The following is a 144179-nucleotide window of genomic DNA, read 5'->3' as shown; positions in this document are numbered from 1 at the left end:
AAATTATCATGAGAAATAGTTTTAATTGATTTACCATAATAAAAGTTATGTGACTTTGAAGTGCAAATGACACATTAAAATGAATCTACAGTATGTTGATAATAAAGTGGCTTCTTTATTAATGGAAGTACTGACACTGCAGATGCTTACAAGAGAGTTGTCTTCTATTGTTAAGTGAGAAACAATCGATGGAAATTGAAGATATGGTATATTTAAATCCAAGCCCAACATTTCTACTGCTGTGTGCTTTATAGGGATCTTGACAAGTGGAATGCAATGTATTTAAGCACCAGCAAGTACAACATATGGACAATTTGATCTGAAAGACTCAGCACGGGGTTGGGACTCAGGAAGCAAAGCTCTAATTCTGGCTTTGCCACTGACATACCCTGTAGCCTTGCACAGTTCATTTATTCTCTCTGCCTCAAGATCCCCATGTGAAGAATGGGGCTAATAACACCTATCTCACAAGGTGGACTGTGCTGCATAAATGCTTCTTCCTCTTCAAGAGACACTAGAATCAGTATTCAAATTGGGAGAAAAGTTCAGGTATGGTCCCACTTCTGGGATACAATACACCTGAAGATTCTCTTCACAGCCTCCTGACTATAACTGACATGAAGGTCACACAACCCCACTGGATTTAAACTGATCTCTCTGTTCCTCCATCTCCCCATTTTCTTCTTTTCTTCATTTCCATTTTCTTGCCTTCTATTTCTTACCCTATCATTCTAACTTTTTTCTTTTCTCCTAATCTCTGTGTTTTCCTCTCCAATCATTTTCTTCCTTTTCCTCCCAATTCCTCCCCTTCTTTCCCGGACCCCCTCATCTTTGTGTTTCAGTGCCCCAGTCTGTAACTCACCTTCCCTTTCTTCACATTTATCTTTCTAGCCTTTCCTTGACTTCCTCATCAAACTTACTGTTTCTAACCTCTTCCCACAGTGTGTCTTCCCCAACTATCCTCCTTTCTTGCCCAGTTTCTTATTTCCACTCTCCTGTGTTTCCTTCTCTTTTCCCTTGCAATTTCTCTCTTCTCCCCATTTTCCACTAACTGCCACTCTCCCTCCATTACCTCAGTATCACTGTTCTCCCATCTCTCTCCAGTTCCTCTTCTCACTCCTTCCCTTCCTGACAGTCTACTTTCTTTTCCCTTCACAGTTATGATCTCCAATTTTCTGATATCTACTTGTATTCTTCCAATCAGTGTAGTTCTTATCTTCCTTTACCCCCAAAGTGACTCTTCCTCTTTCCCCCACCCTACATTCTCTCTCAGTCTCGCTCACATAATTTCTACCATCTCTCTCTTTTCCCCCTTCCTGATATTCCTCAAGGAATCTATATTCCTTTGCAGGTTGAACTAGATATTTAAAGAATGGTTCATCCAAAAGCTTCTAACACCTATGACTTTTAGTCTATAATACAGGGATCGGCAACCATTGGCACACGGTCCGCCAGGGTAAGTACCCTGGCCAGCTGGGCCTGTTTGTTTACCTGCCGCGTCCACAGGTTCAGCCGATCGCGGCTCCCATTGGCGGCGGTTCACCACTCCAGGCCAATGGGGGCTGCAGGAAGCGGCGGCTAGCACATCTCTTGGCCCATGCCGCTTCCCACAGCCCTCATTGGCCTGGAGTGGTGAACTGGGGCCAGTGGGAGCCGCGATCCATCGAACCTGGCGACATGGCAGGTAAACAAACTGGCCCGGCCCACCAGGGTGCTTACCCTGATGAGCCGCCTGCCAGAGGTTGCCGATCCCTGCTATAATATTTTAAAATCATAGTATATAAGAATCCACTAGCACATTAGGCTATAGCCCAACCAGTATTTTGGTTTATTTTACTTAAGCAAAAATGTTCAATTTTATGTCGTTAAAGGAAACAAATGCCCATCCCTATTTAGCAGTGTTTCTCTAATGTGATTGTCTACTTGTTAAAAAACAATATTGGTTTGCTTTCTGTTTTCCCAGAGGTGTTTGTGCATTACTTTATTTCCTAAGTGAGATGCTTCTTTATACTAAAGGATGAATAAATACAGTGAAAATGGTAGAGGTAACAATAAACTTCGGGAGTTTACTAGTGTGTGTTCATTTACCAATTTGCACCAGTCATATATCCCAGACCCTTTCAGCTGGAAAAGCGTCTGGTTTTTTTAGTAGCTGTTTAAACAAAAATAGATGTTTATCTCTTTAAAATTTTGCCAGGAAGCTGTCACTTTCCCATTTACTCATGCTATGTTGTGACAGAATGTGTCAGCTTCTCATACAAATGAAAAGAGATATAGACCTGTATTTACTTTAGCTGAAAAATAAGTAGTCATCAATTCACAGAAAAGTGGTTTCCCATCTGAAAAGATAGATAAATAAGAGGTTGTGAGAAGCAACTATTTTAATGCTTAAAAGGCAAGATGCAAACCTAACATTCTGAGTCTGATACATTTATAATCAACACCCAGAGATCAGATAAACTCATAATATGTAGAGTTAGGTGCTATGTAGCAAATGGTATTGGATGTGCTGCAGCTAACTCCTTTTGGATGTAACAGATTAATGCTCATACCAGAGTCTTCTAGGCTTAGGAAGGCTCAACAGTGACAAAAATGGGTAGATACATCTATTCAGGATTCGCTGCTTGCTGCTGTGTTTGGACTAGGACAGGGGAGCTGGTTGGCTCACTGGTGAAACCTTTATCCTGCAGTATGCTGAATAGATCAGTGCTAGTTAGTATTATATCTGACTGATGACAATCAGCCAGAGTTGATTCAGTTTGAGTAATGGATGCTGGATTATGAGAGTGTCATTATGTTTGTATGCATAGAGAAGGGATGGGGAGAAGAGAACATACATTTGCGGCTTCCTTTTATTGTTATCAATGCAACAGAACCCAAAATACAACAGTCTTTTGTCACGTAACACATACAATTTGTAGATTATCTGTTTGATTTAATAAACAAGTGTCTAGATATAGATACGTATATAGCCAAGCAACCAGGGCTGGCCCACAACCTTTTGGCACCTGAGGCAGGGAGCTCAAATGACACCCCCATGGTCCCTCACTTGGGCCAAAACTTTGAAAGTTCTCAATTCTGCCTTCTTCCTGTTCTGCTCCTCTTATGGTACTGCTCTGCTACCTACCCCAATAAAGGAGAACTAACAACTTAAAATGCCTTGTTCAAAAATTTTAAGTAACACTTAACTTTCAAATGCCTGAACAGCAAATGTAACTTTTCTTGTCTGCATAGTAAACACTGGCATTTTTATCTGTTTGAATAACCAAAGTGGTGCTTTCTGTGCCTTCTTGGTTGCGAAGATTTGAACTGCTTCCTGATGAAAATCCACAATCTGGGCCAGCTCATGCTCAATTGAGATGGTTGCAAGGCCAACCAGCCTCTCCTGTGACATTGTGGAGAGTAGATGTGTTTTTATTAACTTCAGCTTGGAGAAGCTGCGTCCTCCGCTGACAACTGTTACAGGAAGTGTTAGAAGTATGCGCAGAGCAACAAAAGTATTTGTAAAGAGGGTGGCACATATATTCCAGAACAGCCTTTGTAGTTGATCCTGCTGAAATGTATCTTGGAAGAGCTTTCAGTTCATCACCTAAATTACTCGCATCAACATCGCACATGTCATCATGTGTCAACACTGTCTCTAGTGCCCTGCATTGCTGGTGTAGGTCTTCTTCAGGTACAGTGAGGAGTTTGGGAATATCATACAACATCCCAAATATACTGCTGTGTTCCTTGAGCTGTGTCATAAACAGATAGTTAAGGGTTAATGTCTCTTTTACCTGTAAAGGGTTAAGAAGCTCAGTAAACCTGGCTGACACCTGACCAGAGGACCAATAAGGGGACAAGATACTTTCAGATCTTGGTGGAGGGAAGTCTTTTGTAAGTGCTCTTTGTTTGGGGGTTGTTCGCTCTTGGGACTAAGAGGGACCAGACATCAATCCAGGCTCTCCAAATCTTTCTGAATCAGTCTCTCATGTTTCAAACCTGTAAGTAACAGCCAGGCAAGGCGTGTTAGTCTTATTTTTGTTTTCTCAACTTGTAAATGTTCCTTTTTGCTGAGAGGATTTTACCTCTGTTTGCTGTAACTTTGAACCTAAGGCTAGAGGGGGTGCCTCTGGGCTATAGGAATCTGATTACCCTGTAAAGTATTTTCCATCCTGATTTTACAGAGATAATTTTTACCTTTCTTTCTTTAATTAAAAGCTTTCTTTAAGAACCTGATTGATTTTTTCCTTGTGTTAAGATCCAAGGGGACTGGATTTGGACTCACCGGGAATTGGTGGGGGAAGGGAGGGGGGATGGTTAAATTCTCCTTGTGTTAAGATCCAAGGGGTTGGATCGGTGTTCACCAGGAACTTGGTGAAAAAGCCTCTCAAGGCTGCCCAGGTAGGGGAAGGTTTTGGGGGAACAGAAAGTGATCCAGACACTGAAATTTCTGGATGGTGGCAGTGTTACCAGATCTAAGCCAGTAATTAAGCTTAGAAGTGTCCATGCAGGTCCCCACATCTGTACCCTAAAGTTCAGAGTGGGGGAGGAACCTTGACAAGCTGCATGAAACGTTCTTCAACTGACTATTTTGCACAATCTAGCACTTGGTTAAAGAATTCAACTTTGAATTGTTGTTTGGGGTCTCTTATGGGATTATCCTGTGCCTTCTAATCAAAATGTCTTCTTCTTTGGTGATTCTTGTATTCTTGAATAGATAGGAAAATAGCTTCAGTGTGAAGTTCCTCTGCCAACTTCTGTGCACTCTTCAGAACTTTTTGAAATCCCTCATCTCACCAGTAAGACTCTAGGTATGATTTTGCTTTGTCCAGTTGTTCCATTGCTCCAGATATATCAAGGTCAACACCTTGGAGTCTCTTGCTAACAACATTTATTTCAAACAGTATGTCATGCCACAACACTAAGCCACACAGAAATTTTAAGTTATATATTTTTTCTGGTGATTCCATTTCCCTCTGCCACGGTTCTCCCATGAACAGTTCCTGTCATAGCATTAGCCTCCATAACGGCAATTATGGCGTCATCTATCTTCCCAGTTTGGTGTTTGATAGGCATTATCACCTCCACTCGACTTTCCCATTGTGTGGCATTCACTGGTTTCAGTGTTGGAGAGCATGTTCCCAGATGTTCCTTCAAAATTTGCCATCGATGAGCTGATGCAGAGAAAAATATATAGAGGCTTTGAATTACATTAAAAAATTCAGCAGCCTCTCTAGAAGCTGATGCTGCATCACTGACCACCAAGTTCAATGAATGAGAACTGCACGGGACAAAAAAAGCTTGAGGGTTTAACTTTCGGATCCGTGTCTGCTCTCCTCTGTTCTTTCCTCTCATGTTGGCACCATTGTCGTAGCCCTGACCTCTCATGCCAGCTATCACAATTCCCGTATCCTCCAGCTTTTTAAGAAGCACATTTGTCATACCAGCTCCTTTAGTATGATCAATGTCAATAAATTCTAGAAAATGCTCTCTGACCGTCACCATTGCAGGGACATTTTCACTAGGTTCTGTTGTTGTTAAAAAATGCACCATTAAAGTCATTTGTTCCATATGGCTGATGTCAGGTGTGCAGTCCAGAATAACAGAGTAATATCTTGCTGACTTCAGATCTGCAACAATCTTCTGTTTGACTTTTGTTGCCAGTAACTTTATGATTTCATTTTGAATTGTTTTTTCAAGGTAGTGGTGTGTGTACATTTCTTGGGTGGTGACTCTTCTTAGATGCTCCTGGAGTACAGCATCAAATTCAGCCATTAGCTCCACAATTTTAAGAAAGTTTCCACTGTTTGGCACATATAGCTGATTTGAAGTTCCACGCAGTGCTAAGTTTTGGGTAGCAAGCATTCTCGCAATGTCAATGAGCCTTTTCAGAATAGTTTGCCAGTAAAGAGATTCTGATGCAATCGTCTCTTGATGCTGATCATCTATGGTGACCTTTAAACTTAGTCTCATCTCAAGCTCTTTCCATCTATGGAATGCTCTCTGGTGATTTGCTGCCTTCTCCTGGCATACCAGATTTCTAGCCAGATTTCTCCAGTCCTTTGTTCCTGTAGAATCCAATGTGTCTGGAACATTAGACTGGAAGAGTTTGCAAGAAAAACAGTATGCAGCATTCTGGGTTTATTATGAGTACATTAGCCAAGGCCTCTCCACTTTATCACCATTGGGGATTTCACGCCAGTAATGTGTTGGATGGAAACTTCTATTTTCATTGTCTTTGGGGAACATGAAGTTTTTCACTTGCTGTGGCTCATGCAGTACAAGGAAGTATCTCAGGCTACTGCTCAAGTGGGTCCACAGTCCTGGATCATCTAGACTTAAGGAACTAAACTCAGCAGCAGCTGTTTCTTGCACCTCCACCACACTCTTCTCTGATCTACACTTTTCTTCAGGAATGTGCATGGTTACATCTATCTGAGATGGAGATATGGATGCTGCAGTAGCTGCCAGGTCACCTGCACTCTAACTGGAAGATCAGGCATCTCCTCACCACTCACATCCTCACAGGGGCCAGAAGGCTCACCATGAACATTTGTGTCTATGTAACTCAGGAGAGCTCCTTCCTGCTTAGATAGAAAAGCTTCCTTTGCTTTCTTTCTTTTTCTGAATGCTGCCCCAGAGGGGCATTGTCTTCTTTCACTCATGACTTCTGTTCTGTGCCAACTATAGTGGCTCTCAGCACTCAATTGAAGGGGACAAATAAGCAGGCTGGTAGCAGGGCCTGAGTGAGGGAAGATATCAGCATCTGAAGGGCCTAACTGGCTCCTAATACTTCAGTTGACTGCCTGTTCTCCTCAAGTGGGTTCAGGAAAGCAGCAGGAAACAGGAAGCTCCCTGAGACACTGGTGTTAATCAATCCAGGCTCTTGGGGGTGCTAGAGAGGTACATAAGAGGCTCCTCCTCCTCTCTCTCCCTGCAGCTCCTGCTGCTTTCTGTTATTCCCTCTCACCTTTTCTCCTACCTGCCTGTTATGTCTCTTGTGCCCTCCTTCCTCCAGCACAGAACTCCACCATCTCTGCGCATCTAGAGCAGAGAGATTATGTATGCACCAGCAGCAGACACAATTTTCTACACTCTGGGTCCTAGTGGCACCTCCGCACAGTCTGGCACCTGAGGCGGCTTCCTCAGTTCGCCTCATGGTAAGGCCAACCCTGCAAGCACCTTTTGAAGGGTGCTCAGTTGCAATGAAATCCTCATTTAACAAGGCAAAACAACACATATTTTCATTAGGAAATAAAATACATTCTAGAAATATGGAGTGTCAGAATCTTTAAAAGAGGCATGAAAGGAGGAACCAAGATCCTTCACTCTACTGCATTTGGAATAAAAAATGGATAAAAGGCATTGTCAGTAACACCAGAAAGGCAGGGATTGAATGAACATTAAGACTGAAGTCTTGGTCCATTGAGGTCAATGGCAAAACTTCCATAGGATGCGGATTTCACCATACAGACTCATTGGTGTACAGGATGTGGAAGACAAAGGTGGATTTGCTCTATCTATCTATGTCCCTCCCCTGCACCTGGTACCAGCCTGAGGCCAGTTTGAGTCTGGGACAACTTACAGCAGCCTCAGGGATGCTCTACGTTTTTCAGGCTTGTAACATACCCTTATAGACTATTGCCAGAAGACAGTACACTGCAGCCATGCCCCCTCCTGCATCATACACCAGGGTACAGAGGGGAAAAAAGGCACAAAGGCATATTTCAGTATGGAGAAATCCTTAGTAACCTAGGTTTACTTAGGGCAGTTTTAAACCCCATTGTGCTGTAAGAGCAGTAGAAAAGAACCTTAACAAGGACCAAGATCTGAGGCAATAATATTCTTACCCTAAAAGAGAGGTCCTCCATAACATGGTAAAGGTGTCATGGTGGAGCAGTGTTGGGAGCTTGAACCGCTTCTATTTCCATTATATAACACTTAGTTCTATGGTGAGATACAGGACTTTAGCTATTAATGAGTTCAATCTGGCATCTTTCACAGACATTAGGTGGGGCCTTGCTTCATTAGACATTATACAAAAATACATTGTACAAAAAAACTGTTTAACAGTGCCTGCCGTAGGAGCTCACAATCATCATCTATCCCTCCACAAATCTTCACTAAATCTTATCTTTTTAGGAATTTTGTTGACATGATATTTGGGAGTGAATTATCTTTGTTACATTTACTGTGAATGCTGCTGTTGTTAACAGTGGTGAGAGCTGAATGTCATTTCCTATGTTTCATACTGAAAATGTACCTTTCAAATGGTTTGGTTTGTATCCTTGAGATCCACGTACAAAGGAGACTCGCTGTGGGTGCATCTCCCTGATCCCATGCAGAACAGATCCAGGTGCTTCCATTATATCAGGCCCCCTAGTCCAGTATCTGCAAAGGTCCATGGATTCCAAAATCAACAGGCGGGGGTGGGAGGATGAAGGCAGGGTCAGTGAGGATGCACATTTTCCTTCCACCACACAGAAGGTAATACAGCCTCATCATGGAGGAAGACCTCCTTTGCCCTCTTCCCTTTAAGCATGATTCCAGGAGCAGGGGCCAGAGAAAAGCCCTGGAGGTGCAGCTTCAATACAGCTTCACTATCAGGAAGCATGCAGTAGGCAAGAGGACCCACAGCCAGCATGAAAAAATATGGCCTCCATGTGGATTGAGATCTTGGGATCTGTGGGCATTGGGAGCTAACCACCTTATTGTTTTTTTACACAAAGAAAATATTCATCCATCCTTCTGATAAGGGAAATTCATGATGGGATTCTTGCAGAATTTTGCACCTCCAAGACTTGCTCCCAATATTGGAGAAGGTGAGACAGACATTAGCTTCCCAGAGCTTGAATACAGATTTGTGTAACTGATTGATTGTGATGTTGAACCAAATGTTGACTATTTTTAGCCATTTTTATGAGGCCTCAACTTTTCAAACACAGATTAGCAAATTATACCAAATATATATGTTTATTTTTTTAAATGATTCAAAGTCCTAGCTGATTTCAACAATGTAACAGCTGGTTTAAAAAAGTGGAAAAAAATAAAAGCTATATAGTGAGCATTGATTAATTTATTGTAATACAGTAGCAATACTGTTCTTGGACTACAGCAAGCTGTGATTTGTACAGAAAATATAGGCAAACCTAAGAAGCGATGTAGAGTCAAGGTCAGTATATACCAAATTGCTCAAGAATAAACACTTGGGTGTTTAGGATATTTATTCACTGACCCTGAAATGTCAGCTTGACACTGATTCTAATGTAGCACACCTCTCTCTAGAGTTTATCCCACTCCGCAAAGCTACCACTAACTGAGGTGCTCCAACAGCAAACTAGAAACCATCTGCATTGTTATTTTATTGCTAGGTTTCATAAATCAATATTATGGGGAAGCATCTATAATTTCAGACTGTATTGGAAATAGGATAGCCGCAGCAATGTACATTTGAGGTTCTAATGACACCAGTGGTACAGTACTTACACTTTAAAAAACATTATTTCTCAACTTGAGGTTATTTGGTTTAGAAACCCCCCAGACTGCTTTTCAGGAAAGCCAAGAGGCACACTGACCTACTAAAGTTCAGGCAGGGAAGGAATCCTAATTGTATTAGCTAATGGATGGTTGGAAGAAAACACTAGGAGAGACAAAATATCCAAATATCACAGATAATATAAGAAGATTATTTACATTTCTGGATGTATAGATGCTGCAGCAAAGCAACCTCTATTCAATATACAACAGTCCAGCAAGGACAAGGCAGTGAGCCCTACACATTAGCAAAGACTCCTTCAGCTAGCTCACTCAATCACGCCATAAATATGTCATGGCCCACTAGTCCTCTACCTTTGTTTGTTTTTTAAATTAGAAATCAGCTGCCTGATAACTAACTACTGGTACTAGTCACACCACTCTGTCATACCAGGCTGAACTGGCTGTCTTATGATGTCCTCATCCTACACAACACTTTACATATGGGTTTGAGAAGGCAGGAGTGATACACCCTCCCCCACACACTCCCTGGGACTTCTGTCCAACTCCTCACAATTTCTTCAGTACAGAGGATGTTGCAGAACCGTTTATATAGTCTCAGGCTCCATTATCTTTTTGTCTACTTTTCCCTGCTGTCTGGGTGGTGATGATTGTTTCCCAAGCCCTACCCCAGTCCTTTCCCTTCTGCTCCTGTCCTGTCCACACCACTGCTAGACATACCCAATCCACTGGAGAGCTCTCCATCAGTTCTTGGGTAAGGAGAACTGAGCCACAGAGGTAGCTGACCATGCAATTCCATGTGGAAATGGAGTTGATGAGCACAAAGATCCTTTCTGTGCTGGAAATCATGAAGTAACAGCTGGACCCAAGTGAAACAAGAACAATGAGGCCATTTGAAGGACACACATTGATATATGCTAGAGATTTGTAGCCCACAAAATCTTATGCTCAAATAAATTTGTTAGTCTCTAAGGTGCCACAAGTACTCCTGTTCTTTTTTTAGAGTTTTATCTGTCATTCCAGTTATTCTCTGTTATTTATATAGCTAAATCAAAACAGGACAGTGTTTTAGAAATTTAGGAAGTGAGTTGACTTAGGGTACATCTACACTTTGAGCTAGTGCACTAATGGTAGTGTGTGTTTGAATTGGCATGAGCAGTGGGAGAGGCTAGGCCTCTTGAATGGTGCCTAGCCTCCTGGACCATAAGTATTCAGGGCAGCTAGCTCCTCCCACCATTTCCACCTACAGTCTATTTCGATCAATGCTGGTATAGGTATGTATCCTCAAACTGGTAATTACATCTCCATCTCAAAGTGTAGATGCACCCTTAGGTTATTTCTTCACTACCGGCTGGATCGGCAGGCAGAGACTCCATCCAGTGGGGATCGATTTATCGCTTCTAGTCTAGACACGAGAAATCAATCCCCGAGAGCTCTCCCATCAACTCCTGTACTCCAGCTCGGCGAGAGACGCAGGCAGAGTCAACAGGGGAGCAGCAGCAGTAAACTTGCCACGGTGAAGACACCACGGTAAGTTGATCTAAGTACGTCGACTTCGGCTACATTATTCACCCGCCAGTGTAGAACAGGCCTTAGAATTTGGAATTAATGTTTAAGCCTTTTATTGATTATTTTTTAAACCTGAGAGAGGAAGTGTGGTCTAGTGGATAAAACTGTAGAGTGCACAGATCTCAAGCCCTGCCACTGATATGCTGCACAACCTTGGGCAAATCACTTCTGTATTTGTTCCCCTTCCATCTTTTCTCTGTCTGGCATATTTAAATTGCAACCTCTTCGGGGAAAGGACTAGCTCTTACTGTGTTTGTGTACAATGGAGCCCCAATCACGGACAAAATCATAGCCTTAGTTATTGATACAGATATAGATAGATAGGATTTCAATGTATAGGATTAGAAATGAGAAGTTACCTCAGTGTCTTAAGGCTGTGGAAATAGTATTAGCACAAACACTACCTAAGTGCTCATATCCACTTAAGCAAGTATGTAAATTAGAAATGTTTTGAGTAGGTATATCTTGCCATGTTTCTTAATAAACTATTACATCTAAGTTAAGAAAAATTTAGGGGCAACACATCTCCAACATTTTACTTCCAGGATTTGGGGTTTTTTAACTGCATAATAGTAGATATGTAGGAGTTAATTAATGACTAATTTGACCAACATAGTTTTGTTCAAACTGTTTCTCACGAAACCATGCTATAATGTCTCAGGCTGGCATATCACATACATATATATAATTTAGGGGGAAATATTTCACTGAAATACGTGCATTGTGACTTTAGCAAAGGCTAAACTTGCACTTTGTCACCCAGCATTTAGACAGATTTTGTTTTTAAAGGGTCTTTGCTCTGTTTTTATTTGCTTAAATTATAAATAAGTTGAGTTAGTTGTCAACATCAAGCTGCAGGAAAAAGGGAATTTAATTGCAGGATACAGAGTTTGGGGGCTGGACAAGGAAAAAGAGACTTTATCATCAGTATCTATTCATCAGATTCAACTAGATTAAGAAGAGTTTTGTTAATCCTGTCACCAGAAATAAAGCTGTACATGCTTCAACAGCAATTCCTGGTGGTAGTATAACCAACAGGGAAGCATCAATTAAATGAACCACTATAAGCTGAATGTGAATCTTTAAATGGGCCACTTGCCTAGAATGCTCTTAAGGCTTCAAAAGGAAACTGCCCCTTCAAACTCTTTTGAATCTTCAGATTTGATTCCCCCTGTGGCAAAGGAAAGATTTTTAAGGCAGGGTTTTACTGATTATGTATTATGTGCCCTCTGAATCCATTATTGGCTGCACAATTCCAGAGACCTTGAATATGTCTTATTATTTTTATTCTATATATGTATACAGCATGTTGCCAAATCCACAGCTGCTGCTCTTTAAAATGACACATTTCACTACAGCAGTGTCAGCAGGATCTCGAATTAGAATGTGGAACCATCTTTTAATAATCAAAGTGGAGGCTGGGGGGTGAGGTCAAGAAACTGGCCATCAATTATACATCAGTAGAACCCTCTTTGCTGCTACTTGAAACCTAAAATGAAATTAGGAAGAAACAAACTCATGAGCTAGGGGGAGGGGGACATTTGCACAAACCTCCACAAATCAAAATGGTTATGTTTCACAAAGCTCTGATTAACATGTGTTGGTGCCACAGAAATAATGAACTGTAGTAAGTATCCAGAAGGACCATGGAAGAATGAAAGAAAAGAAAAATAAAGACTGCCCCCCCAACTTATGTTAGCTAGCTTTGAGTTCTACTATAAATATGCCACAACCATCACAGTAAACTATGGGGATTGCTTTTAATTAAGCTGGTACTAATGAAGGGAGAGATTCTCTAGATCGCCAGAGTTTGCAGAGAACGCTTAACCAAAATCTCTATTGTTGGAAGGTGCTAAAAAATGAGAGCATCATTGCCAGTTCAGCTACTAGAATGATCACAATAATTGTGAATGCTGAAGCTTTAAAATTACTGAAGTTCTATCTGCAGAAACATAATAAAAGGGAATGGATGAATTGACACAGCAGGCCTAAGGCAAAGTTAGTACAGGATAAATTTTAAAAAATCATGGTATTAGCATAAAGCCTTTTACGCAAGGCAACCTACAACCAAGCCTTTGATTCAGAAATATAAAATGCTTAGTATAGTAATGCTCATATCTCCTCCATTAAAAAAAATCAAGTAATAGTGTTATAAGCTGTAGCACTTTGAACAACTACTGTAAATACTGCAGTATTTTTTAATGAAGGTTAGGGCCTAATTCTCCACTCCATAACACAAGTTTTATGCCTCTATAACATCACTCAGATTTTTTTCTTCTCTGTTAGTTTAATGCTCACGACAGGTGCCAGGTTCTAGAGCAGGGGTCGGCAACCTCTGGCACGTGGCTTGCCAGGGTAAGCACCCAGGCGGGCTGGGCCAGTTTGTTTACCTGCTGCCTCGGCAGGTTCGGCGGACCGCAGCTCCCACTGGCCATGGTTCGCCGTCCCAGGCCAATGAGGGTGGCGGGAAACCATGGCCAGTACGTCTCTCAGCCCGCAGCGCTTCCTGCATGGTTATTTGGACAACTCCAAATCCACATGGTATTTTTGTATTTTGAAGTAAGCACAGGGAAATTTTTTTTCCATATTGTCTGTTTTTTTTCTTAACTCTTCATCTGCATGAACTTTGTATATCTCTAATTCTCAGAGCTATTCAAAAATTGTAGGGATGTTTTAAAAAAATAATAAAACAACAGCCTCCACTCGTATCAGTATAGTTGTGCTTGCCTTTTCTATTGACAACTGAACTGAAAGTTGCCAATGAGAGTACTTGCACTTACAATTACCTGATATGTCGGCACAAAGTAGTCAGAATTTGCACCCATAATTCTTTTTTGGGTGCAGTTGTGAGGCTGGGCCTCACCCCTTTAAAAATCTACCTTGACATATTGTGTGAACATAATAGCTATATGCCTAGATTAACAAAACTAATAATACCCAAATCTCAAATTGCCAAATTTAGTCCAAATTTGAATATGTTACCTATAATATAGCTCAGCTGTACTTGTGGGTGTTAGAGAATGCATGTATATTGGGAGGAGACTATGGACCAAGATAGCTCACATTACTTGCACAAGTAGTCCTCCTGAAGTCACTCCTTGAAATAGTAAATTAAGTAGGATTTGACCCTGTACACACTCTACTGATTTAGCTACCTAATTCTGATTTGTAAGTCAAGTACTGCTCACAGAACCAGGCCCTAGTTCAATGAAGTATGCTTTCCACCACAACATGCCCAGAATCATGTTTTCTTACCTCTTGTTTTGTACAGCTTTGTATTCTCCTGAAGTAATCATTGCAATATTTTACTTATTCTACTCATTTCTCTAATAGGTTGTCATGGATACAAAATACAACAGATAGAGCTAACTAGTGCTAGGAGGTGAGCTCCCAGTCTTGAACTAGTTGTACTAGTTATGTAAATTTGATAATAGTTGTACATGCAAAATCAGAAATATTAAGTAGCGTGTCACTGTCAGCTTCTTGTAACAAGAATGCAGACACAGTACAAAAGTCTGAGAGATCGGACTGTCTGGTTCCTCTCAAAGGAAGGTGCAGGAAGCCAGCCCTATAACCGTAGGGGTGCACTTGAGAGGGACAAAAATAGGTCTAAGATGCTGCTCACCCACTTACCATGACACCCCGACAATCAAGTGGAATGCTTGTACAACTGACATTTTAAAATGTAAATATGTTTCTGATCCAGAGGCATTGATTGCTGCTACACATGCTGATAAAGGTGGGAGCAGAAATCATGATTTCACTGTCTATGCCAAAATACAAAACAGACATGGAGTGAGGTCTCTCTTCTCAGGAATCCCCTTTCTCTGCCAAGAATGAAGAATGAAGCATCCTCTGTCAGTGACACAACTTTTATCAGTAGAAGGGTGTAATGAGGCACTCACCTCTGGAGTGCCTCTGAGCAGCTGAGTGTGGTATCACAGTCCTTTTCTCACCCTGGTGCTCCCTGCAGGCTGCCACCTGACCTTGTGGAGTATTCAGTGACTTGACCCTCTGGCTGTTGTGTATTTGGTTGTCATGGTTTTTGTTCCTATGGCAACTGAGTTAGATTATTAGGGGATAGCCCAGCCAGCTTCGGCCGGTTGGGTGAGCTCTGTGTCTGTAAATAAAATGGTAGTTTTGTTAGCTGTCTGCTCTCTGGCCTCAAGTGATTTCTTCCTAAACCGGCTGCCCCCAAGGATATAACAAGTGGCGACGATGGATGGGATTCCGGTGCTGCTCCAGTAACAGAAGGAAGTAGAAGTCAAGGTAAAGAACAAACAAACAAAAAACCTGCTTGTTTGCACTGACTGTGAAAGTGAAACTAAAAATCATGGCTACTTTGACCAGGCCACTGGAACCTTTTGATAAGAATATAGAGCAGTGGCATGTGTATACTGAGCGTTTTGAGCTTTTTGTTATTGCAAATGACATTACAGAAGCGAAGAAGGTGCCAATATTCTTAAGTGTTGTAGAGGCTAAAACCTACTCCCTGCTACGCAGCTTACTACACCCTGTTAAGCCTGAGACTAAATCTTACAGTGACATTGTGGAAATCCTGGGGTCCCATTTTTCTCCAAAACCACTGGTAATTGCTGAAAGATATAGGTTCCACAAAAGAGACCAAAAGGAAGACGAAACAGTTGTACAATTTGTAGCCATTTTAAAAAAGCTAGCAGAACATTGTGAATTTAAAGAGATGTTAAATGATGCCCTGCGTGACAGGTTAGTGTGTGGCCTCTACAGTGAAGCTATACGGAAGCGCCTACTGACAGAGGCTCAGCTTACATTACAGAAGGCTGTTGATATTGCTGTCTCCATGGAACTGGCTACAAGGGAGGCGCAATACATCGGTGCATCCCCTAGGGTGCAAAAAGTGTCACAAGAACCGACCCAGAAAACTGTGCAGAGTCAAGAATGTTACCGCTGTGGTAAGCCGGGTCACCAGGCATCAGAATGCTGGTGTAAGGACCTGGTGTGTCGACACTGTGGCAAAAAGGGACACATTGAGTGTGCCTGTAAACAAAAGAAAAAGAGGCCTATGGTCTGGCCAACAAAAAGAGGAACCCTACATACCCTAGAGCAGACCCAGGATGATCAAAGTGACACTCATCACAAGAGGAAGTGCCACTGCATGTTTTGTCTTTGGCAGTGGGCTCATATGAATACTGGGTAACCCCGTTGTTGGATGGCAAACCTATACACATGGAACTGGACACCGGTGCAGCCGTCTCGCTGGTCTCTGAGACTGTGTATAAAGAAAAGCTACAGCATCTTCCACTTAAGGCAACAAAAACTGTTCTGAAGACGTATACGGGAGAAGCTGTGCCCATGTCGGGCACTATTGATGTTAAGGTGGAGCTCAATGGACAGGCTGCTAAATTGCCACTGTTTGTGGTGAGAGGTAACTACCCAGCCTTAATGGGTAGGTCTTGGCTTGGGAAGATTCAACTGAACTGGGCAGAAGTGCACCGGATGACTAAAGAAGAAACCAGTCTAACCCCTATACTAAGGAAACATGCTGCTGTTTTTGGAGATGATTTGGGAAGTATGAAGGGAATCACTGTGACATTGAACATTAAACCTGACATTCCACCAAAATATCTGAAAGCCCGAACTGTGCCATATGCCATCAGGCCAAAAGTCGAAGCAGACCTGGAGTGCCTGGTCACCAATGGAGTCCTAATACCAGTTACTCATAACTCATGGGCCACTCCTATCATTCCAATAGTGAAGAAAGATGGCTCTCTCCAGATATGCGGTGATTTTAAATTCACTGTCAACCCAGTGTTGTGTGCAGAGCAATACCCGCTTCCCCACATCGATGACCTCTTCGCAGGCCTGGCTGGGGGACAAAAGTTCAGTAAGACTGATCTGAGTCAAGCATATTTACAGATGCACGTCGATGAAAAGTCCCAAGAGCTGTTGACTATTGTGACTCATAAGGGGCTTTATCAATACTGTCGCCTACCCTTCGGACTAACATCTGCTCCCGCCCTGTTCCAGAGGGCTATGGACCAGATCTTGTGTGGCTTGTCAGGAGTTCAGTGCTATCTGGATGATATCCTGGTCACTGGAAGAAATGAAGAGGATCACTTAAAGAATTTAGAGGCTACCCTACAAAGACTGGAAGAGTATGGCCTATGAGTTCGCAAAGACAAGTGTGAATTCTTCAAGCCCTCTGTTGAATATTTGGGACACATCATTGATTCTGCAGGTCTTCATAAGGCCCCTGCAAAAGTTAAAGCTATTGTGGAGGCTCCCCCACTCAAAATGTAAGCCAGATGCGCTCGTTTCTAGGACCACTGAACTATTATGGAAAGTTCATCTCACAGTTAGCCACACTGCTAAAACCACTTCATGAGCTCCTTGGGCAGAGCAAGGCCTGGAAGTGGACTGAAGCCTGTGATGTTGCATTTAACAAAGCTAAGGATGCATTGCTAAATTCTGAAGTTCTAACGCACTTTGATCCATCCTTTCCCCTACAATTGGCCTGCGATGCCTCCCCTTATGGAGTGGGAGCAGTCGTGTCACACATTATGCCTTCAGGAGAAGAGAGACCTATTGCTTTTGCTTCACGCACTCTAAGCAAAGCAGAAACTAACTACGCCCAAATCGAACGTGAGGCATTAGGAATTGTTTTTGGAACTCGGAAGTTTCATCAGTACCTGTTTCGGCGAAAGTTTACTCTTCTCACAGACCATCGACCTTTGACGTCAATTTTTGGACCCTACACAGGCATTCCCCCATTAGCTGCTAGTCGTATGCAACATTGGGCATTGTTACTTTCAGCACACACATATGAAATCAAATATCGGAAAGCCACTCTGCACGGCAATGCAGATGGCCTCTCAAGGTTGCCTTTGCCAGTCAGACATCAAGATAGTGCCCAAAAGGAAATCTTCTACTTTGAACAGGTAGAGAATACACCCATCACTGCTACTCAGATAAAGAAGGCAACTCGCGTTGACCCAGTATTGTCCCAAGTTATGGACCTGGTGATGCTTGGAAAATCTCAACAAACCTCTCCGGTCTCACCCAACCTTGTTACCTACATGTCAAGGAGGACAGAGTTATCGGTCCAATCTGGTTGTTTGTTGTGGGGGAGACGTGTCATTATTCCACCACCACTGAGATCACAGATGTTAGAACGGCAACATTCCGGTCACTGTGGAATAGTGCGCATGAAGGAAATTGCACAAAGCTATTTTTGGTGGCCTGGATTGGACAGTGCTATTGAAGAGAAGGCAAAAGCTTGTATGTCATGTCAGGGTGTGAGGAATGCACCCCAGTGGGCATCCCTACACCCATGGGACTGGCCTGAAAACCCGTGGCAACGTATTCACATTGACTTTGCTGGCCCCCTTGAAGGAAGCATGTTCTTGTTGGCAGTAGATGCCCATTCTAAATGGCCAGAAGTCTCTATAATGCAGTCCACTACTGCAGAGAGTACTATCCAAAAACTACGAGGACTCTTTAGTCGTTTTGGTCTGCCAGAACAACTTGTGAGTGACAACGGACCACAGTTCGTCTCTCAGGAGTTTCAAAATTTTATGAAGGCAAATGGGATACACCACATCACGTCAGCACCATATCATCCATCCACCAACGGATTAGCTGAAAGATTTGTGCAGACAATGAAACGCTTTGAAATCAGCAAGGGGACAACACTCCATTCAAAAGCGTCTGGATACCTTCTTACTTTCGTACAGAAACACACCTCATGCTACTACCCAGGCATCCCCAGCCTTTCTAATGAGGGACAACAGCTGCGCACTTGCTTTGATCTGCTGAAACCTTCTGAACCCCGACAAATTGTGCAACATCAGCAGCAATATCAAGTCATCAGACGGGCACCCAGAGCAAAAGACCGAACCTTTAGCCCGGGACAGCCAGTTTTGGCTCGGAATTATACTTCCAGAGCTAAATGGGTCCCTGCCACAATCATCACTCAAACAGGACCTGTTTCCTACACAGTCTGGACTGCAGAGAATCTTACCTGGCAGCGACATGTAGATCAGCTGTTGCCAGGTCATGCCAGTCCTCAGGACACATCTGCAGTTGAGTGGTCTGACTTCACCTCTTCTGGTGAGACACCGAATCACAAATCACCTGTTTCTGACTGTTCTCCTCCATTACTGCCAGCGACTGAGATACCCCTTTGCCCAGCACGAGCTGATACCACCTCCTCACCTGTTCGTGCTGCGGACCCTGAGCCCATGCTGCTTTCGGGTGCAACAACACCAGAAGTTCGCCGTAATCCACCTGGAGACAGAAGGCCTCCTCATCGGCTGGATCTTTAGCTAGGGCGAACCCACGGTTATGGGGCAAAATAATTCCCAGGGTTTAGCCGGGAATGGAGGCAGTCTACCCTCCTTCTCTAGTCTAGTGTGTGTTTTATTTAGGGGATGTTCTTATTGGGGGGGAGGAATATGTTGTGTATTTGGTTGTCTTGGTTTTGTTCCTATGGCAACTGAGTTAGATTATTAGGGGATAGCCCAGCCAGCTTCGGCCGGTTGGGTGAGCTCTGTGTCTGTAAATAAAATGGTAGTTTTGTTAGCTGTCTGCTCTCTGGCCTCAAGTGATTTCTTCCTAAACCGGCTGCCCCCAAGGATATAACACTGGCCAAATCACAAAGTCCAAATGGAGTCCTTCCAAATTATTAAAGAGACCACTAAATAAACAGACTATTTGCATTCAGCTCTTCCACACACAAAAAAAATAATCATGATTTTCCATAGGCAAATATCACTTTTGCCAAATGTTTTTACGTTGTACTGTTGTTATTTCATGGCCCTATTCTTTTCTAGGGCTGGGCTCCCTGGTCATACTACATTTCCTATGATGCACTCTGGACTCTTCCTCTGGCTGACCATGGAAGTCCAATGACTGCAATGCATTATGGACAGGGGCGGCTCCAGACCCCAGCACGCCAAGCACATGCTTGGGGCGGCAAGCTGCGGGGGGCGCTCTGCCAGTCGCCGTGAGGGCAGCAGGCAGGCTGCCTTCAGCGGCATGCCTGCGGAGGGTCCACTGGTCCCGCGGCTTCGGCGGACCTCCCGCAGGCGTGCCGCGGGGCCAGCGGACCCTCCACAGGCAAGCCAGTGAAGGCAGCCTGCCTGCCGTGCTTGGGGCAGCAAAATGCCTAGAGCCAACCCTGATTATGGACCTACAGTCAAGCCAGGAACTCTATTGGTAAGGGACAATGGGGGCACGAAGCACCCAAACTACAACTCCCATGAGGCACCGATGAGACTCAGTTGGATGCAGTTTACTTTGCCAAACCAAATTGAACTGTTTCGACTAAGGAATATTGAAATATTTTGATTTGATCAAAATGTAAAAACCAAATGATTCAGTATATCTGAATCAATGTTTTTAACTTTGTGGAAAGTTTTGATCTTTTGTCCCAATTAGTGAGTAAAAAAAAAGTTGAAATATCTGAATTTCCCACTAGACAGGAATACCATTTTCAATTAACTGTAAAATTCAATGTCGATAAATACAGTTTACCACACATTGGTAGGACTAGTTTGAGCTACTTATATACCTCCCTGGTTTCTAATTTAACTAATAACTCAGGAGGAAAAAGTCGGTGTCAATGTGGACAATTCAATAAAACCTCTAAGGGCATGTCTACACTGCAATTAGACACCCATGACAGGCCTGTGCCAGCTGACTTGGGCAAAAGGGCTGTTTAATTACAGTGTAGACTTTTGGGCTCAGGTTGCAGCCCAAGCTCTGGGACCCTGCCACCTCACAAACTCCTAGAGCCCGGGCTCCAGTCTGACCCCAAACATCTATGCCACAATTAAGCAGCCCATTAGCCCAAGCACCACAAGCCTGAGTCAGGTGGCATTGGCCAGTTGCAGGTTTTTAATTGCAGAGTAGACATACCTGGCAATCATAAAAAACAATTCTTGAAAGTATCAAAAATGGGAAAAATACAATACAAGAATTATAATGCCATTAAACAAATCAATGGTATGTGCTCACTGAGTTCTGTTCTGGTCTTCCTCTCTTAAAAAGATATTGCAGAATAAAGGAGTGTCCAGAAATGGTTTACAAGAATAATTAGAAACGTAGAGAGACATTTATATGAGGAGAGACTGGGGGAAAAAATGGTACTACTTAGGGAGAAGATGAATAGAAGAGGACATTGGTGGTATTAAAATGAAATCTATAGAGAAGGTAAATCAGACATTCTTTTTATCCTCTTATAACAGTTAACAAAATTGAAAGACAACAAATTTAAAACTGATCAAAGGAAACAGTTTTATTTTAAACATATAACTTATTTCCACATTTTTAAGAGTAGTGAGAACATCCACAGTTATGCTAGATAGGATAATTACACACACACACACACAAGATAAAGGGTTAGGGACTCTTTTAGCACTCTCCCCCAGGCACAATCTAGTCCTTCATTTATTTCTTCAGGATATAAAGATGGGGAAAGTATGTAGCTGAACTAAATATGAAAACTTTAAGATACAAGTTTCATTTAGGCTGTAACTAAGAGGTGGCACAGAGCCACACTGTCCCTGTAGGAGCACCAGGGAGATGGTGCCTAAGGCAGGCTCTCTCTCTCTCCTCCATTACTGCTGTCTGTATAGTCTGCACAAGGTGGTGCATTTCACACCAGCCATTAGACTGAAACAAAAGGTTCCTCCAAGGCCACCGGCATCAACAGAAAGCCACTACTAGCGGCAAAATAGGGGACAGATTCAGGTACAGTAGAATTATTTCACATTCACACCAGCATCTGGTCCACCGTATCCAGACCTGAGCTGTCATGGGAAGTGTGATGCATCTGTGTGCAACTGATATACCCTAGCAAACAGAGGGCTGGATTCTTCTCTCACTGACTAGTGTAAATCAGGATTAATTCCACCAAACTCACTGTAAATTGCCCTGGGTACTTATGTTAAGCTCTATTTTAGCTGAGGTGCTGAAGAAACATCAGTGAAGAACAGCTACTCTGCTCATCTCTTTATGCTGTTGGTCACAACTGTCTGTTACAGCTTTCCCTCATTCCATTTTGTTTCTTACAGCTGTCCCCTTACTCCATTTTGTTTTTGTTCTCCTCCTGTGGCCGCCCCTCCCTGGCTGTTAAGTTGTTTACCAGGGCCACTGCCCTTCTCAAAGGGAGGGCCCCTTAAGTCGTTTACCAAGAGCCATTGCCCTTCTCAAAGGGATGGCCACTTGTGCTGCGTGCTAAGTGGGACCACTGCCCTGTTCAAAGGGTTGGTCCTGTTATCACCTTGTTAAACCTGGGCTTTGTGTAGGGTAGGCAATGTCCAGAGCTGCAAGACCTAATGTGTTTTTGAGATCCTGGGCATGAGTCATAGGCCTCATGTGCTTTTGAGTCCTGAGGTGTGAACTCACACCTATTGTCCAGGACTCTGCCCAGGCACGTCTCTGTGCTCACCTGCAGTTTTTCCCTGTGTCTCCTCCCCTGTGACAGAGGGAGCCTATCAAAGTTACTGGCGGGAAGCTGCCTGAGTTTGCCTTTATAACCAGACATTTTCTGATCAGACCTCGGAGAAGGTCCTTGCTTTGCCACCTGGTCTGATCAGCTAGGGGTCTTTGGGGCGCCCTCTCCCCGCTCTCGTTTGTTTTTGAGCGTACCCCCATTTTTAAACTCCCCCCCCACGAACAACGAATTTTGCCTGGAGATCTCCTGATTATTGTAAGCGAATCGAGTCCTCTCTGCGTCCTCTGATGCTGCTGCTATTCCTGTCTCTGTGCTTGCTGCTGTCCTGGGGATTGGTAAGAACTCCCTCTTGCAAACTCCCCCTGTCCTGGCTGCTGGCCCTGTTTCCCCAGCAGACAGACCCAAGTTAACTCCGTGGTCTGTGTTCTGTAACTGCTCTGCTTCTAGCTCTGCAGCGCCTTTGCTGCTAGAAATAAACCTGCTTGCAGCCGCCCCACTGCTGCAGCCACCACTAGTTAACCCCCCCCTCCTTGGAGCTGTATCCTGGGCACACACCACTCTGCCCTCTGGAACTACCCCTAGTATAAGGTGCACCCATTAGGTTAGGTTTAGCCTTTAGTCTAGATAAATTGTAATTTCATTTTGCATAGCTGTGGTTAAGTTAGGTTTAGAAAATTGTTTGCATTGTACTCTGTAAGTTAGGCTTAGAGAATTGTTGCATTGTGTTTTGTTACTTGCTAATTTGTGTACTCTTGGTTAAGTTAGATCATAGATAAGATTTTGCTGTGTTCTGTATAAATTGTGATTAAGTCTGTCTTCTCACTGTCAGCCCCCTCCCCCCGGCTTCCTCTGTGTCTCCCTGACTTGTTGCAGTCTTTGCTGCTTAAACTTACAGCCTGTTTGTTCTCTGTGTCTCTCTGAGTTTAAATCTCCCCCCACAGCGCCTCTGCCTTTGCTCTCTGCTCCACCACGTGCTCTCTCTTTTAATTCCTTCCCTCACGTGTTCACCCTGCTCTTACTGCTGCCAAACCTCAATTGTATTGCTAAAGTCTAGCATAAAACCCCATTGGTTACTTTTTCTCTCTGATACACCTCACATTCTACATTTACACCACAGTGACACATTTTTACCTAGGATTGTTGCTACTTAACATATTTTATCCATAACTGTTAGTTGGTTATATGCTGCTGTAACACACCCTTTACATAGAAATTGTTAGCTACCTGTTACATTTATATTTCTGTGTTAATTGGTTACCCACTGTATTGTATCCGACTGGATTGTACCCCACTATTGAAACCCCCTATACTGTTCACCAAAAGAAACCCCTCCCCAATTGTCTACCTTAACAAGCCCCATACCCCTCACTATTGAATTTTCCCTGTTTTTGCATTTTCTTAATAAAGTTTATTTTGCACCCCACCAGTGCAGTAATTGTCCCCCAAGATCCGCTACCTGCTGGCAGGGTAAACAACTAATTTAAAAGACCTGAGTTTGTGAGACTTTTCCAGCCTTTTTTGGTAACAGAAACTTAAATATCTGCCAGGTTATAAGACATCACCCAGCAAAAAAATCATATATGACATATGTAAGGTAAACAACATGCCTGCATCTAGCAGAAAAGAAACTGATGAGGTTGGGGTAAGAGAACTTCCTCAGGGGAGTGGAAAGGGCAGCAATGAGAGAAATGTTATCTTAGATTAAAACATAATTAAACAATAGGCCCCATATAACATAGTTTTCAACAATTGCTTTCTTCTCATGTGCTCTCTTCCCACGTACACTTGTGTTTAAACTAAAGCGCACCAGATTTACACATCTGTGGGGTTAGAGCTTAATGCTGTTGGGGGCCCTCCGTTCTAGAATTCCGCTCTGCTGCTGGTGTGAGAGAGTTCGAGTTTGCTGACCTTTAGAGCACGGGGTGTTGTATGAATAGCATGTGTGGGTGTGTAATTATATTTAAGGGCAGGATTTTTTTGTGATGAGCTTTCAGAGACTCATACAATTGAGCACATTTTTCAAATACAAAAAATAAGTGAGTGAATCAGAAATAATATCATCTACAGAAAGAAAAATGGTGGCAGAACAAGAGTAAAGAGAATGAACTCTCTTAAGTCACTTTGAACGTTCCTTGGTGTCCACTGATTTGATCAGGCATTATGGGAAATTTGTCATAGAGAAGCAACATTTTTTAAGTTACTAACATATGCTGCAGTATCAATCTGACACATTTCAATTGTGGAAAGGAGTTTCCACTGCAAGCGTTAATATAGATACAATGTAATAATTGACAAAAAATGGATGGATTCCAAAGTAAAAACAAGCAGAAGGAGAGATGGAAGAGGTAACCTGGTGGCAGGGAAATACTGGAAGAAATCACTTCTATATTGTAGCAGTGCGAAATGCATACATATGGAGAGTAAAATATATGGTTCAGAGAGAAGAGTTTAGTCCTGATCTACTTTGCTCTTATCTGTCATCCACAGTGTTGTTCAGATGATATAATTAATACTTTCTGCTTAAGTGATGACAGTATTGGACAATTAAGAAATAATGATGTTTTTCTTAGAGCCCAAGCTGAGTCCTGTGATTATGTAAGAATCTGAGCATTCATTTAAAAAATAAAGTCCATTTCTAGCCCTCATGACTGTGGAGAAAAGCTTGAAAATCTGAACATGAATTGTTACAAAAGTTGTAGACAAGTAAAAAGACCACGCACTTTCATAAAACGTATGATTTTGGGGGGCCTGACTCATTATTCTGGAACTCTTGGGGCTGGCAATACTGCTTACTAGAGGTAGGTGAATAACTGATTTTTTTTTTTTTTGGTTCATTGGCCAATCCAAAAAAAAAATGTTTTGGGTTGACCCAAAATGAAAATGTTTTGAATTTTTTGATGAACTAAAAAAATCTCCAAAAAAATCTGTTTTACATTAAAGTAAATATTTCATTTTGGTTTTGTTTGGTTTTTTTTAACTCTTTTAAAAGAAAATTCACCTAAAATCCAAAAAGGTATTGTCAATAAAAAAATAGAAACATTTTGTTTTAAAAATGTTAAAACGTAGATTTTTTCAGATTTTTTTTTGGTTGGTTGGTTGGTTGGTTTTGGTTTGGGGGTTTTTATTCCCTCCTCCCCCCAAAAAAAATTTGGTGAAACTGACATTTATTTGTGAAATGTTTTAGATGAGCTGAATTTTTGGTGAAAATGTTTTGGCCAAAATATTTCACCCAGCTATACAGCTTATGCAAACCTCCCAATCAGGTCCAAAGAGAACAGTAGGCTGAGAACCTTAAAGTATTTAAAATATTATTACCTGAAACAAAAGCTCACAGAAGTTAAAATCTAGTATTGAGTGCAGGAATTGATCAGAACACATTTTCTCCCTTTATTGAAGATAGTGTCTGAGCTATGGCCCGGGAGTGGGGGAGAGAGGGACTTGTGGCCCGCAAGACTCTAAATTGTGTCTTGCGTGGACAATTATGCTAAGGAGAATATTTGTATTTGATATGAAGCGAAAGCATCTTCCATGAGCCACAACCTGTGATTTTAAATAGAAGTGTTTGAATTAGGAGCATTATTATGGGGAGGTGGTAGCACCCCCCTCTATTGCTCTAGAAGCAGCTCTGCTGGTATCCCAGAGTGTTATGAGCAGCTGCTGTCCCTTCCCTGGTGCAGTGTTCAGCATCTCCTCTGGTGGTTGTCTGCAGCATCACAAGAGAAATAGGCAAGTACCTCTGGTTGTTTCACTGCCTGCTTTTCATCTGGACTGTGGGAGCCCATAAGAAAGCAAGATAGGTGCTCACCTAGGTTTGACTGAGTCATGGGAGTGAGGAAGGCTGCCTAGCAAAGGATGTCTCTTTTCCCTTTTACAGCCACCCAGAGCAATCAAGGAGAGGGAGAAAAAACAAGAGCATCTAAGAACTAACCAGTGATGGCTCCCTGATTTTCTGCCCCACCCTGGAGCAATTCAGTGCAGTCCCTAGGAACTGCTCTAACTTGTGCAACCTAACTGTGGACTCCAATTAAGGATAGCTGAAGTGCAATTCATTCTAACCATTCACCCTGCCCACTCCCTGAGAGGCTCTTCCCCAGACCTAACAAACCCTCTGCACCAGGGTTGCATGAAGGGAGGTGTAGAAGCTAGCACTGACTGTATCCCATAAGAGGGAAATCTCCAGCAGGGTTTTATGGGTGGGACAAAGGGAACAGACCAGGAAAGAGAATCTATCCCAAAGCCTTGTTGCATCTATTTGACCTTTCTGAATTAGTTTGCTTGGCCCTCAGTCTGAAAAGACTGGACACCACTGTGGGCAATGTTACATATGTAAACAGGGTCTGAATGACTTCTTTCCTGACAGCTAGCTGGGAGGAGGAGAGACTCAGGTGTGTTCATGTAAATACAGTTTGCTCCTGCTCTGCTTAGATATCCAGCAGATAGAGCACTGTGTTGCTCAAAGTAATCAACTTTGGCTGGTGTTGGGTTACAAATCACTTTAGTACTGAACGCAGGGGTAGTGAAATGCTGTTACCAATGTTGTCATTATTGTATGAATAAGGGGAGCAGAACTGTGCTTGACCTGTCCCAAAAGAGCGGGTCAACCTTAGCTGAAAGGACCTCGTTAAGCCTGGGGCTTGAATGCCAGATGCCTGGGAAAGTAAGGGGGGGTAGAGACAGGAGCTTTGGACCCTCCCCAGGGGCTCTCCCAAGACTGGTTTAACCTGTTCCTTCCCATTGTTCAAAGAAAGAACTAAATAGGCTTCATTAGAAACCTTTTTGTTATTTTAAATGCTCAATAAGAGCTGAAATCAGTTGTGTTTCTGTCCAGCCTGTTAAGAGCTAAAAAAGTCACTGAACGTTGAAATCACTTGAGATGGGGCAGTGTTTCTGCCCAGCTTGCAAAGAGCTGAAAATTACTAAGAGACTGATGTACTGAGGTCACAGCAGAGAGGCAGCTGGCAGCAGAAGGTGACTGACAGTCATCTGGCGAACGAGTGGCTGGCAAGGCAGTGAGGAATCGCAGCTGGCAGGACTGCCATCGGAGAGAAGCAGCAGCTGGTGGGACATCCAGTGAAGAGGAGCAGTGGCTGGTGGGGTGGCCAGCCAAAGCAAGTGCTAGATGGTGGAGCAAGCAAGGTGCCTTCTTCCTCAGGTGGGAAATAAAGTTGCACAGATGTGCCTCTAAACCCTGGGTCCTCTCTGACCAAGGAAAACTACTGTGAGTGGGGTGTGGTGAGGGAGCAGAGAGGGGCACAGAAAAACAACTTTTGGTTGTGGAACTCAAAAACATGAGGCAGAAGGCACTGCCTCACGCACTCTGGGGTGGGTGTCCTGCTCACACTTTTATGATTGTGAATCCCGCTTGTGACATTTTCCCTAACTAATGTCAGGTGACTTCCCTTTCATTAAACATTTCTTTTCTACACTCAGACTCTGTGCTTGTGAGTGGGGAAATATTGCCTATCAGAGGTCCACAGGGGTGGTGTGTAATTTTCCCAAGTTACTGGGTGGGGCTTGCAGGGCCGCCCAGAGAATTCAGGGGGCCTGGGGCAAAGAAATTTTGGGGGCCCCTTCTATAAAAAAAATTGCAATGCTATTTTCTCCTGGGGGCCCTTGCAGGGCCCACGGCAAATTGCCCCACTTGCTCCCCCCCACGGGCGCCGCTGGGAAAAATAAACCTTCCGCATTTTGGCACAAACCCAGTTTTGAGAAAACTTCTTTACAAGGTATCACTGGTTCTCAGCATCAGCTAGTGCTAAAAGGCACTAAAGCTCATTAAAAGGGTTGGACAAATATTTTCCATCAAAATTTTTTCTGGATCGAAAACTAGGGGGTTTTAAAAAGCAGAAAAAAATCACGGACAATGTCTGCTTTCCTTCAAAACTTTTTGTGTTTTTTTTGATTGAAAAGCTGAAATTAGTCTGCCAAAACCTGAACATGGTTTGAGGTTTCAGAAGTGTGTGGCCAAATATCTGCTGCTTGCTGTGTTTGATTGTTTAAAGAAACAATAAAAAAAATTCTGCTTAAAAAAAAATCCAAAACTTTTGAACCACCTCAGCTTGTAACCAAACACCTGAGCCTGAGAAACAGAGGCTAGGGACACCATTCCTTACCCATCCTGGCTAACAGCCATTAATGGACTTAATCTCCATGTATTTATCTGTTTCCTAGAGAATGGCTCCATGTGATCCCTCACAAACGGGAGACAGTTACTGTGGGTTTGTCTTTAGTATAGACTATGTACATACTCCACGAACTGAGCATTTGAGCTTGTTCCAGAATCTGGGATGAGCCTATGTTGTCCAAACTGAAATGCTCAAAATAGCACAAGAATGTGAATGGACACAGGGTGCTAAAATTAAATTAATCCAGGGGTTCTCAAACTGGAGCTTAGGACCCCTCAGGGGGTCACGAGGTTATTACTGGGCGTCGTGAGTTGTCAGCCTCCACCTCAAACCCCGCTTTGCCTCCAGCATTTATAATACTGTTAAATATATTAAAAAAGTAGCACACACACACACACACACACACTCTCTCTCTCAAAATACAGAGAGAGACTGTTTTTCTTCTGGCTCCCCCTGGCCTTCTTATAAGGCCCTGTTGCTCAGTTTGGGGCGTGGCCCCAGCTGCAGCCACTTCCCCCAATCAGCCCAGCCTAAAGCCCCTTCCCAGGGCTGTTTTAAAACCCCAAAGGACAGGAGCGGGTAGCCATCCCACTACAAACCCCCACCCACCACCCTGGGACCCCACCCCTGCTCCCTGTCTGCCCCAACCCCTATCCACTCCCCCCCCAGAACACCCACAATCCAACCCCCCCCCATTCCCTGCCCCTTCCCTATGCCCTGACTGTCCCCGGGACTCCCTGCCCCTTACCCAACCCCCCCCAGCCCCAGCTTCTTACCCCCGGCTCCCTCCTCACCCGGAGCCTCAGCGCCTCGCCCGACAGCGGCAGTGTGCCTCCGGCGGGGCCTGAGCCCCGCCCCGCTCAAAGCCGCATGGTGAGGGGGTGGGGCTGCGAGCTCCACGCCGAGCGGAGGGAGCTGAGCTCAGCCTGGAGCTCGCAGCCCCGCCTCCTCCCCACGCGGCTCTGAGCGGGGCAGGGCTCAGGCCCCCCCCCGCCCCCGGAGACATGCTGCGGCGCTGATCTGAGGATGCCGCTTAATGCGCTGAAGCTCCAGGAGAGGGGCAGAGGCGGGAGCCTCAGCTGTTCTCTTGGGGGCCCCTGCGGAGCACGGGGCAAATTGCCCCCTTTGCCCCCCCCCCTCTGGGCGGCCCTGGGGGCTTGAGCCAGTTCTGTGTTATGTCAATGGAAAGGAAGCCCTAGATATTGAACCTGGACCTGGTTGCTGCTGGCTCCACCTGGCAGAAGGGTTACACATACAATACTTTGGGAAGAGGGTGCAAGTCACAAATAGCACATAAGACACAAAATATGTGTAAACATTCCACATGTTTACTGCATAATGTGACACTAATTATTACTCAGAAGTATATACCACCTCATTCAGTACTGCGACACCCTCTAACAAAGAATATGGGCATGATCCTGCCTCAGTCCTTACTCAGACCAAACTCCCACTGTAGGGTTAGGACCAGTGGAGTTAAAATGAGATTTATAGTGGAAGAATTATTGTCTTGTGAGCTGAAAAAATGGGTATATAATGGTATATAATGTCTGAAGATTCAGGATAAAACATACCTCAAAACACACATTCCCTGTTTAACGGCACAGTTTTTCAAATAATCAAACCATCCTTATTTTTTTTTATCATAGAGTAGTACAGGATATTATTGTTTAACAACTTGTAATTTACACAACAAAACAAATGTAAGCAGCCATGTCAGTATCCCCTATCTGATAATCAAATGTTTTCACATTGAGCAGGATTATCTAGCAGTGTGATTTGAATAATTAAATATATTTGTTTAAATAAACATAAAATACATAAAATCACTTTTCTGGCAAAATAAGACAGCTGTAGTGTCAGTGTATCAAAAATAAAATGAGATCATTACCACCATATACTGAAGGAGTAAAGGAGGATGAAAACCAACAGTTCAGCCATAATGATTTCATTAGGATATATCTGTGGAGAGATGAAAGGAGAAGATCACTAACAGATTGCTAGTGAAGCAGAGAGTATGTTGAAGCAGCTGAATGTGATAACACTTTCAGAAATGAAAGTAGAAATGCTTCAGAAAATAAAAATAAGCTAAACATTTTCCCTCTGTCTTTACACAGGGCACCAGCAAAAGATAAAATGCACATTTTGCCAATTCACCCCAGAGTCATTGATCTCTATTGAGTGGTGAGCCTAATGAGGCAAGTAGGAGAAATTCATAATGGTCCTTACATATGTGCATTGTTGGGCTTGGATTATTGTGTTGAACTAAACAATGTTTTGTATAGGAAAGGCTTTCAAATGAAGATGGAACTTCTATTGCAAATAAAAAATATGAATTTTAAATCACGATAAAGACTTATTTAACCTGGGTGAAGATTTAATGTATTCCACACATACTACCCTCTTTACCTTCACCATGCATTCTTCAGAAATCCTATAAAGCACATGAATTGCTTTGTTGGCTACGCTTTATATAGCCAACAAAATGAAACTGGAGATGTCCCCATAGTCTAACTACTTCTTTACTATTTCTTTCAGTCCTCTGTGGATATATGCAAATCCTACCTGCAGTACATTCATCAAAACTGTGCCCAAATGATTTTATGAATGCACATCTCACGTCCTTACATTGCATATGCAAATCATCAGAAACAGGGCAGTTACCTGAAAAATAAAATGAGTCCAGATCTATTAAAATCACAAAGACTCCAACCTTGTGACTCTTACACACACTTTTGTCAAATATTCCTGTGACATCATCAGCCTTAAACAGGTTTCCTTACTGCCCTTACAGCTAACATTCCCACATATGAATCACACATTAAGTTTAAAGGCTGCCACTACTATTCATAGCAGCAGTGTGGCAGTTCCTCCCAGGAAACCTATAATCACTAAAGGCCATTGGCCTGATTTTCCACTATGACATAACTCCAGCATAAAATTGGTGTAATGAAGTGAATAATCAGGTCTCAAATCTAGATTCCATTGAATTCACTTGTAAAATCCCCAGTGCCTTAAATGTCACCAGGATTTGGTCCTAAAGTTTAGTCCTGGATACTACATGGGAGGCCATGTTAAGCCCACTGCAATCTGTGCCAAAATAGGAAAATGGAATAAAACACAATTCATAACAGGACAACAGACCTGTGAATTACAAGAGTCAGCCAATCATTGGCACTACAACAGGCTGGCAGTAGATAAAGAACCATCATATCTCCTATATCTCCTCTTCACACATGAATTTTAAAGTCTGATAACAACTAGGGATATATTTCAGAATTTTGATGAGCATTTTAATTCCTTGTAACTATCTTTGTCACATCACAGGAATTGTTCCCAAGGAGAGGAGGTAGTTTATTAGTTAGAGCAAATGAACTGCCAGGAAAGCAAATTCTGTGTTCTAAATTCATTCTGAGTCAGTCAGAAAATCTAGCAAGAAATGCATGCTTAGATAAGTCACTTAACTTCCAAGGGTAAAATGCTGGCTTTATTGAAGCCAATGGGAGTTTTGCCAGTGTTTCCAGTGGGGCCAGGATTTCAATCCTGATGTTTTAGTCACCCCAGCTGAGAAACAGGTAAAAAAAGGGGTCATAATGAAAATAAGCCTCTTCATTTCAATTGAGCTTTTATGAACAAATATTTTTAAAAAAAGTAAAATCCCAGATCCAACTATTCTTTCATGAGAGAAATCTGCATCAACAGACTGAAAGAATTGCAAAAATGCCTTTTTATTTAAAATATTTCTGATAATCTGTTGTGCAACTAAGGCCTGAGTGACATTTGCCCCACCATTATTTTCTCATGAACACAATCAGAGGTCATGTAAAGAAAACAAAGGAATGGAACAACCACGACAGTCTCTAGCCTGGTAACATTCTAAAGTCACCAGCATGGACGTTTCAGTGGAAAGTACAAGAAATAAGAAGCCAGCACTTTAACAGCTTTGTCACTGATTTTGATGGCTGGAAAAAGTATAAACAACATAATTCATTCTGAGTCAGCCAGAAAAAAAATATTTTATCTTTCTTATCTTGATAATAGACATGCATGGGTTTAATTCAATGGGAAACTCCAAATTCATATGTCCTGTAAAGGATGGCAGGCCATGTGCAATGGGAATGGCATCCAGGATCTCAACTGTTCTAAGAAGCATCGCAAAAACCCTTATATATTTTCAGCTTGATTATAAATAAATTCTCATAAAATTAGACATTTTGGGATTTCCCTCAATATATAAAATAATTTAGATTGAATTCTTGACTTCATTTAAGTCACTGGAAGCTTTGCAATTGACTTCATTGGGGCCAGGATTTCTCCCCCAGAGCTGACAATAGTTGTTCTTACAGTAATTCTTCATCAGTATAATTGATATTAGCTTTTTTTCCCTTGTTAAATATTATTACTGAAGTTTCCTGGATTCAATCCCAGCTGTATTATAGCAAGTCACCTTCAAGAAGGATAGTGGGTAAATTAGTTACTTTAAAATTAATGATGCCCACTGGTTCAGTTTCTTGAGTTACTTTTAGCATCTGATACCTTCTCACACAACGTTCAAGTATGGCAGGGCTTTCCAGACACAGGAGCACCTCTTATTTATCATGGAAGTGAAAGTCACAAGGATTGTCTTAAACATGGGTCTCTTGCATGACAGCAGAGTAAACTACTGATACACAGGATGGTCCATTGAGGATTAAATAGCTACTGCAGTATTTCTCAAACTGGGGTCGCTGCTTGTGTAGGGAAAGCCCCTGGTGGGCTGGGCTGGTTTGTTTACCTGCCCCATCCGCAGGTCCAGTTGATCGCGGCTCCCACAGGCCGCGGTTCGCAGCTCCAGGCTAATGGGAGCTGCTGGAAGCAGCGTGGGCCGAGGGACTTACTGGCCACCACTTCCAGCAGCCCCCATTGGCCTGCAGCGGCAAACCACGGCCAGTGGGAGCCACGATCAGCCAGACCTGCGGACAAGGCAGGTAAACAAACTGGCCCGGCCCGCCAGGGGCTTTCTCTACACAAGCGACGACCCTAGTTTGAGAAACATTGAGCTACTGCATATAATTTCACCCCATCCTCTTCCATTGCCTTTATTATCAACATTATAAAACATTTATTGTTCTCAGGACATAACTTGGATTAATACACACAGTGTCCCAATGTCTCAAGAAATTCTCATTAAGGCTGGGGTGCATATGTATCACTAGCAGCATGAATATTCATATTCAGGATGCTGCTCTAGTGCTGTACACACAGTGCCAACAATCTCTTCTTTTGATATTGCAGTAGACTATTGTTTCATTTTTGTTCAGTTATATTTCTCAAACTATAGCTCAGCAACTATCAAAATTCTTAGAGAATCTTGGATGTTAACCTTGATATCCTTCCATGAGAAGTAGAAATTCAGAAGATTTTATGGTTACCTGGCTTACTTTATACCTAGAAGAACAAGAATATTTGATTTCTTTTATTATTAGTAGTAGATTAGTGACTTTGTAGTTGCAACACAATGGAACTACAGCTGGGAGTGCCACTTGCTACATTCAGTCTGTCCCTACCGGTTCCTCTGCACAGTTATTTCCACTTGTTCAAATCCTTTTTTTCCCCTACATTTTCCCTGGGCACTTTTTCATTATGTCAATTACTAAATGACAGAATGATATGTGTGACATACTTCTGGAATCATATGAACGTTACTATATTATATTACTATTATAATACTTAGTCCTGCCATGAGTGCAGGGGACTGGACTAGATGACATCTTATGGTCCCTTCCAGTTCTATGATTCTATGATTCTATGATTATTTTAACATCAAGCTACAGGTATGAGACAAACAGCAGTACTGGGGTCAGATTTCAATGACCCATAATTGAAAAAGGAAATGTGAAAAACTATAAGTTGCAATACTTTTGAGAGGTATGTGCAAAGCATTTTGAATTTTTCAATTTAATTTTAATGTACTTTTTTATTATTTTTCTAATATACATAAAACAACAATTACATTATCCAAAGAAAATTTATATACTATATTTTTAATGCAAGTCCATAGTGTATGCCCTTCCTTTGCAATTTTAACAATGGATTCAGGGGGAAATAGAGACAATCTAACATTTTATATTTTATTAACATTCTTGTTTTACAATACATGAATTGTACTTTGTTTTATACTATCTTAGATCATTTTGCCACAATAAGCCATTTTTCCTTTTTGCATTTACCATTGATGTATCATTATATGGTCATTAATACCAAATTAAATATATGATTATTAGGAACATCATGTGTGGTATGGCAGGGTTCTGTACCCTTCTTGATCAGTTGCATTTGCGGGTAGGGGAGTTATGGCCCAATTCAGTAACACCTACTGACTTCAATGGGATTGGATCAAGATCTTAGAAAATAGATATGGCCTATAAACAGTGTTTTCATTTGGATGATAACACAAAACCTTTGCAGCTCCATTTCATCACAAGGAATGCAGTCAAGTATCTTCTCAGGATCTCAGTGAGAGTGGGGCATGGATGAGTGAAATTGTTGAAACTCAATCCATATAAAACTGAGGGGATTATTATTTGATCTATGTGACAGTTGAATCAAAAGTTTCTGATCTAGATTGGGGCCCTGTTGGATTATGCACTGTACAAACACAAAAGTAGACATGATTCCTCATTCAAATTGGAGGATATAGCTATCATTATAAACAGCCCTTCCATTTGAGGGTGTATGGCCATTTACTACCAACATTTGCCAGTTGGGGATCAGATTAGATTCCCATCTGCTTTAAATGATCAAACAGCTTCAAGGATCAGGACTGTTTTTTTCCATATTTGCTTTGTCAAGAGATTGAAATTTTTTTTCTCTTAGATGTAGATATCTATGTCATGGTTTATGTTTTTGTTGCCTTTCACAGAACTATGCCTTAAATCCATCCAGAAAGTGAAACTACTAACAAATACTGTTGGCCAACTTTTTGTTAATTGTAGTGTTTTACTGTGACACCTGAAAACCAGGATTCCACACTCTTCACTGGCTGCCTGCTGGTATCCAGGTGTAGGTAAAGGTGTTGTTTCTGACCTCTAAAGCCCTAAATCATTTAGAACATGGTTCGCCGAGAGGCACCTCTTTTCCCATGCAATACCATTAGGTAGTAGGTTCAGTGAAGTCACTCAAGATGGCAGTCCTGCTTGAGAGGGAAATGCTGAAACAGCAACCTCCATGAGATCGTTGTGATTCACTCCCCTTTTGCTCCAAAACAGCCCAAATTTGTTGATCTTCAAGGTATCCTACAAAGGCCCATTAGATTAAACAAACATATGGGGACGATTGAGGTTGGTGAGAGGGTGTTCTTTTGGGATTGAAGGGGTGGACAGTTTTGTTTGCTAATAGATGTTTGCTAGGTAGGTTTTGTATGCTGGATAGAATTTGCAGCTAGTTTTGTTTTATGGTTAGGGACTGCATTTTTATTAACTGATGGCACAGTGCCTAGTACATGAGATAGGTTTTAGGGGATTTTTTTCAGTGTTTGTAGCTAGATGAATAAGGTAATCTCTTTCACATTTATATTGTAGGAAGGAAGACTGATATGATTTTGAAGGATACAGGATTCACACATGCAAAGTTGACAAAGGGATTAAACGAGAAATGATCAATTAAAGGCTCTCGGGGCTCTGATATAACATGCAAAGTCACTTACACAGATTCCATGTAATAATTCTTAGATCAATTAACAGTGAGGGAGGTGCTCCCTTTGGGATATTGTGAGATGAGGTATATGAATGGCTCGCAAAGATTCGGGGTCAAAATCTGCTCTTGTTTATATTAGGCTGACAGCTAAACCCTGGGTTCCTTTGAAATTAGTAGGAGTTTTGCCATTGACATAATCTGGTCCTGGATTTGTGCTTGAGAATGGAAACTGACCCTCTGACTTTACGTTTGTAGTAAAATTACACATTGTAGGACTCTGTTAATCTGTAAACTGAAAAGACCTTAGCTTAGCAATACATCTGAAATGTTCCATTAATTTAACTGTCCCATATGCAGTTATGACAGGAAAAATGAACAGGTTAATTTTAGGAAAGAAACTGGACAAATCTCACCAATTTCATTGGGTGGGAATAACTTGAATTCAGAAAGAGTTTAAAAAGTAAACATGGTGCAGATGGAGAAAAATTTCAGAAAGCAGAGAGTAGAAAAACTATTGCTAACAATAATAAATTATTATTAATAATTAATAATAGCAATAATATATGAATTGTCATATTGGATCAGACTCATGGCCCATCTAGTCCAGCATCCAGCTTCTGATAGTGGCAGCTACAAGATGCTTCAGAAAAGATGCAATAAATCCTCCTGTAGGCATATGTGAGATACTCTGTCCTCCCCTCCATAAACACTTCATAGTTAGAGACTGTATTAAGCATGAAGTTTTATATCTCTTCCAAAATTTTTGTTTACATTAACTCACTAGCATTAAGTCCTTTTACCCATACAGACGCCCAAACCCTCTTTGAATATTGCTAACTTCTTTGAATCTTGCCTTTAGTAATAACCTGTACAATTTATACAGCATTACAAGTGCCTTAGGTGCAGCTGATCAGGAAAATGCTGATTTGTCAAATGGCAAATTTTCTGCCTGGTTTCATGTCAGCTTGCCTGATGGTCTACTGGGGAGCCCAGGCTTCTAGGGTCTGCATCACCAGGGCAGCCTTTCCATGCTAATCGCCTTGGAGCTAGGGAACCTAGAGTTTCCAGGATCCCTGCCATGGATCCAGGAATCTAGCAGTCCTACGAGCCCCAGCTCAAGATACCAATCTCAGAGCATCTAGTCTCCCTGCTCTGTGGCAGAGACCATAGAACCTGGAAGCTTTGACAGCCTCATCTTGAACCAGATCTCTCAGAGTTTTCTGCCCTGCAAGCCCCGTCTGGAGCTAAGGTTCTCAAGCCTTCTAGGCTCCCTGCTTCACAGTGGGTGACTCCCCTGACTCCAGGCTGCTACAGCTGATCAATGTTGTGAGGGGGTGAGTGCAAATCAAACAAATGGTTCAAGTTTTTCACAAACACAATGCTCAGAATTTCCATTTTGTGGGAAATTTCTAAATTTTTATTTTTTGTTAAACTTGTTCAAAACACTGGCATTTCCTACAGAATGGAAATTCAAAGTTTTCACCAGCTATAGTCCTCGGTGCTTTAAAGGGATCCACAAAGCTCCTCTAATTTACAATCCCAGGATAAGGGGTGTGGAAAGGCGGCAGAAAATCACCTATATTCCTCCTTCCCCTGATGCGCTGAGCACTGATCAGACACATAGGAGGATCCAGTCCAGGGGTTGGCAACCTCTGGCACGCGGCTCACCAGGGTAAGCACCCTGGCGGGCCAGGCCAGTTTCTTTATTTGCCACGTCAGCAGGTTCCACCGATCGCGGCTCCCACTGGCCGTGGTTCGCCATCCCAGGCCAATGGGGGCCACGGGAAGCGGCGTGGGTGCAGGGATGTGCTGGCCGCGGCTTCCCGCCACCCCTATTGGCCTGGGATGGCGAACCGTGACCAGTGGGAGCCGCGGACCGCTGAACCTGCCAACACAGCAGATAAACAAACTGGCCCGGCCCACCTGGGTGCTTACCCTGGTGAGCTGCCTGCCAGAGGTTGCTGACCCCTGGGCTAGTCTGTGAGCTCCTTACAGTTTTAATTCGTATTACTTCTGCATCTTGCCCTTCTCTTATTTGTTTATCATTCCCTGATGTTTTACATCTTAGCTAGAGTGTAAGCTCCTCAGGGCAAGAATCTCTGATTTGTCTGTCAAGTGTCAGTTGCGTGTATGGTACTGTAGAAATACATAAATAAAGAATAATAAAAAATAATAAAGAATGTATTCACAATGAGTAAGGCAGAAAAAATGAAGCCCCAAACTCCTACATCTCACAGGTTATAGGCTCAAGGAGCTGGATAAGAGTTTGTTGCAGTTTTTAAAAAGTAAACATTTGGCAGTTTAACCAAGAAGAAAATGAGTCTGACTATTCCTTTTTTCTGGGTTTCATGTCTCAAAGTTTGCTAAGCCTAACTTTCAAAAGCCAGTTCCTGTTCCCTGCAAATAAGATCCACTGCAGAATGTATACACTTGTAAAAAATAATTCAAATGAACACACAGAAAATTACTCTGTGCTGCATTGCTTCCTGAAGATCTTATACTGCTTTCAGTTAGTTGAATAGACAATGCTTTGAAGTTCCATATGAGTGCTAAGCATTATGTTAGAAAACCAGAAAAGTAATGGTTCACTATGGGCATATTTTAATATTTTTCAAGGCTTTTTTTCTGTTACTGAGTTTTAAAAACTTTTTCTCATGGAATCATTTATGACTTTGAGGTTAACAATTCTATCTTTCTCATACTATACAAATGTCTTCCTAATAAATGTTGACTTTTAAAATATGAAATAACTAAAGATTTCCTCAATAAATGATTTGAAAACTAGGTATACACAAAAGTAGCTTAATAAATGTTTGTTTCTCCTTTTAATATGAGGCTTTTAAATAGTTCTCTGTATAATGACCTTACAGTCTAAGTGACTTTTTTGAGCTCTGGATCTGGTGATTTCAGGGGATGATGAAGTTCAAAATTCTATCTCCTTGAAATTTGTTTCCAGAATGTTAACTGCAAAGCAAGTTATATATAGCAGTAAATGCATGCTTAATTTGTGCAGAAATCATGGTGTGATGAATACAATTAAGAGCCTCGGAGGGAATAATTATATTACTGCATAAAGCTGGTGGATCTCAAATTGCTTGGTGCCTGGACTTTAAATTGGCCTGCATTCCTGTTGTGAAAGTCATCCACAGTAGTAACAAAACTGCAGTCAGAAATGGGGTAGTTTCAAAGTCATAAGTATATTTACTTGTCTATCTCCATTGTCAGAGGCTACAAAATAGAGCAACATCTAAAATCTAAAATCTAAAAACAAAGCTGATTTAATTAGAATGCGTGAAATCAGTTATATAAATAAAATGCAATAAATATTAACTGTACTTCGAACCACAGTTTCATGCAGAGAAAAATCTCACACAGTAATTGCAATTTCAATCTCTATGTCCATAGCTAAAACCATTGGCCTAATGAAGTAGTCTTGTGCTCTCTCTCTCTCGCTAATCTATTGTAGGTATTTCTAAAGCGTCTGTAATCTTGCTATCTAAATTCATACAAAACCAATACATACAACACAAATCCAGAGTTTAACCAATGTAAGTTTTCCAGTGGCAGTCATTGGGACGTCTCACCTGAGTAAGGATTACTCACGTGATCAAGCAACACAGGACTGTAAAATTATATCAACAGTGAAAGACAGCCGAGCCAACTGGATTAAGGTCATGTGACTTAAAATACTTTTACAATGACAATAGTTTTGCAGCATTGAACTCCTAACTGTTCGATATATTTTTTCTATACTTTTGAGTATCTAGCAATTGGCTTACAGGAGGTTCATTTGACTCTGTGAACTAAAACAGAAAAGGCTCAGCACTGCTGCTGCAGCCAATTTGAAGGTTTGACGCTTTTAAATTTATTCCATAATCAGTGCAGCATTTGGGAGTCATTTTCTTGTACTTATTCTGCATGGTAGGCTCGTCAACCACACTGCAAGAAACAAGAAAGTGTGTGGGTTGTGCTAGAAAAAACAACACATAAACAGTAACTGTTTTTAAGGTCAACAGTTGTAAAATATTACCAAGGGAGTAGAAAAATCTGAAATGGTGATTATGATGTGAAAGGTACAGGCTAAGGGCATTTTTTCTAAACTGTGGCATACATTTCTTCATCCTGGGAAATATTTTACACAAGTCTGACTTAGAAAACCAGGTGTTAATTATTATTGTCATTTTTTCTCAGAATGAATTTTTCTGCGTTTGATGCATCAGCCATCTTGTTTTATGAAAGGATGTAAGCATAATTTTCTTTAAATGTTCTTTGATTTTTGAAGCAAAAGCATAGAGCAGCATTCTCAAAGTGGGGTCTGTGGACCTCTGGGGGTCCTTGAGGGTACCCCGGGAGTCTGCGGGCCCCACTGATCAACTCCTCCCACTCCCTCCCAGTGCCTGAACAAATAGGCACCAATATAAGACAACGCCCCGAATATTGGGCCTACCCCTATACAGTTGGGACATCTGGCCACCCTATTTTGCACAGACTCTGGCAGCTTCCCTTAGGGATCTCCCTGCTCCTGTAGGCCCTATCTGAGAGTTCGCCACTCCCCAGGTGCCAACTCTGCTCCCTGTGAGTTTCCTCTATTCCCTGTCCCCAAGGACTGTCTCCCTAGATAGCTGGCCCTTTGTTCCATGAACCCACCCCAGTATTTCACTCTACTCTTATGGCTCAGCTCTCCAGACACAGCCGGCCCCAAACTACTGAGCCTTCCCCTGCAAGACAGTCCTTTCTCCTCTGTAGGTGTCTCTCCAACTGAGTTCCCAACTCTGTTTAATCAGTCCAGTCTCTGATCCTTCACAGCTGGGGTGAGTCTTTCTAATTAAGTTTCATAATGCCCAGCTGGGGTCCCTAATTAGCCCTGTGTTGCTAGCTCACCAGCGAGGCTCAAGGATAACTGCTAAGTCATAGGCAGGGCTGAGTCCAGCCTCCCACAAAGGGCCAGGCAGCCTGTGACACAATTCACACTGCAGTCTCCACATATGATGTGAAAATTGACTAGGGGGGCAGCAAGATATAAACACTCTATTTTGTTTCAGTACATTGTGTTCACAACTAATTTCTCTGTGGAATCTTTTTGCTAAAGGAGATGATCAGGCCCCAAGTATATTGTACTGTCCACCTTTATGCCCTTTCTCTCTTTCCACATCTTCACAGAGGAAAAACCTTCAAACAAACTGCAATCCTTAGAGATAGATGAATCAGGATTAGCATGTGCAACATCCATTTAATCACTGTTTTATTCAACACCTTCAAATGGATAAAGTGTGTGCCCAATGGGACTGCTGGTATGGGAAAGCAAACAATGAACATCTGATAGGCTGCAAAACTGCATAACGCTACAAATATAACAGTGCAAGCAGCAAAGGATTCCATTTAAGATAAATGTGTTCACTATAATTTTCTACAAGTTCATAGTAATATTGATTTCCAAGCCCACTACCAACTACTCTTAATAATTCAAATCAACACAATATCTACTTTAAAATATATGCTCTAGTATACATTTCTTCAGGTGATTTTCACTTTCAAGTAGAAATGACTTTCACTGCACATAAAAATGTTTTCATCTTCTCAAAACTAGCATTCTTTTAAGACAATTGTCTTAAGTGCACTGCTAAGATGTGTCTTTTAGTGAATGCTGTAGTGTTCTCTGGATATCACTACAATGTAGTGTCAGCCCTCTTTCTTCCTGGATGGTATTTGCAATGCCCAGATGCTGAGCTAGGGAAATTTCTTTTCCAGCAGTAGCATCTGGCTCATTGGCAGCTTCTGCTTGCTGTTCTGTTGGCTATATTGCAGTTGTCTTTAGGCTGTGAAATGGTTAGGATATTGATGTGATCTTATTCACTGGGATGACATTGCTTTTAGCTAACTTATTATTTCTCTTCTTTAGCATTTCCAAAAATATGTAAATAAAAACAAAGTTTCTCATGAAGACCACTACATGAGCTGGACGTGATGGAGAACAAATCCAGAGTACTTCTCCAAATTTAAAGCAAGTTTTCCATGCCAACCTGGCAATTTTCTGCCAACAGGTTGGTGAAGATCTACAATTTGTATTTGAGATTCAGAATTATAGCATAATATCTCACTGAAGATGTTGCAAACTGCCATTTTCACTTGTAAACCGTATTTGTTCTACATACAAATAGAATTAATTGTGTGCATAGTGTGAATGTTGGTCCACTCTCCAGGCCTTATAAATTAATAAAAAAATCATTCCATTTCAAGAAATTTTCCATCTTTGGCATAAACCTAAGGCAATCCTTTCAACTTCAACAGGAACAGGCCCTTGATAGGCCAAATGCAAAATTATCAAATTCTATACATTTCCCCCCCAATGTTTGCTCCAAGAGGGTGAGAGGAGATATGTAACTGTGCAACTTCATTAAAATTGAACATTTTTCCTCCTTATTTCTTATTAATATATTTTCAAATTCATAGAGTTCAAATGCACAACATTTTATAAGGATACAGAGAGACTGAGATTCCAACGCACCAGAATGTAAGGGTGCTCAGAACTGAGGTTTTAGTTAGTTACATTAAAAAGTCTGAGGTTATGTTTAGATCCTCTAAAATGACTGGATGCTTGCTGTCTTGTGATACTGTTCAAATTACCCAGCTTCCCAGCCATTTGTCTTTTCTGAGATGACATGCTGTAATCTAATAATAATGACATAATGTAAAGCAGTGCTTCTAAACGAGGGGTCCGGGCCCCACTATGGGGCTGCGAGCAGCCTTCAGGAGGTCTGCCAAGCCTGGCCAGCATTAGACTCTTTAGGGCCCAGTGCAGAAAGCCAAAGCCCTGCAGTAAGGGACTGCAGCCCAGAGTCCTGAGCCTCACCACCCAGGGCTTAACCTGAAGCCTGAGCAACTTAGCTTTGCAGTGCCCCCTGTGGTGTGGGGCCCCGAGCAATTGCCCTCCGTGCTACCCCTTAATGCCGGCCTTGGCATTTATATGCAGAAAAAAATAGTTGTTGTGGCACAGCTGAGCCATGGAGTTTTTACTGCATATTGGGGCTGGAGGGGGCTCAGAAAGAAAAAGATTGAGGACCCCTGATAGGCATCATTACATAATGTTCTTGGCTTTGTTTACTTAGAAGGGACTATCATACAGAAGTTTTGTTTTTTACAGAGACGTGCTTCCAGAATTCCTTAAAATCACTTTATTTTTGTAGGTAGAAAGACGTACCAATTACCCACAACGATTTATTCAGCAGGTAGCATTCATCTTACTTATCCAAAATTCCCTTAGGCTTTGGCTACACTTGCATTTCAAAGCGCTGCCGCGGCAGCGCTTTGAAGCGCTAAGTGTAATCAAAGCACCAGCGCTGGGAGAAAACTCTCCCAGCACTGTCCGTACTCCACTTCCCTGTGGGGAATAACGGACAGCGCTGGGAGCGCGGCTCCCAGCGCTGGGGCTTTGACTACACTGGCGCTTTGTAGCACCGCAATTTGCAGCGCTGCAGAGGGTGTGTTTTCACACCCTGCTGCAGCGCTGCAAATTTGTAAGTGTAGCCAAGCCCTTAGTCATCTAAGCACACCTCAGTGGTACAGAAAGGGATCCATTTATTAGCTGGATAAAAAGTTTTAGTGTATTATAAAAGCCAAAGCTCTTTCAAGAACTTTTCATTAAGATTCCCCAATTTGTTCTCTGACTGTATACATTGCACTCCTTGTCCAGATGTGAGCTGTGTCGCCACTGCTTTCTTCCTTTTTTAACTGATATTTTCTCTTCAACTCACATAACCTCAGTAGCATTGTTGATTTCAGACCACCAAAAAAAAAAAAAAAGTTTACCAGCTACCCAAAAAACATATTTCATACTAAAGGGTGTGCTGGGGGGGAAAAATCTTACAGTGTCTGAAAATTCCATGGCTATATTTGAGATAAAAATTGCTATCCAGTCACGTACCCTCTATGTAATAAGGGAAAAGATGCCGCTGATATAAGTAAAGCAGATGGTAAAAGGTATCTGCTGACCAAACTGGAGCAGTGGGATTGAATTTGGGTAGGTCAGCTCATCTGTAATGATAATCTCAATTGTCATTACACACATCAATTGCTTTTGATGTTACTGTATATGTCATGAAATGCTTAAGAGCCGTATGGCTTTCCTTGAAACATTTAACATAAAACTGCTGAGATACTGCAATATTTGCCTCACATTTTTTAATCAAGTTTGTAAATTCCCCTCCTTAAGAAATGTATGTATCTGGTGTTACTTTATTTTAAATTAAACATGCTTCCCTTTTGTAGCGATACAAGATTATTACTTGATATATATCCAGTTTGTCTGCTAATTTACGCAAGTACTGTATAATGATATTACATTATTGTTATAAAGTTAATCAAGACTTTAATGGGACAGCTATGTTACTATCAAGGTTTTTTTTTTCCTTTTACTATAATGCATGTGTTCAATGAGCTGATTATGCCGTGACAATGAATTCACTGATTACAAACATATAACAATATCTATAATATCTATATTTTAAAGAGAAAGTTAAGGGGTGGCTTGATCCTAGTCTATAAGTATAAGTAACTACATGAGAAACAAATATTTAATAATGGGCTCTCCAGTCTAGCAGAGAAAGGTATAACATGATCCAATGACTAGAAATAGAAGCTAAACAAATTCAAACTGGAAATAAGACATCATTTTTTAACAGTGAGAGTAACTAACCGTTGGAACAATTTACCAATAGTTGTGGTACATTCTTCATTGCTGACAAATTTTAAATCAAGATTGGATGTTTTTCTAAAAGATCTGCTCTAGGAATTATTTGGGGAGAAATTCTATGGACTGCATTATGCAGATCAGACTAGATGATCACAATGGTCCCTTCCGGCCTTGAAATCTATTAATCTGTAATAAATAGGAACTCCGGCTTTGTAAGTTTCATTTTAAAAGTGTGAAAGATGCTTTCACATGGTAAAAAATATAGGACAGTTGATATAGCCGGGTATGTTATAATCGTGGAGTTGATTGCTGGCCTTACTGTTTAGTACCTAATAAAGACATATACATATGTGCAAAGTAAGTGCAAAGTGAATGTGTAACATTGCCACTCTGGTTTGATAGCATTGTACACTCACTTTGCACGTGTGTAAAAGACCCAGAGTGCCAGGGAGTGAGGAATCAGGCCTTTGATTTTTTTTAAATGAAATTAGTTACTCAATTTCATGAGATTTTTCTTTCTGCTGATGTTTAATTTGGAACCATGATTTATGGCTTTTTTCCTCTCAGAAAAAGGAGACAGAGGGTCACTTGAGTCATGGAAAAAATTAAAATACATAATGGGAAGATAAACTCCCTAGGAGAAACTCCTACATCAGTGACATCAATGAAAGTGTTATCATTGATTTAAATTAGTCAATTATTTAACCCCTGAGTTTATTAACAAACAAGGATTTGTTTTATGAAATGGGGATAATATTGTCAGTCAGCAACACAAGCTTCATGGGATATGCATCCTACATCCCTGAGCCTCTAGTCTCACAAAAATATATATCTTCCCTGAAACCTCATATTCTTCTGTTCCATTCATCACACTATATACCTCAAAGTGCCAAATGTTTTAACAGAAGTCTGCCCACAAATCAATGGCAAGATAGGGTAAAAAATGGAGGGAAAAAAACAGAAAATATTTCACAACCAAAATCTAGATAACTCTGATTTCAGTCTCTGGAACTGTCTGATCCCAGAAGTCTTTGTAACTCACTTTAAACATATTTTCATTTAAACACTAATTTTAAAAGGCAGGGGGCAGAGTGTGGGGAAATTGAAATAATAAAACCAAAACTACATAACAAAAGCACTTCGATTTGAAAGAAAAAGTGTATAACGAGTAGATTTTCCATTCACCAAAGGACCATATGTGAAGGCTCTTCCCTTGGACATTGATGAAAGAAAAAATAGGTTAAAAATGTAAAAAGAAAAAAAAAAGGATTTTTTTAATTTTTATTTTATTTATTTTATTTATTTTGTAAATGTTAGTGGTCTGGCATTTTTCTTCTGCTTATCCAAGTCACACTCTTGCTACCACTCTGACTCTGCACCTTATCTCATCTAGGATGCAGAGGAGAAATTTACAAACGAGGTGCACTATACAACAGCCCTCTATCCCCTCCCAGGACAAGGGATTATAAAGAACCCAACTGTTCACCTTGTGCTGATTGCAAAATTTCAGTAATAGCTCACTGTAGATTTAAAGATCCTCAGTGGGCACTGTATAAAGCACTGAGTTCCACTGAGGACACAATATACAATGGCAAGGGCATTATGTATCAACACGTCAGATGTGTAGATAAGAGACTGCATGCCCTACATTACATATAGTAAACTATTTTTTCCATTAAACATTGTTCTATAAAGCGACAGACACAGGGACATAGGGAAAGACATGGTTCTTGCTCCAAGAAAATTACATGTTGTTCTACACGTTCATCCCAAGGTGCATTTGTTACCTATGGAACACCTTTAATGATACTTATGCAGCTTTGCAGGTACTGACAAAAGACTGCATAAAAGGAAAAATTGTCTGGGAGCCAGAAGAGCCAATCTCACACTTCACATACTGTATGTGATAACGGGGAGGATTGCGGTAGGCACACAATTTAGGATACTCAGGTTTTAGGATCATTCTCCCATTGCAGGTTTTAGTCTATTCCCCCCCTCTCCCTAATGAAGTCTTGAACATCCCCTCCAAATTATTGCCTCTATATTTTCTATCACCAAAGACATTGGGGCAGGTTCTAATCCCCCCGCCCCTTTTTAAGAGCATTTCAGTGGAGGAGATGGGCTGAACTGGCTCTCAATGGTGCTATTTTGATGTGCGACTTGTTCTCTCAGTTTGGCAGGCAGCACGACCCGGTGCTGCTGTTCTTCAGAAGATGTTGTTTTAATGGACGTTACCCCTGTGAATTTGGCCAGGATTGCAAAAACAGCAGAGTTGAGAGAGAGGCTGCTGCATCTTTTGGCAGTGGCACAGAACTTAAATTTACTATCCCTTGGTGACATTTCTTCCTCTTTTATTATTACTACCATTGCTACAGAGGAAGTTGGTGTGGATCCATGGACCTAGCTCAAGTGGATTGCATGCCTGAGCTTGTCGCGGCCCTAGGCAGGGCTGATGGAAACACTACAGTACATTTGTAAAAGCAGCAAAGAATCCTGTGGCACCTAATATACTAACAGACGTTTTGCAGCATGAGCTTTCGTGGGTGAATACCCACTTCTTCAGATGCAAGTCTAAGCTCATGCTGCAAAACGTCTGTTAGTCTATAAGGTGCCACAGGATTCTTTGCTGCTTTTACAGTTCCAGACTAACACGGCTATCCCTCTGATACAGTACATTTGTAATAGAGGCATTGAAACCTGAGAGGGATCCTGCAACACTTCTGTCTGCTCCTCCTCCTGTTCCTCTCTTTGTTTTCAGGAACCTGTGCCTTTAGACTGAGCCTCCACTGTAAGAGCTCTTTGGATTAAAAAAGATACTTATTTGGGGGGCATTATTTGCTCCTTTTCCCCCAGTTATAGCTTAGCCAGATCTCTGCAATGTTCCTCTCCTCTTTTTCTGTCTTATTTTGGAAGTTCTCTCTCTAAATGGTATTTAGAAAAAAATGTTTTTGCTAAATACCCAACATCCCCATTTCCTTCTTCCACCCTTCCATCCACCTCCCTCTTCATCAGACCAAAATATCACAGGATCTTTTTAAAATTAGACATGATACTGTTCATTCAGTTAAATGCCTGATTTTCACTTTTAGTTACTGTTGGTGCATGAAAACTGGGCATTTGTACTTGCAAATAGAGATGTAAGCATCTAATTGAGGCAGTTGCACACCTATCTACTTGAAAGGTCAAGCCTACAATGTTTATATTGCTCAGCAGTTGCATACTATGTGTTCATTAATCTTCTCACTTGCAAATTATACATTAAGAATTACATCCCGCCCTAACATGCTCTGCAGCTACAGAGTCCACAAAAGGCTTGGAATACGGAGGCTGCTCTAAATTCAAAAGGGATACGTTGGCCTCTGAAACAATCACACAGCTCCTTTTGATTTCCATTTCTCTTGAGGTAGACTAGTCAACACCTTATTTCCTACTCTCGACCCTGCTCCAATTTTCTAGCTGGAGTGTAGTCTGAAATGGGCCCTACACTTGAAACTTTTAGAAAGTAGGAATTCTTAGCCACATAGAGAAGAGGAGCCCACCCTATCAACCAGTAGAGGTTTTCACCAAACCAAAATGAACTGCTATACAAGCAGCAGGCAGTGAAAAAGCATACTACCAGGGTAGTCCTCAGTTCCCAAACATGCAGTTTTATTTTTGTGAAAATGATGAAAATGATGAAAATGACTTCTGAGTAGGTCAACCTTGTGATCAGCTTAGATGAGGAGCCCTCTGGAGCTTATATGCCTCAGTAACCCATGTATGCTGTGGCCTGAAGAGTGCTTTAACATGTATTAATATACATGCATGTTTTCAGACCTTTTATTATCTACTGAGGAAAAAGAAACAAATGCTTACAAAGGTGAAATTTAAAAAAAAATCAGCAGGAGACATAAATCTTCATAAAGGAGCAAAATAACCTTAGTTTTCTGTTGATTTTTGGCTGGCTCTACTTTTTTATTTCTCAAGCCTTACCCATTTTGTTAACACAATTATGAAGGTATTTTGTATGAGGGAGACCACTATTCTCTCACTTTGAATGGTTTCAGCAAATAGTGGTTCTTTGTATCCACCCAGAAGCTTTATTCACACCTTTCCAATGGGTCTTTATTGCGTATGTATAATCCTTTTTCTGGTGTCCCTTGTACTGCTCCAGAAATAGGGCAACGCAATGCAAATGAGCAAGAAGAAATTTATGCAAGGCAGATATAGTTTTCTGGATTAAAAAACAGAGGAAGTTTCCAGAAAAGTATCTGGCTGTGTGTAAGACTCAATGTGTGGACAGAAGATTTGGAAACAGGAGAAGAAAAGCAGAAAAGGACCTAGGGGTTACAGTGGACGAGACGCTGGATATGAGTCGACAGTATGCCCTTGTCCCCAAGAAGGCTTAAGGCATTTTGAGCTGAATAAATTGGGGCATTGCCAGCAGATTGAGGGACGTGATCATTCCCCTCTATTCGACATTGGTGAGGCCTCATCTGGAGTACTGTGTCCAGTTTTGAGCCCCACACTACAAGAAGGATGTGGAAAAATTGGAAAGAGTCCAGTGCAGGGCAACAGAAATGATTAGGGGGCTGGAGCACATGATGTATGAGGAGAGGCTGAGGTAACTGGGATATTTAGTCTGCAGAAGAGAAGAATGAGGGGGGATTTGATAGCTGCTTTCAACTACATGAAAGGGGGTTACAAAGAGGATGGATCTAGACAGTTCTCAGTGGTAGCAGATGACAGAACAAGGAGTAATGGTCTCAAGTTGCAGAGGGGGAGGTTTAGGTTGGATATTAGGAAAAACTTTTTCACTAGGAGAGTGGTGAAGCACCAAAATGAGTTACCTAGGGAGCTGGTGGAATCTTCTTCCTTAGAGGTTTTTAAGGTCAGACTTGACAAAGCCCTGGCTGGGATGATTTAGTTGGGGATTGGTCCTGCTTTGAGCAGGGGATTGGACTAGATGACCTCCTGAGGTCCCTTCCAACCCTGCTATTCTATGATTCTATGATGCCAAACAGAAGCAAAAACTTGAGATATGACATTGAAGTTGGTAAGTAGCTAAAAGGGCTAGTATTTGACTCATGCTACTGGCCTGCACAGAATTATGAGAAGCATTAAGATCTTCTCTCTCTCATGACCTTCCTGGGTTACCAGACTTTTGATACACTTGTTTTCTTCTCACCTGTAACTGGTCAGAGTAAGATGGGCAACGGAAAGAGCCTTGTTCAATTCCCATCAACATGGAGCCAGAACAGCTGATGTGGTAAAGTAATGATAGTAATTTGCTCCTGGAATATCCCCGCCTCCTGGATTCACGGAGTACTGTACTTTCCCAGAAGAGTAAGCTGTCTGATATATTGGATCGCCTCCACTAAAATAGCAGAAGAATCAATCTAGGAAATTACAGAACAGCAAGTTTAACTCAACAGCTAGTAAATTGCTAGAACATTTATTAAAGCAGTCAATTTGTAAACACCTAGAGGAAAGCAAGGTGATAAATAGTAGGCAACATGTAGTAGCTGCAAATAAATCATTCCAAACTAACTTAATTTCTTGCTTTGATAAGGCTTGGTGAATTAAGGAAATATTGTGAACACACAATAGATCTCAAATTCAGTACAGTATTGGATCCAATATATATATATATATAATATACTATAGATATTATAGTATACAATCATCTCACATGGAAACTAAAGTGTGTAGGAAATACTGTACTATGAATACAAAAGATGGACACAGAGAATTGTTATCACAGTTTTATGTCAGGATGGAAGGAGTACCAAGCAGCATCCAAATGCTACCGCATCTGAACTGACCAAAAAGTATTTTCCCTTTCTTTCATCAGAACACAAAGCAAAACAATATCCTGATTCCCAGTTTTCTCCCCAGCTGGAGGAGAAAGATCCATAATTCAGACTTGTAAGACAGAAGTAAAATCAACTCATGCACATATTCCATACAGCACCAGCATACAGAGAGAGCCACTTCTGCCAGTGCTCCTGCTGTATTCACTACCAGTGTGTGCACCAAATTTAGCTAAATGCTTTCACATTGCACCAGATCAGAGAGCTCAGTAATAACCAGCATTAGTCTCTCTGCTGATTGACTATGCTTTCACATGGCTTGATTTCCTGCAAGCTGCTTTCCACAGCTCTAATTAAGATATCTGAGCAATATAAAAATTAGGGCTGTGAAGCGATTACAAAAATTAATCGCGATTAATCGTGCAATTAATTGTGCTGTTAAACAATAGTAGAATACCATTTATTTAAATATTTTTGGATGTTTTCTACTTTTTCAAATATATTGATTTCAATTACAACACATAATACAAAGTGTACAGTGCTTAGTTTATATTTATTTTTATTACAAATATTTACACTGTAAAAAAACAAAAGAAATAGTATTTTTCAGTTCCCCCATTGCAAGTACTGTAATGTAATCTCTTTATCATGAAAGTTGAATTTACAAATGTAGAATTATGTAAAACAAACCTGCATTCAAAAATAAAACAGTGTGAAACTTTAGAGCCTACAAGTCCACTCAGTCCTACTTCTTGTTCAGCCAATGCGAAGACAAACAATTTTGTTCACATTTGCAGGAGATAATGCTGCCTGCTTCTTGTTCACAATGTCACCTGAAAGTGAGAACAGGCGTGGAACTTTTGTAGCTGGCATTACAAGATATTTTCATGCCAGATATGTTAAACATTTGTATGTCCCTCCATGCTTCAACCACCATTCCAGAAGACATGCATCCATGCTGATGACAGGTTCTACTGGATAACTATCCAAAGCAGTGCAGACAGATGCATCTTCATTTTCATCATCTGAGTCAGATGCCACCAGCAGAAGGTTGATTTTCTTTATGGCGGTTTGGATTCTGCAGTTTCCGTATCACACTGTTGCTCTTTTAAGACTTCTGAAAGCATGCGCCACACCTCGTACCTGTCAGATTTTGGAAGGCACTTCAGATTCTTAAACCTTGGGTCGAGTGCTGTAACTATCTTTAGAAATATCACAGTGGTACCTTCTTTGAGTTTTGTCAGATCTGCAGTGAAAGTGTTCTTAAAACAAATCACATGTGCTGGATCATCATCTGAGATTGCTATAACATGAACTATATAGCAGAATGTGGGTAAAATGGAACAGGAGACATACAAGTTTCCCCCAAGGAGTTCAGTCACAAATTTAATTAATGCATTATTTTTTAATTAGCATCATCAGCATGGAAGCATGTCTTCTGGAATGATGACTAAACCATGAAGGGGCATACAAATGTTTAGCATATCTAGCACTTAAATACCTTGCAATGCCGGCTATAAAAGTGCCATGCAAACACCTGTTCTCACTTTCAGGTGACATTGTAAATAAGAAGCCGGTAGAAGTATCTCCCGTAAATGTAAACAAACTTGTTTGCCTTAGCGATTGGCTGAACAAGAAGTAGGACTGAGTGGACTTGTAGGCTCTGAAGTTTTACATTGTTTTGTTTTTCAGTGCAGTTATGTAACAAAAAAAATTCTACATTTGTAAATTGCACTTTCATGATAAAGAGATTGCACTACAGTACTTGTATGAGGTGAATTGAAAAATACTTCTTCTTTTGTTTATCATTTGTAGAGTGCAAATATTAGTAATCAATAATAATGATATAAAGTGAGCACTGTACACTTTGTATTATGTGTTGTAATTGAAATCAATATATTTGAAAATGTAGAAAAACATCAAAAAATATTTAATAAATTTCACTTGGTATTCTATTGCTTAACAGGGCAAGTAAAACTGCAATTAATCGTGATTAATTTTTTTAATCGCAAAAATTATTTTTTAGTTAATCATGTGAGTTATCTTTGCTTAATCAACAGCCCTAATAAAAATCTGTTTATGAAATCATGTAAGTGGGTTTTGGATTTCTATTATGGTTTTTAAAGGATGTGGTGTTTCTATGGTGGTTATTTACTAAATATTAAAGCAATGTTCACCTGGTAATTATAAAAACTTCAAAATGTTATCATTAATACAACTACTCTACCATCTCTGCATCCTTCGCCCAAAACACACTTCTCACAACCACACAAACTGCATTGCATCATACACCCAAAAAACAATTATACCTCTCCAGCAAACTCCTAACAGATACCATTGGTTTGGTTACGAGAATGCTGTACGTATGTCTGTATATAAGAGAATAGTCAGTTAATAGATAAGGTAACAGGTGGCACTCAAGAATATGTGATATCGCTGATGGGTTTTGTAAGACCATGTCAGGAGTCTACCCTCACTTGAAACTGGGCGGTTTCAAAGTGAGGACCCGCATGTCTTCCCCCCACCCCAAAATCCTAGGGTAGGTCTCTTTCAGGCTGCCACCACTCGGTCGATTACGTGGGCCGAGACACCCCTATATTCCCCCTCCCACTCCCCTTTCCAGAGACGTTCCCTGGGGAAATACAGATCCACTCATCGGAGGGAAACCTCCCCCCCCCTCTCTCTCTCCTAGCCACTGGAAAGAGATACCTGATTCAACTGTTTGAATCAAACCCAGGAGGAACTATCTCCCCCCTCCCTTCTCTGCCCGGAGATAAGCCTGTCTCACCACCGAGAGAGTGTCTTCGCCCCTCCCCCTATCCACAGTAGAAGGGATTTAATCAAGTCTTTATAGAAAGAATTTATTAAAAGGAAAACAAGAAAATACAGAATCTCTATGAGCCCAAGCTGGACACTCATAGGGTATAACCTTGCTAAGTTTTGGAGAGAATCCTCTCTCTTTCTCAGTACACAAAACAGCAGAATAAGAATAATCAATAACAAACACACAGAATTGCAAGCATAGGATTATTAGGTGAGGACACAACGTATCTTTCTAATACTCACTATCTTGACTAGAAGAAATTAGTTCAGAAAGGTGGAAACTTGTAGACTTGATTAAAACATCTGGACCCTTGTAACTCCAGACGGCTAAAGACAAAAACCCCCTCCAAACAGAGGGAAAAGTTCCCTCCTAGGAGTTTCAAATTCTCTTCCCTGATTGGTCCTCAGGTCAGGTGTCCACCAGGTACTATGTTTTAACCCTTTACTAACTATTCATGACACGCCTCCCAAATCGCTACAGTGGGATCCACTGGCGGCGATTTCCTCCTAGAACTGTAAAACAAACAGAGCAATAAAACACATGCACTATTACATAGACTACAAAGCATGAAAACATGTTAATAACACTTTTTAGCCACTTGATTCTGGGAAACTTTCACGAGAGAGTGCATCAGCAACTTTGTTGGAAGCTCCTGAAATGTGTTGAATGTCAAAGTCAAAGTCTTGGAGAGCTAAGCTCCAGCGGAGAAGTTTCTTGTTGTTTCCCTTGTTGGTGTGAAGCCACTTTAGCGCAGCATGGTCAGTTTGTAGCTGGAACTGCCGGCCCCAAACGTATGGGCGTAGCTTTTCCAAGGCATACACAATGGCGTAACATTCTTTTTCACTGATGGACCAGTGGCTTTCCCTCTCAGACAGTTTCTTGCTGAGAAATACGACAGGATGGAAGTTGTGATCTGGTCCTTCCTGCATTAGTACCGCTCCTACCCCACGTTCAGATGCATCGGTGGTAACTAGGAAGGGTTTGTCAAAGTCTGGGGCCCTTAATACAGGGTCCGACATGAGCATTGCCTTAAGCTGGGTAAAGGCTTTCTGACACTCATCAGTCCACTTAACTGCATTTGGCTGGGTTTTCCTGGTCAGATCAGTTAGTGGGGCAGCGATTTGGCTGTAGTGTGGTACAAATCGCCTGTAATATCCGGCCAAACCTAAGAAGGATTGGACCTGTTTCTTTGACCTTGGGACAGGCCACTGTTGGATAGCCTCCACCTTGGCCTGTAGGGGGTTGATGGTTCCTTGACCCACCTGGTGTCCTAGGTAAGTCACTCTGTTGTGGCCTATTTGACACTTTTTGGCCTTAACAGTTAGTCCTGCCTGCCTGATGCGCTCTAAAACCATTTTCAAATGTTCTAGGTGTTCGGGCCATGAATCAGAAAAAATGGCCACATCATCGAGGTATGCAACTGCACAGTCTTCCAATCCTGCTAGTAGACCATCCACCAGCCTTTGGAAGGTGGCAGGTGCATTCCGCAGTCCGAATGGAAGCACAGTAAACTCATACACCCCTGCATGGGTGATGAAGGCAGATTTTTCCCTGGCGGGTTCATCTAGTGGTACCTGCCAGTATCCCTTGGTTAAATCAATGGTAGAGATGAACTGGGCACGTCCCAACTTTTCCAATAGCTCATCAGTGCGTGGCATTGGATAGTTGTCTGGACGAGTTACAGCATTGAGCTTACGGTAGTCCACACAAAAGCGTATTTCCCCATCTGGTTTGGGAACCAGAACCACTGGAGATGCCCATGCACTGGTAGAAGGGCGGATGATACCCATCTCCAACATGTTGTCAATCTCCTGTTTAATAGCAACTTTGGCATGAGGTGACACCCGGTAGGGTGGTGTTCTAATCGGGTGAGCATTACCTGTGTCAATGGAGTGACAGGTTTGCTCAGTCCGTCCTGGTTTGGCTGAGAACAAGGGGTCGAAGTCAGTGCACAGTCCCTTGATCTGTTGCCGCTGTAGACGTTGTAGGGTTGTGGAGAGGGTCACCTCTTCCACACCACCATTTCTTTTACCTTCGTAGTAGACACCTTCAGGCCACTCGGTGTCATCTCCTTCCTGAACTGTAAAGTGACAGACCTGTAATTCTCTGGGATAAAAGGGCTTTAGAGAGTTAACATGAAACACTTTAGGCTTTAAAGAGGAATCAGGGAATGCTATGAGGTAGTTAACAGCTCCCAGGCGCTCCTGAACCACGTATGGTCCTTCCCAGGACGCTTCCATCTTATGGGCTTGTTGCGCCTTCAAGACCATGACCTGGTCTCCTACCTTGAAGGACCGCTCCTTGGCATGTCGATCATACCAGACCTTTTGCTCCGCTTGAGCATCCTTTAAGCTCTCTCGAGCAAGGGCCCAAGAGTCTCGGAGGGTGTTTTGAAGGTTGCTTACAAAGTCCAGAATGTTAGTCCCTGGAGGAGGTGTAAACCCCTCCCATTGCTGCTTTACCAGCTGTAATGGCCCCTTAACCTCATGGCCATACACCAGCTCGAATGGTGAGAATCCTAAACTGGGATGTGGAACAGCCCTGTAGGCAAACAGCAACTGTTGTAACACTAGATCCCAATTATTGGAGTGTTCATTGACGAATTTGCGGATCATGGCCCCCAAAGTTCCATTGAACCTTTCCACTAGGCCATTAGTTTGGTGATGGTACGGGGTGGCAACCAAGTGATGCACCCCATGAGTTTCCCACAGGTCTTTCATGGTCCCTGATAGGAAGTTTGTTCCCGAATCTGTAAGAATTTCAGAGGGCCAACCCACCCTGGTAAAAATGTCAGTTAAGGCCTGGCACACAGTGTTAGCCCTGGTGTTGCCTAGAGCTACTGCTTCCGGCCATCTGGTAGCAAAGTCCACAAAAGTCAGTATGTACTGCTTTCCTCTGGGGGTCTTGTTTGGGAAAGGACCCATAATATCCACAGCTACTCGCTGAAATGGGACCTCCATTATGGGAAGTGGTTGGAGAGGGGCCTTGATCTGGTCTTGGGGTTTTCCTACCGTTTGGCATACCTTACAAGACCGGACGTAAGTGGTTACCGCCTTGCCCATCCCCTCCCAGTCAAAGGACCTTCCCAACCTGTCTTTGCTTCGTTTCACCCCAGAATGGCCACTAGGGTGATCATGGGCTAAGCTTAAGAGCTTTTCCCGGTACTTGGTCGGAACGAGCAACCGTTTTTGAGGATGCCAGCCCTCCTGGTGTCCACCAGAAAGAAATTCCTTGTATAACAGTCCTTTCTCCACAACGAACCGGGATCGGGTAGTAGAGCTGAGAGGCGGTGGGTTGCTGCGTGCCGCCGCCCATGCTTTCTTGAGGCTGTCATCAGCTTCCTGCTCTTTCTGGAACTGTTCCCTTGAGGCGGGAGACACCAGTTCCTCTGGAAGCGATGTAGGTGATGAGGTTGTTTCCGTTGACTGTGGACCGCTCCCCGCTGGTGCACAAAGTGTCATTTCAGGCTCCGGCTGAGCCTCTTGGGTAGGGTTGTTTGCTGCTTCTGCCAGTTCAGGCCCGTTGGCGCCCTCTGGCGGTGGAGTTGCAAGCGCTGGCGCCGGTGCTGGCGCTGGTTGCTCTTCCAGTTCCGGTTCTGGGACTGGATGTACTATGGCTGCTGTAGGTGTTGGCCTGGGATCCGGTTCCACCACCTCTGTCTGGGTCTCTGGTAACACAGACGGGGTCGGTGGATGGCTCAGGAACAGGGATGGGTCCGGCAGCTCGTCTGGCTTGGCTGCGTGTAACCACTCCCTCTGTTTTTTGCCGTTCAATGTGTCGGGCCAAGTCGTTCCCCAGTAGCATGGGAATCGGATGGTTGTCATAGACAGCAAAAGTCCACTTCCCTGACCAGCCCTTGTACTGGACAGGTAAACGTACAGTAGGTAATGTTACAGGTTTTGACATGAAGGGTCGAATTGTCACTTTGGTTTTCTGGTTGATGAATTTGGGGTCCACGAAGGTTCGGTGGATAGCTGACACATGTGCTGCAGTGTCTCTCCATGCGATGATCTCCTTTTCGTCCACTCTCAAAGTTTCCCTATGTTCTAAGGGTATTTGAGATACATCTATGTCCGGCTTTCCTTGGTGTGAAGGTGCAAGGAGTTGCACTCGGTTTAGGTTCTTTGGGCATTTGGCTTTGATATGCCCCAATTCATTGCATTGAAAACATCGCCCAGTTGATGGGTCACCGGTTTGTGTTGGTCTACTGGAGACTGGTGAGGTAGAAGAAGAGGTAGAGTGTGACTGTCCGTGGGTTGTAGGTGTGGGTTTGATTGGTCCGCGACGGTAGGGTTTAGTGTCGGTGTGTACCCTGTTGGATTCGCTCCCCTTGGCAGTAGCTTTCGTGTTGTCTACTGATGCCATCCATCTGGCTCCAATCTCTCCTGCCTCAGTGAGAGTTTTTGGTTTACCATCTTGGATGTAGCGTCTAATGTTCTCCGGAACACCATCCAAGAACTGCTCCATCATCATCAGGAGGGTTAGCTCGTCCATGGTTTGAACATTGGCTCCTGCTAACCAGGAAGAAAAATGCTTTTCAATGTAGGAGGCGTGTTTTGGAAATGACTCCTCTGGTGTCCATTTCTGGTTTCTGAAACGCTGACGGGCGTGATCAGGGGTGATGCCCATTCTGAGTTTGGCCTTGGTTAGAAATAGTTGAAAGTCGTTCATTTGGCCCTTAGGCATTTCAGCTGCCACCAGGGCTAATTGTCCGCAGAGCTGTGGCCTCAGCTCTACCATGTATTCTGCTTCAGGAAGACGGTATCCCAGACAGGCCCTTTCAAAGTTTTCTAAGAAGGCCTCAACATCTTCACCTGCCCTGTAGGCGGGAAATTTTCTCCGAGAAGGTTGATCATTAGGTTGAAGAGGGGTTGGATTGGGTGGAGTTTGCTGTTTAGTTTTTTCTAATTCCAGAGCCTGTCTCTGGATTTCCAGTTCTTTGTCTTTCAACTCCAGTTGTCTTTTGTGCTCAGCCTCTTTGGCTTGTATTTTCTCCATTTCTCTCTTGTGCTCAGCCTCTTTGGCTTGTATTATCTCCATTTCTCTCTTGTGATCAGCCTCTTTGGCTTTTTCTTTCATTTCAATCTCCTTGAGTTTTAATTGTAATTCCATGTCTTGTAATTGCAGTTCTTTGTGTCTTGTTTCCAGTTTAGATGCGGCCTTGGCACTCATTGTGTCTGTGTCCTGGCGCTGGCCACACCCCTCTGCAGTCCGTGAACTGTTTGTGGTGTTTGACAGTCCCTAACCCTGGCTATGATAACTTGAGTACAGAAAGATAAAGCAATCCTCTGTATAGCAAACTGTGGTTTGTGTAATGTGACTGTTTTGTACTGAGAAAGAGGGAAAGAGTAAAAAAAAAATTCCTCTGTCTCCCTCTGCTCTGAGTTGCTGTACTCAGCAGCCCAGCTGAAAGGCTGCTGCTAACAATACCCCTGAGAAAAATCTGGTCTATTCCTTAGGGATTGGTGTTCTCCTGTCTTCTGATCCTTTCAAAAGACACAGGGAGAGAAAAAAAAAAAAAACCTGGCTGGAGGGTTTGTCTCTTCCCCCCCCCAAACCTGTTTTTCCTGTTGGATGGGAATGTACTTTGTCGAGCACTTCCCCCCACCTTAGGAATCCTGAGTGATATCTCGTCTCACAATGGACGAAAACACCGCTCCACAGGGGGCTTTGTAACAGAAAGCCCTGGAAGAAACTGAAAATCTTCTAACCCTGAAACTGCTTCAAAACCACCTTTTTCTCAAGCTGCCTGTCCAAGCAACAAGTAAGAAAAAGAGAATGCTCCCTTCAGCGTAGCCCAGCTGAAAAAAATTCCTTCTAACAATGGGATCGAAACTCCGCTGCCACCATGTCAGGAGTCTACCCTCACTTGAAACTGGGCGGTTTCAAAGTGAGGACCCGCATGTCTTCCCCCCACCCCAAAATCCTAGGGTAGGTCTCTTTCAGGCTGCCACCACTCGGTCGATTACGTGGGCCGAGACACCCCTATATTCCCCCTCCCACTCCCCTTTCCAGAGACGTTCCCTGGGGAAATACAGATCCACTCATCGGAGGGAAACCTCCCCCCCCCCTCTCTCTCTCTCCTAGCCACTGGAAAGAGATACCTGATTCAACTGTTTGAATCAAACCCAGGAGGAACTATCTCCCCCATCCCTTCTCTGCCCGGAGATAAGCCTGTCTCACCACCGAGAGAGTGTCTTCGCCCCTCCCCCTATCCACAGTAGAAGGGATTTAATCAAGTCTTTATAGAAAGAATTTATTAAAAGGAAAACAAGAAAATACAGAATCTCTATGAGCCCAAGCTGGACACTCATAGGGTATAACCTTGCTAAGTTTTGGAGAGAATCCTCTCTCTTTCTCAGTACACAAAACAGCAGAATAAGAATAATCAATAACAAACACACAGAATTGCAAGCATAGGATTATTAGGTGAGGACACAACGTATCTTTCTAATACTCACTATCTTGACTAGAAGAAATTAGTTCAGAAAGGTGGAAACTTGTAGACTTGATTAAAACATCTGGACCCTTGTAACTCCAGACGGCTAAAGACAAAAACCCCCTCCAAACAGAGGGAAAAGTTCCCTCCTAGGAGTTTCAAATTCTCTTCCCTGATTGGTCCTCAGGTCAGGTGTCCACCAGGTACTATGTTTTAACCCTTTACTAACTATTCATGACAGACCAATAAAACTTATTTTTGTGCACTGCAAATGGCTTCCTTTGTGCTGCCATTTGTATCAGCTCTTAACATAGAGAAAGATGTGGTTCCTATCCAAAACCATGAATACCCAAAAGCCATTAAAATAATTTGATAACTATCAAAAATGTTGTTTCATAAAGCACCAAGGACACTCAGTAAATAATAAATAAGAATAATGGGAGATGTTTTACAATGCCCCATTTTCTGTACACTCAACTTGCTTTCAAGCAATTCCCCAATGCATGCATGTTGGTGTTTATGACAATAAACAGCTTATTCACATGCATCCAGAGTTTTGCATACAATAATGGACTTTTGAAAATTTGATAAGCAATAGTCCGTCTTTTCAGTTAAAAGAGTGGGGCCCATCAATAATCTTTCTGAATCACACTGCAGCATGTGTGAAATATCCAAACCACTGAAAAGATGTAAACGTTCCTTTCTTCTTCAATATATTTTGTATTCAGGCTATTCAATCCCATTTTATATTAAATAAATTAGCCCTCATATGTTATACCCATTACCAAGATTAATCTTGTGATGTTAGTGTAGTTAAGTTGCCAATAGCCGCTCTCACTGTCTAGGAGGTTATTAGGACCTAGCAAGCAAATAAACAACCTGTCAATGGTGCTAGTGTTTCAGCATTCAGTGCAAGGGTTTGCAAAACCAGTAGCTCCCTTACAATGGTCAGGGCACAATTCTGCAACCCTTAATATAGATGCCGATATTTAAAATAATTGTCCCAGGACAATTCATTAAAAAGAACCAAAGGGCAAGGGGATGCTGAGCATATCCTGGATAGCGTTTAGGATTTTGATGTGAATATCTCAATTTTCAGGCCTCACAAGGTTGAAAGAGTTCATTTCAATAGACAGAAGCCATGCAGAAACCATTACATACAGCATCCTCTTGAGGCACGCATACTGTTTGCAATTGACCCTCCCGTTCCCATGTCTTCTCATAATTTCCACCACTTGGTAGCTCCATGGACTCTCTCCCCATTGGGGGATGCAGGGGGGAATGGGCATCTCCCCCTATCTTTAGCCTTCTCCAATTTGTTCTTCTACTGGGATCTACGGAGGGAAGTTTGTGATTTTCCCTATCCCTAAAGTCCTCATTACAGATTAATCAATGTGTGTTCACATCCCCCATTTTTACCTTCCCCACCAAATTAATCCCCCCACCCTCCAAAAAAAAGATTTTCTCGCTCTCCTTTCCAAATTACATAGTGCAATAAATTGTCCATTACAGGCAACTCCTGATTAGTAATAAAGCTGCTGTCCTGTCCCCACAAGCCTCCTGATGTAGATGTCCTCCTACTGCCTATGTAACACCACCACCGCCATCCAGAAGGCACAGAGTTTAAAAAAAAAATTCAACAAATCACAAAACACAGATTGGCCAGGAATTAGGCAGGTCTGCTTCATGTTCTGCCCGGTTACCCTTAGTGGTACGCAAGAGGCCAGCACTGCAGAAAAAAACCCTCCAGCTGCGCAGTTTCTAAGGTATTAACCTAGACTGTAACCACCTAGGATGGGTTTGCAAAACCCCTGCCCACATTAAGATTGTTGGAAGCCATGCCTTCCTTACACAGAATGGTACTTATTTAGTCATGCTAGCAGTCCTCTTTCTTTTTCAGTGTGGTATTTAAGCATAATGCCAAACTTTAAGCATGTGATGGGACTATTTGCATGCTTAAATCTAGGCATATGCTTAAAAACTTTGCTAAATCAGGGCCTTAGCAAATACTGGTGTAAAAACTGCAGACTAAGGCTTTATTAAGTAGACAAATTTACATTAAGATTAACTAAAACTAGTAGGTTTTTTTAGTCAATAGCCAAACAGAATTCCACTGAGTGAGTACTGTGACTTGAACAATATAGTCAATAAGCATAACAGGTCCAGCTGCCAACTTTTGTGCAGTTGTATGTGACAGATATGCAAATTATTTTAAAATACTGGAAATTTTTGCATCTTTTCAAATAATTTGTATATAACCATGACCTTCAGTTTAAGGTCAAAAAGCCCTTCCTCAAGCAGTGATGGGAATAGAACATGGAGATGCACAAAACTTTTCAGGGGTTGCAGGTGAGTGAGTGCTGAAGAGTGTCAGCAGGGGCTAAGGTAAGTTGATTTGTGGGGGGTCCCTGGGCAGATGATGGTGGTAGCTGTGGGCTGTCAGCCAGCTGTGGGAGAAGGTGAGTTTGAGAGGATGTCTGGAGGGGAAGATGGGGATAGCTGTTTTTGTGAAAGTGTCCAGGAAGGTAGATGGGAGGTGATGGGCTGAGGTGAGCTGGGGATAGCTAAGTGTCTGGGGGAGTTCTGGATGAGGTGGGGGCAAAGATAGCTACATTTGTAGGGATGTCTGGAAGGTGTATCTGGGTAACCTGGGAGAGAATTTGGGGACAGCTAGATTTGTCGGGTCTCCAGGAGGAAGGAGGGGTAACTGAGGGAAGTTTTGTGGGAGTTGAAGGAGTGTGGAAGCTAAGAGCAGCTGGGTGTGCACTGGAGGACAGAATGGAATGGACTTTCTTGGAAGAAGGGGAAATTGGCTGATTGCTCAAGGATGAGGAGGAGCCCGCAGCCATTACTGTATCTTCTCACCTTCTATTCTTGCCTCTGCTTGCTGCTGCCACCACTTGCCTGCTCCTTCTCTGTTCAGACCCAGCAGGTGAAACTGAGAAACAGAGGCCTTTTGGCTGCCTGCTCCCCTGACACTTCCATGGGCTGTGGTGGCTGTGAGCTGCAATTGCAGCCCTTCCTGTAGCCCAGTTGAAGCACGGTCTACACTACAAAGTTAGATTGATGCAAGGCAGTTTATGTTAACTCGGTTGTGCATGTGTTTACTCTTAAATTTGTCTCCCACTGATGTAGGTGCCCTTTTACACCAAAATAGTAACACCATCTGCCCAAGCAGCACTGAGCCACGGTCAATGTACTAAGGTCAACACAGTGTGAATGTAGATACTGTGTTACTTATATCAATCCTAACTGTCTTCCAGTAGCTGTCCCACAATGGCCTCAGGTTACCCAGCTACTGCTCTGGTCATCACAGAGCAGTCACAGATCCTGGAAGCCTTCCCCTGACTTTAAAGCTGCACAATTTTTTGAAATTCCTTTTCCTGATTGCCTGGCTTGGCGTGCACACATATCAGCGCTCCCTTGTTGAGTGCAACTGTGCAGCTGACCATGACAGCTAAATGCTCCAGATGTGCTCCTGCCTGGAGTAGAAAGGAGATATTGGCAGGCACAGCTTTGCACCAGCTGTATAAACATTGACATCTACTGATTTCTGATTGCTCAGGGGTGCAGGAGAAGGGGTATGACAGGGACCAACAGCAGTGCCACGTGAAAGCCAAGAAGCTATGGCAGGCATACCAGAAGGCCAGTGCAGCTAACAATCAAGACAGTGTTGAGCCACAGACTTTCTACTTTTATAATAAACTGCATGCCATACTCACTGGAGACCTCATCATCACCCTGCTCACCAACATGGATACCTCCAAGGTGCCATGAACAGCAAGGAGAGGAGGTGGATGAGGAAAAGGAGTATGGGGAGCAGGTGACCAAGGGATCCAGCTGTGCAGTGAGCCAGGACCATACTCCACCATAGCCCAGACAGTCCTGCCAGTCAATCACAGGTAAGCTTAGTGTAGGGGAAGGAACCTTAGGCTAATGTGTAGATAAATTTTCATTTACAGGGCTGCCTCACCCCATCCCCCAGAATAACAGGACACAGCTTTTGAAATGGCATTGATTTACTCATCCTAGAAGAGAGAGTGGTACAAGCAAGAGGAGTAGAGTTGCTATTTTCTTTTCATTTCCTTCTTGAGTTAGGTGGGGAGGGTCATATGGAGCCATATTTTTATGTACACAGGGATGTCTCTTGAATCCTCCTGAGAGATCTTGATGAAACTTTCATTGAAAAACTCTGCAACCCTGTGTCAAAGATTTCTAGGGAGTGCTGCCTTATTTCTTCCTCCACAGTAGGACACTTTCCTATTCCAGTCAGCAATAACTTCAGCAAGCACCACTGCAGTACAAAGGCTAGCAATATACTGGCCTGGGAGGCTTTGGGAAACCAACAACAGCTGTGTTCTCTCTCCCTTTGTTACCCTATACTACTAGATTCATGCAACTTAACAATTCCCTCCTCATTTACCTAACCCTTAGCAGGCCATACCCACCATGGCTGGTGCTGTGCCTAAGCAATCCCAAGCAGAAATGACAATGTAGCAATGAAAACTTTACGGGATCAAGGAGAGTGAGTTGTGCATTTTAATTTCACTTTCCACAGTGACTAGACTGACAATGATACCTCTGTGTGTTTTACCTGCAGCTGCTGCCATTGCAGCCTTCAGAGCCTCCCCCCCTCCACCACTGCAGAATTCCTGAGCCAAATGAAGAGCAGAAAGAAGAGGACACAGGGGACAGCAGAAGAATACAGGAAGACAGTGCTGTACCGGACTGTGATCACAGGGCCTGGAGGAAGGACATTGGGGACAGCCTGGGGAAGGACAGAGTGAAGAGGCTAAAGGCTCAGGAAAAGGAGAGGGAGATTCACTAGGATACAATGGGGCTTTCAAGGCAGCAAACACAGATTCAACAATCCTGGGCCCACCTCCCTCTGCAGCCCATTGAGAACTCAATATTGGGACCTCCCTATATCCTTCCCCTCAATATTCCATGTGGCAACAAGGGTCGCTGCACTACCCCTAACACTCCACTCCAGGGGGACGTTAAAGACAATTACAGCATCACATACACTGATCTGTGCAAGCCACAACTGGTGTATGTGTTGCTGAAATTGACATGAATATTCTTTCTCCATAATAAATTAAGAAAACAGAACTTAAGTTTTACTAAGTGTTAAAATTTCAAAATGTTTTCATTGAATTCCTTTACAAAATACATTTCTTTTATTTAAAACATAACTCATCTTTATTAGTTAGCAACATCTGCTACTGAGTGCTTAGTAGATTTGAAAGCAACCAATTACTTGTTACTGACAATGTGACACAACTGATCGGATAAGCCAGAAACAAAATTAATAGATATATTGACAATGTTATATTGCTACATGTATAGCAATCACCACAAAATTCCTAACAGGCCTCAAAAGAGCAAGGCCTGCTAGAGCACATAAAATAAAACACATTACCCTGGCTCATTGTTAAAATGGTCTTTCAAAGCCTCCCTGAACAGAATAGCTGCACACTGAGCGCTTCTATAACTTTTGTGGCTGCCTGTTCAAACTCAGCAGACAGCCACTCCACTTCCACCCTGGCAGAAACTTTTCCCCTTTTGCTTCATGGATAGTATGCATGACACATCAGGCAGCTATAACCATTGGGATATTTGTGTCACTGTGGCCCAATCTTGGGAGTAAACCATTCCAGCATCCCTTCAAATATCCAAAAGCACATTCAACTCTCATTCTGCACCTGATGAGCTGAAGTTGGATCATTCTTTGGTGCTGTCATGTTGGTCATATATGGCTTCATAACCAGGAAAGCCAGGGGTAGTCTGGGTCACCCAGGATCACTATTGGCATTTTAACATTCCCAACGGTAATCTGCTGGTCAGCAAAGAAAGTCCCTGCTTGCAGCTTTCTGAAAAGGCCTGTGTGTTCTTAAAGATGCAAGCATCATGCACCTTCCCTGACCAGCCAACATTAAATGTTGGCGAAGCATCCCCGCTGATCCACCAATGCTTGCATATCCATAGAAAAGTAGCCCTTTTTGTTGATGTACTTTATGGCAAGTCAAGTGCCAAAATAGAGATGTGTGCTGTCTGTTGCTCCACCACAGTTCGGGAACCCCATTGCTTCAAATCCATCCACTATGTCCTTTATGTTACCGAGAGTCACAGTCCTGAGGCAGACTAATGACCCTCCACATTTGCATGACAACAGACCCCACTGTGGATTTCCCTAATCCAAATTCATTTCTGACTGACCTGTAGCAAGCTGGCATTGCAAGTTTCCACAGTGCGATCACCAGTTGCTCCTCCACTGTCAGTGCAGTTCTCATTTTGTGTCCCTGTGCTGGAGGGCTGGGGTGAGCTCGGCACACACTCCCAGGAATGTGACATTGTGAATCCAATAGTTCTACAGCCACTGCTCATCATCCCAAACCTGCATAATGTTGCAATCACACCAGTTAGTGCTTGTTTCTCAGGCCCTAAAGCGTCGCTTCACCACCTGCAGCTGCTCCATGAATATCACCTACAACCTTGAATTGATTCTTGCTATGTCTCACAGCAGTCTGTCCTCCATGAAATCATCATGTTCCCCACTAATCAGTTCTTCTTGCGGCTTTACATATACTGCAGGATTGCACGCTCTGTGCTTGTGATGCTCATGAAAATAGTGTGGCGCAGTACAGACTCCATGATTCTGTCAGAGATGGTGACAGCAATGCTGGTTTGTTGGACTTTGAAAAATAAGGCATGAAGATTATGGGATACAGATGACATTATGGGATGTAGAAAGTTGCAATCTGGGAAGTTGACCCCATGCTTTCAGACACCCATGTGTGACTAATTTAGTCCCATCATGCACTGCCAAAACTTCCCAAAAGAGTGTACTGGAAGGTGGTATGTTGCACAGTGAGATACTGTGACAGAGTGCAGAGAGTGAGTAGGTGAGCCTGCACTCTGATCACTTGGAGGTTAATTAGTGCCACAGGAGAAGCTGATTGAGGTAATGATGTAATCAGGCTAATGAGGTGGGTGAGATAAACATTCAGTTAACCCCATCAGCCCAGGACTGATAAAAAGAGTCACAGGACCGATGTGCAGGGGGAAAGAGACAGAGAGAGAGGAACACGGCTACCTGGGGTTGGTCACACAGAGGGCTCAGAATAGGGAGTCCTCTGTTCTGCTCAGGTTCTGGTGCAAGTGCTAAAAGCTTGGTTAGCATTGTAACTAGTCTGTTGCAGGGGACTGTGGTGATATAGGTCAAGAGAACTAGAAATAAAGGGTCACTGAATGTACACCTGGTGAAGCTTGTACAGTTTCTGCAGGGAAGAAGATGGGGTGGAGTGGGTCCCTATTACAGACACCTACTCATGGTGCAATGCACCATGCATCAATAGAAGAATTCCTGGTGAGTATGTGCACCACCAACACAAGGAGCCAGGTATACATGCAGACAAGCAATGTACTTACTGCGGCAGTTTTATGTCAATGTAGCTTGCGCTCACAAAAGTTTGTAGTGTGGACATGGCTTGAGTATGTGACCTTCAGCCTGGTCTTCAGGAATGTGTGGGAAGCAGCTGATGTAGTAGCATTAAGTGAAATGTACAGTAAAACATAACTCACCTTAAATGCTGGGAAGTTGAGCTGACTGAATAACTAACATATTAATTTATCCAGTGATTTTAGAGATCATGAGACTGATCTTTCTTTGCCATGTGTTGCCTTGCATAGAAATATACACAAATTGAGAGAAAAGTAGCTGTAAAATGCTGCCATCCTAATTTGAATGTGTTTGATATCCACTTTGCACCCACTTTCCTTGGTCCAATGGAGAACTGCGCCCTATCATTCCTCAACAATTATTTTGTTAGAATATTATTTGGAAAACTTTTTTTTTTCAAATTGTGAATTGATCATGAACAGCTCTCAAAATCTCTATTATTTGATATTCTGTATTCAAGTTATGATGATTTATTATGGCTGGTCAGAGAAGACACTTGGTATTGTTTCTGTTCCTCAGTTGGATGACTGGTCAAGCACCACCAATGCAAATATTCATCTCTGCAAATGTAAAATGTTGTTTCTGTAAGTACTTGCACATTCATTTTAAAATTCATGGATGCTGCCTGTGAATTAACTGTGGTTAAATGGGGAATGGAAATAGGTTGATTGAACAGGGTTAGTTCCTGGGGATTTCTTGATTTGATATCTTAATCTTTCCTCTCCTATAAAATAAGGTAAAAATAATGCTTGTAGTGAGGATACTGTGGACAACAATCCATCCCTTCCATTCAATTTCTATACCTATAGGGATGGTTAATACTTCATCTGTTCCATCTAATAGCTTATTCAGTGTTTGTTCTGCTTGATCCCTGTTAATGCTACTTTCAATTAAATGTGAATGTTTCCATTCTAACAACTGTTTTACCTATAAATCTTGTCATAGGTCTCACCCCCACTCTGAACTTTAGGGTACAGATATGGGGACCTGCATGAACACCTCTAAGCTTAACTAACAGCTTAGATCTGGTCTCGCTGCCACCATCCAGATTTCTGAGTTATCTGGAAAACTCTGTCTTCCCCTCCAAAATCTTCCCCTCCCTGGGTAGCCTTGAGAGACTCCTCCACCAAGTCTCTGGTGAACACTGATCCAAATCCCTTGGATCTTAAAACAAGGAAGAATTACTCCTTCCCCCCTCCCTTTTCCCCCCACCAATCCCTGGTGAGTCCAGATCCAATTCCCTTGGATCTATAAAACAGGGGAAAAAATCAATCAGCTTCTTAAAAAGAAAGCTTTTAATTAAAGAAAAGAAAGGTAAAAGAAAAAAACCCTCTGGGAGACAGCATACAAGCTGATCTCACAGACAACAGATTTAAAACACAGGATGTTCTCCTGGGCAAAAACCTTAGTACACATAAGAATACCCAAATTTGATTACTCTCCTAATTGCACAAAGACAAGTTACAAAAGAAAATAAACATAAACCTATTTATTCCTTTCTAAAACTTACTACTCTGATAAGAGGCTGGTTCCTTGATCTTTTTCACTCTGGCTGAAACTGAAACTGACTCTAAACAAAGGAAACTTCCCTCCTTCCTTTTGAAAATCTTGTTCCCCCATTGGTTCCTCTGGTCAGGTGTCAGCTAGGCTAGGTGAACTTCTTAACCCTTTGCAGGTAAAAGAGGCATTAACCCTTAACTATCTGTTTGTGACAAATCTAATGGTAGTACATGTGCATGAAAGATTGTGATGTTTTGCTGGGTTAGATTTTGATAGTCTCATTTTCAAAACCAGGTACAGGAGAAACTGTTCTATGCCCAATTATCATATGTACTTTTGGCTTAAAACAAAAGTTTGGAGTTGCAATCGCCCATCTAATTTGACCATAATAAAACTCTTTGCAGTTAGTTACTACACGATACTGTATCTCTCCATAGTACTCATCTGCTTCATGGGAGATTTCCACTTGGTTAGTTGAACTGGACATGGCACGAGTGTTGCATTGACTTTCAGTAGGTTGCATTGATATCTTTCCAGCTGGCCACACAGTGGGGTTGTTACCTCAGACTCTTACAGATCCACTTAGCCCCTTCTGAGAGGAACAGGCAATCCATTGGCCCATCCATGTTTGAGTGTCTTGATGATACACCACCAGCAGAGGTAATTTCATTTGTTCTTTATAGACATCTTCTAGGTGACCTAAGTGGTAGATAGTGGCTGATCAAACACATCCCTATTTGGGTTGAACATGGATAATAACATGAATGAAACATATAAGGATTTTGATATGCCACATGTTTTACTTAAATAAGGATGTGGTTTCAGAGATCCTACATTTCTAATTGCACTGAATTATGTCTTTTGAAAATTAGTCTGGCATTTTGTTCTCTCCCCTCCATGTCTTTGAATAAATTTTGGACAATATAAATTTAAAATCTGTTTATCCTAAATTAATTCTGGACCCTTTACCAATTTGTCCAACATGACTTTTGGTTGGAAAAATTATTCAGCCTACTGGGTTCTTTGGAAAATAATGTACATACCTTCCTCCAGATTTTTTAACTCCATGGATTTCCAAATTGAAATCCTTTCACAATACAAATTTTTGTCTGATATCTGATGTCAGACATATACATAATCTATATATATCCCAAATACAACTCGTACCTTGTGCATTTAAATAATAGTGCTATTAATCCATACTGTGAACAATATACTATCCCAAGTCTTAGTTATCAATTGTACCTGTGTTGGTTGATAGATTTATCTGAAGCAAATCTCAGTTGATAGGTGTGGTACAACCAACTTGAGTCTTTGATTCTGTTTCATTTGTTCTCAAGCCCAAATCACTTTTATTATTGCATTATAAGTATCAATATGCAAGTCAAAATCTAGTCCCCAATATAACATCCAGTTCTGCCTTGATTGTCTTTATTTCACTTTTCATAGGGAGAGTCTGTTGCTGTTCTGTTTGGATGGAGGCAGTATTAAAGCAACAGTATAAAATTAGTGCTATGACATGCATTTTTGCTTTTATTGGGCTGTCTTTGTGTGATTCTCCACCTCCTCTTTTTTGATCAAAGTATCAGATTCAGCTGCTAGTGGAGAAATATTTCTTTTCCAGTATGATTTTAATTGATTGGCATGGTAAAAACTAACTGCCTTTTTCTTTTCTCCTGTTATTCTAATCTTATACACAGAGGAACAGAGTCTATCCACAATATGGTAAGGACCACTCCTTCAATTACACAAGTTGTGTTCAGTTACAGTGAATGCCAGGAGCATAACCTGATCTCCAATTTCCCAAGTGTTCTCTTTTTGGCCTTTATCAAAATGGGCTTTTGCCTTTTGTTTAAATGTTCCCAATTAAATAGCTACCTGCAAGTGAATCTGATTAAGATGTTCCTTTAATGCATGCAGACAGATATCCATTTTGATTTCCTGTAGCAGCTAGAGTCTAGCTGCATGCCACTGGTATGCCAAAGGAGGTGCTCTGGAATTCACATGTTTTGACCAGTCATCACATCCAAGAGTGTCTGATTTGTGGAGAAGATGGAGATGCTCTGAGATCCATCAATATGTTTGGAATCAGGGTGTCCCAATTGCATCCACTGGCCTCCACCAGTTTCTGAAGAATTGATTTAATGGTGTTATTTGTTCACTCTACCATCCCTAACGATTGGGTCTATATGGAGTGTGCAATTTTTGTTGCACTCCCAACCACTATAGGCACTTTTGGAAAACTTCTATAAAATGTGTTCCTTGATGGGGCATCCCCAGCAAGAGAAAATGTGTTCCACTAAGATTCCTGAGGTGACTAGAGCAGTATTTGTCCTAATGAGAAATGCTTCCACCCCACTGAGAGAATGGATCAATGATAATAAGGAGGTATTGGTTTTCCCTTTAAGTTTTTCGTCATAGTCCCACAAAGTCAATTTACAAAGCTTGCCAATGGCCTCTATACATCTGGAATCATAATGGGGCATTTCTTCTTGCAAGAGTAGGATAATTTTGTGTACATACTAAACAATTCTCACAATACTGCTGCACATCCACCCTCATGCACAGCCACCAACCTACTGAGGTAAGTGGCTACATCATTTTAATTACATATTTCCCTGCATATCCAAAATGGTACTGCCCACACCAGGAAATGTTCTCCAAGGTATATCAATACCCCCTTTCCACATACAGCCTGAGTTCATGCTTTTTTATAAAGGGAGTTCTTGGGTAATGATGCCCATGTTTCCTGTCCTTCTGATTTGGATAACTGCTTAATCACCTTCACTATTTCTTGATCCTTTCCTGAAAAAACTTTGAGATCTGGGACCTCTTTCTTGGGTTATTCCTTTGCAGCTCCCCAAGACCTGGGATTACAATGGGATAGTCCTGACTAGTTTTCTCTCATTGAATCCCACTAGGGACTCCTTCCTTAGCCAATGAATCAGCATGATAATTTTCCTGGGTGTATTGTTCAGTTTTACTACGTTCCTTCTGAACTATTGTTTACCATCCTGGAATGGACACTTTTATTACTAACTTGCAGATATACTGCAGGAGTGGTGTGTATCTGAGTGGGGATCTGTCTCAAGGATGCAAACCTATAAGCATCAAACACTGGCAAAAATTCTGTGAGTTACACACCCATGCTGAATCTTAGAAATTAATAATGGGGTGGAGCTTTGTGGCGATGGACAGTTCTGCATACTGGGTGGAGTGCGGGACACATGAACATTTTCTAGGCAACCTCCATCTCCTTTTGCTTTAGTTTGGAATGTACAGGAATAGACTGTTCCTTGGATTCTGGGGGAACACCGTAAATTCCAAATCCTGTATAATAGCAGCTGGACCTATCTGTGAAAAAGCAATATGCCTCTGTGGCTTTTACCTGGGGAAGCATCAATTTGAATAATTGTTTTAAGGTTTTCCCTTGATCAGCATCTGGGCGCACATGAGAGTCCCCAGAATAAAACAGTGCACCTGGTAACAGAGATGGAGTTTATACTGAGGTCAGGGTTATATCCTTTTCCTGCTACAAGAAAGTCCAGTGTACCAACAGAGCATTAGACACCTATTCATCCTTGATTCAGTTAGAAAGCAAGAACTGGAGGGGACAGCAGCATTATTGAGTTTAAGCCGATTAACAACACAAAGTCCTTGATTGCACAGCTGGTGGCCAACAAATATTTTTCACAGGTGGAATACTTGAGCTCTACTGAGCTCATTCGTCTAGAAGCATGGGCTACTGGCATGATTATCCCAAGTCTCTCTTGGGAAGCTACTGCTGCAAGTGCAGTAGTATTCACAGAGACCTGTAGGTGATTCAATTTGCTGTGATCTGAACTGATCAGCCCATGTGCTTGTATGATGGCTTGTTTCAATTATACACATGCTGATCTGCCCAGACCCAAGCAACCCCCTTCTTCTTCAGATTATACAGTGGAAGCAAAGTTAAAAATACATTCCTGATGCTATACGGGCCAACCCTAGGAAAGATCATAAATAAATTATGTCAGTAGTCTAAGGCAATTCTCAGATTATATCCACCTTCTGTTGGGCTGGTATCCTGCTTTTCTGCGGTAAGGAAATACCTAAAAAGGAAACCTATGCGATCACCAATTGCACCTGTGTTGGACTGTACTTTAATCCTGCCTATTTGATAAATTTGCAAATACTCGTCCAGGTGCTCCAGGCTTTCCTTCTGAGTTTCAGATGCTAAAGAAATATCATCCAAATACTGAAATAAAACAGAAGGTTTGGAAAACATGAACCTTTTCTGAACCTTTTCCAATTCCAATATATCTTTTTTGAGATGAGGCGACCACATTTCAAAAAAAGATATATTGGAATTGGAAAAGGTTCAGAAAAGGGCAACAAAAATTATTAGGGGTATGGAACAGCTTCTGTATGAGGAGAGATTAATAAAGACTCGGACTGTTCAGCTTGGAAAAGAGACAGCTAAGGGGAGATATGATTGAGGTCTATAAAAATCATGACTGGTGTAGAGAAAGTAGATAAGGAAGTGTTGTTTACTACTTCCCAAAACACAAGAACTAGGGGTCACCAAATGAAATTAATAGGCAGCAGATTTAAAACAAATAAAAGGAAGTATTTCTATCATTCCTGGCCAATGGGAGCTGTGGGTGGCGGTGCCTGGAGTAAAGTGCAATGCATGAGCCTTCTGCCCCTCTCCACCCCCTACCCCGCTGCCTGGAAGCTGCAGGGACATGGTGCCGGCGGCACCGCAGGCCGGATCCAAAGCCCTTAGGGGCCAGATCCGGCCCGCGAACCGTAGTTTGCCCACCCCTGGCCTAGATGATACTCCCTGAACAGCAGATACAGGCATGTTAGCTCGTTTGGACCCACCTTGTCAGGTTCAGATGTAACTGTAAGTTTTAGACAACACATCTCATATGTCTGGGAGGGTGCTTTTGGGATGGACCTGCCTTATGACCTTCTCCTGAACTACCGGGAGTAAGTTATTTACTAACAAATTAAAATATCGAGGTTAAGTTTAATCTCCAGGCATCTTGTTGGGCTTCCAGGCTGCACAATACCTGTTATGAAATTCATTGGGGGCATTCCCTCAAACTGCATCATGTTGGCTACCAAGGTAACCCCTGACTGCCTTGGATGCATATTTTGCTATGACAGGCATATAGTGCATTTAAATTATTTTTCCTCTGCTTGGAATTTTGGACATACTGTATTCCACAAGGCCCAACTCATGGTTAACTCTTACCAAATCCTCTTCCTCCAACTGAAACACCTTCATTACAGTTTCTAAATGCGTTGTATGTGCTGCAACTGGATCTCCTTTTTTCATTGGGCCTACTGTTTTGCAATTGCGTTTAGTTTGAACTAGTTTTCTCAAATTGATCTGAATGTAAAGGAAAGTATAATTTTCTTAATCATAGAAACAAGATGATTTTCTATGGGTACTACAAAACTTACAAAGCTACCAGAGCAGCTTTTGGAAATCTATTTTTCTTTTGAAAATAACCCTGTAGATTACATGATAAATATATTAGTTGTTACCATGTACCTTTTATCATATAAACTGTAATAATCATTGCTACAAAATTCTTTCCTTTAGAATTGTATACAAGGAAGAAATACCCATGTAATCATTTTGTAATTATATTGTATTTGCCTTGCAATTACATAGTGGATAAGCTGTGAAATGAAAATCATTACATAGGTGCTTGCATTATGCAACCGATTCCATCCAAATTTGACACATCAAACAGCAGGAGAGGCCAGCACACCTCAAGCATTATAAAGATGTCAACTGCATAGCAGGATCTGTAGCAAGGAAAGCAAGCAACAGAGCCTTCTCAGACAAACTCTCCCTGTGAAGTCATTATAGATTGGCAATACTGTAACTGTAATTAGCAGACATGGTAACAAATCAGTGAAACCCAAAGGGAGAATGCCATTATATCGTAAAGACATCAACAAACCACTCTATCTATAGAAACACAGATTATTATTATTTGGTGCGGTGGTCTCCTGAACTAAAATGTTTTCAGTTTAAAAGACTGAAGATAAGGGATTAGCATTTCAATAATAAACTATTGAAAATAGTTGGGCATTGTTGTTGCCCATGATCCACATGCTCTGTAGGGCCATGATCAAGAGAAGAATTTAGGTATATGCTTAACTTTATGCACATGTGTAATCTACTCAAATCAAAGGAATTACTGATATGCTCAAGGATAAGCACATGTTTAAGTGGCTTTGGCAAATCAAGGTCTAGATGAATAGAGGACTTCAAATCTCCAGTGCTTTGTCTGCCAGCACTAAACTCAGTTTAAAGCACACTTTAAAAGAGAGAGGTTTAATAACTAACAACAATCCAATTTAGGTAGTAATTCATCTTCTCCCCACACTCCCACATAGCTATTATAAACAGAATTTTTGCTTGGGCTTTTTTTACATGAACCTCAAACATTATTCCACAGTTTTTCAAAATATAAGTTACTCCAGTGGCACCATTAACACAAATGCTTTGGTCCACATTCTGTCTCCCTCATTCGGGTTGAATAGTTAATTCCATTTGGGCCGGATGCTAAGACCACCGAAGTCAACGTCAGTCTTAGCATTGACTTCAGTGGGCTTTTGATCAGGCCCTCTATAAGAAATCAATGGGATGACTTGTTGGGTACTACTTGGCATGGGTCAGAGTCATAGAATCTGACCCTTTATGAGCTACCTTCAGAAGAATTTATTCCAGTCTATTTTTAACATTTAGGCAGAGTTGATGCTGGCACTTAAAAAAAAAGGATCAAACATAATGCATTATAATGTGGACTCTATCAAATACTGTATTATTAACATATAACAATGTTATTTATTCAAGTAAATCCATTTAAATATAAAAATCTGATATTTGCCTTTTAAAAAATTTAACAGGCATAAGTGCCCATAAATCAGTTAAGACATATGTAAGGAATATGCATTAATTCAAATAATATTGATAGCCACATGAACCTGCATCATTCTTCTGTGAAATAAGAAAAATGAGACATCTTCTAAAAATCAATATTTTCCTTTTTATGTCATTCATTGGAAGAGTTTCAATAATACATTACTTCGTACCTTACATGTCAGTGGTCTTCTAAATGTAGAGGTATCTTAGAAATGTATTAAGTAAAGCAAAGGAAAGAAAGTCATCAAAGCAATGATCTGCTAAAAAGCTTACATTCATCCACTGCATTGTGGGGATCAATCTGAGCTAAAATATGTATGTGCAGCATTACTGGTTGGATATATTATTTATAACTAAGACCTCAATAAGGGATCCTTGTACAGTATCTTTGTTCTGGAGTTAAACAGCAATGGGAACAACAACAAAAACTCAGTAGTCCCCTTATCTGTCCTTGGCCCTTGTGAGCAGAAAAGTTATGCAGGTGTGCAGTCTAAGGTAAAACTACAAGATATGGAATTACAACATCCATTCATCACGAAAGAAACATTTTAATTGGTTATAGGTGGAAAATATCTACTTGACAGTCAGTTTCTCACTTTTCACATAAGTGCTTTGCTGCTTGGATGCCTAATCTTGTTTAGTATAGGGAAAATAATTTGACATGAAAGTACCTCGATGGCTGCCGAAAATTAATTGCCAATTAAAAAAGAAAAATGTTTGTGCTACTCTATAAACAAGCCAACATATAAACCTTTCAGTCTCATTGCTTTATTTATGTCTTTGTAGATCTGGTTTCAAGCTATTTGCATACAATTTACAAATTCATATTATAATTCTCCAGCATATTTATGATTTTATAGTTGTATATATTTTATCTCTATGAAAAATATTTATTTGTGTGTGCTTCTGTTGCTTATTACTTAACAAAAACATTTCATTACATTTGATAGTTTATGGCTCTTCTTTAGAATGAGGCATTTTTATTTGAAGGCTCAAGAAGAGGGTGATTTCTTTTCCCTCTACAAGCAAAAAAACACCCCACCCCACCCCCATGGACTTGTCTCTAACTTTTCATAGCTTACATTGACTGTTTTCATGTGAGGATGAATACCTCAATGAGTCCAAATATAAAGGCTAATCTGAGTGGAAAGTGAAGGCTTTAATGGGATTGTAAAGCTTAAAGACTCCATTCACCACTAAAAAGGTTTCTGAAAGTTGCAAGCTATGGAAGTTTCATAGGTTTTCATGGATTGGCCCCTTAGACTCAAAACCAGATTTAAATGACATCACTGATTCCCTCTGTAGAATTGAACATGACCTTCCATTTCTCTTCCCACCAACACATTTTCTACACATATCAGGTAGATTTTGTCTATTAAAGTTACCTGCATGTGGCCATTAATAATTATATCTATGGTGGATTAATGAAGATGCTAAGTTCAAAAGAGTTGCTGAGTATCAGCAGAGAGTTTTAAAGCTTGCATGGCTTTTAAGCAGCAAAATAAATATAAATATATTAAATGAAAAAATATATTGAGTATATTCTCATTCGGAAGGACTCAGAGTGACTGATTTCAACTTTTATGAATAAAGAAATGGGAATATCTGTGTTTGTTCATGGCTGGCCTTAAAAAATATTATTCAGACATCATGCTTTAATGAACATATACTTCCATAGGATTGGAAAGGGAGATGGATAAATAGTTCATTAGGAATAGCCCTCTGCCTCCAAGTGCCTTTCCAAAGCCCAGATTTATGAAAGTATCTTCTTTGGCTCTATGGGACAGCGAAGTTTATGGTGAATCTCTTGGCTACATATGGGCTGCAGATTTCTGACCTTTTGCAGACTTAACCAGCATATAAGGCCACAAATCATTTGTGAGGAACAGATTCGTTAAGTTAAACCCATTTGTATAAGACTTTCTGTGCACACTTATTTGGCTTCACTTTGTATCCCACAAAGCTAACAACACTAAGTAAAGCATCAATAGAGTGTGAAGATAATGTAAGGATCACTTGTTCTGACTCTGTGGCAAACATCTCTTGGGTACTCAACAAACTGACACATACAATACCCCCCTTTCAAGGTTTGAATGAGCAAATGCCTGATTACTTGTCTTCTTTTCTTTTTCTTTTTAATCTGCACGATAAAAATAGAAATGATCAATGATCATGTATTGATTTTGGTTGAAGGCAACATAGATTTGAGAAAAAAGTTAACACACACTATAAAAATATAAAATATTAGCATTGACATTGTACAAAATCATTGGAATAGTTACAATAGTTAAGCTTTCAGCAAATATAAAAATATTTCATCTCACTAATTTTATTATTTTGACATAAAATCTTCAGATTTTTCTTTTGAGAATCTCTCTTCTTACTCCTCGTCCCTCCCTCCTAAAGCTTGATTATAGTTTGTTTGTTTGTTTTATCCTAACACAGGCTCTAACTCTCTGTTTTAATGATCTGTGGCCTGGCAGAGAAAGTTACAGATCTTGTCACTGGAGCAGACTGACCTGAAAGGTAACATTTAGGTAAGCAGTCTGAGGCTATGAAAACATGAAGAGAGAGAAAGTACAGTTCCTGACTATGGTGAAAAGGTTCAGAAAAGGGCAACAAAAATGATTAAGGCGATGGAACAACTTCTGTATGAGGAGAGATTAATAATTGGACTTTTCAGCTTGGAAAAGAGATGTCTAAGGGGGGATATGATAGAGGTCTATGGAATCATGACTGGTGTGGAGAAAGTAAATAAGGAAGTGCTACTTACTCCTTCTCATAATACAAAAACTAATGGTCACCAAATGAAATGAATAGGCAGCAGGTTTGAAACAAACAAAGGAAGTATTTTTTCACACAACGCACAGTCAACCTGTGAAACTCCTTGCCAGAGGATGTTGTGAAGGCCAAAACTATAACAGGGGTCAAAAAAGAACTAGATAAGTTCATGGAGGATAGGTCCATCAATGGCTATTAGCCAGGATGTGGAGGGATGATGTCCCTAGCCTGTTTGCCAGTAGCTGAGAATGGGCGACATGGGATGGATCACCTGTTCTGTTCATTTCCTCTGGGGCACCTGGCATTGGCCACTGTCAGAACACAGGATACTGGGTTAGATGGACCTTTGGTCTGACCCAGTATGGCCATTGTTATGTTCTTATGATATTACAGCCATTCAGCTGCCATATCATACAGCCATTCATGGTGTTTTCTCGTCATATAAATATCAGAGCATGCTTTTTACTACTAATAATCACATGCCACAAAGAAAAAGTCATGAATCAGACCTGAATGCCAGACTGGAAGCCAGAGACGCCTGAGTTCTAATTTCAAGTATGTCATTGTTTCCCTTCAGGCAAGTCACTTGACCACTTTCTTCCTCAACTCAGCATCCACAGAGACAATTTTTAGCTGGCACAGGTCATGCCAGTATTTGAAATGAAGTTTTCATGTACAAAAATATACTTCTGTTGACTGCAATTTTACAATTTGAAACAAGCAAATATTGTAATTGATGCACTTAAGTTGAACCAAAAGTGAAATTTAATTATCCACTCTTTATATTTTGGATACAAGGGACAGAGAGAGAAAACAATACAAGATCAACTGAGATTTCACTTTCTTAAAATTCTTTTTAAAGTTTCCAAGATGGGCCTGGTAACCTCACAGCGTGGTAAATATTGTGTCTTCTTCTGCTGCTGCTAAGACTTTATTTCCCCCAGCAAAGAATAATATGCGGGGAAGAGGAAGATAGTGAAGTGGGAAAACACTTTAACCCAGAGTCATATGTTTGCCGTTGAAAATAAACTATATGTATTTATTAATTATTTATACAAAAATAAAATTACATCATTTCAGTAAGTACAACAAAGTCATATGTTAAAATAAATACCAACATCACCATGTAAACAAATAAATTAGGCAAACCCTGTGATGGGTTGGATCACAGAAACCCCCTTGGAAACTGCCAATTTATGTGTCAAGATTACTTCTGCCCCCGCTTTTCTGCCCTGCCAGTTTACGACTCCAGCACCCTGTCTTGCTGAGCCAGAAAGTCCCGTCTCCTCCAACACAGACCCAGGGTCTGGACCATGTGCTCCAAAGCTGCAGACTTAATCTGAAAGCAGCTTAAGACGTGTTCCTGTCTTTAACACTCAGATGCCCAACTCCCAATAGGGTCTAAGCCCCAAATAAATCCGTTTTACCCTATATAAAGCTTATACAGGGTAAACTCATAAATTGTGCACCCTCTATAAAACTGATAGAGAGCTATGCACAGCTGTTTCCACCCCCTCCCCCAGGTATTAATACATACTCTGAGTTAATTAACAAGTAAAAAGTGATTTTATTAAATACAGAAAGTAGGATTTAAGTGGTTCCAAGTAGTAACAGAATAAAGTGAATTACCAAGTGAACTAAAATAAAACACGCAAATCTAAGCCTAATACAGTAATACAACTGAGTACAGATAAAATCTCGCCCTGAGAGATGTTTCAATAAGTTTCTTTCACAGACTGGATGCCTTCCTAGTCTGGGCACAGTCCTTTCCCCTGGTACAGCCCTTGTTGCAGCTCAGGTGGTAGCTAGGGAATTCCCCATGATGGCTGCTCCCTTTGTTCTGTTCCATCCATTTATATATCTTTTGCATAAGGCGGGAATCCTTTGTTCCTCTCTGGGTTCCCACCCCCTCATTCTCAATGGAAAAGCACCTGGTTAAAGATGGATTCCAGTTCAGGTGACATGATCACATGCCATTGTGAGACTTCATTACCCACTTACCAGCACACGCATATACAGGGAGACTTACAAGTAAAACAGAGCCATCTGCAGACAATTGTCCTTGTTAATGGGAGTCATCAAGATTCCAAACCACCATTAATGGCCCACACTTTGCATAATTACAATAGGTCCTCAGAGTTATATTTCATATTTCTAGTTTCAGATACAAGAGTGATACATTGATACAAATAAGATGACCACACTAAGTAGATTATAATCTTTGTAATGATAACAAGAGACCTTTTGCATGAAGAATATTTCAGTTACATTATATTTAAACTTATTAGCATATTTTCATAAAATCACATAGAGTGCAACGTCACAAACCCTACAAACCTCATACAAACAACTACAAACTACTAAGTAAACAAATGCATCTCTCCTGTCATTAAGTATTATATTTAGCTCATATTCAGGGGACTTCAATCTCTATCCTTGCCTGCTAACTTTTCTTCAAATTAAGCCATTTATGACTACAAGGCTACTAATCCTGTGTAGTTATCTTTAAAGTTACTTGTGAAAAAATAATCCCTAATGCAGGTTGTCATAAACAGATAGTTAAGGGTTAATGCCTCTTTTACCTGCAAAGGGTTAAGAAGTTCACCTAGCCTAGCTGACACCTGACCAGAGGAACCAATGCGGGAACAAGATGTTTCAAAAGGAAGAAGGGAAGTTTCCTTTGTTTAGAGTCAGTTTCAGTTTCAGCCGGAGTGAAAAAGATCAAGGAACCAGCCTCTTATCAGAGTAGTAAGTTTTAGAAAGGAATAAATAGGTTTTATGTTTATTTTATTTTGTAACTTGTCTTTGTGCAATTAGGGGAATTATCAATTTGGGTATTCTTATGTGTATTAAGGTTTTTGCCCAGGGGAACATCCTGTGTTTTAAATCTGTTGTCTGTGAGATCAGCTTGTATGCTGTCTCCCAGAGGTTTTTTTCTTTTACCTTTCTTTTCTATAATTAAAAATCTTCTTTTTAAGAACCGGATTGATTTTTCCTTGTTTTAAGATCCAAGGGGATTGGATCTGGACTCACCAGGAATTGGTGGGGGAAAGGAAGAGGAATGGTTAAATTCTCCTTGTTTTAAGATCCAAGGGATTTGGATCAGTGTTCACCAGGGACTTGGTGGAGGAGTCTCTCAAGGCTACCCAGGAAGAGTAAGGTTTTTGGGGGGAAGAGAGTTTTCCAGATAACTCAGAAATCTGGATGGTGGCAGTGAGACCAGATCTAAGCTGGTAGTTAAGCTTAGAGGTGTTCATGCAGGTCCCCACATCTGTACCCTAAAGTTCAGAGTGGGGGTGAGACCTGTGACACAGGTCTTGATTCATTCAAGGATATGCATCATTCTGTCCCCATTGACTTCATGTACCTTTCCAAATCAGTCTTTATATAGTAACAATTGAACAAATATGTATTATGGTTACAGGACCCTCACTGCAGTTTCTTTAGTCACAGTTTTCATCTATGCATAAGATGCAGATCAATTACTTAGCACTACCATTACCTGTATCTTCTCACTTGCCCAAAAATAAATATTAATAATTTCACTTCACATTAATAGGAGATAGATCGATGGATCACTCCCAATACTTCAGTCCTTATACACAAGTAGTCCCTTTAACTTCATTGGAATTATTCACTTATATGAGTAACTACTGCAGGAACGGGCTCATGATTGCTGTACATTTTTGGTGCATGTTGTATTAGACTACAATTTGTAATGAGTAAAAAGGTCTGGAGGTTCAGTTTAGATAGAAGCACAAATAAATAATATTGCATACTTGGTTGAAACATATCTGAAAAAGCCTGGGACTCAGCTAACAAAAATTGCCAATGCCTCTTGTAATGAAGACCATTCTACGAGCCATCCTACAGTATGCAGTAGTCTGAACACTATTAAAGAAACCATTACTCAAGGCTAGAAATTTGCATAATACTATCTGTCTAATCTTCCTTTTCTACTCACGCTAATTGAGATGCTAGAAAAAAGCAGTATCCAATGGCATCTGTTAGTAGGCAGTATCTTGGATCACTTAGGCTTCAGTCCAGTGCATTGTACAAAGATAGAACTGTGGCTCTGCTGGGTGACGTTCACAGACAAGAGATGTACACTCATAGTCATCCTGTTTTACCTTTCTATAGCATGTGATACTGTCCACCACCAAGTACATATGCCCTTCCTCCTACAACTGCAAGAGTAAATGGACAGGCCTGAAATAGTGCAAGTCCTTTCTCTTAGACTGGACGTACTAGTTTTAATGGGCAACTGGTCCTTCATCTTCCAAGCCCTTAACTGTGGAGTCCAATAAGACTCAATCCTTTCCCTCATATTATTCAACATATTAAGACACAGGAAAAAATATGACACAGAATAGGCTGAAATGCCAGCAGAAAGCAAATGATTCTCAGATCTGTGTCTCTTTTATGTCAAATATAAACCATCATCTCCCAGCTTTCTCAGTCCCTAGCCAAAATCAACACCGGGATGACATGCAGATGGTTAAAGTGGAACCAGGGCCGGCTCCAGGCACCAGCATTCCAAACTGGTGCATGGGGCAGCATTCTGCCAGGGGTGGCAGCAGAGCCGGCGCTTCCATTAGGCGACCCTAGGTGGTTGCCTAGGGCGCCAGGACACAGGGGGTGGCATTTTGTGCTCTCCCCACGGGGCGCACGGGAGCTTCTGGTTCTGCTTCCGTCGCGCCGCCGAAGAAGGACCTTCTGCTGACGTGCCGCGGAAAACAGCGGCAGGCAATTGAGCAGCACAATGACTGCCGCTGTCGCCTGTGGCATTTTGGCGGATGGTCCTTCTTCGGCGGCACGACGGCAGTGGAACCGGAAGCTCCTGCGTGCCCCATGGGAAGCGCACAAAATGCCCCCCCCAAATTCTGCCTAGGGCGCCAGAAACTCTGGCGCCACTCCTGGGCGGCAGTCCCTGTTGTTTTGCCCCCAAGCAGCACGTGGAATTGCCGCCAAGGAGGGCGGGAGCAGTCTGTGCGCCCTTAGGGTGGCAGGCGCGTTTCCGCGGTGGCGGCAATTCAGAGGCAGCTTCTATGTTTAGCTGTCCGTGGCGGCTTCAGCTAAACATAGAAGCTGCTGCTGCTTGGGGCGGCGAAAACTGTTAGAGCCAGCCCTGAGTGGAACCTAGGATGATGCTGGTAGTAGGAAGACTATTTGAGGAAGTTGTCGCCTCTAGGATTATTCCCCTCCGTTGAGGGGTTGGTTAAGATGATCTACAGCCTTTGAGTCCTATGCGGTTCCCCAGTGCTATTAGACGCTGTAACAACCCAGGTGGCAAAACACCACCCACATTCATTTGCAAGCAAAAAAAAGATTGTGCTCTATCCTATGGGATAGAGATATGACCATGGTAATCCACATAATCTTGATGTCTAAGCTTGGCCCAATCTATATCTAACCATGAAGCCATACACTCTGAAAAGTGCCAACTGCTTACAAAACACACCAAACCTTTCTAGCTACACAGGTAACAGTAAACATATCACTGATTCCTCATTGAATACAGAAAATAGTTCAAGGTCAGTCCTGTATGACTTGCCTACTCTATTCAAAGTCCTATAAGATATGTCTCTTCTCCCTCTATGTCCACCACCTTCCATGAAAGTTACTTTCAACTGGAATAATGAAAAGGTAAATCTATAGGGGAAATCATGTGAGTTGGGTGGGTCAGCCATTGGGAAATAAGGTGGAACTTTCAGAGGAGCTGGACCTCATCTATGGAACTCACTTTCACAAGATATAAGAATTCCTCACTTTCATTACTCAATTCAAAAATCATTTCTTCTAATTCTTTTTTCTTCAATAAGTTCTTCACACACATTGACTTAGAAATCATGCATCATCACATATACCACACAATCAAACAATATAACCTCAGAAACAAACAATATAAACTTATGAAACTAATTACAGATGGGCAAAAAGAAATAGTAAAGAGATTATTATTACTCTTCCTATTTTTAAATATTTTTTAGGCACTTGAGATAATACGGTGTGGGGTCATGTAAGTAGATGTAAGTAGAAAGATAGAATGAATGACAATATATAAATCTCTAGTATCTGCAAAATAGATCTGGAACTCTCATAAGAATAGTCTCTCTTGTAAGATATCTACTATCCCTGCTTTTTGTAGGACCAGAAATATTGCGAGGATAGCATAGGTTGCAATATTTTGTCAGTAGCTAATTGAGTTTTTGTTATTTGGGATTATAAGAAAAGGTTCTGGTCTGATTTGAATTTGGGGCCAAATCATGGGCCAACTATTATTTTAGTCTAACTTTTTTATCCGTCCCTAATTACAGTGCATGTGAGCATAGTTGTAGCTCCCAGATAAGTATGTTGGCCACTTCAATGTCTATCTATCTCTATTAGGTTATGTTTAAAAAAAAACTAATCTATTGAGAATAGCTTTCAATTGCTAATAAATGTTTTAGGATAGAGTATCTTAAACACTGCAATGATAAATGATAAATACATCTAGCAACCTAAAGGGCCAGAGTCAGGACTCACTCAGAGCAGGGTAAAGTCCAGATAAATCCACTTGAAGGGAATGGAGTTACTCTAGAACCACACCTGCATGAGATCGAATCTGGCTAGCAGTATTTAACTGACATATGTTTCAACCTTCTAAGGTGTTTGTTACCTTGCACACTGGCAGAGAGTACACAGGCAGCTCAGCAGTGGTTAAAATGCTCTTACAATCTATTTACCTATTTAAAAGACCACCTATTTCAAACACATATATAATAATAAATTCAAGAAAATCAACAAATAAAATAATTTTAATTAGAAAATGGAATTAGGAAAAAAAACTGTTTTATTGGTCAGTTGCTATATTGCTATTTAGGCATAATACAAGGGGCCTGGCTCCCTACTGATTTATGGAGTTGCTTATATGTGTGCAAAGTAGAGTGTAAAACGCTGCTAAATCAACACTCTCAAAAATAGTCTCATGAAAGTGTAAGATTGGAAGAGACCTCAACAGGTCATCTAGTCCACTCCCCTGTACTCATGGTAGGACTAAGTATTATTTAGACCATTCCTGACAGGTGTTTGTCTAATCTGTTCTTAAAACCCTCCAATGATGGATATTCCACAACCTCCCTAGGCAATTTGAGAGAGGTTCAGGACTGGTGTGTATACCTGATGGTATGGGCCCCTTTTGAGGGCCTGGAACACCAATTGTACATCCTCCTCTCTCCACTGTTGAAGAGCAGAGCTAATTTTGAATCCATTAGGAGTCCATCTAGAGACTGCTGAGCTGAATTCATGTTGGGCCAATGGTGCACCAGCACCTGGGCTTCCCCTACTACAAGCTGAAATCATTAAGAGCTGAAATCACTAAAAGAGCTAAGCTTACTAAGCTGAGATCACTGAGTGCTGTGTTAACTAGTGGGGGAGCCTGAAGATCTATCACTAAGCGGCTGGCAGAGCAGAGCAGTTTGCAAGAAAAAAAATAATTGGGGGGAGGGATAGCTCAGTGGTTTGAGCCTTGGCCTGCTATACCCAGGGTTGTGAGTTCAATCCTTAAGGGGACCACTTAGGGATCTGGGGCAAAAATCAATACTTGGTCCTGCTAGTGAAGGCAAGGGGCTGGACTTGATAACCTTTCAAGGTCCCTTCCAGTTCTAGGAGATGGGTATATCTCCAATTAAAATTATTAAAAAAATTTTGTTCCAGTGCTTAACTGCCTTGATAGTTCGGAAGTTTTTCCTAATGTCCAACTGTGATAGAGAGCTGGGCAGCATCACCTATTGAGTTCCAGAAGGCAGGCAGGTGCAAGCCCACCCACATCTGAAGGTTCCTCCCCCAGCCTAAGGGGAGGAGCTACTGAACCCAGGGCTCAAACAATTATGGGGGACAACTAATGAGAAAACAGGGATAACAGTGAGGGTTACAGGTTCTGAATAAGGGTTCTAGAAAGGGATACCAAGCAGAGAATCCTAAACTGTGCCCTCAAAGGAGTCTAGGGAGCCAGCAGCCACAGCTGAAAGGAACTCTGCCCAGATACATGAACTTTTGTCTGTCTTTCCAGCTACCGAGAGCATGTGGTAATATTGACACATCTATATACCTAGACCTTTTCAAAGAGCTATGCTAATATTCTGAATTCATTCTCATGGCCACTCTGCAAAAAAAAGTATAACTATTCCTATTATACAGATGGGATGACAGGAAGGCTACGTGACTTGCCCAAGATCATACAGTAAAAAAAGCAATAGTTGGTTTGATACTAGGGGCCAGACCCTCTGCTCATGTAAACTGGTTTAGCACCTTGACTTCAAGTCAGTGGCTCTAGGCCTGTAAACTGTAAAGCATGGTGTGACATACCGGGTACAATCCAGACTAATGTGCAGCTGTGTCACCCCTGCCCTGCATTCTTTGGTACCTTACAATGCCTTGCTGGTGGAGCTGCCACATGGACTGCTCACAAGCAGCCTTCCAGCATGTGAGTCAGTAAGTGTTTGTGTGTAACTGAAAGTTGCCAGGCACATTTGGGTTACATCCTGGCTCTCACCAGCCTTGGTTATACTGTAGGGTGACCCCAACATACCCCCAGTCTTAGATTCTCCCCCAAGAATATATATCCTCTACTCCCCCGCCTACTCCTGGACAATCATGGAAAAGAAGCCCTCGAGGAATTCCACCATGATTTTAACAATTTCCATCCCACCATCAACCTCAGCCTAGACCAATCCACACACAGTGGCACTGCTATGGGTACCCGCATGGCCCCTCAGTATGCCAACATCTTTATGGCTGACTTAGAACAACGCTTCCTTAGCTCTCGTTCCCTAACGCCCCTACTCTACTTGCGCTACATTGATGACATCTTCATCATCTGGACTCATGGAAAAGAAGCCCTCGAGGAATTCCACCGTGATTTTAACAATTTCCATCCCACCATCAACCTCAGCCTAGACCAATCCACACAAGCGGTCCATTTCCTAGACACTACTGTGCTAATAAACGATGGTCACATAAATACCACCCTATACCGGAAACCCACTGACCGCTATACTTTCTTACATGCCTCCAGCTTCCATCCCGGACACACCACACGATCCATTGTCTACAGCCAAGCTCTAAGATACAACCGTATTTGCTCCAATCCCTCAGACAGAGATAAACACCTACAAGATCTCTATCAAGATTTATTAAAACTACAATACCCACCTGCTGAAGTGAAAAAACAGATTGACAGAGCCAGTAGAGTACCCAGAAGCCACCTACTACAGGACAGGCCTAAAAAAGAAAATAACAGAACGCCACTAGCCATCACCTACAGCCCCCAACTAAAACCTCTCCAGTGCATCATCAAAGATCTACAACCTATCCTTAAAGATGATCCCTCACTCTGACAGATCTTGGGAGACAGGCCAGTCCTCGCTTATAGACAGCCTCCCAACCTGAAGCAAATACTCACCAGCAACCGCACACTATACAACATAAACACTAACCCAGGAACCTATCCTTGCAACAAAGCCCGATGCCAGCTCTGTCCACATATCCATTCAAGTGACACCATCATAGGACCTAATCACATCAGACACGCCATCAGGGGCTCGTACACCTGCACATCTACCAACGTGATATATGCCATCATGTGCCAGCAATGCCCCTCTGCCATGTACATTGGCCAAACCGGACAGTCTCTACGCAAAAGAATAAATGGACACAAATCTGACATCAGGAATCATAACATTCAAAAACCAGTGGGAGAACACTTCAACCTTTCTAACCACTCAGTGACAGACTTGAAGGTGGCAATTTTGCAACAAAAAAACGTCAAAAACAGACTCCAAAGAGAAACTGCTGAACTCTAATTAATATGCAAACTAGATACAATTAACTGTGGCCTAAACAGAGACTGGGAATGGTTGGATCATTACACTAATTGAATCTATTTCCCTATGTTAAGTTCTCCTCACACCTTCTATGGGCCATCTTAATTATCACTTCAAAAAGTTTTTTTTCCCTCCTGCTGATGATAGCTCATCTCAATTGATTAGACTCTTCCTGTTGGTATGCTTACTTCCACCTTTTCATGTTCTCAGTATGTATAAATATCTCCTGTCTGTGTGTTCCATTCTATGCATCCGAAGAAGTGAGCTGTAGCTCACGAAAGCTCATGCTAAAATAAATTTGTTAGTCTTTAAGGTGCCACAAGTACTCCTGTTCTTTTTGCGGATACAGACGGCTGCTACTCTGAAACCTATATTAAGTCTGTAATTTTTAATAGAAATAATACACAATTTGCCACCCTAAATGAAGTTTTCCAGAGAATTCAATTGAAACATACTGGATTAGATAAACAAAAAAAATGTATTAACTACAAAGAGATAGACTTCAAGTGAGTACAAGTAATGAGGCATAAAAGTCAGAAATGGTTATAAGAAAAATAAAGATAAAATGCATCTAGTGCCTAATTTAACAAACAATGTTAAATTCAAAGCAAAGTTTTCTCACCACATGATTTCAGCAGTCTCACTGACCAAATTCCTTAGGCCAGGACCCTTTCTCCAACAGTCCAATAAAGGCTTGTTTTGTTGCTTCATGTGAAGAGAATGGAATGGGCAATGTGATAGGGTGATCACCCTAAAGGGGTTAATGGAAGCCAGATGGGCCAATTAACCTATTAGATTATAAACTGGGAGAATTAAAGCTGAGAGGAAAGCCCTAATTAGGGGAAGCTCATCTGTGCAGGAACAGGCAGGGCTTGAATAAAGCCAGGGAGGTGAGAGCAGAAAGGGGTTTCAGGAAGTAGTCTGCAGTAGCTTCCTGGGAGAAGGGAAGTATGTTTGGGGCTATTTAAGCAGCTAGCCGACAGTTACTTCTTGGGGAGAGGGAGTTGTGAGGCTGGCAAATCCAGAGAAGAGGAAAGAGCCAGAAGATAATGAATGTCTCAGGCGAAAGGCAGCAAGGGTGCAGACCATGCCTGCTGATTTGAGGGTCTCTGAGCTGGAGTAGAGAACCTGGAACCTGGAGTAGAGAATTAAGGGCTCCCTTGTGTTCCCCTTACCAGACACTGGGAAAGTTGCACCATCGGGGCAGCGAATGGGAAGATGGTCTGAGACTGGTGGTGAGGAGAGACTGAAATCCTGGAAAGGTGAAATAAATATAGTGACTTGGCTGGAGGGCTGTCACAAAAATGGAACACCCTGAGTTGCATAAAGTATGTGCGAGAGAGAGAAGCAATAGAGCATGCAGCAAGAAGCAGAAGAGGGCCTAGGACCTGGAAAAAGATGATTCCTCAGAGTGGCCAGTAGGAGGTGCCACCTGTGGTACTCTATGACAGGCAGGGATAGAAAGAGGGGTTCCCTTGTGGTGTTTGTCCCAGTCTTAATTTGGACATGGTTGTGAGTTTTGGAACATGTGTTAATATATTGCAGGGAAATCTTATAACTTCACATACGATGTTGCCACACACATTTTATCAGAACAATAATGACCAGCAAATTATGATTTTGAAATGATACCTTGCAAGGCATACTTTGTACAAAGAGTATTACAATATTCTGTAGTTTGTAAATATAGAAGTACATTCTGTCACACAGGGATGGTAGAATATTTGTGGGAGCAGAGTAGGAAAAGGCCTTTTTATGCCAGGTGCTGTCTTCTATGGGCACTGCTATGTCACTTGCTAGTCAACCTCAGTGCCCCTTAGAGAGACAGAGATTCCCCCCCTACTAAGATTAAATGTCCATTGGCACCACACTTCTGGCAATGCCCTGAACTCAACACTGACTGTCATAGCTGGCAATCTTTACTTGCAACCCTCCTCACAGAAAAGACAGTGCATGGCCATGCTGCCATTTTGCTGAACCCAGATGAAATCCAAGACATTATTTAACTTTTTTCAGAGTAGCTTTACTTTGTTCTGGGTAGTAATGTGACCAAAGTCAAAGAACTTAATTTTTAATGAGATGGCTCAATAATATTAATAAAAAAACAAATCCAATTCATCAGAACCAAATGTGTTTATTTGTGTATGTTATGATATTAAGTGGAACACAGTTGATGAGCAATTGCAAAACTGGAATTCCTTTCTAATGCAGAATGCAGAAAAGGGCTCATCTATCTCAGATGCAGTTTGGAACTTTACTTTGTCTTATTACATTTAAACTATATTACACTGTATCCCACATTATCATTTATTATTTTGTACTTTGAAACCATTTTCTGGGGTTGTACAAAATATGGCAAATATGATGAAGATTTATCCATGTATCATATTAGTCACTTCTATATGAAATATATGATGCTGTTTACAGTTGTTGTTTACAGGTTATAACCCAATAACTCTAGTACTTAGGCTTCCTCATCTCTAATGAGAATAATTGAAGCTGAAAGATTTCCACATACTAGTTTTGCCATTCTTCATACTAGTTCCTGTGTGTGGTTTTGTAAACATATAAAAAGACCAAGCTTGATTTTGGCCTTTCTAAATGATAAATCTCATCAATATTTGTATGCAATACAAACAGAGCAAGTGAACATTAAACCTTAAATATACATAATTGTAACTGTGAATGTGGAAGGAGTATTATTGCTATTTTGGATGCACTCAACCATGTTGCATTATCCTTTCCCATAAACTTTCATAATTGCTTTTTTCAAGGTGTAGAACAGTATTACTGGCTGCTGTTAGAATTGCTCTTTGGCTGTACTACAGCATCACCTCATGATTTATATGAAGTGCAGCCATACAACCTTGGGCTGTGATCTTGTCAGCTCTTACAAGCTATAAAGGCAGCATGAGGGCCCGTCAATACTTAATGGCAGACCTCCAAGAAAAACCCAGAGTACTACAGAAAGTAGTGTTGGTAATTCACTCAGAGTACTCTTCTCTCTGAATCAATATTGAACCAGCCCTTCAACATGGTGTTAACAGGGACTCTGCTGCTGGAGATAATGGCCAAGATTTAAGAAAAATAAAACAAAAAAGTGGATCCCAAAGTTAGGCTTTCCATTCTATGGTTAGATACTAAATAAGTGGTCTGATTTTTCAAAAGTGCTGAGCACCGAATAAACTCCCATTGAAGTCAATGGGAGCTACTAGATACTCAGATGAAAACCAGGCCATTTATTTGTGTGTCTGGGAAGGAGCTGAAATATAGGTTCCTATTTATAAAAATCTTAGCCTCTTGGCCCCGATCTTTTTGGACTGACAAAAAATCAGGATCTTATACAGAGAGACCAGCACACTTTCTGCAAAAGTAGAGTGTTGATATTATTTTCCTGAATATTTAGTTTACATTTAATAGAGTTTAGTTTTCCCTCTTTTTGGATACAGGAAGCCAACTTCATTACAATAAAACGTATTTAGTACACCACCATTGTGCATTGTATATATGCCATATATTTAACAAAGAACTATTTTAGTAATATTTTGAGAGTTTTTAAAAAAAATATCAGAACTAGTTTTTGCTGCCTTAGTTACCAGGAATCCATCAGTAGAGGCCTCAGGCACGGCAAACAATAACTAATACCCTCAAAACGCATCTAAAAGAGACCTAAAATAGTGTTCTGAGCACATGAATAGTAGAATTGTAAAACCAGACATCTTAGAACTTCCAGAGTTAGAAGCAAGTGCCATCTCAGTCCCCCTGGAAACAAAGAAATTTTCCCTTGCCTATGGTATAAAGTTCCCAAATCTATCTGTGCATGGTCACAAGATATCAGGATTTTAAATGCTGGTCACTGACTTCTGTAAGGACGAACACAGTTCATTCTGGGCCTTAAGCCGGTTCACTTCGGTGGGATAAAACAAAACATTTTGCTGACAGGTTTTTCGTTCTTTTTTTTAAAATGTGGCTGTTGAATTTACTCTCAAGTTTGCAATGCTAAAAGTTAGTCCCTCAGGAAAATGTATATAAAATACATACAACACAGGGTGGAGGTGATAGCAATAAATTAGATAAATTGCAGAGCTGTGTGTTAATGCAACTTAGCATGTACCTTTTTGGCCATTGCACCTGCTGTCTGCCCAATAAATCATTTCCATAAATATTTCTAAGTGGTGCCTATGTATATAAAGCTGTGGAATCCTCCTTTGGGATGAATGGTGGCATATACATTTTAAAAATGCTGAATGTGGTAACTGACCCAGAAATTAGGTACTATTTCTGTCAGTCTGCAAACAACATCAAATCTGGCAGGGAATCTCTGAACAATGCCATCATTTATGACAGGTTCGACCTTGTCGGGGGTCACGGGGAGGGAGGGCAAAGTCAATGAGAAGACGAATTTGGCTTATTGTGTCATACAAACTATATCAAATATATACTTAACACATTATCCAAGTGTGTAAGGGTTTTGTCCAAGTCCTTCAGGATGCTAACAAGGCCAGTACTTATATATTGACTATACAGTTGGATCATCAGTAGATGTGATAAGTGATCACAATAACATTAAATCTAAATTTATCACTTGTCAAATTATAAAAAGCGGACCTTCTGATCCTATTTAAATTAATATAATCTATTTAATAATTAACCAGATTGCATCAATAAGCCACTTGGTACACTGATTTTCTGATCGCTACTAAGCTCCAAATGTACAGACTTTTTACTATGTCTGTAATAGAATTCTGGCTATGTGAGTTTTCCAATGTAATAAAAGGTTTACATGAAAATAACAGAGGAGAAACACTGTCATCTCTTCGTTGTTTAGGGTTTGTATGAGTTATAGGCCAATGCTGTGGGGTTTTTTTTTTCCATTTTATTGATAGAACTCTCTTTGCTGCAGATATTTCCTTGGCCTCTGCCATATTGATCGCTGCTGTTGAGGTGGGATGAGTCCTTTGATTGCACTCTACTTGAGAGACTGTTAATGCAGAACAACCTGGAGATACTAAGCAGGTCACTGGACAGTCCTTCATAAATATTCAGCAGGAACAAACATTGTGAAAGACACTAATGCTGATAGAATTCACAGATATGCTAAGTAAGAATAAAGCATTTCCTGCAGAGAGCTCCTGTAGGGATAGTATAGCCTTCTGCTTTAATGAAGTTACACTTTTGACTAATGGCAAAAGATGTCAACATTTTCCTTTCAATACTAGAGGATTTTGTCCTACAATAAAGACAAATTAAAATCACAGGACTGATCAAATTCTGAGTAAAAAGATGCCTTTACACTAGTTGATTTCCATAAAAAAATTAAACTTTCAAGATACAAACAAAATATTTGTTAAAAGTTTAATGCAACTGATTCATTTCCAGTTGTATTGTCTACATCATTATCAACCCCTAAAGAAAGATTTTATAGAATTTAATAGAGAAAGATATCCTTTCCCTAGGATTTTTAAAGCAACTTATTCAATTCCACAACAGGAATTTCATTCTCTATTAAATTCTATAGTCTGGTTAAAAATGCTATAGAAAGGATATAATTCTTCATTAAATTCTACGGGTTTTAATTTCTATAGAACCTTATTGGTCCTATTAATCACTATAGGGGCAAGACCATCAATTGGCATAAATTATCATAAGCTAGTGAAGTCGACGGCACTCTGGCAATTTACACCAGCTGAGGATGTGGCCTTAGGTAAAGGTGGCACCAAATCTGAGGTTTTTATTCAGTCATTATTTGAACAAAAAACTCATTAAGTTCAGTGAGAATTTTGCTTGATAATAGAAAAACTGATGGCTAGATTACACAACCATAACTCACATTAAGTAGTACTATACCTCAAATACTTGCAATGATTTTGATGGGACTACTCAAGGAATATGGTGCTAGTCAATGCAGAATCTAGCCCTTCTGAATAAGGACCTTAGGAGCTGATCCCTAAAAATATACATTACTTTCACTATTTCATCTGTAACACAATAACAGTGAAAAATAGATGTCTTCCATTCTCTAGTCTTGCCCTTTTTTACTAAGGTTATTTCAGTGAGACATATTTCTGGTAAAAGTTTAGCAATAAAAGGGTAAGAATTTTTCCTCAACGGAGACAAAATAGAAGGTGAGGATTTATGGCTAGTGCACCCAGGAATATGAATTAAGCAGTCTGACAGCAATGAATCAGACAAAGAAGAAAGGGTGTTAGATTTTGTTACTAACCATAAAGTGTTCACCCAAATGTGCTACTGTGCTGTATGTGCCAGCATGACAAATTCTAGGAAGTACAGATTTCAAAAGTTAACTCTTGTGAGTTGCTCTGTTTTTCCTTCTGCAATGTATACAATAAGTGCATACAATGTATACAGTAGCTCAAAATGGAGAAAAAATCCTGGTCCAGTCAAAGTAAATAGGATTTTTGCCATGGGACATATCCTGCCTTGTGCTCTGAACCTGAGAGATGGTAGGTTCCCCTGCACACAGTTGGGAGAGAATTCTTTGAGCTTGCTATTCCTTTGCATCCACCCTGTACAGGTCTATATTTGCTGCTGTACATGATTACATGATGTGTTGTAACATCTGAAGCACATTTCTAAAGGAAGAAACACAGCATGAAAGCCAGAATACATGAGGGATTTGGATATATACACACACACCTCTTCTATGGCATAGCCCCATACCAGTTCTACAATGCTGTGCGGATGAGGGAAAGGGGAGTTTACCAGGTCACATATCTCTATAATCCTCCAGGGTCATTCCCACAATGCACTGAACTTTGCCCAAAGGTCCTTGACCTCCTTCCCCCATTGTCAGGTATAACAGTAACCTGCTCTGAACACTTCAGAAGAGTGTTGTGCTGAAACCTATTGATCAGTACAAGTCATCATAGTCCCTGGAGCACACCAGGGTGCTGATCAATGTGTGGTCAGAGTACATCACCTTCCATTACTTTGACCAGATCAGCAATCCTCTATCAATATATTTCATAGAGGTTGGAGGAGATGGGCATCCTGACCCAGTGCCAGGAGTGCATGAAGCACCTGAGGATCCTGTACCAGAGAAAGAAGGAATCCAATAGTCACTCTGGGAAGGGACCTAGCACATGTCCATACTTCACTGAGCTGTGAGTATGGAGTGTGAAGTGACTCATGATTCCCTTGTGAACCCTGCCAGCTTCATTGTATGTCAGAACACCAAAGAGGAGCAGGGCAAGGAGGCAGCAGAGATCTCGAATTAACTCATGAAGGAAGCTCCAGGAGACCAAGAGGAAGAAGAGCATGTGATTCTGCACCTCTACCCAATGGACCTGGTTGAGGGAGCCCCCCACCACTGAGGAGCTTTAGGAAACCCTGAATTGCTGTGGGAACCAGAGCCCTAGCCTGGTAACTTATAATACACCCCCACATTCCCTGGAAATATAACTCCTCTTGCTCCAGTAATACATTCCTGAAGCTAGCCCCTTCCCACTGCTTCAGCCCAACATGGTCCCCATGGAAGACACAGCTGTAACTGAATGATTTTATATAAATCCCATGAAGCACTGTAATTAATTCAGTGGAAGTTCTAACAGATTATTAATGAACAGACGCTGTGCCCCTGTGTCTGTGCATTTCTCAGTCAGCACTCTGGCAGCTTTAGCCCCTGGCCCCTGTGGACCAGGGGGAAGTGAGAGAGGGGGTAGGTTCCAAAAGGGCCTGGGTGGGAAAAGAACAATTATGACACACACGGTTGTTCAAAGAGCCTGCAGCCCCCCTTCACACACACACTCTCTTTTTCCTTCCCCCTGTGAATGGGAAGAGAACAGAAGAAGGGTGGTGGTCCTTGGTTGCTTGTGTGTGGGCCCACCAAGGTTTGGGAAGGGAAAGGGAACCATTTGGACAAACATCATAGTGGTCCATTCTCTCTGTGACCATGTCGAATGTTTAGCCATTCCCAATCCTGGTGTCTGTCCTCTCCTTGTGCTGAGCCACTCTGCAGGAAGCCAACCGACCTGGGGTGGGTGGCAGTTGCACACACAGTACCGTGTCCCTTAGTAATGGAGAGGCAACTGGCTTGCAGTGTTAATCCAAAAGTTCAGAGAAGAAAATACATTGGTAGTGTGACTCTGTTCCTTGATCCCTTCCAAAGCTGTTTGCTGGACACAGGATCAGATTTTCTGTCAAGGCAGGAGAAATAAGGGGTAAGTGATGTTTTTTGTGGTTCCCTGTTTCTCATCCAGGGGAACTCATACTGCTAGTTTACAATATAGTCCATTTCCTCTCAAACCATCTCCCAGTTGCATAATTCAGCAAATTTTGGATGCAGCAGAAATTCAAGCTGGTTCTTCAGGTTTAACAGCGGGGCTAATGTGCTTGGTCAACCTTCATAGCTCACCAAACCTCTCCACTCAGCAAAATGTAGTAGGGTCACCAGTAGCAGAAATGTCTCTCTGGCAGAGGTGGTCGGGTGTCTTCCACAGGCTGGTAAGCCACTTCTCTTTTCCATTCCTTGAACACTACTATGCTGTCCCAATGATGGCTACTCTTCAAAGAAGAAACAGGAATCTAGTAACATAATTCTCCTGGGATGCAAAAGTAATCTGAAGGAAGGAAGGAAGGAAGGAAGGAAGCTGGCATTCCTGGGATGCTAAAAAGTATCAAAAATGTAACTGTGCTGTTGAAGGCCACATTATGTGAAAGGATTTCTTTGGTTCATTCAAAGTAGCAATGAGATATTATGCTAGCCTTGTTTTTTACTTGCCAGGACATTTCGATGCTGACAGGGAAACCATTCTGCAAAAAGGACAGGAGAAGCACCACAGAGAGAACAGAGGCAAACCCTGGAGGACCTGATCATTTGCACTGAGGATGCACTGATTAACTAGTTGCTGGATCAGAAGTATGCCCAGAGGGACTAAGACCATGCAGTCACTGGTGCAACTGGTGGTGGAATGCTTTTGGGGCCCACACATCACCAAGGCCACAGCTCATCTCCCAGAACAGTCAGCACCCCTCCTCTTCATCCCTCTACTCTTCTTCCTTCAGCTGTCACCCTGCCTGCTGCTGAGACATTCCACCTCTGCCAGCCTCTGGCACAACATCCTCTGCCAGCCTCTGAAACTGCTTGCAGCCTTCCCCACCCCAGAATGCAGGAGGGGGATGATGAGCCCAATCCAGTCCCTGAAGCCCAGCCTGTGTTCATCCCCCAAGCCCCACGGAGGAGACATCCCCGTTTGTCCCCACCCTTCCCAATATTCTGCAGCTGTTCCCTACGTCTCAGGGTGAGGGTGAGGTGAAGGGCAAGGAGACATGTCCACAGACAGTAACGTTTGTCCATTTCTCAGAGAATTTGACCTGTTTTTCTGTTTGTTTGTTCATTCCTGTTATAAACCATTTTCACTCTGTCTGATGTATGTCTGTAAATAGTTACTGTTCACTTCACTTCTGTGTGCACCTTGCTTTCCAAATGTGGGGTATATCATGTTCATCATGTTTGGGATAGGTCAGCAGGCTTCACAGCACATGACTATGATTTCTGTAAATGTGTGGGGCCAAAGAAATGCAATGAAGCCTGTCCCTCCCATGCCCCCTTCCTCCCTGCCAGCAATGAATTTCCTGCTGCAAAACCAAAAAACAAAACACATGGCTTTTGGCAATGAACTAAGCTGTGAAATAACTGTTGCTCTCCAAAGCACCAGAATAAAAGGAGAAGATAAGTTAACTGATGCATCTTAGTGGGTCATTAATGACTTAATTGACAATAGAGACATAGGAAACAAAAGTAAATTAACAGAGAAGATAGCTTGACCCTTAAAGGTGCTTTTAGGACACCTCCTCTCCGACCCCTATCAAACCTTCACCACTTGTAACTAGGGGAATACTCTTCCATAGCACCTGATAAGTGCTGTGAGCAACAGTGTCAGAAAACATTGTGAAAAATGTGTGAAGCCCCTACTAAACGCTTACACAACTCTTTTTAAATTGCTTTAACAATGCTTCAGAGCTCATAATAAAGCATCCTGAAACAGAGCTGTTATCTTATAATAAAAACATTGCTCAGTGATGGCATTGAAGTGCGTATACACACTCCACAGCACATAACCATGGGCAAAGGTATTAACCCTGAGGTCCCTCACCCAATTGTCTGCTTCCAGTTAGTACTTAATGTCGGCTGCAGGGGATCAAAACCCAAAAAGTATGTCACAACACAAGAAGGTGGCAATAATCTATTGAGCTTTTCCAGCCATATAATAGTGTCCCTCAGCCCAGTCCCAGGTCACCCTCTGGCTCCATGCTCACCCACAATGTGAAGCAAATAGCATCACAAATTTCCCTTGACTGCCAAGAACCAGGAGCAGTATGCACATGGGTGGGATCTGGCTGCCTATACATATTTGAAAACCAGATCTCTCTTATGCCCATTTGCTGTGGAAGTATTCCTCTATCATCTTGCATATGTTTTACAAGGCACAACATGCCACAATAATGTGAACTACATTGGCATCCAGACAGGTCCACAAGCAGAATCAAAGAACTTTCAGTTGCCCAAAGTCACACTCCACTGCCATTCTGCAGCTACTCAGTCTTTATTTCAATTACCTTTTTCTTGGGTTCTTTTTCTTGTCAGGGTACAGTTTCATGAGCCACATTAATAGTGAGTATTTGGGGTCCCTCAAAATAAGTTTCAGCACAGAAACACCGAACATAACCATGTTGTTTTGGGGGAATAAAGTATCCTCTCCCTATCCCACTTCCGTGGTACAATCCTGATCTCTTGAACACCCTACCAAGGAACTTTCCTGTGTGTCCAGCATTGGTGTTCATGAAGTGACCCTTGTGATCCATTAAGCCATGGAGAACAAGTGTATAGTAACCTTTTTGGTTCATGTATTCACTGTCCCCTTTCAGTGGGCAAAGTACTGGGATGTGTGTTCCATCACTGGCCCTGCAGTTTGGAAACCCATCATCTGAAATCCCTCTGTAATTTCAGGAACTTTAATTATGGGTAGATTACAATACTTATAGTGTGGCAAACCTCTAAAACCACCACCCCGACACACCGGTTTGCAAGTGACTGGTGGCTGTCAGGTATTGCCAGATTCCAAAGGTCAATAGCCACCCACTTCTGCACTTGTATGTGTTTCCAAAAACTAGTAAGCTGGGATCAGCAAGACACAAGAAGTCATTCTTCCGCTCTACTCTGCGCTGGTTAGGCCTCAACTGGAGTATTGTGTCCAGTTCTGGGCACCGCATTTCAAGAAAGATGTGGAGAAATTGGAGAGGGTCCAGAGAAGAGCAACAAGAATAATTAAAGGTCTTGAGAACATGACCTATGAAGGAAGGCAGAAAGAATTGGGTTTGTTTAGTTTGGAAAAGAGAAGACTGAGAGGGGACATGATAGCAGTTTTCAGGTATCTAAAAAGATGTCATAAGGAGGAGAGAGAAAACTTGTTCACCTTAACCTCTAAGGATAGAACAAGAAGCAATGGGCTTAAACTGCAGCAAGGGAGGTTTAGGTTGGACATTAGGAAAAAGTTCCTAACTGTCAGGGTGGTTAAACACTGGAATAAATTGCCTAGGGAGGTTTTGGATATTTAAGAGTAGGTTAGATAAATGTCTATCAGGGATGGTCTAGACAGTATTTGGTCCTGCCATGAAGGCAGGGGACTGGACTCGATGACCTCTCAAGGTCCCTTCCAGTCCTAGAATCTATGAATCTATACCGCCACTGAAATAGTAGCTCTACCATCAGGTATCGAAAAGAGGCAGTGTGGACATAAATATACGCCTATTCACAGTGTGATGGGTTCCCCCCAGTGTGCTACCTGGAATTGGGGTGCCACTGATCCCTCTGATTCACCAGCCTGCCTTCCCTCTCACAATGTGCTCCTGTGACAAGCTGTAGACCACTCTCAGTCCTTCATTCCCACCAGTATTTGCATAGGCAGGGACACACTCAGTTGCAGTTACATGCAGCCTGACCAGACACTGCATGAACCAACAAAGGACAGGCTACAACCAAAATAACCCAAGTTTCTCAGTGTAGCACCCAGAGCTGTACCATCCTGCCCTGATTGAAACCCCAATTAGTATGAATTTATTACCCAGTTTGCCTCTCCCTCAACGTGGAGAGGAATATACACAATATGTTTGTGTTAAACCTAACTGAGATTTTCCCCAGACACTTCAGTCAAAGGCACACTGGTTTAGATTAAAATATAAAACAAGTTTATTAACTACAAACATAGATTTTAAGTGATTATAAGGATAGCAAACAGATTAAAGCAGATTACCTAGTAAATAAATAAAACTGCAAACTAAGCCTAAAATACTAGAAAGATTGGATATGAATTAGCAGTTTCTCACCCTGACTGATGATACAAGTAGGCTTCCAGATTCTTAAGGCACAAGCTTCACTTGCTTTGCAGCTTGGGATCCCCACCCCAATTCCTAATCCTTTTCTTTCGGAGCTTCTCTCAGGTGTTAAATTGTGGGGGATTGAAGAACAACAGAGGATGTCACTCCCTGCCTTATATAGCTTTATAAGCTATATGGCGGGAGCCCTTTGTTCCAAAAACAGTTCCCAGCACAGTTTGTGGAAAAATACAGGCACCCAAAATGGATATAAGTGTCATGTGGTCTGGTCGCATGCCCTGCTGAGTCATAGCAGCCATTACTTACAGACTGTCTGGAGAGTTCTCAGGAAGGCTCACCAGATGGGGGATAAGCTTCTCCTTAGACTTATTGCTTCCTCTGATGGCCCATTACCTTGAATAGGCCCTTCCCAACCAGCTGTCTAGACTGGAAGCATCTTCCCTACAGGTGATGTCACTCAGTTGCAACTACATTTGAAGATACAGATGCATAGTCAATATTCATAACTTTAGATACAAAAATGATACATTCACACAAATAAGAGTCATATTAAGCAAATCATAAGTTTCCCAATGACACTTTACATGACCCATCTTCTACAAAATGCATCATAATTATGCCATGATCATATCATAATAATATTACTATGACGAATATGGGGTGTAGTGTCACACGTAGCATTACCCATACCCAGAATAGCATATGTGGACCATCAGTGTGGGTATTGGGTTCATGTGCCAGCAGAACATGGAGAAGTACCTGGGGATGTGTGCCAGGGTAGATTTAGTATTAATTTTTCATATTATTGTTTATATTAAGATAGAGCCTAGAAGCACCAATCAGGGATTAAGATAAGCACCAATCTAAGTATAAAACAAGTATAAAACAACAGGCAGGTAAAAAGGAACTGTAGGGCAGATCACAATATACAAGTGAGATGAATATGAGCAGTATGATCTGCAGCAGCCACAGCACATAAGCCGCCTAACTATTTTGAGTGTTTTGTAGACATTATGGCATGGTTGAGAGTTTTAAGGAGGGTATTTGAAGGAGAACAATGTTGTGGGTTTGAGGATATTTACAGGGAGCTCCTCCTGTTCATGAAGGGAGAAAACACACAGGTCTTTGAACATGGAAACTCAATTCAAAATTAATCAAAAAAGAAAACTATAGACATTTCTGAAAATATTCATAGATTAATTTAAGACCTGGAGGGACCATTATGATCATCTAGTCTGACCTTCTGCATAACACAAAGCATTTCACCTGTTTAAAAGAGCCTCATTGTGCTAGCTTCTGTCCAGTGATTAGGTATTAAAACAACCTGAAGCTTGTCCATTTACCTGAAAGTCATGGAAAGCCATGCACTTAGGTTGAGCCTAAGTACAGAGAGAATTGCTGATAGTTGAGATATGTGAGCAAATGCAACTGTATCTGGTGTCTTCCAAAGGAACAAAATATTCTACATGGCATACTGTGAGGTGGCTCTAGTTTTGTTAATGCTGCAGATGGTTTCTGGCCTATTTTTAAATACACCATCACCACATACATAGACTGCTAAAGAAGCAGAAAAATAAATTTGTTCCCTTGGATGCAAAATGCATGTAAAAGCTTTTCTGTTTAGAAAATGCTTTTTTTTAGAAGATGGGGAAGGCAGAATTCCCTCCTTCCCTGCTCCTCTTCAGTCTCAAGATAATAAAAAGCACTTCCGACAGAAATGAACTACAATACATTCCAACGGCACAATACTTCGTAGACAAATGCACAGCCCTAATACCCAATAGTTCACATGCAGCATTGGATGTAATAATTATTTTAATGAGAGAGAGAATGGTTACTCAGGACACTGGGGTTATGCCCTTACTATTTCAGAGGAATGCGTCGTGATTTTTAAACATTATTATAGGCAGCTCCTCAGATACAGATAGAAAGTAATACGTTTAATCATTTGACAGTGAACATCTCTGATACAGACAATGCCCTATGTACCAAGTACAGGACTTTGAATCATAACTTTCCTATGGAATGTTGGTGCTTCAAAGAAATGCCTCCATTTAGCACAGAAGCTGCAGCAAAATACAACAATGAATTAATGTATTATCCAAAGAATGGGTACAGAAATGAACCATAAATGACTAAATTCAGTCTTGCTACAGCTCACATATTAGCACCACAGTACCGAAATCTCAATTGCATTGCGCCTTATGTAGTCATTTGCCCCTGTGTAACATAGGTAAAAATGTTACCAACTCAAAGTGACAGCACTTTACTGCATATATAATGACTACACTGTACCAAGGCAGTGGAGAAGCAGGCTAATCTAATGGCCCTAGGATATTTGCCTCTCTTTACTGTTCCCTTTGTTCATTGATGACCTGCAAAAGTAAGCCTTACCTCTCTTGCTTCTGAGTCACAGGAGAAGTGAGGCTGACTCTTGGGACACAGTTAAGACAGTACTGGGAGATAAGGGTTTCTGGTGTCTTGATAAAATCCAATCAGTATGAAGAACCCGTGCTAGAACATAGATAGGAAATTTGCCCTTAAAGAGGCCTTTCCACTTGTAAATTCTAACATTCTTTCAACCTTCATCTAGTCAGAATGTGATACTCCCACAAATATATTATGAAGTGCTACCAGGTATCATACTAGATCAGGGGTCGGCAACCTCTGGCATGTGGCTCGCCAGGGTAAGCACCCTGGCGGGCTGGGCCAGTTTGTTTACCTGTTGCGTCCGCAGGTTCGGCCAATCACAGCTCCCACTGGCCGCGGTTCGCTATCCCAGGCCAATGGGAAGCCGTGGTGGGAAGCCGTGACCAGCACATCCCTCAGCCCGCGCCGCTTCCCGCAGCCCCCAATGGCTTGGAGCGGCAAACCACAGCCAGTGGGAGCTGCAATCAGCCGAACCTGTGGAGGCGGCAAGTAAACAAACTGGCCCGGCCCGCCAGGGTGCTTATCCTGGTGAGCCAGGTGCCAGAGGTTGCCACCCCCTGTATTAGACTAACATCACATTATTGCATATTTAAAAGAATAATTTAAGTGGCAACAGCGACAAAGTAATCCAAAAACATTTTACTGTGTTATATCCCTATAATAGAAGCCACTGGAAAGGCACTCATAAAACTAAATCAGTCCATCTCCTGCCCTCTTCTCCCATCCTTACAGAGACAAAGTGGTGAGGTAATGTGTTTTAATATATCTAGTATCCTGGGACTGACTTGGCTACAACAACAACATATTCCATCCTTAGAGATTCAGCGTTCTAAGAAGAACTTCTACTTCTAGAAAAAAGTAATATAGAGACACTATAAAAGCACTCATTTCATGATTATTTAAAAAATAGTGTTGACATTTATACCTCAAATGCAGGAGGTATTGTGAAATCTGCAATTACTTTCATGTGAAGAAGTATCCATTTTTCCACTACAATTACTCAATTTGAAAATTCCAGAGGTTTTTATGCTAGAAGAAGTGTTAAAAAAAAGCAATGGCCCAGGTTTTGTTATAGGAATAAAGGTCAAGTTGAAATGCATCTCTGTTGCCTGCCTTAGCACAGTGATGCAAAGATTAAATACATTCTTTCAGAGAATTCAGAAGCTTATAATAAAGTCTTGCCAGAATTAAGTAAGAAAACAATTACTGGGCCTGATTCTCCACTCCATTATACTGGTTTCGCATCAGTGGCCAAAATTTTAAAAAATGAGTAGGCACTTGGGGTGCCTGAATGTTTGAGTGCCTTACGGGAGATACCTTAAAGGATCCTGACTGTTAGTAAGCGCTTAGCATTCATCCTCTGAAGTCAGGCCCCTTTAAGATACAATAGAGAATAAGCTATAATAATAATACATTTATATTGGCTATTTATTTTTGCCTAGGCTGGCTACACATTATATTTATTCTTTGTAATATTATTCTGCATGTATACAGTAATTAAGGATCCCAAAGTGTTTTACAAACTACATGCAGCACCCCTGATGTGCAGCTACTTCAGTCATGAAGGGTAGCAGCCAATGGATAGCATGCTCCACATCAGTGTAGGAGAGGAGACATTTGGGGTATGGGACACTGGGGAAAACCACTACTTTTATAAATGTTGCACTGAGACCTTTAGAATCTATGCAGAGCTAAGAGGACTTGAGTGTTTCAGGCCTTGTCTGAGAAACCAAGGGCCAGATTTTCAAAGGTATTTAGCCATGTAAAGATAGGCACCTAGTGGGAGTTTCAAAAGTTCCTAAACATTTCCAGATATCAATGGGAGTTAGGCACAAAACCTGATTTGGTGCATTTGAAAATCTCACTAGGCAACTATCTGCATTTTCAAGCACCTAAATACCTTTGAAAATTTGACCCCAAGAGACAAATTGCCTGGAAACACCTTTTATTTTTCTTGGAAGGATAAAGGGGTACGTTGACAACTGGGACTGTAGGGATTTCAGGCTTTATATGTCATCCAACATACCACGCTGCCCAAGTTAAAGCACATTTCTTCAGGAAAGAGATTGGGCTCAAAAGTCTGTGTATGTCTATATCTTGAGACAGGTGTGTAATGCACATGGCCACAGGAAGAGTGTGGTGTTTGTAACTGGTATCTGTTATGTCTTGCTTTCTGTGTACTATGCCTTTGAATGAAGAGAAGGCCCCCTGCCTATTAGAGAGGCAGCTACCATTTAGTGTTTATCCAGATGGAGTCTGGTACAGAGATATGCACACTGTGTGCTCTCTCAGGGAGACCTGCCTTTTGTTCTCACTTGTTTTTTTGTTCTGTTACTAACAAATAAAGGTCAATCTGACAGAGAATATGGTTGGTCTATGTACATGGAAAAACATAATGGAAAACTTGTTGTGACAGAATCCCATGTGCCAAAGAAAATGTTAAATTGATTCTCCTTCACAACAAAGATAACTTCATTTATACTGCATAAGTACTATCCTACAAAAGCAGTGCTGGACTTCCATGGGACCACTATGAATATGTTTATAATATGATTAGGCTGGCAAAGCACGCCTAAAGTGCTGCATCACTGGTCTTGTGACTGTTATACTGCTGTAGTGGGACCTCTTATACTTCTAGTGGGCTGAAATAGCACTACTTATAAGTGTACTTATATCTCAGTTAGAATGAAGAGAGACATGCCAGCCGGTGGCATGAGGTCTGAAAGATAATATTGGTGATACAAATACTGACAGATTTTTCCTGGCTCTTCTTCTCCAGCTCAAATCGTATAGTGTTGCATTGCAATTTTTTAATCCCAGGGTACTTGGTTCAAAATTAATTCCTCTCTGCCATAAAAACAAAACACTTATCAGATCAAAGGGATGAATTTAATGTACATTTGTGGACTGCTCATATGGTACTGTTATGGGGGTTGTGAAGTATTAGTATGTGACTACCAACCCTAGTGCTGCACCTCAAAGGCTAGGATTTCTGGAGACTTCTAGATTTATATTATCTTTGTACTTTGTTAACATAATTTGAAAACAGACTAATTAATGTCTTAATGCAATTCATCATTTATTTGTATTATTTTTGTTTCTAAAGAGACATTTTGTACTTGGGTAAGGTAACTGAACTGATGACCCTGAAGACTAACAGTTTCTTTGTATCCACAAAACAAATACAGCAAGGGCAGTATTAACATGAACTTCCCATCAATGTTTCTTGTTGCTGAGCAGGTGAGACGTGCCAAGATTTAAAAAAATGACTAGTGTTTCTGAGTGCTGGAATTTTTCAGTGCCCAAGGAACTTTCTGAAAATCTGGCCTCTTTAAGAAGTCTTAGACTGGTCACCCCAAAATTGAGGAACCCGAAACACCAGCCACTTTTGAAAATATTGACTGCCACTTTTAAGGCTATGGAGACAGTTGAGTCTCCATTCAGTGACCCATATATTTTTAAGTGGTGCCCCCACACATATGTGGTGTTCTTTTTATTATGGTACATTATTATACTAGAAATGCATGGTTATTAAATAGGTGTTATTGCAGTTTACCTTCAAAAGCATAAATAAAAACACCTGTACCCAACATCAGTATATACTTTCTACACATCTATTTCCCTTGTTTCCTTCATTTAGGGTCCTTATCTCTCATCATGGCCATCATTCTGATCTTGGCAGATTGAAAGATATTAGGCACCATAGCCATGGAATCCTTACCTTTTCAGACAAGACAAACTGTTAATTTTCCCACCAGGAATATGACTGATGTTATCAGCTCAACTCATGTAGGACCTCAAACAGCCAACAGATGGTAACAATTTTCAGTTAATAATTACTTGGTCAAATATGAATCAGTCACCTAGATGTGAAAAACTCAGTATACAATTATCAATTCCCTAAGTCATTTCGTCATTCTAGTAAAAAAATTTTTATCTATCATACTAGAAAAACAATTTTAGAAAGTGAAAAAACAAAGTTATTCATCGCAGCAATCAAAGGGATGGAAAGCCAACAGGTAAATGTCACACAAGATTACTTTTTGTTTTTGTTTTATTGATTGAGTAAAATTCACATGACCAACAATATATGCAAATACACAAGAGATATAATTTCAGGAGGGAAGACACCTATATAGGTATCAAAAGGCAAAACAGTAATCAAGGAATACTTGCAAATATTTGCAAACAAGTAACTAACATCAACTAACATCATTTAATTTATATTATGTCTCCTTTTGTAAAAGTTGCTTTCCTTGTTCGGTTGTTGGTAATTAGGAGATGGAAATGGAGGAGCAGGTGAGTGGCATGAGGAAAGGACAGTTTGATTTCTTCCAGAATTCAAAAAATGTTTTAAAAATTAATATACTGAGTAGAGCATGGATAATGAAGAAGGGGCAAGGTTTCATAATCATTGAGATGACCTAGAAATCAACCAATCCAGGTAATTCATAACCAACATTCACCTCAGCCATGCAGAACCTAAAGCCATTGTTTGAAAACAATATTTTTCTCCTACAAGACTTGTACATCTTTAACTTTAGTTGTATACTATTGTAGGTATGGCCCAGGTTCTGGTGTAAAAATAAAGAAAGTTAAAATTTTAGTCTCTGGATTTTAGAAGCTTCCTTCTCTGCCTTGACAAATCAGTCAGTCCAATTAATGGAATAGACCCAGCAATCCTTACTTATATGAATAATAAGCATTTATTGTATAAGTAATCTTAGACATTATATGGAGATATGTACTATAGAAAAAGTGTTCAGTAGTCTCACTCAGTCCAATGGAAATCACATGAGTGAGGACAACTGGACTAGGCCCCATTTTTAGGATGTCCTCCTGCAATCTTCCACACTCAGGTACTGGAATTTTAAGAAGTAGATGCCCACAGAAAGAGGAGTGAAGCTGAAGCAGTAAAAAGGTGTGGTGGTTATGACACTGATAACAGAGGACCAGATTCTCAACTGGGTAAACGGGTGTATCTCCACTGAAATCAATGGAACTACATCAATTTCCATGAGATAAGGAAATAGGCCTAACAATCTGTTATAGTAAAGTTTAGTATATAAGCCAAAATTACTATTGTATTATAGCTAAACAAAGAGAGACCACCCATGACGATAGGCAGTGTGGTGGGAAGGCGACTGCGTGTGAGGGTTCAGGGGTGATAATAATTGCCTATTGCACATACTTAGGCGTAGCTTGTTAATCAGAGGTTAAGATAGTTGTTTGAAATGTTGTCACTGGACAGGATCTTTCTAAATGAATGAGTAATCCCTACAGTACTAATGATACCAATTTATCACCGAGCTTCAGTTTGTATGCTTTTTTAGTTTTCAACCCATTATAGAAAAATGTTGGTGGTTGGTTGATTTCTTTTTATTCTTTCTTTTTTTTTTAATGAACATTTTAAGTACATAGTTTTACTTCATTTGTGCCAGGAAATTGCCCAAACACCTTCATTAGAAATAAAGCAAATCTGTTCAATACTACTTTGAACAGCAGGCACTATATGCTTTATTGAACAGAAAAACTGTAACAAACCTTATCCTGTACACATGTTCATTCTGCCTAAGAATGGTCATGTACTTACAAGTTTATACAAATGTGGATGCTACTACATAATAAATAGTGTTTTGCTACCCTACTTTCTTGGCCAGGTGGTTGATTATATGGTATGGGATATTTTTCCAGGTGGTATAGGAAATTGTATACACCAGCTGCTGCACCCACTGAGTAACGGTTTGCTAAATGACACAGCACCGATCATACATAACAACATTTAATTACTCTAGAGTGATAACTTTATTGGATGTATCTTTACTCATTGTAAAGAACCCTCCAAAAAGACTTTTACCTGCCTCTGGTTTTGCTGCACGCTGTGTAATGTTTGAGAAAACAAATATTCATGGAACATTTCAGTGATTGAAAGAAATATTCTACAAACCAAACTAGCACTGGAGAGATGCACTGTTTGTTTGATTACTTGGCACACTGCCACTGGTACTTGGCATAACATGCTTGCTGCTGGCACTGGAGATGTTAGATGTACTAGCCACTGGGCCTCTGTTATAACCACTTACCGTTGAGGATCAATATCAACCTATTGCATAAACAACAAAATGAACCTTGTACACAAGTGATAGCAAATAGCATTTGACTTATTTTACATAAATCTGAGACTGTAATAGTGGTTGATGTTCCTATCAGTATTGTATCTGAATGCTATGATCATAATTGAGTAACATTAAATGTAGTTTATTGAACATCAGTCCACTGCCTGCTTTGCCTATGACTATGATCTGTGTGGTGAAACCAGTGGTACAAAAAATCCCTTCAGTTGGTACACTTCTTGGAGGGCAGCCAAAGTATTTATTACTATTTAAGCAAGTAATGGCCATATTGAGCTCTTGTTTTATTTCCAGTAAATAGTGGATAAACTGTTCATTTTTCCCTCCCTTTGTTGTAATTAATGTGACTAGAGCTTAACTGTTACTAGTACTGTATAACTATTTATTTAGCTTCTGCATTTGCTATTCCCATGTTGCCCCCTGGTTGGTAATGATTATAGAGCTGATAAGCTAGTGCATGGACAAAATTAGTCCCATATGAAAATGTGAACAATGAAATAGTTAAAACTTTCCACACCAAAATACTACAGTCACAGATATCATCTTTGGCTTCAAGTAATCTCTTAAATTTTAGTCAATAGATTTAAATATTATTAAGGCAGAGATTGTCCTTCATTTGTTATAGCACCAAGCATGTTAACACTGGTGCTAAAAATAAGGATGACCCTGTAAAGTGGAATCCCTTAACTCAGGGAAGCATAGGAACTTCCCCTTCCCTGAGCCATTGTGGCTGGCATACGGCACAAAGGTGCAGTGGAATTATTGCACAAGGTTGAGGGAAGTATGCTGCACTCCCAGAAGTGGTGTAACAGTGGGTATGCTGCCCTTTGTGCCAGGGAGTTTTTAGCGAAGAGATGACAGGTTAGAGCATATTCAGAGTTGCTGATTCACACAAATTGGACTGGTGTGACTGGTGAAGGAGAGACAGACAGGCAAAGTAGTTGAGTGGCATTGCTGTTTTCCTTATTACAATAAAGTTCCTTTTTCACTATAAGAGGAAAGTGACTCTCATGTGCTTCACCATTATCACATGACACATATAGAAGGTGTGGATAAGTGTCCCAAGAGAAGAGATGGGCCCTGAATTGCTTTGGACATTTAAAGCTAGACGTATCAAAACACTTCAAATGTACTGTAAAAAACAAACCTGTATTGGCAGGAGGATGAATAATGGTTGGATTGTTATGATAGATGGACTGGATGACCTAATAAGTCTTTTTCCCATCCCTAATTTGTCCATGATGCAAAGAAGAATAGTGAGGATCCTATTCCCCTTGTTCAATTATTCAGTTTAATTAAAAAGGAGAAAGGAAGAGAGAAAAGGGAAGGCATTTTATGTTAGTTTAGATACAGTAGGAAAAGGTGACTGAGTTTTTGTTGACACGGGTTCACCTTTTATTTTGTTTAGCTATCCAAGATTTTTTTTTCCTGGTGCCATTGGAAGTCCTTCTAGATGCATGATGATAGCTTTGAGCTGACAGAGAATCATTATAATCAGTGCTGAAGTTATAAAGTCACAATGAGAAAGGAATTTGTGTTTACAGTAGTGGGGACCACACACTGTGATAGCTAGCATTAGAAACTCAGCAGGGGGAATCTGAAAAGCTCTTGCGTAATAGTAGATTTGGGAGCATTTTGGTATGAATAGTTCATGTTTGTTCAAGTACCTGTCTACCATGTAACAATAAAAAATATTATCATATTCAGTGGGACAATTATTGCTACTACATTGCATATGTAGCCTCTTAATTTTCCTATATCTTTCAAAGTATGAAGACGATGCAACCTCTAATAATGTATTTTTTTTCTGGCAGTGTTAATAGTGCATTGCAGTATGCAATGCCACACAAAGACAAGACTGAGGCATACAAATGAATAGATCAAAAAAAATGGAACAGGTATAATGTCAGAACAAGGTTATTCCTTCAGGTGATTAAAAAAATGTTAACCCAAAATGCAGAAACAAATCTGTGAAAGAAAGAACAACTGAAGCATTACCTCTAAGCTCAGGAAAAAATATTGTTAATGTTATAATGAGTGGGAGCTTACAGCAGCTCAAGACAGCTTTAAAATCCAGAAACTATTCTCTGGGAAGATATATACACAGAGCAAAACTCCAAGTCTGAGCAAAGTTTTCTCTCCATTTTTTTTTAATACTTTGAGTGTACGATGAACTGTAGGCAATTTGACATTAGAAACAAATCTCTAGGAGAGAGAGGTCAAGCAGCAGAAGTTTGACTTGATCCTTGTGCAATAACAAAAGCTATCTCAACTACGTTATGTATATTACACACAAAAACTACTTTGTAAAGTCTAGCACTCGGAAGTTAGGAAATGCCAGAATTACTTTTGCAATATCTGTGTGAGATGAAGCAGTATTATTATCCACATTTTACAGATGGGGAGCTCAGGTACAGACAGATTAAGGTTAAAAGTATCCACTAATTTTGGGCACCCCATTTGATATTCTAGGGCCTGATATATTCAGATCATGCTCCCACTGACTTATGTTGCAGCTGTGAGTGCTCAGCACTTCTATAAATCAGGGTCTGGCCATCTTTGTATATCTAGCCCTCAGATGGTAATGGAAGCTATATAAGTACCTTAACTAGAATGCCTAATTTAGAGATGCCTAGAAAAATCACAGGAACAACACTGTGATCCACAAAGACTGTGTCAGGCACATGGTCTCCCTATAAAATGAATCAGGAGGTGCCTACAGGTTTAGAGTCTTTATATGCTACGTGAGCACGCTAACCATTGGGCTAAAGGCTATGGGTGGGGGGATACTACCGCTTCCTTGGCTTTTTGTGAAAAAGGGCTTAAGTGTCAACTCCAGGAAAGGGTCTCTACTAGGCATGTGCAACAGCTGCACAAGAGCCAGCACACATTGCTGAAAACAGGGAGTTTGAGTGGTAGTTTGCAAGGGGAGTTTGAGGGGAAGACTAAGAGAGCCAAGCAGAGGAACAGACAGGCTAGTGCAGGGGTTAGCAACCTCTGGCATGCGGCTCGCCAGGGTAATCACCCCTGGCAAGCTGGTCCAGTTTGTTTATCTGCTGTGTCAGCAGGTTCAGCAGACCACGGCTCTGACTACCCGCGCCGCTTCCCGCTGCCCCCATTGGCCTGGGATGGCGAACCGCAGCCAGGGGAAGCCGTGATTGGCCGAACCTGCTGATGTGGCAGGTAAATAAACTGACCCAACCCGCCAGGGTGCTTACCCTGGGGAGCCGCGTGCCAGAGGTTGCCGACCCCTGGGCTAGTGAAAGGAGTGTGTGGTGGTCTGGCAGTGTTTTGGGGCTCGTTGGGGGTTTGTGTTGCTGTGGGTGATGGTGTTTTGGTTTGGTTTGTGTTTCTCGGACTAACAGGATTTAAGTGAGAAGGCCATGAGAGATACAGAAGCAGCAGTGGTAGTGACCCAAGCAGTGGAAAACACAATGAAGATGTGGAAGCTGTGGCACGTACATGATCCTGGAGGGGGTACCTGAAAAGAGTTTCGTCTGCATGAAGAGCCGCCCTGATAGAGCTGATGGAAGAAAAGATCAGAGGACTGGATATGCAGGTGGAAACTCTGGTTGAGTTTATAAAGGGGGTTTGAGCAGATGATTGAACAAAGACACGAGGAGGCTGAAGGGAAAAGCTCGGACTTGCAGATGGAAGCAGGACCAAAGAACTCTGAGGGGAGACTGTTGGGTGAGGAAAGTGGACAGCGGAAGCATGTGACTAAGAGAACCAGGTAGAGGAAAAGACGGGCCAGTGGAGGAGAAATAGAGCTCAGGAACAGGTTTGCGGAGTTGGAAAATGAAGAAGGGGCACAGCAGGTGGTCACTGAAGGTGAGAGGGCAAGGAAGAAGAGAAGAGCAGCTAGTCCTATAGGAAGAGGGGAATAGTCAATGGAGATAATAACACCAAATATGAGCCCCCAGGAGGATACAGGATGGGTTGCAGAGGATTGCAAGGGACAATAGGATTTGAGAGAACTTGCAGCCAGAGGGAACAGGGGATAGACCAGAGAATCGCTCCATCACCAGGAAAAGGCAGATCTACATGACTGGGGACTCCTTACTGAGAAGAATAGACAGGCCTGTAACAAGAGCTGATCCAGAGAACAGAAGGGTGTGCTGTCTGCCGGGTGCTAAGATACGGGATGTGGATTTGAGGCTGAAGAGGATTCTAACAGGAGCAGGAAAGAATCCACTGATTGTGCTTCATGTGGGAACAAATGATATGGCTAAATTCTCGCTGGAACATATCAAGGGAGACTCTGCCAGACTGGGGAAGACGCTTAAGGAAAGTGAGGCTCAGGTGATCTTCAGTGGAATTCTGCCTGTTCCTAGAGAAGGGCAACAAAGGTGTGACAAGATTATGATGATCAACAGATGGTTCAGGCAGTGGTGCTATAAGGAAGACTTTGGGATGTATGGCCACTGGGAAGCATTCATGGACAAAAGACTGTTCTCTTGGGATGGACTTCACCTGAGTAGGGAGGGAAATAGACTTCTAGGATGGAGGCTGGCACAACTGATTAAGAGAGATTTAAACTAGGAATTTGGGGGACATGGTTGGGAGATGTCCAGGTAATCTCCATGCTGGATTTTAACATTGAGAGGGAATAAAACGAAGTAAGTAAGGATACAACCGTGGGTAGGAGAATGGACATAAGGAGGAAGGGTAGTGTAGATACCAGTCTAATTGGTGATACTGGTGGTAGAATGTCTGTGCCTAATTGGGTAAAGAATGTGAGAGAAGCCAAAACAGCAAAAATTAAGATGTTTGTACACTAATGTGAGGAGCCTAGGTAACAAAATGGAGGAACTAGAGCTACTGGTACAGAAAGTGAAACCAGATATTATAGGAATAACAGAAACATGGTGGAATAGTAGTCATGACTGGAGTACAGGTATTGAAGGCTATGTGCTGTTTAGGAAAGACAGAAATAAAGGCAAAGGTGGTGGAGTAGCATTGTATATCAGTGATGAGGTAGACTGTAAAGAAATAAGAAGTGATGGAAAGGATAAGACAGAGTCTGTCTGGGCAAAAATCACATTGGGGAAGAAAGCTACTAAAGCCTCCCCTAGGATAATCTTGGGGTGTGCTATAGACCACTGGGATCTGATTTGGATATGGATAGAGACCTCTTTAATGTTTTTAATGAAGTAAACACTAATGGGAATTGTGTGATCATGGGAGACTTTAACTTCCCAGATATAGACTGGAGGACAAGGCCTAGTAGTAATAATAAGGCTCAGATTTTCCTGGATGCAATAGCTGATGGATTCCTTCACCAAGTAGTTGCTGAACCAAGAAGAGGGGATGCCATTTTAGATTTGGTTTTGGTGAGTAGTGAGGACCTCATAGAAGAAATGGTTGTAGGGGACAACCTTGGTTCAAGCGATCATGAGCTAATTCAGTTCAAACTAAATGGAAGGATAAACAAAAAATAGATCTGTGACTAGGGTTGTTGATTTCAGAAGGGCTAACTTTAAAAAGAATTAGGGAAATTAGTTAGGGAAGTGGATTGGACTGAAGAACTTGTGGATCTAAAGGCGGAGGAGGCCTGGAATTACTTCAAGTCAAAGTTGCAGAAACTATCAGAAACCTGCATTCCAAGAAAGGGGGGAAAACTCATAGGCAGGAGTTGCAGACGAAGCTGGATGAGTAAGCATCTCAGAGAGGTGATTAAGAAAAAGCAGAAAGCGTACAAGGGGTGGAAGATGGGAGGGATCAGCAAGGAAAGCTACCTTATTGAGGTCAGAACATGTATGGATAAAGTGAGAAAGGTCAAAAGCCATGTAGAGTTGGACCTTGCAAAGGGAATTAAAACCAATAGTAAAAGGTTCTATAGCCATATAAATAAGAAGAAAACAAAGAAAGAAAAAGTGGGACCGCTAAACACTGAAGATGGAGTGAAGGTTAAGGATAATTTAGGCATGGCCAATATCTAAACAAACACTTTGCCTCAGTCTTTAATGAGGCTAATGAGGAGCTTAGGGATAATGGTAGGATGACAAATGGGAATGAGGATATGGAGGTAGATATTACCACATCCAAGGTAGAAGCCAAATTCGAACAGCTTAACGGGACTAAATTGGTGGCCCCAGATAATCTTCATCCAAGAATATTAAAGGAACTAGCACATGAAATTGCAAGCCCATTAGCAGGAATTTTTAATGAATCTGTAAACTCAGGGGTTGTACCATATGACTGGAGAATTGCTAACATAGTTCCTATCTTTAAAAAAGGGGGAAAAAGTGATCTGGGTAACATTAGATTGACATCTGTAGTATGCAAAGTCTTGGAAAAAATTTTGAACGAGAAAGTAGTTAAGGACGTTGAGGTCAATGGTAATGGGAAAAAATACAACATGATTTTACAAAAGGTAGATCATGCCAAACCATCCTGATCTCCTTCTTTGAGAAGGTAACAGATTTTTTAGAAAATGGAAACTCAGTGGATCTAATTTACCTTGATTTCAGTAAGGTATTTGATACGGTTCCACATGGGGAATTATTAGCTAAATTGGAAAAGATGAAAATTGAAGGTGAATATGAAAATTGAAGGTGGGTAAGGAACTGGTTAAAGGGGAGACTACAACAGGTCATACTGAAAGATGAACTGTCAGGCTGGAAGGAGGTTACTAGTGGAATTCCTCAGGGATCGGGTTTGGGACCAATCTTATTTAATCTTTTTTTTACTGACCTTGGCACAAAAAGTGGGAATGTGCTAATAAAATTTGCGGATGACTCGAAGCTGGGAGGTATTGCCAATACAGAGAGGAACCAGATATTCTACAGGAAGATCTGGATGACCTTTTAGTAATAGGATGAAATTTAATAGTGAAAAGTGCAAGGTCATGCATTTAAGGATTAATAACAAGAATTTTTGTTATAAACTGGGGACACATCACTTGGAGGTAACAGAGGAGAAGAAGGACTTTGGAGTATTGGTTGATCACAGGATGACTATGAGCCACCAATGTCATATGGCTGTGAAAAAAGCTAATATGGTCTTGGGATGCATCAGGCATGGTATTTCCGGAAGAGATAAGGAGGTGTTAGTACTGTTATACAAGGCACTGATGAGACCTCATCTGGAATATTGTGTGCAGTTCTGGTCTCCCATGTTTAAGAAGGATGAATTCAAACTGGAACAGGTACAGAGAAGGGCTACTAGGATGATCCAAGGAATGGAAAACCTGTCTTATGAAAGGAGACTCAAAGAGCTTGGCTTGTTTAGCCTAACCAAAAGAAGGCTGAAGGGAGATATGATTGCTCTCTATAAATATATCAGAGGGATAAATACCAGGGAGGGAGAGGAATTATGTAAGCTCACTACCAAGGTGGACAGAAGAACAAATGGATATAAACTGGACACTAGGAAGTTTAGACTTGAAATTAGACAAAGGTTTCTAACCATGAGAGGAGTGAAGTTCTGAAATAGCCTTCCAAGGGGAGCAGTGGAGGCAAAAGACATATCTGGCTTCAAGACTAAGCTTGATAAGTTTATGGAAAGGATGATATGATGGGATAACCTAATTTTGGCAATTAATTGATCTTTGACTAAATATGCCAAATGGCCTGTGAATAGAAAGCCCCCTCATTGCACAGAACATGAATATAATGAGACCTTTGGATTTAAAAAAAAGTTCAGTTGAACTCAAAGCTGGTATGGAATATATGGCAGATATGCCACTTAGAAAGCAGTTTGCAGTACTTCTGATTAAACATGCTGACTAGCTCATATATAGCACCATACATTTTTAAAGGTATAAATGAGAGGTACATTTATCAAAAAGGTACATTGCTGTATCAGAAAATTATCTAATTGAGCCTCGCTACATTCATGTGTGCTGCAATAGTCCCATTACGCAGAAGGATAAATTGAGAAAGAAAGAGGATAAGCAACTTGGCCAATGCCTTAACATGAAGAAATGACAGAGCCAAGACTAGAATTTAATAGTTTCCAGGTCATAGTTTCATTTTTTAAGCACTGAACGATGCTACCTCTAACAGTACTTGAACTACACGGAACTCATCTCATTAATTGGAAATATTTCATAAATTGTGTAAAAACAGATTACAAAATAGAATTATCCCACTTGTAAGGGTACATAATAACTCCAAATTAAAAAATATTTCTTTTCCTGAAGTCAGTTCTGCATGAATTCTCATCATTCCATGCTTAGCACCAAATTCTCAGAGTTCAATTTCAATACCAGCAAATACAGTGGAAGAGCTTAAATTCTGTAGGTAACTAAATAAATTAAACATGCAACAACGTCTAATTGTCAACAGAACTACTGATGATACATTCACATAAGCAACATTTCTACACTTTTCTAACTGTCCTAATTGCCTAGGCTGAGAGGATTATAATTTGGCAAAAGCAAAGTGTAGTACTCCTCCACTGATAACACCTCTTTTCTAACAGGCAACCAAAGAGAGTCATTAATGCTGCCCATTGACCTGTATCTATATTCATATCAACATTGGATGAAAAGTATGCTAGTTCATTTGTGATACTGGTTGGTTTATTTTACACCAAAAGCCAAAAAAACATTTCCTAAGAGTTCATGTACAGAGGAAACTTGCTAAATACCTACCAAGCATAGAAAATGCATTCTTTAAACAAAAAATGCTTGCACATGGGCAGATAAGATTCCCCACCCCAGCGTAAGGACTCCAATAGTGGAGACCTTAGATGTGTCACACCCTTCATCGCCACAGTCACCCACAAGATGATAACTTCGAGGTAACTAGCCTTCGATACCTACCTTCGATACCTACCAAGCATAGAAAATGCATTCTTTAAACAAAAAATGCTTGCACATGGGCAGATAAGATTCCCCACCCCAGCGTAAGGACTCCAATAGTGGAGACCTTAGATGTGTCACACCCTTCATCGCCACAGTCACCCACAAGATGATAACTTAGAGGTAACTAGCCTTCGATGCCACTGAGAAATTTTCCAGTTTGGGCTAATTTGTGCACCGCATTCATCAGTTGTCTGTGATCTGCTTATCCATAGGCACCGACTCCGTGGGTGCTCAGGGCTGCAGCACCCACAGGGAAAAATTAGTGGGTGCTCTGCACTCACTGGCATCCAAGTTCTCCTCACCCCCTGCCCCACCTTCTCCTCCTGCTTCTCCTTCCCCCTCCACGAGTGTACCGCGTCCCTGCTCCTCCTCCTACCTCCCAGCACTTCCCCCTGGAAGCCCACATCCCGGTCACTGATGTAATCAATAACAGTAACAGGAGCACCACATAAAGGTTTTATCTTGCTCCCGACTCCTAGTTAAGCATGAGCTTAGATGGTCTCCTGAATCAAGATTTGAAAACATAGGGCTTCTGCATAGATGGCCTTGGCCCTGCAAGATCTTTGTAGATCTTGTCATGCATGTTGAGTTTGGGAGCTACATCTTCTTCCTATTCTCTGATGGTTGAGTAAAGGTGGAATGCTGCCTCCTTTCTCATGGAATGATTCAGAATCTCTACAAATGGGAATCCAGTTGTATGTTCCCAACATGTTTCTTTTTTAAAAACGAACAATCAAACAAGTGGCAATGTGCCCCCAGGATTGGGAGTAATTTTCAGGAAGTGTTGGATAATTTATATTCCAACTACTTATGCATTGCCTGATTTCTAGAAAGAAGGATTCATTGCCCAGAGTTCTCAGTTCTACATGTTTTGTGAATACTAAAAAAAGACAAATATTTTCAACTATATATCTCCAGCTAGAGTTGTAATCTTCTTTTGATTTCATGATTTTTAAGGCTGTTGAGAAGGGATAGACTTTGTGTGTGTGTATCTAAATTACAAAGACAATTACACGGTTTAAGATAAACACAATAAAAGTCTAATTTTTGCAACTGGAGAGGCTTCTCCTTAATTGCCTCTAATCAGTCTCAAAGAAAAAATGAATAGAATAGTTAATGTCAGAAGAATATTTTAACGTTCATCAAGAATAATAAATGATTTTTTTTCTGAACACACTGTTCTAATTTTAATATAATTTGCTGCTTAAACATGATAACGTGCTTTGTGGAAAGAATTTAAAAAACCCCTAAGAATACTACATGTCAAAGAACAAAAAAAAAAAAGATTGTTGCTAGTTAGAATATGGAATGTTTTGTTTTACAATGTAGAATCTTGTGGTGGACTGAGTGAGATCTTGAAGCCCATGCCTGTTAAAGAATTTAATGTGATAGACAGGATGTAAAATGCATGTAAATATACATCATGATTTAGCCTTTGATTCTATAAAGACTAGTGCACATGCTTAACATGCAATGTTCATAGTCCCACTAAAGTCAAAAACCCTTCCTTTTAAAGCTGAAGTAAGTTTCAACAATGTTTCAAGAACATATTGACTCTAAAGCAGTTGACTGCTAGGATCTGTAGTTTCACCAAGGTATGGATATCCCAATGGAATTCAAAATGAACTGTGCTCCTGAGATTCGCTTGAGAAAAAAAGAAAGCTGTCCTTCTCTTTGTTGAAGTAAATGTGGACATTGTTCCACATGTGGTAGCTCAGGCAAGCCACCCATGCTTCGACCCAGGGGTTCAGGAAGGCTTGGACTCAGGTGCCTAGCCCAAGCCACCAACCGTGCCGCAACATCTACACTGCTATTTTTAGCATGCTAGCTCAAGCTGTACTAGCATGAGTCTGTCTGCCTGCACTGGGAATTGAAGCTCCCATCCACAGTGTAGACACACCCTAGTCTTTGTAGAATAAGGGCCCTCAAATCTTGTATGCTATGGGCCAGTCCTGCTACTATTGAAGTCAGTGGCAGCAGGATCAGTCCCTAAATATGACAGGGTGGAATATTTTCACTTAGGTAAAAAGGTTTTAAAAGTGTCCATTTTTGAGTGTCCAACTTGATATTAGCCTCACTACACTTGACTGTCCCCATCTCAGAAATGGGGATAAGAATGCTTGTCCCTTTGCAAAGCCCCGAGGCTGAGTTATCATTGTTATACCATCCAATAGTGTTTAAACTCAGTGAATCCATATTTATCTAGAGTCTGCGTTATTGAAACTTTCTAGTGCAACACCATGATCATGTTTCCCCAACATGAATGCATGCCATGCATTGTCTGTATTTAACCCAATGCCACAAAGCTGTACAGTTCAGATGGACCCTCCCACCCTTTAGATAAATAGAGTGGCAATATAGATGCAACAGGTAACAAACAAATGTAAGATGACCTGAAGAAGAGCTCTGTGTAGCTTGAAAGCTTGTGTCTTTCACCAATAGAAATTTGTTCAGTAAAAGATATTACCTCACCCACCTTTTCTCTCTTGTATGTAAAATACGTTATATTCCACACTGGAAAGAAGACTATTTATAGCATTACTGGATAATCTGGTGCAAAGTGCTTGGGAGTGTAGGAATATGATTTTATATGAAAGCACTCTGTGTTTTAAAAGACTGTTTTAACAGGAGAGTTATATATCGTCTACATACATTACCCTGACAATGTAAGTACAGTTACAGAGTTTCCCACTGACAAGAAAAAATTAATATTTAAAACCATTGTACGCCTTTATCTCCTGCTGATAACGGTTTCCTTAAAAGAGCCGTACGAGACATTTTGAACAGATGGTAGCTGGTTTGCTCTATCCTGCGTCTCTTCACAACTGCCACAGAGCCTTACCATTCATTAATCTTCCATACACTTCCAGTAGCACAGCAACTAAATTACACACATACGCACACCGAGGCCAGCACTGCTGTCAAGCTTAAAATTAAACTGAAGTGCACCATGCCAAGTCTTTTAACCAAACTCCACTATAAAACAGTTAGAAATATAAACATTTAGCTTGGAGCCTGACCCATGAATGTTTGCTCTTAAAAGAGGAAGCACTAGCTGGTCATTATTTCTAGGGCATTCTACGCAGCAAGTGTAGTTGAGATTCATAAGTGGGAATAAAACCAGAAAACATCTGGTTTGAATTCACAGTGACTCATTACAGTTTAAGAAGAGAGCTATTTCCTCTACCTTCAAAGCAATGGGGAAAAAATATATATTCTCATAACACCCGCAATGATGCTTGCATTCATAACAAGGTCTCTACACAGCAGGTGATAACTAAATAAAATTATAATACATTTTCTTGGATTAGACATTAGGCCACAAATGCTAGAATATCTCTGGTGCTTGGAGAACAAATGTATGTTTCAAATTCCTAAAGCTCCATGCTTTATTTTCCATAATTTAGCTCCAGCCTTTACAGCGTATGAACATTGCCAAGGCTTCTTTTGCAAATTTCTCTCTAAAGTACCCTTTAAATTTGCCAGTGATTTAAACCTTCCTTTGAATGCTGAGTGCTTTTGTACAAAGTTTTAATGACATATTGATACTATAGCAGTTCAGAAAGCTGACTATTGGCATTTGCAGTTTCACCAGAGAGTGAGTATAACAGAGAATTCAGAATGACCTTTGCTTCTGAGATTTGATAGTGTAAAAAGGTTTGCTCTGCTTGCTGAGATATGCCCAACACCACCTGATGTATATCCAGAAGGTATTGCACACTGACAAACTCAATAAGAGAAACACTAGCAATTTGGAATCCTAACACATCATCTATCATTTAGGGCAGGGCAGATGTACATATTACGTGTGTGAGCTAGTGTTCCTTAAATCTAGAAATGACATGTTACAGTGACTTAGGGAACAGAAGCTACACAGTAAATAATTACATTGTTCCTTCCGTCTCCTTCTTTTCTTTATGTCTTTTGTTTTTCGGTGGAAATATAAAGATTACATTTTTACTTCACAAAGTTTTATTGACTAATCTAATTATTATCTTTCAAATGCAAATTTGAGGTTTTAATTTAGAACTAGTACTATCTTTTAATTGCATCAGTTTTAGTGAAGAATTAGTATTAGTGTGTAATCTCCATAATCTCCATAATTATGGAGATTTCTGCAATGGGAATCATGGAGCTCTAGATATAATGTGTCCGGATTTCTCCATTTACCTAAGTATACTTTTGTTGCACAATACCTCCAGGTACAATATGCAAAACGACTGTGTTAGAAGACAAGCCTCATTGAAAATTATCTGTATGCTCTTACAATTTCTTAATCACTTTGCCAATATTATTCTATTTAGAGCTGTGTATGTTTCTACTTTGTGTACTTTGCATGTGGAGATATTTTAGTTGTCAGAGCCTCATATTTTTGCAATGTGCAAAAAAATTTTTAAAAATTCCCTTTAATAAATAGAGCCACTGGACATGCGTGCCAAAGATTTAGGGTCCCATATGGATTTTTGATTTTATACTTTTTTTCCCCTCAGAATTTAAGCTTTTCTTTTTAAAGAAGCCTGTATTTTCTGTCTGGAAAAACCACCTTCAGTATGTGAACTAGTGCAAAGTTTTCTTTTTGAGTCAGGTTTTAAAGAGACACGAGTTGCTCAGTTCATCCGGATAGGTTGTTAACTCTGAAACCCAATGATAATTTAGGCGCCAATCCTGAAACTGGCTCCACACCTTGGATTAACCATGCCCTGCTCACACATTAGCTAACAGGTTTACTAAACACACCTCATTTTCCCACTACTAGAGACAGGGCCCAAGGAAAGTATTCTTGGGTGCAGAGTAAAATTGTTATTGATATGGTCTTGGGTGGAGAAGCCATGAGTGACTTAGGCAGGTGATTCCCAAATGAGTGCCAATATAATGCCATCATCCTTTAATTATTTGAAAAATGTCATTAGGATTCCCTTTAGGAACCAACAATCACTGGTGCATGGTTAAGCAGGTGGGGATCCACAGGAAGGCAAGTGGACATCTGCCTACTGCACAGACCTTTCAAACAACCCCCAGACTTCAAGCAGGATCCCATCCCAGACCCCTGTACTTGACAGCCATTTGACACCCTTAGTGTCATCCAAAAGCCCTATAGTTAAGACTGGACAACTTCGTGTCAAATGCCACTGTTGCACAAAGAATGTATCCATTTATTCCTTTGGTAGATGAGCCATGACTGCCACTTGTGTTTTTACTAGTGGATAGGAAAACTGATCCTATTCAGGAGTAGACATGAATAAATTATGTTATCTAAGTAATCTCTTTTGCCAAAGTAAATAAATTATTGGAAAGAGCAAAACACATGGTACCAAATATTATTTCTTCATTAATTTACATAAATAGCACCATAAATATGCAGAACACCTTACAGACAAATGAAAGACAGATCCCTGACTTGAAGAGTGTGCAGTCTGATACAGAAGAGAGAATAATCTAAAAAACATTATTAAGGTGAAGAGACCTGGATAAAGGAACATAAGAAAGGGTAAGAGTGAATATTTTCCTATGATGGATTGACAGACATTGACAAAATAATGATGAAATTACTGCATTTTTGCTATTTTGGTACCAATATTACAGAGGTTATTTCCACCCTCTAGAACAGATTTTTTTTCTGAACAAAGTTAGCAAAGAAAAAAAAACACTTCAGTTATAAGATTCTTAGCAAAGAAACTATAGTTATTTCTATATTCTAAGAAATAATTGTAGTGCTATTATAGTCTAAAACCTATTGTTCTTAGCACAGCGCCTTTTCACTGATTTCTAACTCCTGCTGAAATTTAAACAATTAAAGGTTAATCAAAGACAAAATGTTTTGAAAAGAGATCATAGGAAGATAGTACATTTATCTGCTAATTGTCTGAGGCTAAATTCACAGAAAGCTATTTTGTTGGCTTTTGTTATCTGACTAGGGGCAATGAATTTCAGTTTGTTTGTTCTGGTGATAATCAATTTACTCATCAGGTTGCTAAGGATTAGGCATCATTAGAGATGTTTGATAAACATATGAGCCACATTATTAAAGCATTTTTCCTCTTGCGAGTGTGATATACACCCTTAGATTGATACCAAGTTGCTATATATAGTGAGGGATGAAATATCTCACTTCAGTCAACATGGTGCACTTTCAGGACCACGTACTCCCAATCATTTGCATATTTACTTCCCATTAGGGCCAATGGGAATAGCACCACAGATGTGTCAAACTCAGCAAAGTAAACTCACAGAAGAGTTGAAGAACTGGGTTTGGGTCTCATGGACTTGAATCCCAGGACGTTTGCATTTAAATGCACCAAGGCAACACAAAACATAGCTAGCCAAAACTGCTGGTTTCAAATGGTTTCCACCTAATTCCGTAAGTAAGATCACCCTGGTTTCTCCACAAAAATGCTGCGTTCTTGTGTTCAGGAGAGGCATAGTGGCCCAAATTTCACTTCCAGTGTTTTCAGTGGCAGTTGGTAGAAATGTCAGCATAGCAAAGATATTCTGCATTTTACATTTCAGTGATGTTTCTATTTATTGGTATGCACAACTATTATTGATTGATACAGAAACTTTTTTTTAAGTGTCAATGCACTCTACAGTATTGTGAATTAAGTGCTTGGCTGTGCTCAGTAAGCACAGCCTTGAGTAAAGGCACGGCACCTCCTTGACAGATTGGAAGACATTGCTCATCAGGGAGGTTCTGGAACTCTGGAACTCTCTAGTCTATCAAACAAGGCCGGCTTTAGGGAGATTCGCCCGATTCCCCCAAATCGGGCCCTGTGCCTAAAAGGGCCCTGCACCGGCACCTAAGAGGGCCCCGCGCTGGCGGCCTTTTTAATTTTTACTCACTCGGTGGTTCTCCGGGTCTTCGGCGGCATTTCGGCGGCAGGTCCTTCACTTGCTCCAGGTCTTCGGCAGCGGGTCCGCCGGGTGAGTACAAATTGGGCCCCACACTTGATAAAGCTGGCCCTGCTATGGGGGATCATATTTGAGGTTATACCCCTTTAAGGAAATGCAGGATGTGCTCCCCTAAATGCCCAGTCAGCTCCCTAGTTTGGTGTTGGGTTAGAGGTACTATGGTTAACCTATTTATTTCTGTGAATGCTGGGGCACAAGTAAGTTAATCTTCTACAGTTAGATTGAAGGAAACTTAAGTTAACAGAAACAAATATTCGAATCACCAGTACTTTCTCATAGTCTTTCAAGGATGTGCCATGATGTTGTCAGTGGATTATACATATCATCCAAAATATGGCCACTAGAACCATACTGGGCAATATTATAGTAATGACTCAGACAGAAAAGTGTCACATATGGAATCACTGACACAATTTTCTCCAGCATTGTTCTTTTTTCTTGGAAATCGCTCTTCCAAGTACTGGCCAGGCATAACAATGGTAGATCTTAGTGTGAATTTACAGTTAATTGAAAATTTATTCTAGCATCAACCTATCTAGCTAACGTTGATCCATCTTCCTATCTTCCTTTGCTGAAAAAACTCTCTTCACTGAATCTCCATTACATGCATCAGAATTGTGTGATTTCATGTGCTCATTGGTTTCTTGGACTTTATAGTAATTATTTTGCCCCTTTTTCCACTGAATGAGTGGAATTTAGGATTGCTAGATTGCTTCTGTTTTGCTAGATAGCTACTATACATGAGTTTCTTTTAGCATCATGCTTCCACTTATGTGCAAAACTTTTCCATATAAATATTTCTTGACTGTGTGAGCTTTTAGTGTATATGGGACATTAATCTCTTACAAGTGGCGTCCTTGCTTGGATGAACTGAGGTCAGGAGTGTGTTTGTATCTTCCCTGGGTTTTCCTGGAATTTTTGCTCAAATGCTCAAATGTAGAATGAGGAGCAAGAGGGACAAGCAAATAGATATTAGAAAAGCTTCTACCCTTATATTTAAGGAGGAACTGAGACAGTAGTACTCTTAGTAAGGTTGGGGAAAACTACCTCAAGTGCTGGCAAAGATATTATCAACACCCCTGTAATAGAGAATGCACATGCAGTTTGTTACTCAGGTTTGCAGCTTAAGCGCTTTGTTAAACTTGCTGCTTCTGGCTGTTCACCTGTCAGCTGTAGACAATAGCACTTTCTTCTGCTTACATCCGGTGAGGCGAATGTGACTTTCCTTTTTTGGACAGGGACCTTGCTACAAATTATCCATGCTTTTGTCATCTTGAGAATGGATTACTGACACACAGTGTTCATATGGCTGATTTAATAGTTTGGGGAGCATGTTTGTGTCAGCTTATGAAATCCATTTTGTTTTGTGAATGCCATTTATGATTGTAACCTTCACTGTGGTTGAGAACATTCATTTATAGCAGGGATTTGACACCTAGTGGAGAGACAATGACTGGAAAGCTGTGACGAAACAATCAAGGGCCATCAACATTGAATGGCTCTACCCTACCAGAACAATGGGTTTTCTACAAGCAGGACCACTGATTTTGAATGATTCTTTCCCTGGGGTTTCTAAGGAAGGGGCCATTCAGACAGCAAGAAGCACTGCCTGGACTCATAGTGGTAATAAGAATATGAAGGAGGATAATGTTCAGGAGTTTGTTGTTTTCCATATTTTTGTAACTCTCGTGCTTTTTTAACAGCAAAGTGTCTGTGTTTAAGAAATCCCTATGCTAAGGCTGTGTTGTTTGCTTTACTGCAACATTGTCCGTGAACGATGTAACTAGGAAACCAGGTAGACTCTAGGAGAGGATATATATAAGGAACTGGGGAGTCTGGGACGTTTCTGGTGCTGGTTCCAGGGTCTAGATGGCCAGATGGCAGGGTCCCGCTGCCAAAAGAGTTGTCATATGCAAGGTTACATCTGGGAATTCCTTGGAGAAACCCAGAGTTAAGAACAATGGCAAGTCATTACCTAGACCCGGGGAGCTCAGAAGCATGTAGGATCCAGCAGTTGTGTCCAATCACAACAGACTGATGTCATGTTCACCCAGAGAGGAGGACTTGGCTAGGTTGTGACAGCTACATCTAGACATAACCTAGAAACTGAATTTCATGTACACTGTAGTCACCAACTCGTGAAGCAGTATTTCACACCAAGGCACAAAACAGAAGTGCTATGGGATGAGCACAATTACCTGTAACCTTGCAGGCAAAATTTAAGGTGTTAATTTTAACCTATAAACACCAAAATGGAGACTGACTGAAAACCACCTGAGCTACAGTCCCCTTGGTTTAAAAAGGCCACCCTGGAAGTGACTCCCGCCACTACTGGGATTCTATCCCCATTTATTAACTTTCTGCATATACTGCAGAGACTACTTTTTAAATTGCATAAAACAAATATTTTCCTAAAATGTAGAATATGTTGCTTAAAATATCATATAAAATATTCACCATAATGTATGTTTGATGTGTACAAATTATGGACGTTTTGGCATCTGCATAAATTAAGCAGCAGTCTTACATTACTTGAGTTATACAATAGTTACTGAGTAGCTGGATATTCAAAGTCTGATAAGGGCACAGGATAGCTGCATCAAGTATTGCCCATTAGAGAACATTAGTCTGCTTAGAAATTGTCACTTAGATGGTAGGAAGATGGTATCTTTGTATGGGAAAAAAGTGAAGCATACGCTATATTAATAGTAGATGTTGCTCTTCAGTATGAGTATTCTTGCTACCAGGCACTCAGATGAATCCACAGTTGCTACAAAAGAAGCATCTACACTCCAATACCTGTAGTTCAATTAGGATTAAAACACTGGCTCCAAGGTGCCTTATGGACAGATATGTAAAAATACGCTCAGCAAAAGCATTTTAAGATAAGAAACTCTGAGGAAGTTTAAGGACACTTAACGAATATTGAAGCTGGATTTTAGAGGCAGGAATATGAATTGCCTTCAGTAGCAAAACAACAACCAGCAGAAAAAAATTCAAAGAGAAAAGGTTATACAGAATGTCAAATATGAATTGCATCTATCAAGAGATAGAAGGAAAAGAAATGGAGTTTTCCCAATTGACAAACATTCAAGAGCAAGAGGCTAATTGTAAACAAGACTACTGTAAAATCAGTCTAATTGCCAGAGAATGAAGAAAATCTGAAAGGGAAGTCAGGGAAGCACAGCACACAGAACACAGAACACATTCCAGTGTTGAGTGATTATGATTATCTTCATCAAGACATTTTCAAACAGTGCACAATAATGGAAAATAACACAGGCAAGTCACAATCTGCTTAAGCCCTATCAAGCCCTTAAGCAAATAGAACTATAACTTGGAGATGAAAATACAGAGAAAACAGAACACAATTATGCAAGATACACCACTAGTGAATCAGAAAATTAAGAAATCTTGAAAATCTGAGTACAAGTAGTGAAGATAGAGCAATCAACTATGATGAAAACTAAAACAAGAACCCATCCACTCTTTCCTTGAAATATTTTTTGCTAACAATGATACTAAGAATAAAAAAAGAACAAAGGTTGAAACTGTATAGTCAAAAGAATAGAACATGTGTTACCCAAAATGCATACGTAAAAAGATGTAGCTTGGAAATGTTTTGATACTACATACTTAACACTAACCTCATTTTCCTTCTAGCTACATATAAATAATGATCCGCACACTAAGTTTCCCTGCAGGGTGCTATAGGGCACTGTACTGCTGGAAGTGAGATGTAATAATAGTGGGACACAGCTTCATTTTCCCTATGGAGGCAGGGTTTAAGAATGTTGCAGAAGTAATGTGGAATTTTCAGAATCACTCCGTGTTGAAATAACTTAACTCCCATTGAAGTCAATGAAAACTCCCATGGATTTCAGTGAACGCTTATGAAAATTCTATATCTATTGTGTTCACACTAACATATGGGGAGAGAAAAATAAGGCAGGGTGCCTCATATTAATAGTCCTTGAATCATAAGCACAACTTGTTCTGACTGGAAATAAAGTGTAAATTTTTATCTGTGACAGTGATTAACCTTGGAACAATTTACGAAGGCCTGGTCTACACTAGGACTTTAATTTGAATTTAGCAGCGTTAATTCGAATTAACCGCGCACCCGTCCACACCAGGAAGCCATTTAATTCGACCTAGAGGGCTCTTTAGTTCGAATTCGGTACTCCACCCCGACGAGGGGAGTAGCGCTAAATTCGACATGGCTATGTCGAATTAGGCTAGGTGTGGATGCAAATCGAACTTAGTAGCTCCGGGAGCTATCCCACAGTGCACCACTGTGTTGACGCTCTGGACAGCAGTCCGAGCTCAGATGTTCTGATCAGCCATACAGGAAAAGCCCCGGGAAAATTTGAATTCCTTTTCCTGTCTGGCCAGTTTGAATCTCAATTCCTGGTTGGACATCGTGGCGAGCTCAGCAGCACTGGCAGCGATGCAGAGCTCTCCAGCAGAGGAGTCCATGCAATCTCAGAGTAGAAAGAGGGCCCCAGCATGGACTGACCGGGAAGTCTTGGATCTGATCGCTGTGTGGGGCGATGAGTCTGTGCTTTCGGAGCTGCGCTCCAAAAAACGGAATGCAAAGACCTACGAGAAGGTCTCCAAAGCCATGGCACTCAGAGGATATAGCCAGGATGCAACGCAGTGCCGCGTGAAAATCAAGGACCTGAGACAAGGCTACCAAAAAATCAAAGCGGCAAACGGACGCTCCGGAGCCCAGCCCCAGACATGCCGCTTCTACGAGGCACTGCATTCCATTCTCGGTGGGTCTGCCACCACTGCCCCACCAGTGACCGTGGACTCTGAGGATGGGATAGTGTTGACGGGCAGTTCCTCGGCGATGTTCGCCGATGGGGAAGATGAGGAAGGGTTTGTGGAGGACGAGGCAGGCGACAGCGCTTACAATACTGCTTTCCCCGACAGCCAGGATCTCTTCATCACCCTCATCGAGATCCCCTACCAACCCGACCTGGCCGTTAACCCGGACTCTGAATCAGGGGAAGGATCAGTCGGTAAGTGCTATAAACATGTAAACATTTATTTTTAAAAAAACAGGAATAAAAACTATATGAAAAGGTCAATGCATATAGGGATCGAACAGAAATCCTCTTGGGACAGTTCCACGAAGCTCTCGTAGAGGTACTCGAAAAGCCTCCGCAGGAGGTTCCTGGGGAGAGGTGCCTTATTGGGTGCTCCGTGGGAGCACACTCTTCCGCGCCAGGCCATCCTGAGGTATAGTGGGAGCATTGCCTTGACCAGCATGGCAGCATAGGGCCCTGGTCTGTGCAGGGATTCATGCAGCATGCGCTCTCTGTTTCTCCTGGTGACCCGCCTCAGGGTGATCTCGCTCGGCGACTGCTGCATCTAATTAGGGGAATTACTTTAATGTTACTATTGTGAATGCTTGACTTTTCCTTTGCATAACAATGACCGTTGTTTAACACCCAGGTGGTGGAGGCTGCAGAGGAAAAGCATACAGGGATCTTTCCCGGGAACAGCCGCAAGGGGCTGGAACAGGGTCAGACTTTATGCTTTCCAGATTGCCTGCAGCAGGAGGGCACTGCTATCCATTAACTGTTAAGCAGCCTAAAGTTTATGGCTTACCAGGCCTGGCTGCTACACGGATTCTGCTGTCCTGCCCCGCTTGTCCGATCTCCAGTGCAAGACCCCAGGCAATGAAAGCGAATGCCGAAAATTCGAACTTGTCCTGAGAGCACATGAGATTAGGTGCCCTGTATGGTCTTGTTCACAGAAACTGAGTAGACTGTGTTCAGTGTTCGCAAACATGTATCTTTGCAAGGAAATCACATCCTTTTTCACATCACACAGCTGCGGCTCTTTCCCGAACTGCCCCGGCATCCCCCTCACAGAGGCTGGCGCAGATTAGGCGGCGAAAGAAAAAGACTCGGGACGAGATGTTCGCTGAACTGATGGCCTGCTCCAGAGCCGAGGCGGCCCAGCAGAGCCAGTGGAGGGAGACCCTCTCTCAGCAGCAGCGCTCACTCAGCGAACGGGAGGACAGGTGGCGGCAGGAAGACCAGCAGGCGACTCAAACGCTGCTTGGACTAATGAGGGAGCAAACGGACACGCTCCGGCACCTTGTGGATGTTCTGCAGGACCACAGGCAGGAGCAGAGAGCCCTCCTGAACTGTATCTGCAACCGCCCTCCCCCGCCACAAAGTCCTGTCCCCCCCTCACCCAAAATCACAAGAAGGAGGGGCGCTAGGGGCCGTGAAAACTGTCACTCCACCCCAGCAGAGCGCTCATGTACCAAACAGCTCTCATTCCCTAAAGTATGAGAATTGCTTCCCTTCCTGGCTCACCCAATCCCAAATCCCAGTTTCATCCCCCAACTGTGTACTTGAGTATTAAAAATAGTTTGCTGTTCATTACTGTTTCCGTCATGTTTCTTTGCAGAAGACTTTGTGTGAGGGGGAGGGAGGGGTTTGTTAATTGCATAGGACAGCCACCATTAACAGGGTACAGACATGGGGGCAGGATCAACAGCAGGTCACACACAGAGTGCAGTCACTAGGCACCCGGGTCACTGTGGGAGGTGTCTGCTGCCCCAGGTCAGTCTGGGAGGTGTATGCTTCCCCAGGGTCCGAGCGCCTGGCATCCACAAATGGCAAGGCAGGCTGCCCGTACCATGCCCTTCCACCCTAGCCATGAACCTCTCCGATGCCCTGAGCCCCAGCCAGAGCCATCATCCCCCTACACCTACTCACCCTTCCCACACACCCTTCACCCCTTCCTGCAAACCCACCCCTTCCTGCACACCCTCCGGTAACCGTCCTCCCCCCAGAGACCGCTGTAGGAGCAGGAGCCTGTCAGTCCTCGAGTGTAGAAGCGGTCTGTACATCACTGCACACCGTACCCACCACAGTCTGCGTCCCTGTCTAAACCCTTTAACGCGAATTCGTTAGTAAAGAAAACTTTGTGAATAAAAGATGTTCCAATAAATTTATTTTTAAACGTCTGTTGGAAGGGGGGAAACCTGGGGAACGGGGTATGTAACCACTGAAAAAAGTGAATAGTAAGTGAAACAGGGGCAGGTTCAGCTTCTCTGTAAAGAGACTGGACAGTCATAGGTTACCCTGCTCTCTGAGGAACCTAGCTTTCAAAGCCTCCCAGATGCACAGCGCTTCCCGCTGGGCTCTTCTAATCGCACGGGTGTCTGGCTGAGCGTAATCAGCAGCCAGGCGATTTGCCTCAACCTCCCATCCCGCCATAAAGGTCTACCCCTTGCTCTCACAGAGATTGTGGAGCACAAAGCAAGCTGCAATAACAATGGGGATATTGGTTTCGCTGAGATCCGAGCGAGTGAGTAAGCTCCTCCATCTCCCCTTGAGACATCCGAAAGCACACTCCACCACCATTCTGCACTTGCTCAGCCGGTAGTTGAAGAGCTCCTTGTCACTGTCCAGGGCGCCTGTATAGGGCTTCATGAGCCAGGGCATTAGCGGGTAGGCTGGGTCCCCGAGAATCACTGTAGGCATCTCCACATCCCCAACACTTATATGGTGGTCCGGGAAGAAACTACCTTCCTGCAGGCGTCTAAACCAGGGGTCTCAAACACGCGGCCCGCGGGCCGCATGCGGCCCGCGGAGCTCTTCCCTGCGGCCCGCGGAGCTCCCCCACCAGGGCCGGCTCTAGAGTGGGGAGCCCAGAGCCTTTTAACTCCCAGCCGCGGCTGGGAATCGGAAGGCTCCGAGCTGCCCGCCGCGGCGGGGAGCCCAGAGCCTTTTAACTCCCAGCCGCGGCTGGGAATCGGAAGGCTCCGAGCTGCCCGCCGCGGCGGGGAGCCCAGAGCCTTTTAACTCCCAGCCGCGGCTGGGAATCGGAAGGCTCCGAGCTGCCCGCCGCGGCGGGGAGCCCAGAGCCTTTTAACTCCCAGCCGCGGCTGGGAATCGGAAGGCTCCGAGCTGCCCGCCGCGGCGGGGAGCCCAGAGCCTTTTAACTCCCAGCCGCGGCTGGGAATCGGAAGGCTCCGAGCTGCCCGCCGCGGCGGGGAGCCCAGAGCCTTTTAACTCCCAGCCGCGGCTGGGAATCGGAAGGCTCCGAGCTGCCCGCCGCGGCGGGGAGCCCAGAGCCTTTTAACTCCCAGCCGCGGCTGGGAATCGGAAGGCTCCGAGCTGCCCGCCGCGGCGGGGAGCCCAGAGCCTTTTAACTCCCAGCCGCGGCTGGGAATCGGAAGGCTCCGAGCTGCCCGCGGCGGCGGGGAGCCCAGAGCCTTTTAACTCCCAGCCGCGGCTGGGAATCGGAAGGCTCCGAGCTGCCCGCGGCGGCGGGGAGCCCAGAGCCTTTTAACTCCCAGCCGCGGCTGGGAATCGGAAGGCTCCGAGCTGCCCGCGGCGGCGGGGAGCCCAGAGCCCTTTAACTCCCAGCCGCGGCTGGGAATCAGAAGGCTCCGAGCTGCCCGCAGCGGCTGGGAATCAGAGGGCTCCTGGCGCTTCCCGCCGCCAAGCCGCCAAACAGCTGTTGGTGGTGCTTAGCACTTTCCAGGAGGGAGGGGGGAGGAGCGGGGAGCCACGCACTTAGGGGAGGAGGTGGAGAAGAGACAGGGCAGGGGCGGAGCCTCATGGAAGGGGTGGATTGGGGGTGGGGCCAGGGGCAGCAAGGGGGCGTGTCAGTGATGCGGCCCTCGGGCCAATGCACTCGTCCTCATGCGGCCCTCGGGGTCATTTGAGTTTGAGACCCCTGGTCTAAACAGACCAGAGTTCCTGAAAACACGCGCGTCATGAACCTTGCCTGGCCACCCGACGTAGATGTTGGTAAAACGTCCCCTATGGTCCACCAGTGCTTGCAGCACCATTGAAAAGTAGCCCTTTCGGTTAATATACTGGCTGGCCTGGTGGGCCAGTCCCAGGATAGGGATGTGAGTGCCATCTATAGCCCCACCGCAGTTTGGGAATCCCATCGCGGCGAAGCCATCTATGACGACCTGGACGTTTCCCAGGGTCACTACCTTTGAGAGCAGTAGGTCAACGATTGCGTTGGCTACTTGCATCACAGCAAGCCCCACGGTAGATTTGCCCACGCCAAAGTGGTTCGCTACTGACCGGTAGCTGTCTGGCGTGGCAAGTTTCCAGAGGGCTATGGCCACTCGCTTCTGCACAGTCAGGGCTGCTCGCATCCGGGTGTCCTGGCGCTTCAGGGCAGGGGCCAGCAAGTCACACAGTTCAAGGAAAGTGCCCTTACGCATCCTGAAGTTTTGCAGCCACTGTGATTCATCCCAGACCTGCAGCACTATGCGGTCCCACCAGTCCGTGCTTGTTTCCCGGGCCCAGAATCGCCATCCCATAGCATGAACGTGACCCATTGCCACCATGATCTCCGCGGCGCGGGATCCCGTGCTTTGTGAGAGGTCTGTGCCACTCTGACACTTCATGTCCTCACCGCGCTGCCGGAGCCTCCTCGCCCGATTTCTCAGCAGCTGACTGTGGAAGAGGTGGACGATAAGGTGCGAGGAGTTGACAACGGCCATAAGTGCAGCGATGATCGCAGCGGGCTCCATGCTCGCAGTGCTGTGGCGTCCGCGCTGTCACTGACCAGAAAAGTGCGGTAACAGATTTCCCGCCGGCGCTTTCAGGGAGAGAGGGCGGGAGTGACGGTTGAATGACAACAGTTACCCAAAACCACCCTCGACACATTTTTCCCCTAGCAGGCATTGGGGGCTCTACCCAGCATTCCAATGGGAAGCGGGGACTGTGGGAACTGTGGGATAGCTGCCCAGAATGCACCACTTCCAATGTCGACGCTTGCCCCGTTAGTGTGGACTCACAAAAGCCTGGTCTACACTACGCGTTTAAACCGGTTTTAGGAGCGTAAAACCGATTTAACGCCACACCCGTCGACACCAAGAGGCCCTTTATATCGGTATAAAGGGCTCTTTAAACCGGTTTCTGTACTCCTCCCTAACGAGAGGAGTAGCGCTAATATCGGTATTACCATATCGGATTGGGGTTAGCGTGGCCGCAGATCGACGGTATTGGCCTCCGGGCGGTATCCCACAGTGCACCACTGACCGCTCTGGACAGCAATCTGAACTCGGATGCAGTGGCCAGGTAGACAGGAAAAGCCCCGCGAACTTTTGAATATTTCCTGTTTGCCCAGCATGGAGCTCCGATCAGCACGGGTGGTGATGCAGTTAAAAATCAAAATAAAGAAAGAGCTCCAGCATGGACGATGCGGACGTGATCGCTGTAAGGGCAGGCAAATCTGTTCTATCAGCGCTCCGTTACAGAAGACGAAATTCAAAATCATTTTTTAAATATCTCCAGACAGATGCCATAGCAGGGACTCAGCGCACTGCTGCGTGACAAGCGTAACGGAAAGCCAAAGAATCAAATGGACGCTCATGGACTGGAGGACTCAAGCTATCCCACAGTTCCTGCAGTCTCTGAAAAGCATTTGCATTCTTGGCTGAGCTCCAAATGCTTCTAGGGTCAAAAACAGTGTCCGCGGTGGGTCAGGGCATAGCTAGGCAATTTACGCACCCCCCCACCCACCCCCAGAAGTGCAAGGGAAAACAATCCTCTCTTGACTCTTTTACATGTCACCCTATCTTTACTGAATGCTGCAGATAGACGCGATGGTGCAGCACTCAACACCAACATCCTTGCTCCCCCCACGCTATGGATGGCTGATGGTACAAAATGACTGGTACCCGTCCTCATCATCAGCCTATTGGCACATGGGGCAGTGCAAAAGGACTGGTAACCATGCTGACTAGCATCCGTCAGGTCGATCAAGGGCGCCTGGTCCTAATTTTTCCTGGTAGATGGTACAGTATGGCTGATAACCATCGTCATCATAGCAACAGGGGGCTGAGCTCCATCAGCCCCCACCCTTCATGTGTAAAGAAAAGATTCAATTGCCCCTGGACTAGCAGAGGGATGCTGGGCTCCTCTCCTACACACTCCTTACTGTCCTGTCTGGACTATCATAGCAGCTGGAGGCTGCCTTCCACTCATATCTCACTAACAAGTCACTGTGTCTTATTCCTGCATTCTTTATTACTTCATCACACAAGTGGGGAGACAATGCTACGGTAGCCCAGGAAGGCTGAGGGAAGAACGGAATCAACAGGTGGGGTTGTTGCAGGAGCACCCCCTGTGAATAGAATACAGCTCATAATTTCTGCAGGATCTGACACAGAGCAGCTGTGCTCTCTGGTTCTCTGATACAGTGGTTCTCTAGTACACTTACCCATATTCTAGGCAGGACTGATTCTATTTTTAGATACCAAAAAGGAGGGATTGACTCAGGGAGTCATTCCCAATTTTGGCTTTTGCGCCCCTGGCTAAGAGCAGCCAGGGGCACTTATGACAGCAGCAAATGGCACAGTGCAAAAGGACTGGTAGCCACGATCATCTTATTACCAATTTATGGTATGGTAGATGGTACAATATGGCTGATAACCATCTCTGCTATCATGCAAAAGCAAAAGCATGCTGCTGTGTAGCGCTGCTGAATCGCCTCTGTGAGCGGCATCTAGTACACATACGGTGACAGTCACAAAAGGCAAAACAGTCTCCATGATTGCCATGCTATGGCATCTTCCAGGGCAATCCAGGGAAAAAAGGCATGAAATGCTTGTCTGCCGTTGCTTTCCCAGCGGAAGGAGTGACTGACGACATTTACCCAGAACCACCCGCGACAATGATTTTTGCCGCATCAGGCACTGGGATCTCAACCCGGAAATTCAAAGGGGCGGGGGAGGCTGCAGGAACTATGGGATAGCTACGGAATAGCTACCCACAGTGCAATGCTCCAGAAATCGACGCTAGCCTCGGACCGTGGACGCACACCACGGATTTAATGTGTTTAGTGTGGCCGCGCACACTCGATTTTATACAATCTGTTTTGTTAAACCGGTTTATGTAAATTCGGAATAATCCCGTAGTGTAGACGTACCCAAAGTCGAATTAGTGTCCTTAGTGTGGCTACACAAATTCGAATTCATAAGGTCGAATCCACAAATTCGACCTAAGTTAAATCGAACTACTCTTGTAGTGTAGACATACCCTAAGGGTCCTGGTGGCTTTTCCATCACTGACAATTTTAAATCAAGATAGGATGTTTGGTTTTTTTCTTCGAAAATATCTGCTCTAGGAATTATTTTGGTGAAGTTCTATGGCCTGTGTCATACAGGAGATCAGACTGAATGATCACAGTGGTCCCTTCTGGACTTGGAATCTATGAATCACATGTGCTTACCCTAATACATACAGCTACACCCACTACTTTGTACGTCAATATTTTCAAAATTCAAGAACTACATTTTACCGTAACTGGTGCTTTATGAAGCACAACGGAATCTATCTAGCAACTAATATAACAACTCTAGTTTGTCTTCACCATGCAATCTTAGCACCCAAAATTAATCCAAACAACGCCCTATGAAGGAAGAGTTATAAGATCATTTTACAGATGAGGAAACTGAAGATGACGTTGTGACCTGGATACACACAAAAAATCACAAAATCCACCTAAAAAAATCACAGGAGCAATAATGGGATCCATAAAGCCTGAGTAGTGAGAGATAAGCACCTAAGAATGAAATCCACAAGAGCCAACCCATTATTCATGGAGTCACATAAGCTGGCCAATGAGATGCCAACAAGAAGAATGTGTCCTAAGCCATATCCCTCTCACAGAGAAATGTGCCTAAGTCTGGCTGCAGAGAAACTCCTATCTCTGCTAGCAATCCGCAGTCACTGGAGCAGGGGAACTAGATCATGAGTTGCCCGCCTCCCAGTTGAGTAGCCTGAAAAACAAGTTACAGAGTCACTCTCTCTGGGGCCCAGTGACTAACTATTTATTCACAGTGGAACACATTCAATAGTAGAGACTGAGGGAACCCTACATCAGACTATTCCATAGCTAAGTGGTTAGAGCACATTCCTGAGAGTTGGGAGAGTTCATTCAACTCCTTTCTGAGAACAGAACTGAACCTAGATCTCCCGTATCAGTGCGCTAACCTTATAAGGTGAGAATTTGAATGGGACCCACTCCAGTAGGTGGCTTCCGACCACACCTACTGGATTCAGCCCCACAGCTAAGGTAGGTTCAGGAGAACCTAATTTCCCCTGGATTGTGGATCACAATGGGGCTTAGATAGATATTTTACATGCCTAGAGTGAGGCAGTAACACACATGTCCAGAGGCAGAAACGTAGGTGCCTAGCAGAAATTTATGTGCTAAATAGCTTAAGCACCTACAGTTTTCTCCAGCAGCTGAGTGGAGATTCTGTGGATCACAGTAGTGCTTAAAATGTAAGCACCTAAGTACTTTTGTGGAGCTAGGCCTAAGTAAATTGCTCAAAGCAATAGAGAGAGTCAATGGATGAGTAAAGGATAGAACTCAAGAGACTCTACTATCCTCTAGAAGTTGCTTTTCACCTTCATTCATAATCTGAGAACTAATTTATTTTAAAATAGGCTTCATATTCCTTTCACACACACCCCTGCATGTTTTCCCAGTTGCCTACCCGGTGTAAAGGTTAAAATTATGATGGTCAAACCTCAAAAGGTTTGGAGGTTTGGAATTAGGGATAAATAAGTAACTAAAGATTATAAATATCTGGATCGTATCCAAACTCACCTGAACCTTTTATCAGGAAACTGACTATTGCATAACAGGTGCTAGTCTTGCATCCGAAGAAGTGGGTATTCACCCACGAAAGCTCATGCTGCAAAAGTTCTGTTAGTCTATAAGGTGCCACAGGATTCTTTGCTGCTTCTACAGAACCAGACTAACACGGCTACCCCTCTGATACTTTCATGAGATTGTCAATGTTTCTCCACTTCAGCCCAGAAAGTAAGAAATATTCAAGAACAGCATTTCTAAAAGGTATTTCTGTTTCTATCCCAGCTGAAACTGACAAAATTAGACTGATCAATTGCTTAGGAGATTTGGACAGCAACTCCAGCCATCATCTTCTATCCAGTCATTCAGTGGCTCTCTTATAAAGCCATCTCTCAAGATTAGAAGCTTTGTAGATTAATCCAGCTGGACTCTGTGTTAACATTTGTATAGTATGCAACTGCTGTGTGGAAATCTGTTTTCTACCAACTGAAGAACATCTGTAGATTATGTCCTAGTTAGTGTGAGGGCTTTTTGTTCATTCTTTTGTTTTATACTATCATACTTTTTATTAGTCTCCCTGCTGCCTAACAAACTTCAGTTAATATAAGACACTGCTGTGAAAACTCTAAACTGCATCAGATGGAGCAAACATGTACTGTATCTCCTGTTTTCATTCGCTAAAGGATATGTTCTCCCTGCATATTGCACATATAATTCCCGCAAATGTTAATGGGCTTTAAGATTATGCACTGAGGGCAAACTAGACCTGTTATATTAGTTGCCAGTTAGAGTCTATTGTGCTTCATAAAGCACTAACTGGTGAAATGTAATTATTAGAACAAGGTCTCTAATGCTACAAAAACTTTTTTTTTCAAATTCTTATTAGAAATAAAATGCATCTAGGAGTATCTGTAAAGAAATGCTTATGGAAAAAGGATTTTGTAATATTTGTATTTAAATATATGTAGCATCAATTAGTGATCCTTGGTGGAATCACTGCTATAATACACATTGTGGGTTGATGAAGCAAAAGCTGTTATCAAACTAAAAAGGAACAGAGGTTTTTATAAGGTCAGCAATTTTTCAGTGAACTGGCAAAGCAAGGATTACAGCTTCTCACATCGCGGTAGCTATTTAAATATCTAGAACTTTGAACATTTGTTGGTGTTGCTGGGGATAAAATAAATCATTTAGGAAAAGAAAAAGAAAAACGGTCTCTTTATTACATGTATTTACTTCCCCTTTGATGTTCATGTCAGATTTGCTCATTTAATAGAAAATAATTCCACTACAGTCATTACAGTAATTCCGGTTCAAACAGCCTACGAAGCTATATTCTGTCTGCTTTGAAGATCTTCAGCTAGTTTTCTCACACAAGTTTTGAATAAATCTTCTAAAACACAATGCTAAGGGGAAAAAATGACAGAATGGAAAGGTGGTAAACCACTGTATGACAGAGGTTAGAAAATGTGTTGGAGCGGGGGCAGTCAGGGAAATTTTCCTTCAGAAGGTCATGCAAATCCTTCTGCTAGCGCAGGATTTTTTTCTATGCTATGTGTTCAGGACCTCTTATCCAGTTTCAAATGAAGCAGTATTGCTTTCATCACTTGGGAATATATTCCACATATAATACATTTGTCAGAGGGTGGAACTGAGGGGGAAACCATCTCCTTAAGATTTATGACCAGAGGGTCTCAGCACATAGATTTTTGCCTCTTTTGTGCAGGATGGTGCTCAGCCACCTATGTAGTATTGATCCCCTTCCTCCAGCAGAAGTCCATCCAATCTAAAAGGGATCAAACAAAGGAAGAGCTGAGAGTTGGCAGACTGGAGGGACACATTCTAGTCCCAAGCTACAGGTCATAGTGTTTTCTATCCTGTTTGTGACCCTTCTCAACATAGCTGTAGATTGAAAGCATTTTCACTCCTGATCCCTCACCTTTTTCCTATATAATTGCACCATTACCTACAGAGAGACATCAGAGCTTCCAGAAAATGCAAGGGGGAATGGGCACTGAGTGCCAGAACTGCACTGGAGAGATGAGGCCATTACGCAAATGACTCTGGCCTCTTGCAGCTCTCTAAGGGATTTCTGGGCAAGTTCCACAGGTAGCTGGAGGAAGGGGACAAACTCCACCTCACCCACAAAATAAAAGGTGGCATGTGGCTATAAAATATTTGCAGGGTTTTCCTCCCCCTGAGTTTATTAGTTTTCTTGTGAATCATTGAATAATCAGTTTATCTACTGAAAGAAAGCAAATTTAAATTGTAAAATGTACAGTTCATGCTGGGTTGGTTAGTTGTATAAGTTATCCAATCAGGGAATAAATACAATACCTCACAAAGTGTGCAACTAACCAATACAAAGTGAATATCAGTAATTAATTGACTCCAAACAACCTACAGACCAAGAATTAGTCACTGAACAAATTTGCAGATAATATTGGATAATGAATAAGTCAGAGGTGTTTGTGATGTGCTCCTAACCATTTGTGAACAGAAGAAAGATGAAATTCATTGAATAAATTATTCAGCTCTGGTTTATTTCATAATAAAATAGGTTTGAGCTGCATAAAATTATGCATAAATTTAAATCTTGGTAAGAATGGAAAAACTTTTTGTTTGAACTATATACACCATATAGTTAATATTTTGTTTTTAATTTCCAATGTTATCCTTCCTTGTATTTCTCATTCTGATTTTACAAGGAAAAAAAGAACCAGTTCTGTAAATATTTGATCTTTAGAAAAACATCCATGTTATAAAAGCTCTATGAATGCTCAAGATAACCAAGAAGACTCAGTTATGACTAATTTGTCTATTCCTCTTAGACTTATAAATTCATAGCTGGGAACACTGGATTGGAGAGACAGGATCATCTGTTTTTCTCAGATGACATTTTGTGTTAACACTATGTAGTTCTTCTGGAAGTGTTCTGTTCTGGGAAGTCTCACACTGTTACTTACAGTGTTATAAGTTGGCACAAGCACTTGCACATTACCCATTCAGTCTATCTGTAGTGGTCCTTTGCATTGGTAAGCCTTGAAAGGCAACATATATTATGCATCTGAAGAAGTCGGGGGGGTTACCCATGAAAGCTTATGCCCAAATAAATCTGTTAGTCTTTAAGGTGTCACCAGAGTTCTTGTTGTTTTTGTGAATACAGGCTAACACAGCTACCCCTCACATACTTTGCATATATTATACCAGCAACATAGCTTGCAGAGTCTGCAACAGTTTCTTCCTATCTATTACATTTCTGGTGCACCATTTACTGTAGTATTAACATCCTCAACCCTGCAAAGTTTAGGTATATGAGCAGTCAGTGGGACTGTTCATGTGTTTAAAGTTAAGAATGTGTTTAAGTGCTATGCTGAATTTAGACGTAGGTGCCAAGAACAGTAATTAAGTTTTGGTAAAGTTTCATTCCTTCTGATGGATGCTGCTTTTTGCCACTCCAAAGCAGAGTTACTGTGCTAGTCTACTTGAAATGAACTTTTCCCCAAAGAAGGAAATGTTGGCTTTACTAGTGGAAGTGCTTTGGTGCTACTTGTGTAGTTCAGTGGTGGGGGGTGAATGGCAGCTGAAAGGAGCTTAAAGGGTGGGATAACTTGAAAGTCAGAAGCTGAAAGTGCTGTTATATTAGGCACACTTGGATGAATAAAAAACTTGAAATAAATCAATTCTGCTTGCCCTGACGTGTTGACTACTGACAGCTGATAATGTTGACAAAGGTTGCCCATCGTCCACATTCAGTCATAATGACAAGACTTGATTTCCAAATTCTATCTCTGCTCTCTATTCTTCTCCATCTGCTCAGCGCAGTATGTCCGCTCCCTTCACATCCTTAACTCTTACAAATCTCCTTTGCTCTTCTCCAAAACAACTCAATTCACACTACATTCTAAATACCATGAGCATCCACCACTTGGTTTCTGTACAGTATTCTTTGTTTTGTGCTATATTATCTGCTGCTCTTAGGAAAGGAGCCCTTTAGGGTAGACAACTTTTTAGTTGTTTGGCACAGCTTTCAGTGCACACTGATACACCTACTATACATTGTTATTGTTTACATAGTGTCATAGATGTTAATGGCACTCAGTGAACAAGAAAAATCTTGATCTTCTAATGCCCAAGGAATTGTTAAGGTTCATGATTACCTGTTATCATAGCGCCTTCTGAATGAATCTTCCATCTCTCTCATGTATTTATACAGTGCAAAATTCTTCATCTGACAATATATCATCAGACTAAACTGATATTGATTCTGGAAGCAATACCCCTGGGAGTGGCAGAAAGGTATTGTGCTCCATATTCCATTTGTCCCACCTCAAACACGTGAATTGTCATTGCAGAAAACTACAATATAGTATATTTACTGCCTGTTGTGCCTAAACTCAAAGTCAGCAATACAATTCTTAAGTCGTCTTTGAGCTAGTGTAGAAAGTCTTTCAGGACTGAACTCATTTGTCTGAGTGCTCATTTCACTTTCTCCAGGCACATATCAAGATTAAGTAGGAAATCACTGTATCTTTATGTGCTTTTACAAAGAGTGAACACAGTCTTAAAATGACAACAAAATTCCAAATTGATATTCTCAGTGCAATGCCTGTCAATACAAAAGCAACTCAATTTTTATACTCTGAGAAGCAAAACAGAATAGCAAAGTGGAATAGTAAAGTAGGCGGCATAATCTAACACACAGCACAAGCCTTAAAAAGCACACTTTGATCTTGATCAAAGCACGGGAAGCTGGGTAACTACTAACCTGCACACCATCTACTGAACCTAAGACCTTTCTCCCTTAGGGCCAGGTTGGGACTCTAGCTCACATTGGTGAGCAATAGCTTAGAGTGAAGTCAATGGAACTACTCTTGTGAGTAATTGCTCATCAACATGAGTAAGAGATTCATAATCCAGCATTTAGTGAACTACCACTGATGCATATAAACAATGCACATTCAGGTGTAACCCTGACTGGGTCCAACCGTCACCTGTTTACTTTACCACCTACACAAAACTTGCTGATTCTCCATTACACAAAGGTTCACTTAAACAACTCAGACTGCAGAAAGGGGGATTAAAAGGGAGCAGAGACAGATGCTTCAGAATATCCCCTGTGCAAAGGGTTTTCCAACCCATGATGGAGGTGGTGAAATACCTCTACTCCAGCCCTACTCCCAGCCTCGAATATAGAGATGTTTAGGAGGGAGCAAATACACAAAGGATAGGGGCTGTGACTATAAAACACTTTTTTCTCTACTTCCCAGGGTCCATAAGCGTGTATTGGAAGTAGAGCATAAACTAGAACAGTCTATAAACTGTTTAAATAACATCTGGGGACTGCCAATACCCTAAGTAGCCCAGAAAAA

This window comes from Mauremys mutica, chromosome 1 (genome assembly GCF_020497125.1).
Source record: "Mauremys mutica isolate MM-2020 ecotype Southern chromosome 1, ASM2049712v1, whole genome shotgun sequence".
Classification (NCBI taxonomy): domain Eukaryota; kingdom Metazoa; phylum Chordata; order Testudines; family Geoemydidae; genus Mauremys; species Mauremys mutica.
Note: the sequence above shows the minus strand (reverse complement) of the source record.